The sequence below is a fragment of the Onychostruthus taczanowskii genome, unplaced genomic scaffold (genome assembly GCF_017590055.1).
Source record: "Onychostruthus taczanowskii isolate IOZ18803 unplaced genomic scaffold, ASM1759005v1 scaffold64, whole genome shotgun sequence".
NCBI lineage: Eukaryota > Metazoa > Chordata > Aves > Passeriformes > Passeridae > Onychostruthus > Onychostruthus taczanowskii.
The window spans coordinates 4827265-4965943 of record NW_024504122.1 but is presented as its reverse complement, the minus strand read 5'-3'; the positions used below and the strand labels follow the sequence as shown (position 1 = coordinate 4965943).

The window sequence follows — 138679 nt, the reverse complement described above, 5'->3', positions numbered from 1 at the left end:
CACTGGACAGACCAAGGGTCCATCAATTCTCTCCACCTCCATGAAAGAATGCAAAACATAGGTTATTTACAGAACTGTGTGTGAGAAAGTTTGTTGAAAGAATGTAAACATCAGAAGACTTAACAAAGTCTTCTGATGTTTACAAAATCAGGGTGACAAGAAAATGTCTTGTGAAGGTTGGAAGGTTGGAAGTTGGAATGAGCAAAGGAATGGTGCAGTTATCTCACGTCTGAGTTGAGATTATCAATTCAAGTACTTTGCAGATCCAGGGAGACCCTTGAGGGCTCCTGTGGACTCTGGCATGCACCCTCAAGTCCCTCTACCCCATGCTGGTTGGTGGGCACTCCCCCGGCTGGCAGCCAACACAGTCACCACCTGTCTGCCTAGGAAAGCCTGGGTCAAGCCGTGGCCTTATGTGACATCTCTGTCCCATCTGGATCCCATCCTTTGGCAACAAGACTCCACACTAGTGCTACCCTATCACACTTGTGTGACTTGGGACCCTCATCACACAGCAGGCAGAAGTGCCCCAGCCTGCTGAATCAGGCTACTCAGGCTTTCCATCAGCCTGACGGAGATGGGGGCACTGGAATGTGGTGGGAATCAGGCTCTTTTGCTGCTTTCATGGCATTTGCCTGCTCCCTGTGGGGCCAGAGACCAGTGTGGTGGGCTTTACTTGCCTGCACCCAGCAGTCCTGGCTCTAGGGAGAGCATTGGTTCAGGTTGGGGTGGCACTGGTGCCCATGGGTGCACAGTCCACCCTGGGCAAAGACAGCCCATGTGCCTGGCCCCAGACTCTGGGAAGGCTCTGCTGGCTGTCATCACGTAGCATCTGCCCAGACTTCTTCAAGGAAAGAGCCATCCCTCTAGGATATATTGTCTAATTTTATACGGGGAAGGGACTACAGGGGCTGACTTTTCTTCTCTCTTGCCAGATTCTCATTGCAGAAGCAGAGCTGGCTCCATCAGCTATTTTCAGTGTGATGCTGGGCTGTAGGGACGATGGAGGTGGTCAGGCTCTGCACATCTGCGGGTCCTGCAGCTCACAGGAGACATTTCCTGCTCTGGGTCCTCAGCCACAGCTGCAGCCTCCTCAAGGTTTTTTCCAAGAGTCATAGGGCACCCCGAAGGCCCTGGGCAACCTTGTCTAGGTGACCCTGCTTGAGCCAGGGACTAGACAACCTCCACCTTCATCAAGGAGTTGTGCCTTGCTTCCAGCAGTAAATAACCAGCTTTGTCTATAGGAAAATGCAGAAAGCCCCAAGACTTAAGGAACACAAAGAAAACCACCCCAAAACCACCACAAGGCACAGAGGTTCCTTGTAAGAGGATGGTACTTTCCTCCTACTGATGGTAGGAGGAAATTCCTACCATTTTCTGTTTTCCCTTAGCCCCTAGGTATTTCCCCATGCCATTGGTGATCAGTGCACCTGGTTTTACTGCCCTGGTGAGCGTGTCCCTTTAAATGATAGGAACTACCCAGGAGGAAGCAGCTCTGCAAGGAGCAGTACCTGGCTGGTGCATATCACTGCACTCCAGGTGAAGGTCAGGTAAGTGATGAATCAGCAGGAGCTGGGCTTACCAAGAGGAGGAGCAGCAACACAGAGCAGGGACCCCCTTTCCAGCATGCATGGGGCTTGGCAGGAGCTGTGGGCTGGTACACTGGGGAGAGGAAAGTTCATGGGGTTGAGGCATTTCTGGAAAGCCCAGTTGCTTTGCTTTCAATGTGCAAGGAAAACTGTGGGCTGGTATTATCATCTCTTTGGAAATGAGATGAAGGGACCAAAGCAGCTTGACGAGAAAAAAATTCCCACATGCTTCAGATTTCCTTCCCATTGTGTGCAACAGATGTGACTGAGCTCTGCCTGTGACAAATGCTGGGAAGGTTTGGGTGCCTGCAGCAGGAAGCGTGTATGGCACTGGGTGAATCATTTACTGCAAAGTCAGGTGAACAAGCCACAGCACGTGTGTGCTTGTAACTCCCAGGTGGCAGAGCAGGGCCCTGCACACAGCCAGCTCCACCCCGAGCAGCCCACGGGGACTGGCAGGGCCACAGCCTGTGCACCCTGGCCTGCAGCCTCCACACCACATCCGCATCATCGCATGGCTCAGCAAGGGGGTATGAGTGCAGGACAAGTTTAAAAACTTGAGTGTTCCTCCTTGAACTCCCCACATCTCCCAGTAAAGCCAGTTTCCCTGGTTTTGGTAAAGGAAGCAGCTAATTTCAGGTGGCCTTGGGCCCCAGTGAATTTCTCCTTCCCACTGGAGCTGAGTCTGGTGCAGTTGAGTCTGGGCTTGTCCTGGCTCAGTCCAATGAAATTGCTGTCCTAGCTCTCATTTGTGTCCAGCACAGACACGAGGCAAGAATTCCAGCAATTTCTACGGAGGGCAGCCTCAGGAACGTCACACCACAGAGCCCCTGCAGATGCTGGCCAGCAGCATGAGGCCAGCTGTGTCCCAGGCTGTTAAAGGTAGTCAGCAGTAACAAAGAAGGGCAGTTACATAGAGCAGCAATTCATGGAGTGAGTCCTGGAGACATGGCATGCTGCTGACACAAGGGATTCTGCAAAGGAAATTGGGACTTGGGAGCTTCCTTGTCCCTGGCCAAAGATGGTAGCCTGGGCCTGTGCTGCTGCTGTCACGACCCACTGGTCAGGGGAATGATGTTCAGCATAAATTCTCACCAGGCTGAACAAAGCTGCTGGATACATGTCAGGAACTCCTATGTTTCACTGTACAGTCACCCTAACTCTGGCAACCAGCCCACTGCTTAGACTCAAAAGGTGTTGGCCAACAAGCCTGTAAATTCTTATAACACACTTCCACAGGGTGCTGCCCAACAAGCCACAACACATTTCCATAAACTTCCCACTTGCACAACGAAGTTCACTACAGAGTATGGGGTGGAATATGGTAAGTGTGCTTTGCTCAGGAGAGGAATAAACACAGAAGAGGGAGAAAGAGAACAAGATTATAATCAGTATGTAGATCCCATCTTGGTCTTGCTGCATGGGTGGTCCAGGGCTGGGGTTGTGAGACAAAGAAAGTGAAAAAGAAAGGGAGGGAAAAGAGAATGAGTAGGCCCAATCCACTTTATTTTCCAGTTGACCAGGTACAAGCTTTTTTGTAAACTTGACTCTTTGTGCTGTTTTGTTCATGCATGCACAGCCAGCCATTTCAGCTCTCCTTCAGGAAGTGCGCTGGAGGAGGGAACTGAGCATAAAACTCAGGGAGGAGCAGGAAACTGGCTAAGAATGCACTGCCCAACCTCCATGGGACTCTCTCCTACAGTCATATCTTGCCTGTTGTAAATCAGAATGACTGAGACAAAACATGCCTATGTCTAGTCCAGTACAGCCATCAGGAATGGTGACTCTGCAGAAGCACCAAAGTTCTGTGAGCAGCACGAGCCCATGGAGCCCAACAGGCTGGGGAATGGATCTGGTCTAGTAAACCACTAAGTTAATTAGCAAATCCAGATGCTCTTCCAGAAATCTGCCCCTGGAGCATCCCTGAAGAAAGGGCAGCACTGGTCAGGAGGCTGCATGCTTTTGTTTTGGATACTCATAGCACCTACAACTTTGCTTTAATTTATCTTTGTGTCCTTGTCAGTCATTTTGGAGTGCCAGAACAGTATCACAGGCTCTCAAGCTTCAGGACTGCCTCTACCATGTGGCCACGCCACATGCACAGTTACCTCATGATGCATTCTTGAGGCTGATAGTCACCTTGCCTGTGCCCTGTGGCCAGAGATTCTCCAGGAAAGGAAAAGGGCAGATCTTCATAAATTTCTTTTGGATTCACCTCATGGTCAAAGCAGAACTGGACGTTTTTATTGGAAAGCACAAATAAAAACACAGGAGGAACCCCTCAAGCCTTGCCATGCACATCCACCTGCAAAGATGTACTTCGGGGTTATGCAGGGACATGGACTTCCTGAGTTCTGTTGCAGGAACACTGGAGAAGCTGCGAGCAGATTTGATTCCACTCACATTCCGGTTAGGGATGATGTCACCTCTCAGGTCCTGAGGCACAAATCACAGTTCTGGCAGAGAGCACTCCACCTTCATTGCAGGCATGTCCTGGCAGCAAGTGGTGACTCCTTTTGGGCAGAGCATCCCTCCAGAGGCCTTACCAAGTTGGCCAAATTCTGCACAGGGCAGAAACCCCCAGGTGATCTCATGTATACAGATTCTCGGAGCTGGAGTTCACTTGCCAACCTGGCACAGGGAGGAGAGGCAGAGGGATGGAAGCCACAGCTGGACTCCCGGCCCTGCCACAGCAGGGATTCCCTCGCCAGAAGCGGCTCCAAGGCCCGCAGTGCTCAGCGCTGCGGGAGAAGCGAAAAGCCCCCGGGCAGCTGTGCCAGACTGTCCGGGGGACAGCACTCTGTCCCCGCCGGGACAAGGCCGCTCCTGACCACGAACGGGCCCAGCGGCTCCCGCCGCCTCCGGCCGAGCCTCGAGCCGCGCTGCAGCGCTCCCTGCGGGCCCGGAGGCCCCTGCAGCCGAGGAGCGGGCGGGGAGCGCGGCCTGCGGGCAGAGCCGCTCCCTGGGCCCGCGGGCTGCGGACAGAGCCGGCCCCCTGGGCCCGCGGACAGAGCCGGCTCCCTGGGCCCGCAGGCTGCGGGCAGAGCGGGCTCCCTGGGCCCGCGGGCAGAGCCGGCTCCCTGGGCCCGCGGGCTGCGGGGGCTCCTGGCGGCAGGGACCGTCCGCTGGGTCCGGGTCGCTGTGGTCGCTGTGTGCGACCAGCAGCTCTGCATTCTGCCAGGGAATGGCACCCAGCCATGCTGTCGCATCAGAGCTGAAGGCCCTGCTTTGAGCAAAGGCCTCCAGAGCTCCCTTCCGAGCTAATCCGCTTACTTTGTAAAGAAGCGCAAACACAGACCCTACCTGGTGGATTGTCAGAGTTGCAGAGAGTTGAGCAAATCTGTGCCTGTGTGCACCCTAATCTCTGCCAGCTGGACAGTTTTTCTTTCCACACGGGTTTCTCACTGCTTTGAACCTTCCGGCAATACACTTCCTGCTTGTCCTTTGTTCTCCAATTGCCACACAAAGTGCCTTGTCCTGCTGCATGTCTTCCACCGGCCCAGCAGTTGGAAAAGCTGGATGGTCTGTGGAAGGAGGCCGTGAGGGGACTCCACAGCCTGCCCCCAGCAGGCTGGGGACAATGGACAGACTGTCTGCACTTTGCCAGAACTGCTCAGGATGAGGTGGAGTGAAGACATCTGCTCTGTGCACCTAGGAGACTCCTACAAGGTATCCTCCAAACAGACCAAAACAAACCTCTTCTCCCACACAAAGGTATGGAGTACAATGAGAAATCTGGAGGGTGGGCTGGGTTTGTCATTGGTTACCTTCCAGCACGCCAACCTCTGTCCTCCTCTCACTTTCTTATGGGGCGTTTCTTTCACCTGGTATCAGCTGTGGGCAGGGCTGTGGTCACCCATTTGGTTTTATTGAAGTCTATTGCAAGTTTTCTTATTAAACCTGTGCTATCTCTGCTGCTCTGTGCTATCACAGAACAAGGTAGGTGGCAAGGGAGCTTCAGAGGTCTCCAGAGCAGCCTCCCCCTCCAGATTCCATTAGGAGTGGTTGCTCAGGTTCTCCTCTAGCTGAGCTTCTAGTGTCTCCAGGGATGGAGATCCCACAGACTCTCTGGGCCCTGTTCCAGCACGTGAGCCATCTCATGGTAGTTTTTTTCTCTTGTGTAGCCAGCTGGAATTCCCTGTGTTCTACTGTGAGCCCATCAACACTTGTCCTATCATCATGCACCTCTAAGGACCCAGCACTGTCCCTTTAGCATCTTCTCATGAGGTGCGTGCTTCTGAAGGCAGCAACTGGCATCCTCAAAGCCTTTGATACTCCAGAATGAACAAACCTCATCCCCCCTCTCCTCATGCATCCCTTACTTCCAGCCCCAGCAATCCTGCCGGCCTGCACTTGATTTACTGTTGTGTGTCAGTGACGTTCTTGATGTATTTACCTGGAGTCCAGCCTGGACACAGCACCACAGATGCTTCCTCAGGATGGAGCAGGGTTTGTGGGGCTCCACATTCACTTTGCCTCCTGTCTCTGCTTGTACTCTACAAGCAAGTAGTAGAGTGGTTTTGGATAATAAAATGCAAGTTGTTGTTCCAGATGCTTAAGACCTTCCCATTGCCTGTATCCCATCATCCCATTGCCTGTAGCTATTTTTTTTTCCAAATGAGGATGCTATTTGGGATCTATAGACATTTCCTGAGAGTCAAGTGGGGTCCAGATGCTTCTTGTGAGCACTGAAGTAGTGCAAGCACTCATCTCAGCTGAGCTGCCCAGGCTGAACTGCTGTCAGAGCCTGGTGAGCACTGACTGCTTTGTGGTGCATTCCAGAGCTCTTAATTTTGGTGAGAAGGATGTCCTTTACAGAGCAGAGGGACATTCTGGCTTCCTGCCCCAAGAAGGCAGAGCAGTGTCTGCTCTCATTGCTTGTTTACATTTTTATTTCGTTAATCAGAAGCTTCTTCTTTTGTACCAAAACTTTTGTGTTTGTCACAAGAGAACTTATTGGGGTGCTATTTTTCCAACAAACATCACTATTAGGCTTCAGTGGGATAAAGAGTGTTGCTTTTTCTGATCACTGCTCAGCTAGGTCACTGATCATTGGAGCTTTTCAGTTGTGTCATTTTTAGGAGTAAAATCTGGCTGCAGGAAGGCTCAGAACAGCTGTATGAGGGGGTGTTCCCTCTAAAAACCCCAGAGGAGACTACTGCTGTTGGTGTTGCATTTCTGCAGCCCTCCAGGAATCACTGTGTGCATAGTGGACGAATGAAAAAAATCTCTGGGAATCTTTGAATGAAGGGTAACTAAACCAAGAACCGGCAAAGCTGACATTGTTGCAAATTGGGAGAGGAAGGGATGAGATACCAGGACCGCCATCAAGGGACTGTCATTAGGCACCAAAGTTAGTGTTGACTTGAGACACTTTGTTTGCTGTGGCAAGACTTGTCACAAGTTAAAAGCCAGCTTCTCTGAAGCTCTGGGCTCCCACTGGAACCCAGAGCGGTCTAGAACCCAAAAGGGAGGAGTAGCAGCAGCAGCCAGTGCACGTGTCTGCGGGGAGCTGGCGCAGAGGGAGGCACCCCCAGCTGGCCCAGAACAGAGGTGGAGCAGGGAGCTCTGTGGGGCAGAAAGGGAAAAGAAGGAAATGCTCTGGAAGCTGAGGATTGTGCAGAAAAGCCACTCTATGAAAAGCCATTGTCGCTAAAGGAGACAGAGGAGTCCTGCAACTTTATTTGAGTAAAGGGAGAGAGTCCACTGGGACATACCCCTGTGCAGTTTCTTGGTTTTGGAGGATGCTGCCTCCTTTTATCCTAAACTCTTGGCCGCATGTTACCCTCTTCCCTTCCCCACTGGCTGAGGAACTAGGAAGGTACAGCCTTCCTGAACCACCTACCACACATTCCCCCTTGAATATGTATTGACATTTTCCCCCAAAGTTTGGAAGTTCATACTGTCTGGGTTCTGCAGTAGACTTGTGTGGATGCATTTCTCCTATGATCCTGAAGTTCAAACTGTCTGGGTCAAATTGTCTGGGTTCTGCAACAGACTTGTAGCTTGATGTAGAGACATTAACACCTATTTCTCCTAAAGATCCTCACCCATCAAGTCATTTGTAAAGACATTAGTGCCCATATTTCCTGTCAGGATCGATCCCCAGCCTCCCTTTGGCAGGTTAGAGGTCTCCTAGAGCCTCCTTCACACCTGTGATGCCATCTCTGCAGCACAATCCTGGCCTCCAGCATCCACCAGCAGATGCTGCCCCTCAGGGAAAAAGGACTGCAGACCTGGGACACCCAGGGCGCTCTGTGCCATGTCTCATCCCACTACAACTCATCCCCCTTCCCCACCTGCAGCTGGACCAGTCCCCAGTATCCCCAGGAGCATGTCCTGGGTTCAGCAGTGTGGCCCTGTGCTGCTGAGCAGGAGCAGAGCCGGGGGTTCTGACACAGTGTCTCTGATTAGGAAGGTCCTGACACAGTCACATCCCTGCCTGAAGAGTGCTGGGTGTCCCCTGCACTGGCATTCTCCCAGATGCAGCTCCAGCTGGGCCAGGAGAGCCCTGGCAGCACCATGGGACAGCTCTCCTCATGGACACTGCAGAGACTATTCCCTGACCATGTACCAGGGCACACAGCAGGGACTGGGTCACGTGCTGGCCCTGCTCTTGATCAGCCTGAGGCACAAATATGCCTGCCTGGGGGTCGCCCCTGAACCAGTGGCAGCTGTCTGCCTGCTGGAAGGCCATGGATACACAGGGCTGCCACCGAACCCTCAGCACCACTGTCCTGCCCACCAAGCCCCCAGGAGAGCCCAAGCTCGCTTATAGCCACCTCCAGTTCTGTCCCTGCCAAGGAAATTGTGCCAGAGAACCCACCAGCACTGGATGTGACTGTTTGCTTGGAAGCCAGAGTGTCCCTTTGCCCCAGATCCAGTGTACCATGTGCTGAGCCTGCCTTGGAGATGGGCCACCTGCCCTTTGGTCAGAGAGCTGGTGCCACCTCTTCCATCTTGCTCTTCCGTCTTGCCCTGCCTTTTCGACACAAGCAGGACTCCAAAGGTGGCTAGTTCAGGTATAAAGAACAAGGGATATTCAAGAAACTAATTAGCATTGCTGTCAGGGGTGGAAAATCTACCTTAAAAACAGCCCCGGCTTCCTATTGTGTCCCAGAGGGGCACTGGGATGGCCAGAGGCTCAGGGCTCCTTCTGTACTGCTGGCAGGTGTTTCTCCTCTGCAGATAATGCCCAGAGCCCCAGGGTAAGGATTGGTGGGGACAGAAGCAACATCAGGGGGTTTGGGGACTAATCAAAAGGCCTGTGGTCTGAAAGGGCTTTGGGAGTACAGACAAGTCCAGGATTGAGCAGAATATTCCTTTGCCATCCTGCATCCGAGATGCCAGGAGGCCCCTTGTGAGGGACTGAACTGTGAAGGGATGATGACTCAAAACATGCTCCCATTTGTGGAGGTGCCAGGGTGCTTTGTTAAAATGGAGGAGGAGAGCTTTTGGATGTGTAATGGCCAGTGTGACCTGTCTTGAGGCCTTTGTGTGATGAGATCTTCCTACTCTTGTCAGGAGATTACTGTAGATAACCACCAAAACCACTACATACCTACTTGCCTGTACTGTGAGAAACAACAGCTCACTTTTTAAAATTTTAAAGATTTATTAAACCTTAGCAAAAAAATACAACAAAAAGACTAAATACGGAAAAATTACAGTACTGGGAGCTCCGCCATGACTACCAGCCACGTGGCTCATCTTCAGAATGGATGTTCTGCCTTTTATATCTCTAGCTTCTCCTAGAGCCTCGTCAGTCGACTCCTTCCTTGAGGTCCACTGGTGGAGATCACTTTCTTGCATTTTGATTGGAGGTCAGGTGTTACCATAGTAACAAGCCAACCTTCCCAAATGTCTGGCCATCCCGTGATAACAATACTGGGGGAACACACTGCAGTAACATAACTGTGCATCTATAAAATTTCTCTTAACATACCTGTAATGTTCACCCCTTAATTGTGAGAACCAACTATCTTATTATTCATCCATAACACTGTGTAATCATATTTTTTTTACAATAAACCCTGCTTGTGTATATTTACACAAACACCAGTCATTCAGTGTCATTTCACTCTAACTTGCTCCAAAGAATTTAGCAACGAGAACGTGGGTTACCATTGGCTTTGGTTGTAACAGCCCTGGTCCAAAGACAGCTCTTGCTGAATAAATAAATCTATAATGGAGAAGAGACCTCTCAGGCATTTCCTCCCAGCACCTTACTAGTGGGGCCAAGGGGTAAAATTACAAGTCAGCAGGAGATAAAAAGATGGAGAAAAGAAAGAAGAGGGAAATGAGATTAGAGTTAAAAAAATTGGAAGCTTCTGGGGGTGAGAATGATCAAAGGACAGACCTTTACAATTGCTACTTGAAAAATTATTGTTATTGTTATTATTATATTTTATTTCTCCACTTTTCCTTTCACTAACTGCAGTCTGTGCTTTCCAAGAGGACACACAATGGTGTGGTACCTGCTCCCATCATTTTGGTTCACAGCCTGAAGAGACAACTGTATTTGCAGCCTGAGGCAGAAGCAAAAGAAACAGCACAGTTGGTCCATTTGGAAAGGGAGAAAGAGATTTCCTGAACTTCCAGTGGTAATGGGCTCACAGTGGGAAGAGATGGGATGGAGTTAAGCTGTGGGCTGTGGGACATGCCTGCAGAAGCACATGGCAGCACAAAGAAGCACGTGGCAGCACATAGAGGCTTTTCTCTGCCTCACCTTAGGAGGAGGAGGTGCCACATGGCAGAGTCCTGCAGAGAGGAGCCTGCCAGAAGCCGACAGGTGAACAGCACATGATCACCCCATGGAAGGACATTTAGAAAGTGTATTGCTAACGTGGCAACATGGGATAGGTCACATAGTGAGAATTACCATGTAAGGAAACACTGTGCCTTGAAATCGTGTCTAAAACCAGCTCATTTCTTTGAATAAATTAATCAGATTCCCTGCTGGGCTGGGTGTGTGTCATGGTCATTACAGCTCACTGCCAATCTGGTAGCACAAATGGCTTCTGGAAAGACAGCTTTGTTTATTTTCAAATATACCCTTGAGGGTGTGCTGCTGGCACACATTTATTATGTTCTGGAAGTGTAACAAAGGCATGTCCTGAACACCAGAGTGCTGGACATGGCCAGTTGCTGTGTTATGACTGTGGCAGAGGTTCCCAGGGGTGGGAACTGTGTAAATTTTCTGCCTCTAGACAGTTGTAGTGGTTATTTTCACTTTGATGTGTGAAATTCTTTCTGTTGATGCAAGTGAAGTTTGTGAAGATTGTGTCATGAATATTTATATTAATGCTAATTACCTTAGCTAAGAGCTGAGAACAGTTCCATCTCTTTCTAACAGAAGTCTTTCTTTGGAATCTGAGATGTCTCTGAAGCTTTTCTTTTCTGCTAGACTGGGGAAGACAGTCCTGGACAAGATCTTTGGACACAGTTGTTTGTCTACCTGGGTGAAGCTTTAGTCAAGATGTTCTTCACCTTTGCATTTCTGAACATGTAGATGAAAGGGTTTAGCAGTGGTGTTACAGTTGTGTTTAAGATGGTGACTGTTTTGGTCAGTTCCAATGAAGCTTTGATGGATGGCTTGACATGGAGGAAGATGGTGGAGCAGTACCAAATAATTACTATAATGAGATGGGAAGAACAAGTGGAGGAGGATCTTCACTGGCCTTGAGCACAGGGGATGATGTACAGTGGAGATGATAGAAATAAAGGAGTTCAGGGTAAGGACACAGGAGCCGAGGATGACAATGTCTTAGGTTGCCAATGCAAGATGTGTCTGGGGTGTGTATTCTATTGCCGTCTGTTACAGGTGAGGCAGTTATCTTCTGTTAATTGGGCCACCTGTTAAAGCCAGGTGGGGGTGTTTCCTTTATCTCTTCCATGACCAAGCCTCCCTCCAGGAGATCTCTGCTGTTCATGGCCACTGAGTGTCCCTGCATGGCTGATCAAATTCCATCATCCCACTGGGAGATGCTCCACCCAGGGCAGGAGCCAAGCATTCCTACCTGGATACAATCTGAGCCTGGAACAGCACAGCAGCCTTTGCCCACTGCATTCCCAGAGGAGCAGCTTTCTCCTGCCCTGCATTCCCAGAGGAAGAGCAGGCCCATCTCCAGCAGCCCTGGAGCTCCAGGGGGAAACTCCAGCCTTGTGCAGGATCCCTGCTCCAGCAGAACCACAGCTGGCACTGCAGGAGGGCTGAGCCCCCATGGGATGGGACTGTGCCACCACCCTGACACACAGGGGGTCACGGCCTCTACTGACTCTGGCAGTGGTTTGGGTTGTTTGTTCATTTTTACTATTGCATTTGTATTTTTAATTTTCCTAGTAAAAAATTGTTATTCCTATTCCCATATCTTTGCCTGGGAGCCCCTTAATTTCAAAACTATAACAATTCAGAGGGCAGGGATTTACGTTTTCCATTTCAGGGGAGGCTCCTGCCTTCCTTAAGCGGACACCTGTCTTTTCAAACCAAGACAATATTACATAGGGTGGTGGAGTTGATGGTAAATAATCATGAGCATAACAGTGCAGAGGTTGCCCGTGACTCAGGACATACATAGAGAGGAAGAAGACAAACAGAAATACTTGCAGGTGTTGAGAATCAGAGAATCCAACCAGGATAAACTCCTGTACTTGGGTTGACTTCTGTTGCACATCCAGCTTGAAACAGCGAACCTCAGACTTCAAGGGCTGGGCATGCAGAAAGCAGAGGCAACTGTGCAGAAACCTGACTCACTCTCCCTTGGTCTCGAGGGGAACAGGGCCAGCTTATATTCAGAGCATAAATGTCACAGAGGCTGATGCCTGCTCCAGCCCATCATGGCTTTGGCACTTTCATGAGATAGGACAGTGATGTCTTCTTCATTGGAGCTGGTCATAGGCAAGGGAGAAAAACGGGCACTTGCAGGCTGCAGCTGGTTCCCCAACAAACCCTTTCCTGCTGCTGGCTTATGAATCATGTCTCAGCCTGGATCTCTGCTCACCAATTATGAAGAGACATCACAAACTGTGTCAGATGGAGAAACTTGTGATGGAGATAAATCATCTCTTGATGCCTGTAATGAGCTGGGCAGAACCTGAGCAAGTTCAACATCTGCTCTCTAACATACCAGGATAAAGAAATTAAGAGAGAAAAAATTCTCTGTACTTAACAATGACTGTTCTCCCCCAGCCTTTCCTTAAGATAGCCTAAAGTTGAAAGGGATTTAATTTAAGGTTTTGAAGATACACTCCAATGCAGAAGACAGGAAAAAACCCCAGAAATTAGAAAAAAACCAAAATTTAATCAGTTCAATTTTCAGTGCAGGTTGTAAAAGCTTTGCCAAAAAACCATTTTTTTTTCATGGCTGCAAAATTTCTCCCATCATCCATCAGTTTGTGTGCCCATTCTTTACATCTGCACACACCAACCCCTCCATTCCTCTCCTCTCCCTGCTTTTTAAACTGTAATCTATTGGCCTGTTTTTAATCTATTGACTGTAAGGTCTGGGACTGTGCTGTAAACTTCATCCTTATTACTGGTCTCCTTTGGTGCTGGGTCAGTGCCCTCCGTGTGCCCGCCACCTTCTGCTAACCAGAGGGACCCTCCAGCTCAAGGGTGGCAGAAAGGGTCACCCTCTGGGGTGGTACTGGCACCTGTCCCTGTCTGCCTCCATTCCATCATCCAGAAGTCTGTGCCTCTGATTTTCTGTTCTAACCTGCCTGCAGAGACACCTTGGTATCCCGGAACAGCTTTATCACCATCAGCTCTCAGCAGATGTTAAAGCATTCTTACACCACCTCATCCTCTACATGGTGTGTGATTCACCCACAAGAGTTCCAGAAGCTGTGGTGTGCTCGTTCTTGCCTGAAACTCTCCACAGAGCCAGAGCCCAGATAGTAGGTGAGGCTGTCCTCTGGGAAGGGCTCCAGGAATCATGGCTTTAATGAGCACAAGAGGAAACTGTTTAATTTCTTTGTCAGTTTAAGCCTGAGAAGTTAAATTGTTCTGCATCAAATGAGCGTGATCCATCTCTGCCTCCACTGGGGAAGCCGGCACTGTCCCACGTGGGGTAGCACAAGAGTCTCTGAGGCAGAGTGGTTTCTGGGCAGCCTGGAGCCGGTTGTTTTCCTGTCCAGGCAACAAGGACTGAGCTGTATCTGGTGAGATCTGCTCTGTCAGCGACCCCTGCCAGAGCATAACAGAATGCAGCCTGGGAAGGTCCCGTGAGGGCTTTAGGTCTGTCCAGTGCCTTTCCTGTAAGCTCACCTGCAGGCAAGGTGTCCTGGCTCTGGCCAGGACAGGGGCCATTTTTGCAGTAGCCAGAGCAGACGTACCCAGGACTGATGTTATTTTACACCACCTCGTGTCATTGCTGGGTGCAGGGGAAAGGCACTGTCTTCTGAGAAGGGCTTGCTTCCAGTTGAGAAAACATCTGTTGTATCTATTAGTGGGGGGTTTTCCCATGTGAATAATTTAATTTCTTATACCTTTTGTTATTAGCAATGTTGCTGCTACTGTTCATTTTCTTATCTCCTTGCTGTTTTCAGTGTATTGTTCTTATCTCAACCTGGTATCTTTACCTTTTGTACCTCCAGTTGGAGAGGGGAGGGGCACATGGTTTTAGTGGGAGTACTGGCTTGGAGAATATAATTTCTAAACCACGACACAGCATCAGAGGAAATCAAAATGTACCAAAAGCCATGCCATGTTTAAAAAAAACACCAAAATGTAATGTTTTCATCCAACCCTAAAGTACGTGTAAATGGCCTGACACAGGTGGATGTGCAATCAAGTGTAGCTATATTTTATTAAAAATCCTTTCCTAGGATTTTTCCCCTCCTGAGGAGCTGGGAGCCTCAGGAAAGAAATGTAAACAATAACTATCTGCTGCTGTGGAATGCAACAGGTGCATTTTCAATTGGTCCATGTGGATTGTTTTTAATTAATAACCAATCACAGCCACTTGTGCCGAGGTTGTGAGCAGTCACAGGATTTTTGTTATGCATTCTATTCCATTCTTATTCTTTGTAACCTTCTGATCTTTCTTTTCTCTCTGTTCTTTTAGTATAGTTTTAATGTAGTATTTTAGTATAATATATAACATAATAAATCAGCCTTCTGAGAAAAATAGAATCAACCTTGTGTCTCCAAACACAGAGAGTTCACCACAACAATCAAGAGTCAAACAAAACAGGGATACATGAACATAGGAGAATGGACAGGCAGATGAGTTCAATTACAGATAAGAATCAGTAGAGGAAATCTGGCCAGGAATTAAGACAGGTAGGAAAAGAGGAAAAGTGACTGATGAATCATTAAGAGAGACCCCCAGGTCTTTGTGATGGTGTCATTGAGGGCAGCAGAGGAGGACTGTGCTGGCTGAAGCCACAGCATGCACAACAGATATTTGGATTTCTCAGTGTGGAAATGGCTTTTCAGAATCATGGGCAACACTTGCAAGTTGTGCATCCATTGTGGAAAATAACTTTAGGGGATAAAGTAAAATTATTTAATTAAATCTAAATAATTTTTTTTTTATTTTAACTGGCACAGGCATTCTTTTAACTTTAAGCAAGCATCTTGTCCTTTAAGTAAGTGGTCTTTTTTATCATCTATCAGCAGTCCTGGCTCACCAGAGGGTTGGCAAATACGATGTCTGAATCACCTTTTCATCCTTCTACAAAAAGGATGAAAAGGAGGACCTAGTGAACTCCTTCCTTTGGTGGCTGGGAAAGCTGTGGAGCAGATGGATCCTCCTGAGTGCTTTGCTGACGAGGGAACAGCCCAGGGGGAGAGGAGTGCAAGATGGGATTTGAGCCAGGGAAGGGAGGTGGGATACTGCTTTTTGTCATACCAATGTGCTCCTGAGCCATTACTGGCTCAGGCCAGTAAAACTCCCCCAGCCCTGGAAAAATATCAGGACATTTGCACCATGGCCTGAGGGTTTTCATCCCTTTGGATGGGGCATAACAGGCTCAACCACGCTGATGGGAGAGGAGGCTTTAAGTCTTAGAAGGTGTCATAAACTATCCAAGATCCTTGAAGTGCTCCCAGACTCATCTCTGGGGCCTTTGACCAGAGGACTGTGCATGATCCACAGTGTTGTGTGTTGCATCTGTCTGATGCAGAGTCCTCCAGAAGAGAAAAATCATCTTGGAGGTCTCCCTGGGAGGAGTCTGGGGCTGCTATCCATGACCACAGAGCAGTGTAAGAAGGAATCTCAGGTGGGTCCCAGAAGAGAGTTAATTCCAAATGAGAAACAGCCACCCCAGGTTGCTTTTCTTGGAGCAGCCTTGAGCTGCTAACTGGGTTCTCAGGAGACTAAAGCAGCTATGTAAAGCCTTCAGGAGATGCCTGGGAGGAGTCTGGGGTGGGTCCTTAAGGATGTAGGTCTCTTGAACAGAAAAGAATAATCTTGGAAACCTTCCCTGGAGAAATCTGGGCTGCTATTTGGGATTTCAGGTGCTGAAATAAAAGACAGAAAGACTCCAGAAGATGCATAGCAAGTGCCTAATGTGGAACCTAGAAGATGCAATCTCCACAAAGAGAAAAATCATCTGGGGCAGTTTCCCTGGAGGAGTCTGGGGCTGCTGGGATATCAAATGCCTACACTGGAGATGAAAAGATTGGGAGAAGTTGCACAGAGATTCCAGCAGATACACTTTTCTTCAAAAGAGAAAAATCATCTCAGGCAGCTTACTTGTAGGAGTCTTGGACTACTACTCAGGATGTCAGGATTTATCAGTATTAGTGAAAGGACTCTATGAGATGCCTGGGAGGAGTCTCAGCTGGATCCTCAAACACAGAGCTTCTACCAAAGAGCAAAACATCACAGGGAGCTTCCCTGAAGTAGTCTGGGTCTGCTACCCAGGATATAAGGTCGCGAAATCACAGATCCAAAAGCCCCAGGAGGTGACTGGGAGGAGTCTTGGGGTCATCCAGGATAGTTCCCTCCAGAAGAGATAAAACATCTCCAGCTGCTTCTTTGGAGTACCCAGGACGTCAGGGCTTTAATAACTAGAAGTAAAATCTATTCAAATGCTGGCCAGCCCCGCCCAGCTGAATGCAGCCGAAATCAGCCCAGCCGAACCCAGCCAAACTCAGCTGAAGGCAGCCAAACCCAGCCGAGCCCGGCTGGTGAGCCGCTCCGCTCCAGCCGCTGGTGCGGCTCCTGCAGCCACCGGCCCCGCGCTCAGGCCCGGCCCCGCCAAGGTCCCCGGGAACCAGAGAGGAATGATGAGGGGGAGGCAGGCATCAGGCGCAGGAACACGGTGCTGTCACCCCGGGACGGCCTCCGGTGTGAGCCAGATGATGGGAGGGGACAGAGGAGCAGAGCGTCTCACAGAGCATCCCCCTGCCTGCCTCGCACCGGCGAGACAACCGATCCCAGTACAACTGCAGTGCTGCTCCATGTCTGCCCAGCCCAGAGCTCTTCCCCGTTTTTGGGATCCTCCAAGGACTCCAGAGCTACTCCTTGGCACCCAGACAGCTCTTTTCATAGAATCATGGAATATCCTGAGTTGGAAGGAGCTCACAAGATTCATCAGTCCTACTTCTGGCCCTGCCCAGACAGCCCAACAATCCCATCCTGTGCATCCCCGAGAGTGTTTGTTGTCCAAACACTTCTGGAGCTCTATCCCTGCTCAGGGAGCACAGATCAGTGCCTGCCCCTCAGGAGGAGCTGTGGCCTCCTTGGTGAGGTCTGAATAAACCAAGTGCCCTCAGCTGCCCCATGTATGAATTCACATCTAGACCCTCCACCATTCTCACAGGCTCATTGGATGCTCTCTAAGAGATTTATCATCTTGTATGGAGATACCCAAAAGCTCCTGCTGTCATGCCTACAAGGATCCCATGGCTGCAGTGGTCCTGTGCCCATTGAGATGCCATGGCTGTGGTGAGTTCATGACCTTTGGGATGCTGTGCCCATGGCATGTGAGGGCTAATGGTCCCTGCTGCTGTGTGGGGCCAGTGTGATCATCAGCCATAAGTGCAAACTGGACCTGTCTGACCACGCAGTGCAGCCCATGCTTTTCCTCTCACTGTCTCCACCCTGAAAGGACTTTGGCTTCTCTAACTACAACTACAGATGATGGCCCTGTCCCACCATCACATTGCCCACTGGTCTCCTCCTTAGATGGTTCCTCAGTGGGGGCACATGACTCTGGGGCTGCTCCAGCCTCACGCCATGCCATGGCACTGCAGGTACCACCAGAGCAGGAAAGCTCACGGTGGCAGGGTGGATAATGCATGCTCTGCCTGAAACCATCAGTAGTCCCCAGTTCTGAGGGATCTACTGGCTCCATGAGGAGCAGCACACGTGGAAGTGTGGGACATGTCCTACAGCCCACCTGCCAACCACTGCCAGCCCCAGGCTTGTCAATAAACCTTGCCTAGGGCTACTCACTGCACTGAAATGCAGGGACATGGGCATCAGAACTGGCAGCTGTGTCCCCATCCTCCAGCCCTGCACTGCCATGGTGGGGAGGTACAGCCACCAGCCATGGGCTGCTGGTCCTGCAGGGATGTGTATAGGGTCTCAGGCCCCCACCTCACCAGACAGACCCACTAATACCTTAATGAGAGCTGACAAGTGCTCGGGCCAAGCATGCCCAAGCGCATTAGCACAGGGAAGTCACCCCATCGCACAGGCAGGACATGCTGGCAGGTGTGGGCAGCACCTGTGGGCACTGCCTGCCTCATGGTGGCAAGGGCTGGGCTGAGGATGGGCTGAAGCCAATGGTACCACAGCCAGGTATGCCCCAGGTCAGCACCAGTATGCCCCAGGTCATGGGTGGTACCACAGACACTGGCACCCACAGCCTCTGATTCCTCCCTCCATAGAAATGATACCTGCCTTCTACCACCCATTTATTTACAGAAACTGAAAATTAAAACTACACCTGGAGGCAGCACAGAGCTGTGGAACCCAGTTCCAGCCACTGGAAACTCGCAAGTCCCCCACCAGGCAGCTGGGGGCAAAGACAACCCAGTCCCAAGCATGGCTCTCCCCTCTTTCCTCACTGCAGGAGGGGTGTGCAGTGTCTCTGTGGTCTGGCCCATGGCCAAGGGGGTCCAGTACCACTCTCCATGGATGTGAGAGCATGAAGTAGGCAGGAAGAGCAGCCCAGCCCTCACTGCTGGAGCTGGAGGTTGGTGTGCAGCAGCCACTCAATGGTTTCCAGCAGGTAGGCCATGCCATAGTGCTGGGCAATGTTCTGGAAGACACGGACGTGGTCCATGAAGACCTGGGGAGAGAAGAACAGGAGGGAAGGAGGCTACCCAGCATCCTGGGCAGCTGGGGGCTCTGATGGAGTGGCTGGGCAGGGCTGGCCAGACAGCAGCTCAGCAAGTGCCAGGGGATGTGCAGTTAGGGCAGAGGCAGAGGAGTCACAGGGCACCTTAGGGCCCCTCACTGAGCTTCTGGGCTGGGGCTAGGCTGGGCAGGTGTTGAAGTACCTGGGAGGAGATGGTGAGGGTGAAGTCTCCAGCACAGCTGCAGTACACAGGCATGTGTGTCTCCTTCACACCATGACACTTTTTGCACACCTGGAGGCCAAGGAGGTTGAGGTGCGTCAAGAGATGAGGCCAAACCCCTCTGCCAGTAGCAAAGCGAATGTGTCCAGGCACAGACAACCAGGGAAATGGGCAGAGCGGGGATCCCTGTGCTTACCAGGTCCTGCAGGACAAAGGCCATCAGCTTCTTCTGCAGAGCTTCCACCAGTGCCATCTCAATGACATCAATATCATACTGCACATGGCAGCTGGGGCAGAGCCAGCCGGGCAGTACTGACCTGTCCTAGGGGCAAAGAGAGGGACATAAGCACTGCAAGTCCCACGCACTGGGATGGTGGAACTTGTTTCTGGAGAGGACAGAACATAAACCAAAGCCCAAGCATGCTCAGATCCATCACATGCAGCTAGAAAAGATAAACAGAAAATTGACTTAAGGTGAGGATGATCATGGACAGCAGGCTGAGCTGCGAAACAAAGGAGAGATAAAGTGGGTAAGATGATTGGCTGGCCTCCAGCATTGCTGTACTGGGGCCTCTATTGTCCCTAGGAGAGAAGCTGCACCTGGGAAAGGGTAGTGTCCTTGCACAGGTCCAAGTCCCTGCAGAAGTTGCAGTTCCTGCAGATGACTTCAGGAAGCACATAGGAGCGGCAAGGGTCCCGAAACTGGGCTGCTTCTGAGAACTCGCCCACCTCGATGAGGCGCAGCAGGTCCCGGCGTAGTTTGTTCACCTGGTTGGTTATGTTGGCATCCAGGGAGAGGACCTGCAAGGATAAAAGCCAGCTGAGCCTAGCAGAAGAAACTGTTCTCAGGACAGCTCAGATCTTTGTGACCCTCATAAAAATTCAGGGCCCAGTAAACTGAAGATCCATCCTGGGAAAAGCTGCAGCAATGGACAAGGACCAGAATTTCAGTTCAGACCCCAATCCTTCAGCCGGGGGGCCTGGCTGACCTCCACTGACCTTGCAGACGTATTTGATGAACTCCAGGGCTGGGTTGTTGAGTGGCAGGTAGGAGCCAGGCAGGACTGGGAACATGTCTGAGGGCTCTGTGGCATTCTGGGAACCAGCCATCTTCTTCTGGATCTTCTGGGTGATGGTGAAGAAGCTTTGGGTGAGCTCATTGGCCACGTAATCTTGTGAGAAGGTGATCATGCCTAGAGGAGTAAAGCAGAGAGTGTTTGAACCGATTGGTGGCATATAGGGCAAGCAAGGTGGGTGGCTCTCTGCCTGCATCAGGGCTGCCCTGGGGCTTGGCACTCACCAGGCATGGCCCTCAGCTCCCCCAGAGCCTCCTGGGACACCTGGCTGGTGCTCCTCCTCTTGATGGGGGTGCTCCCAGGGGTGTTACGCCGCAGTTCCTCCTTCATGCTGTGGTACACAGCCACGATGTAGGCTGGGAAGACATAGGCAAGGCTCCAGATCCTACCCTGAATTGGCACTGGAGGGGCACAATGACCTCAGCATCTCCCCATACTGCTCACCTGATATGATCATCAAGAAGTAGCTCTGGCAGGAGCCGGCCTGGGGCAGGAACTGCGCAATGTTCCAGTTGTTCTCCAGCAGCTCCTCCACATCTGGCTCCCCTTTCTCCTCCTCTTCTTCCCTCACCACCTCCTCCTCCTCCTCACTCTCCTCCTCCAACGTCTTGCTGGTGTCCTTCTGGGGGTCCCACACATAGCAGTCCCTCATGCCCAGCCAACACCTCCCTACTCTGCTTCCAAGGAACAGGGTCCTTCCCATCTCTTACCTCCCCATAGTGGATGCGAGAATCCACTTTTCCCTTGATACCTCCATAATTTGCTGGGTCCATCCAGAGCAGGAACTCCCAGCACCGGGAGAACGAGATGGTCAGAGAGTGGAAGATCTCCTTGGAGTGGATGCTGAAAGGAGGAAACTGCATTAAGTTCCTCTGTCAGCATCATCTCTTCTCCATGGGACACTGTGGGGAGGTGGTGCTGGCCAGGAGAGAGGGGTGTCTGCTTTCCCATTGGACCCCTGCTACTGATCCCAGGGCAAGTCATGCCCAAGGACACTTGGCTCTCTGTTCTTGTGTCAAGGTGCCTATACCACAGCTAGGATGCAGCCAGCCAGCCAGGGGACAACTTGCTGGGCATCTCAGGCTCTCCTGGAGGTCTCTTCAGAATTGAATCCTATGAGTACACCTGGAATACTGCCCATAGAGGGCAGCTAGGGACAGATCACTACTCCAGGCATGACAGCAAGAGAACTGGGAAGCCTTGTCCCTTCAGTAGCTTTGCCGAAAAAAGTAATAAATTCAGTTTTGAGATGCATCAGAAGGCAAAAAAATCAGCATCCTCCTCCCTGGTCTTGAGCCCCACCTCCAGGTGCACCTCACCTGTTGATAATGTACTCCATGTAGCTGATGGCATCCTCAATGTGCCGCTTCTTGGTGCACAGGATGATGCGGTTGAAGTTGGCGTAGACCACAGAGGAGCCCAGGCGCTTGAACTCAGCCACCAGCCTGCAGCAGGGCACGGGTGGGGTCAGTGGGCAGGAAAGCAATGCACGAGGGGCAGATGTGACCCAAAGAGCATGTGTTGATTCCTCAGCCTAGAGCTAACATGTAGCAACACTGGGCAAGGGAAGTCAACCAAACAGGATGAGAGGTCCATCCTACTGCCCACCTTTCTGGAGGATCACTGTGGGGTCACTAACATCTCTCCTCTCCATTCCCCACCCACCAGACTGGCACACTTAAGACCTCACTTACTGCAGGAAAAGCTTCTTCATCATGTTGTGGAGCGTGCGGTGCAGTGCTGGGTCATAAAGCAGGGAGGAAGGAGAGCGGAGCCAGCGGTAAAAGTGAATGACCTGGTTGTCTGCATAGACGTTGTGGTACTGTGTAATCTCCTTCACCCAGCTCACCACCATGCTCTTCAAAATCCTGCGAATGAGCAGAGACTGGCATCACCCCACCAGCGACCAGCAACACCTTCCCCCTTCCTGACAGGGACATGTTTACAGACACACTAGAGGATTTAGAACAGGAACTCCCTTCTTCAGCCCTCAGCACATAGTATGTGCCTCTATATAACCTGGTGGAGCACGAACAAAGGAAAAGCAACATCCCCACACATCTGCTAGCTGAGGCACCAGGCAGCTCTGAGGATCTTCCAATGTGTTGGAGAAGATGCCTGCCATGCACTTGAGGTCTGCCATGCACTTGAGGCCTGGATTTATACTGGGGAAAGGCTAAAGCCAGGAGGGAGTTAAGTAGGACCCTGAGAGTACCTGCCAGGATGGAGACCACCTGCTCTACCTCCTGCTGTTTCTCAAGCCACACCTGAAAGTGTTGGAGCAGAGAGCAGTCTCATCATAGCTGGCTGGGATGTTGGCAGCTTGGTTCCCTGTGACCATGTCCTCCAGGGATGCCTGCTGAATCACATCGAAGCTAATGCTCATGCTGGAGCCTCCTTCCATGTCATTCACGTGGTGGGACTGCAACACGGTGTTCACAGCCAGGCTCTGGATGTCCAGCTCCAGACACACTAAGAGCAGACACAACTGTCAGCAGGGAGGCAGGGAAAGGACCAGGAACACCCTCCCTGCTGCTGCCAGAAGTGCTTTTCACAGGTACAGGGTAATCTATAGGTGCTACTGCACTCAGAGGGCAGATGCTTTCATAGGCATGACTGGACCTTCATAGGTGCTATTGAGCCTTGTCTTTCAACAAGACTCGGACCTACTGACCTACTGGAGACCACCAGTTTTCCTGGAGCCTGCAACAGTGGATCTCAGAAGAACTCATTACACTCAAGCTGCCTAAGAGAGACCTGTCCCAGCATCACCCGTGATGACCAAGTGAGCTGTCCCTGGGCTGACAACATTGCAGATGGTCTGCCAAGTGCTGCTGTCATTGGTCATTGGTCAAGAATCCCCATTTTGATGCCTGCACATGTTTCAGGTGAGCCTTCCCTGCTCCAGGACATGGTCCTAGCATCCTCCTTACCCATACAGATGCTGAAACCCAAAAACTACTGGTTACAACTGTGACCATAGATACTCTTTGGGGACTGTGTCCACACCCTCTGCAGGACTCACAGAGCAGGATCCAGCTCTGCCCCATTCAGTGCTACCACCTTCCTCCCTCTTCACCTGTGGAGTAGCAGCCAGGGTTGTTGATCTCCACTGAGGCTCTCTCATCAAACTCCATGACCAGGCGGTTGTCATCAGCCTCCTTCCCCCCCAGGTCGGGGCGGGCTGTGGGGGACAGCCACAACAGGTGGTTGTGACGATGAAGGTGGCGTGAGAAGAACAGGTCAGAGCCGAAGGTGGAGATGTCATCAGGGAGGTTTCCAATGGGGATGTGGTAGTACCTGAGGCACAGAGACATCAGTGGTCATTGGCATGAGCATGGCTGCAGGGAAAACAGGGACCCTGACTATCCCCTCAAGGGGTGAGGCAGCTCCTGTGGTCCTACTGAGGGCATGGCAGCCTCAGGGGAACATGGCCACCCTGGGTACCTGCTCATCTCAAAAGCCTGGGAAAGGCAGGTGTCCAGGTTGAGGTAGTGGCGAATCATGCGGCGGGCAGCATGGCGCTGCCAGTCCAGGACCGAGTAGCTGATGTCATCTACCAGCCGGATGGGGACCAAGGGGAACTCCTCAATGATGGGGATCCCACTCGCCAGCTGTTTCAGGCCCCAGTTGGACTGCACAGCCACCAACGTGGGGCCCCGGCGCTCATCCTATGCAAAGAAGAAAGAGACATGTCCTGGTGCACCTCTCACCTGCTCAACAGGAAGCTGGTGGTATCAGGTGCCCCATCCCCACAGCAGGTCCCCATGGTCCTGGGACAGCACACCCCAGCATTCCTGAAGCATGCACCCACCTTCAACACCACCAGCTCTCCAGCTGAGTGCAGGGATGGAGCAAGATCCTGAGGTGGCCTTGCTGCTGGCACTGCCCCAGATAAGCCCCCCACAAGCAAAACAAGCACCCACTTCATGACCTTGGGTGCAGCAGTTACATGCAGGTGTTCTTGGAACTGGAGTACCAGTGCCTTCCACAGCATCCTTCCCTTAGTCCAAACGGTCCCACTGAAACCTTCCCCACACCTTCATCTCACCTTGTAGCCCAAGAGCAGCCGCTGGACACCTCTGTAGATGGCCTTGGGGTCGGTCTCAGCACGCACCTCGAAGGTGTGTTTGTCTGGGGGCAACAGCTCCTTGCCCACCTTTTCCAGCAGAGCCGTGCGCTCCACCGAGAACAAGGTGGTGAGGTTTGGCATCTGGTTGCTGCGTACCTGGGTGGAAGAGGGACCAGGTCAGAGCAGGGGGAGAGCGACCCTGGGATGTGCAGTGCCAGGGGTCCTGCCAAAACATGGCAGGAATGTGTGATGTACGGAGAAGCCTTCTGCTGCCTGACCCTACAGGGTCTGGGGGTAGAAGGGACTTTTAAAGGTTGTCTAGTCCAGCCCCCTGCCATGGACAGGGACAATACATAATCTCAGAATCATTTAGGTTGGAAAATACCTTTATGATCAAGTCCAGCTGTTCACCCAACACTGCCAAGGCCACCACTAAACCGTATCTCCAAGTGCCACATCCTCACATATTTTAAATCCCTCCAGGGATGGTGGCTCCACCACTGTCCTGGGCAGCTGTGCCATGGATTGACAACTCTTTTGGTGAAGTTTTTCCTAATATTAATCCTAAACCTCCCTTGGTGCAACCTGAGATCAACTGGACCAGGTTGCTCCAGGCCCCATCCAACTTGGCCTAGAACACTTTTGGGGATAGGGCAGCCAGAGCTTTGCTGGCAAATCTGTGCCAGGGCCTCATCACCTTCACAGGGAACAATTTCTTCCCAATACTCCACCTAACCTTGCTCTCTGGTAGTGGGAAGACATTCCCCCTTGTTGTCACTCCATACCTTGTCCAAAGTTCCTTTCCAGCTCTCTTTGGGCACTGGAAGGGGCTCTAACGTCTCCCTGGAGCCTTTTCTTCTCCTGGTTGAACACCTCCAGCTCTCCCAACCTGTCTACTAAGCAGAAGCACTCCAGCCTTCATCAGAGCATCTCTGTGGCCTCCTCTGAACTTGCTTCAGCAGCTCTGCATCCTTCCTATGTTGCAAACCCCAGGCTGGAGGCAGCTCTGCATGTGGGGTCTCACCTGAGCAAGGCAGAGTGGCAGAATCTCTCCCTTCCCTGCTGCCCATGCTGTGGGGATCAGTCCTGGACACAGGGGCTTTCTGGGCTCTCAGGGCACATGGCCAGGGCATGTCCAGCCATCAGCACCCCCAGTTTTCCACTCTCCACAGCCCTCCTTACCTTGTCCAGCACAAAGACGGCAGCCTTGCGCTGTGAGGGGATGAAGAGGCCCAGGAGTGCCTTGCTGCCCTGGGAGCTGTGGTACAGGTAGATGTGGCGAATGCTTCCTGGGGACACAGAGCACACAGCATCAGTGGTGCCCACGGGTGCCAGGTGCCCCAGGAGCCCCTTTCCCAGGATGCCTCACCAGGCTCCAGGTAAGTGAACTGAGCCAGTGAGCGCATCTCCAGGTGCTCGATGTTGAAGGTTTCAGCCTCTCGCCCTGCCAGGTGCCGGACAAGCTGCCTGCTGACCATGCACACACAGCCCAGGTGGATCAGGGCACGGAAGAGCAGTGGCACCTGGAGTGATGGGGAGAGATGTGATGGAACAACTGTTACTAAGCTCTTCCTGGGGGTTGCAGACCTAGAATAACCCAGATTAAAACCCACAGGTAGCACACACCTGAGGTGCCTTGGCATGAGTTTGGTATTATCAGCTTTGCTAAAGGTATAGAACAGGTATCTCAAAATCCACATCTTCCTATCTACGCTCAGATCCTACCATCAAGGTACTTAGGAAGACATGCAGAGCAATATTTGGGCAATCTTACTGCTCTGCAACTTGTGGTTTGTCTCCCTGACAAACCACTCTGAGGCAGGGGCTCACATCTCTTCAGCAAGATGAAGCATTCCCATGTAAGTTCCATCCCCAAGGGCAAACTGTTCCCTCCCTTGCATCCCTCTGTTACTCCTAATGAATATTTTGGGATAATGATCAGAACTGCACTGCAGTTGCTTAAAGATCAAGACAGATCTTTCCTTGCCCTGGTCAGTGTCCAGCTGGGTTAACTATGTCTCTGAGGATGGAAACTCCACAACCCCATGGGCAACCCACTTGACGATATTTGCAGAAGTTTTTTTCTGACATTTACACAGAATTTACATGTTTTAGGTTGTGTCCACTGGTGTCCATTCTTTCCTGGGCACCAGAGCAGAGCCTTTTCTCCACTCTTCCCATCGAGCAGGTCCCTGAGCCTCTTCTGGGCTGCACAGTCCAACTCACTCAACCTCCCCTCAGATGACAGATGCTGCTACCCCATGACTATCTAAATCCCTTAATATCTTTAAAACTTCTCCATGCCCTTTGTTTTACTTCTGCTGCTCATTTTAATTTCCTCTTAACGTCTTGGTTTTTCCTCTTCCCACTTATTAAACACTACTAGAGTGGAGAAGAGTCAGGTTTTTCTAGAGGAAGGTCTATAGATACAAAGCATTTGGGTACATGCCAGTCACTTCAGACAAGTAATCTGAAGTATGTTTTGGGTGCTGCTTAGTTAACCTCAATAGGGTTTGGTGGGGACCATTTTCAATTGCTGATGGCATATATGGTTCAACCTTTTACAGGATTTCACACCCTCCATGTAATCATTAAGAGTTGTGCCTTGCCTTGAGGTACCTTTCTTCAAATTTTTCAAAAGCAGAAACTTAAGGTGAATAGAAAAGTTTTCTTTAACTATGTCCCACTGGAATGCTTCACAGCTTATACGAGTAACTTGAGTAGCAAGTCTCCCAACTCTGTGATGATCTTTTTGCCCTTGCAGCCTCCTGCACCTCAGAAAGCATTTCATAGCCAGTGGCACCTCTGCTCACAGCAAAGCCTGTCCTACTCAGGAGTTTCCATCCATAATAATACTACAGTGCATTTCAGTATCAAATTCACCTGCCTTTATGCTTTCTTTAACTCCACTCTTACAATGGCGTGGTCTACTCTGCCATTTCCATACAGGCCAGGTCTTTTCACAACAATATCTTCTTCGTTAAATTCCTGTCATCAGGTTTTGATCTGCTGGACAAACCAGTATCCTCACTGGAAGCAAGCATGCCAGGTCCCCACCTTCATTTTCAGCATTGGCAAATTGAATTTTAGCCTCATTGCTTTCTACAGAATTTCATTTAGTTTCATTGGTTGTTCTCCTCCCGAACTTTCAAGTTATATGCTGTTCTTTTATCTAAAGCTTTTACAACCTTGTTTTAGAGGACATGGCACTCAGACCTATGTATTACTCCACATATGTTGGATTTTTCCCCAGCTTTACTCCAAATGCCCCCTTTCTTTCCTGGTTACAATATCAGCAGGCTGGCTCAGGATTTGTTTAGAGGAAACTCTCTATTTCTTTCCCCAAAGTTTCCTAACTCCAAATGAACTGAAGTCCCTTTCTCAACATACTGTAACCCATGTGCTAATACTCAGCACTTCTGTTCATATAAGCATAATTCCCAGTTTCCTGGACAATGTCCAGGGTTTTGAATTTTTGGTGTCTCACCACTGGAACTCAGACTAATCAGCTACTGCTCAGCAACCCTTAAAGACGAGAACCTGAAGGAGTTACCTGTGTCTCATACACTCCCTCGATGTCCGGAGCAGAGAGGTCTGCATTAATTTCATTGATGTGCTCTTGGTACATGTCTTCAGGAACAGAGTATTCGTACAAGTTGTAAACTAAGTTTGAGCGGGGCAGGATCCTGTTTACCTGCCAAGGTAAGGGACAGAATAATTGGGACACATCCCACCTCATGGCACCACTGCCAGGAGCAAGGCTCTGAGCCAGGCCAGCTCCTGGTGCCCTCTCCTAAGGAAACCAGTGGGTTATGCTCCTGCACGTTACAAATTCCTGTTACAGAAAACTTGATTTTCAGGCAGGCTGGGATTAGCAGAGGGACTAGGGCCTGGATGAGGGATATCCATGGGATAGGAGAATGAAGTGTTGTGTGGCATATGCTTGTAACTCCTGCTTACAGGGGAGGTGAAGTGCCTTACCTCAGCGCAAGAAACTGTTTCCCCTTCCAGAAGGGGCAGGTCCTCACCTTCCTGTAGGCTGTTCCCTCCTCAGGCTTTGGGACACGCTGGTTGACATAGAAGACACGGGGGATGCTCAGCTTGATGCAGTGCAGGTCGCTCCCTATCACTGCCCACAGCCGGAACAGTCCAGGCTGGCTGGTCTCAGCGATCTGCAGGACATGGGGCACAAGGTCAGTGCCAGCAGGAGATCCAACATGCCATCAGTGCTTACATCTGCACTGCAGAGCGCTCAGGGGTCTATATGGTCAGTTGGTGGCTAAAACCAAAGTGGGGGGCTTAGAGAGTCATCACTTTCATCTCTGGAGTCCCTGTGTCCTGCTACTGTCCCAGAGCACCATGAAGAAAACTCTGTCTCAGGCTGGCCAACCAGCTCCAGGGAATGTCATCCAAGTCACTCTGGAGTCCTGGACCTGCAGCTCTGATACCTTTCTGGAGGATGAAGTGGGTGACAGGTGCTGGGCTTAGTGGCCACATACAACAAAGGTTTGTAAAAACACCTGGATGACACCACCCCACCTCTTCATTTGTACATTGTCTGCTTCTAGGCACTACTGGAATCCAGTGTCCAATGCTGGGCTCCTTAACACAGGACATGGACATAAGGAATAGAGTGAAGGGCCACAGGGAGGAAGAAGGGATTGGAGCATCTTTCATATCAGGGAAGACTGGCAAAACTGGGACTGTTCATCTTAGATCAGAAAAACTCAGAGGGATCTCATCCACATATATATATACCCAATGGGAAATGCAGAGAGGAGAGGACAGAACCTGACTCTTCCCAGTGGTCCCCAGTTGCAGGACCAGACATCGTGGGCACAAAACAGAATGCAGGAGAGTTCCTCTGCTGTGTCATTAAACTTCTTCCCTACAAAGGTGAAGCTGGTCCAGGTTGCCTACGGATGGAAGTGGCGCTCTCCAGCCTTGGAGATATTCCAGAACGTGGTCATGGGTCCCCAGCTTTGGGTGGCCCTGACTGAGCAGGATGTGGGATCAGAGGGACATGAAAGCTGCCCTGGCCTCAGCTGATGTTTTTGCTATTCTGTGACTGCACAGTGCTGCCCACGGGCTGAACTAGAGCTGCCCCACCAGCAGATGTACCCACGCATCTGAGAGTCACCAAGAATGACTCTGTAGGCACCTGTTTCCATCCAAATGTGTGCGAGTCTGAGGCTCTGCAGCCCCTTCTGGGCTCCCCAGGGCTAACATTTACATGGGGTAGGTCAGGATTCCTGAACTTCACCGTATGACCACAGAGTGTAAATGTGAGGCTTGTGCCCCAGGCTGCTCTGTGGCAGGTCCCCTGCCCAGTACCTGCACGACCTGCCAGGGCAAGTCCAGGATGCTGCGCGCTGTTCGGCGCAGGTAACTGCTCAGCCCTTTGGAGAGGGCATCACGGACCACTCCTCCACCTGCCACCACCCCACCATCCTCCAGCCGCCGCCTCTTCCTCCGCTCCTGCCGCTGCCGAGCCTGCAGCTCCCACTTCTTCTGATGGAAGCGCAGCCAGACCAGACGCTCCTCCTGAGTGGGGTGACCGTAAGGAAGAAATCAGCAAAAGCGTCCCAGCCCCACAACATCACACCATACAGCCTAGCCCTCTAGCCTCCAGCCTCACATCGTGTTCCTGCCCCAGCTGTGAAGCCACCAACCCCTTTTCTCCATCAGTGATTGTTTTTCTGTCTCCTGGTTGTATTTCTCTTTATATCCCAGAGCCATGTGTGTGCAGAGTGTGGGTTCACAGAGTGCAGCTATGAAACCCACAACTGCTCCTGGAAGCAACCAAGCAGCTTGGATGGATGAGTACAGTCCTGGGGCATCCCCTGCACTATCTGCTTCACCTACCTTGGTGGTGCCAAGGGATGGAGGTGGGCCCAGAATCTCCCGCCAGGACTGGGACAGCTCCAGGTCCTGGGACAGCTCTTGGCTTTCCTCTGCTGCAGGGATGCGCTTCCGCTTATTTGCAATTGGAACCAGTGGCAGAGGGATCTTGACAGCCCCAAAGTCTTCTATGTCACGGACCTGTGAGCTGGGTGTCCCCTCCACAGGTGGGTTGGCAAGAATCTGAGAGAGCAAGGAGAGCAGGAGGATGGAGGCTGCAAGAGAAAAGCCCCACTGGCACTGCCAGCACCTTCCCCTCCCCCTCTTTACCTGTTTCTTGCCTTCTGAAACAAAAAGCTCATTGATTTTTTTCTGTTTGTACACATCATTCTTCTCCAGGAGTTTCTTGTGAAGCCAGTCTGGGTGTCGGACCCGTGGCACTGGGTTCTTTACCTGCAGAGTAGCTCCAAATCACACTGAGTCCCCTGCACAAATCCTTCCTCCTGTCCACCCCCCTACTGCCCCGTACCTGCTGCAGGGCTGCAGGAATGGTGATGATTTTCTGGATGGTGCTGCCCAGTCTCTCGATGTAGTAGTCCCAGTCCAGGATCTGGGAAGAGGGCAGAGCTTGAGCAGTAAAGAAAGCCAAGCAGAAGGGCCCCCAGACACAGGATCAAACATCCCAGTAGCACCCTCACCCCAGCCCCCTGCTTTGTGAGCACAGGAAGGCACTGCCCAGGTTGTGTCTCCAAAAGGACGAGCCCCTGTCCCAGATGCAGTGTCATCTGCAGGGATGCCTCACTCACCGCACGGATGTTGAAGTCCTGCAGCGAGGGGCTCTTCAGCCATTTCCGGAGGTAGTGTTTGCGCACACTGGGCTCGGCTTGGAAGATGGCAAGGGGGATGGCCCTGGGGAATGCAGGAATCAATGTCTCAGCACCCCACAATCTACTCTTCCAGCTTGTGGAGATCCTCCAGGCTTCTCCTAAACTCCTGCGAGGCCACTGGGTTGTACAGTGTTACCCATTGCCCTGCTCACGGCCTGTGCCAGATTCAGGCCATCACCTTGCCATGTATTCCAGCTCTCTCCCTTCCTGCTGCCTGCCCATCCCCTCCTGGTTTCTCCCACACTGCCAGAAGCCCTGGCCCCTCCAGGTGGGGTTACCTCTCAGTGACGGGAGATCCTTCTGGTTTCTTGGAAATGATGAAGCGACAGCTCAGCCCTGCATCCTTCACCATCTGGTCCCCCAAAAACTCTGCCAGGCGCTTGGCAGTGCTGATGGAGGTGGACTTCTGCTCCCCGTAGTCCTCCAGCTTACGTGACATGGACCGGTTCTCTGAGATGAGCTCAAACAGCTCTGAATCAGGCATGTTGGCAGCCTGAAGGCCAGGGAAAAGCCCAAAGTTAGCAAGAACTAATTATCAAACTTTGCTGCTGTTAGGAAGAGGGAACACCACACACAGCTGATGTGTCTCTTTTCAGGGAGCCTGGGAATTGCTTCCTGGTGCAGCTGCCAGTGGGATCTATAAAGAGGGTGTGTGGGTTTCAGGATGGCATCAGTTTGTGCCACAGCTGGAAGTTTGTGTGGTAGCACAGCTTTGTGTTGTGCATGCAAAGTTACATGAATTTGTTGTAAAACAGCACCACAAAAGACTGTAAAGGACCAGAACTAAACACGTTTTGTCTCAGACACTCAGTATTGTTACAGGAAAGGTGTGATTGGAGGAGAGGGTCCCAGAGAGGTGTGCCTGTGCTGTTCTGAGCCAATTCCCTGCTACGTGTTAAGACTCAGGCTTAGCACCCTCTCCAACACACATCCAAAAGAAGGGCTTGCCATGCTGAAAGGGAGCAAATAGGTCCCCTCTCTTCTTTTTCTCCTTTCTCTTACACTTTCTTTGTCTCATTGTTTGCCCCAACTCTGGACAATCCATGTGGCATGACCAAAGAAAGACCAAGACAGATCTAAGGACTGGTGATAATTCTTTGTTTTCTTCCCTTGCTTTGCCTGAGCAAAGCAGGGCCATCACATTCTATTTCATACTTGGTATTGAACCCTGTTGTGGGAGTAGGGAGCTTGTGTAAAGGTGTGTTGTGGCTTGTTAGCCAGGACCCTTGAGTAGTGGTGCTGTGGCTCATGTGCCAGCACCTTTGTGTGATGGTGTGCTGCAGCTTGTTAGCCAGTACCCTTGAATACTGATGGTCTACTGTGGCTTGTGAGCCAGTACATTTTGAGGAGCTTGTGGTGGGAGATGAGAGCTTATTGAAGTGTTCCATACAAAATTAAGGGCTTGTTTGCTTCCACTCTTGTGGAAGTCTATTCTAAGAATGGCTTGTTGACTAACACCTTTTGAGTTTATGCAGGGGGCTGGTTTCTGGAGTTACAGCGACTGTACAATAAAACAGAAAGAGTTCCTGACACGTGACCGGCGTCTTTGTTCAACCTGATGAGAATTTATGATGAACATGATGCCCCTGGACCAGCAGGTCATGACAAGGACCTAGTTAGACTCTTGTTCCCTCCCACCCCATTGTCTCATAGAATCACAGAATCATTTGGGTTGAAAAGCCCTCTAATATCACCAAGTCAAACCATTCTCCCAGCAGTGCCAAAGCCACCACTAACCCAAGTACCCAAGTGTCACATCCACACAGCTTATACATTCCTCCAGGAATAGGGACTCCACCGCTGCCATGGGCAGCCTGTGCCAGAGCTGGACAATCCTTTTGGAGATGAAATTTTCTCAATTACTCTAAACCTCCCCTGCTACAATTTGAGGCTGTTTCCTCTAATCCTGTCACTTGTTCCCTGGGAGAAGTGCCCAACTCCCATGTGGTTCTGCCCTATTTGTCAGGGAGTTGTAAGTAACAATGTCCCCCCTGAACCTCCTCTTCTCCAGGCTGAGCCCCCACAACTGCTCCTCATCAGACTTGCACTCCAGCCACTTCCCCAGCTCTTTTCCATTCTCTGGACATGCTCCAGCCCCTCAATGTCTTTCTTGTCATGAGGGGTTCAAGGTGCCTCACCAGTGTCCAGCACAGGGAGATGGTCACTGCCCTCATCCTGTTTGTTTCACACTATGGCTGGTACAGGCCAGGTGCCACTGCCCTTCTTGTCTATCTACCAGGGCATGTGTTTAGTCACTGTTGATCAGCACCCCTACATCCTTTCCTGTCAGGTGCCTTTCCAGACCCTCTGACCCCAGCATGGAGCATTCCATGGGGTTGTTGTGACCCCTGTGCAGGACCTGGCACTTGACCTTGTTGAACCTCACAGCACTGGGCTTGGCACATGGATCTAGCCTGTCCTGATCCCTCTGCAAGGCTTCCTGCCTTCCAGTAGATCCACACTCCCAGCCAGCTCAGTGTTGTCTGTGAAGCGACTGAGTGTTAAAGTGGTACAGGAGACCACTGACTCTGTGCAAGCAAAGTCCACCCTCCCACAGCGCCCAACCAGCTCAGATGCTCCTTCCCAGGCTCCGCCTTGGAGTGCAGATTTGCTGAGCTGTGCCTACCTTGCTGTAGAGCACATCCAGCCAGTAATCGGCCACCTTGGCCACAGAAGCGTAGACCTCCTCCAGGGTGCTGCCTTTCAGAAAGGCTTCAAACACAGACGACTGGAATATCTTCACCAGCTGCAGTTCTCCCCGGCGTTTCACCTCAAACCCCTTCAGCTCAGCCAGGGACCCATCCTCATTGAACACAGCATACCTAGGAGAGACTGTGAATAAACCTGGCCTACACCAAGGGACACATCCCCCAGGGTGCCACCGGTGTCCCTCCTGCCAGAGTGCTTCTCCCCACGCCTTTGTGCCACCAGCCAGCACGTTCGAAGGAACCACAGCAGCACCTGGATAATCTCAAGTATCTACAGCTTCTCTAGCAACCATTTTACCTTGGTCTGGAAAAGGACCTCAGCTCTTGCCCCAGGTCATCCACACTGACTCGTTGAACCACAGGGGAAGTGATCTTTAAGATTATCCAATCTCATGCCCCTGCCATGGGCAGGGACACCTTCCACTAGGCCAGGTGCTTCCAAGCCCTGCCCAGCCTGGCCTGGAACACTGTAGAGCTGTGAAAGCTTCTCTGGGCACCCTGTGCCAGTGTCACACCACCCTCACAGACAAGAATTCCTTCCCAATATCTCACCTAACCCTGCCCTCTGGCAGTGGGAAGCCATTCCCTGTGTCCTGTCCCTCTCAGCCCTTGTCCAGAGTGTCCCTGCAGCTCTTTCGAAGCCCCTTTAGGCCCTGGGAGGGGCTCTAAGGTCTCCCTGCAGCTTTCTCTTCCCCATTAAACCCCCAGCTCTCCCAGCCTGGCTCCAGAGCAGAGGGGCTCCAGCCCTTGGAGCATCTCCATGGCCTCCTCTGGACTCAATCCAGCAGCTCCATGTTTTCTTGTGCTGAGCATGCCAAATTTTGATGCAGCACTGAGGGTGGGGAGTGACCTTAATTGTTGTGTAAGTAAGGGTGGGAGATGAGAGCCCAAGTGTGGAAATGAAGATATTAGGAAGAAATTTAGAAAGAAGAAAACTGACAACTCCAATGCTGACAGAGGGGTTGAGAGGAAACTGGATGCAGCCATGACACACCTAAGGGAACATTCCTCCCTCTTGCCTTTTTTCTTGCATTGTTTTGCCTTTTATAACCCTGAAAATTATCTGTATGTCTCAAAAAAACCCCAAACCACCATTGTGGGAATGACCAGTGAGAAGAGGGGATACTCAAACCTGCTTGGCCAGCCCTTCTCCCATCTACCCACATTCCCAACAGCACAGCCTTTCCTTCCTCCACTGACCATGGTGCCTGCAGCCACTCCAGAGGCTGTTGTGCTTGGAGAGTGACCAGGAAATAAATGCCCTTTTTTAGATCCTTAAATTATAGGAATCCAGAGGCCCTGAGGGGAGTTGTACAAGCACAGCCCACTCAGAGCTGAGCAACACTTTGATTCCTGCAGAAGGGCCTGAATGCCTGGAGAGAGGCACTGGCAGGGAATGGTGTGTGCTGAACCTTTTCCTGTCAGGGATTAAGCACAAAATGTTCAGAATTGTGAGGACAGAAGGTGCTGGGGACAGCAACAGCATGTTTTGGGGTCAGACCCAGGTCCGTGGGCTGCCGCTCAAAATAATGGATGCTGCTGCTCTAGCTCACATTCTTGGTTAGGAGGTTGTCATTGAGAAATGAGTCAAGTTTAAGTACAGCTGTCCTATAATGTGACAGTAACAGCAGAATCAGTCCTACTTACAGATGGAAAGGGAAGGGGAAATACGTAGGAGAAGTGTTACTGGAAGTCTGTGAACTCTTGAAAGATAGGAAGGCAGGAACTGCTGAGTTTAAGCAGATTAGATTGAATACAAGCAGTATTATAAATCCTCAGAAGGAAAGTCAATGTTCTCCTGCATACCTCAGAGCCAAACAGGCAGATGTCTGGTCACTAGGCTGGAGAAACATCATTTTGCTGTTATCTGCTAAAATTTCCTACCATAGTAGCTGGGTTCAATGATCTGCTGTAAAAAACTTGTCATTTAACACCAGTCAGTCAAATGCTGCTGGCTCTGGAGGCAAGGACCAACATACCCCACATGTACAAAGGCAACGAGATCCTTAGTCTTTCAGCTCAGGGGAAGAGACAATATTTCAAGCTTTGAAATCTCACCTTTTCTTCAGCTTCTTGCCCTCCTCTTTGGAGGCTGGAAGTATCATGGCTAGGTATGGACCATCCACTTCAAAAAAGATGCTGTTCTCTGAGCGCGTGACGTAGGTGAGCGAGGCTGGATCCTGCAGTTCCTGGTACTGGTCGTTTGTGAAGCCTTCCTGTGGCACAGCCCCAGGAGAACAGTTTCAATCTACAGCTGTCGGGTCATACCAGGGCATGACCCGGGACACACCCTGCCCAAAGGGACACCTGAGCACCCCTCTGGGAGCTACAGCACAAGTTAGGACTCAAAAGTCCAAGCACCTTTCCTGCCTGTTGAGAAGAAAAAGGCTTTGGACCCTAAAATGATATTTTCTTCTCTTATAGAGCCTGGAGTAAGCAGAAGATAGGTTTAGACCTTGTGCTGGACTCCCTAACAGCACAAGTAAGCATGCACCTAACCTGGCCTCTTACAGATCCCCCTCTCTCATGGAGGATATTGAGCCTCTTTCTACAGTCACACGTTCTCCAGAGCCATCACCCCCAACATGTCACATTACATAGGAACTAGAGATGGAAGAGGGGCTCTCCCAACTCATTAGCTCTCCATCTCCTTTTCCCAGGCTGCAGAGCTGGCCTGGACAGGTGCCAGACTCACCTTCACCAGGATGTTCAGCATGGCACCTGGGTAAGAGATGGTTACTTTTGGCTTCTTGATATTGGTTGACTTGATGACAAAGTTCTCTGGGAAGCTGTTGGGAAGGACACACCAAATCCCATCGGTATCCAGTTCTAGAGGTCTCCTAGGGAAGAAAGGAAGGAAGAAAAGAAGAAAGGCCACTGTCAGGAGCAGAGTGGATGAGAGGCGAGGATCAGTTCTGTGTCTCCCATTAAGACTCTGTTCCCTCCTGCAAAGCAAACCCTCAAATACAACAACAGTGTCAGGAATCTGAATGTGCATAGAATCAGAGAATCACAGATCACTTGAGGTTGGAAGGGACCTTAAAGCTCATCACATTCTAACAACTCTGTGTCATGGGCAGGGACAACTTCCCCTAGACCAGGTTACTCCAAGCCCTGTCCAGCCTGGCCTTGAAACACTTCCAGGGATCCAGGGGCAGCCACAGCTTCCCCAGGCAACTTGTGCAGAGAATTTCTTCCCAATATTCCATCTAACCCTGCCCTCTGGCAGTGGGAAGCCACTGCCTCTTGTCCCACTACTCCTGGCCATTGCCCAGAATCTGTCTGCATCCTTCTCGGAGTCTCTTTAAGCACAGAAAGGGACCCTAAGGTCTCCCTGGAGCCTTCTCTTCTCCAGGATGAAAACCCCCAGCTTTCTCAGCCCTTCTTCCTCACAGGAAATGTGTTCCATCTCTCTGAAAACTCGAGTGTTTAACATGCTCCCACATCTGTCCTAGATGCAGACAGACCTTCTTCAGTTCAGCACACACTCACCCAATCTGCTCGATCAGCTCTCTGGCCTGGGTGATGATATTTGCCCCTGTGAAACAGACAATGCCAGCCATTTCCATGGAGTACCAGCGAGCTCTGTGAGCAGAGGAGTCACAGTTAAAACCTTGACATGCCCCCTCCAAAACCCAGCTATGGAAGGGCAGGAGGATCTCTAGGGGAAAAAGGGCAAGAAACACAACACTGGGCATTGTTCTCCTATGAAATTCTCTACTTATGATGCTCCAGAAAAGCTGAAAACCTACTAATTGACAAGATTCCCATCATATAATGTCTGGTAAGAGTCTCCAGGATGAGGAGTAGTGGGTAGAGGCAAGAGAAGACTGTTACAGGCAGGACCCACTCTCATCTTGGTGCTTTAGGAAGTGACTACCTCAGCAGGACAATCTTGGTTTCCAAGGGTCCTCTCTAGAGGATCCTGGATGGCTCAGGGAAGACTTACCCTTTCCGCATGACATATCCATAGAAGGAGTTGAGGATGCACTTGTGGGCCAGCTGAAGGGAGTCATAGAGGATCTCCATGTTCTTGCAGCGTTTCACTTCAGAGGCATCTCCTGTCTCCACTGCTGCAGACAGCTTCTTCTTCCACACCTGTCAGGACAATTCTACATATCACTGCTGGTGGCACCCAACTGGTTTCCACTCAGTCCCAGTATAGCATTGCAGCTCAACAGGAATATCTTTGCCAAAGATCAGCATCATGAGTCAAACATCCCATTTTCTTTTGCAGCACAGGACGGGTTGGCCAGAGGCACTTTGTCAGTTGTCAGCTGAGACTTGCATCTCCCATCATTGATCAGGATTCAAGCAGCACCAGCTGTGCTGCACCATATGTGTGCAGGGAAGAACTCAACACACTGCCTGATGCAATCCATTATGCCTGGCTAACAGCAGAACCACAAGTGTAGGAAAAGTCTCTGTCAGCCCTGGGAATCATACGGCAAAAGAGGCAGCTGGGAGGAACTGCAAATCAACAGGCTTTTTAATTAACTCTGCCAGATGTAGAGCCCCTGGGCCTCCTAGAATAGTTTGGGTTGGAAGGGACCTTAAAGCTCATGTCATCCCACTCTCTGCCTTGGGCAGGAACACCTTTTTACTAGACCAGGTTGCTTCAAGTCCCACCTAGCCCAACTGGCTTTGGACACTTGGCGGGATGGGCCAACCACAGCTTCTCTGGTCAACCTGTGGCAGCACCTTACATCCCTCACAGGGAAGATTTTCTTCCCAATAACTAACACAATGCTGCCCTCTGTGTTGGGAAGCCAACAGGGTAATCCTTTGAGGTTTTCAGCAAGGCATAAGCGGTCCCCAGGCTTGGCAAGACAATTTGAGCAGCACCCAAGCTTGGTACCTTGTGCAGCCCCTTGAACTCATATCGGCGGTCCCGGAATGCTCGCACCGTGTCCACATAGAAAGAGTTTTCTCGTTGGCAGATGGTGGTGACTCGCTCCTCCACCCTGGTGACATGGATCTTCTTGTATGCCTTGCGGCAATAATCTGGTCAAGGGAGGAGGCAGAGGGAAGTTGTCAGGGATGGCTGCCCTGCTACACAGGGATGAGCAGAGGAGGGATAGGGAGGCAGCTAAGCATAAGGCATGGCTGAGTGGGGGACAGTCCTACTGCAAAGGGAGAGGAAGATCCCAGTATGGAAAGATGCAGCACCTCTTTATGGAGGTGAAGGGCCATGGGGAAAACAAACTAATCATATGGCCCACCTACAAACCCAGGCTCTGCCTCCAGCCAGCTGGGTGGTTCTACTGGACAGCTTCCCTCCAGGTGATAGGATAATGTGACATTTCTCTTCCATTAACGGGATTTATTTAGCAGCCTGACAAAAAATGGAGCCATTCATATTTCAGCTCAAATCCATGGCCCTCCAAGAGAAAGGGAAACACTGACAGAAGTACGAGTGCCTGGCTCCTTGTAGGAAGCACACGAGTCTGTTGAGATCCTGGAGAAGTTCTGAGACCAGCCTTACCCCACAGCCCTAGGAGGGGTTACTACTGCTGAATACTGCTCAGGGTCCAGGTTGCAAAACACTGCCAGGATCATGACCTTGATTCATTTTTTTACCTGCTAGGCGCTTTTTCTCATACTTGGCTTGTTCTTCCTGGGAGAGCTCATGGAAGGCACGGGGTGGTCCATCAGGGAACAAGGGAGGGAACTTCTCTGACTCCAGCTGCTGCTGGATGCGGTGGTACTCACTGCGGCTGGCAGGCACTGCAGAGAACGGCAGTGATCAGTCTCTCAGAGGAGAAACAGGAATTTGGCTCCATCTCTGCGGACTGTACTTACTGAACTCTCCTCTCCACTGCCACGTCATCCGGCGCTGACAGTTGGCGCCTGGCTTGTTGAAGTCACAGGCAGCACATGTGGCCTCATCCACCATGGCGGAGGGCTGGATGCAGTAACAGACACACAGGTGTTAGAGGGGACAGGTCCCCAAGTGACAATTCATGCTAGAACACGTGCTGAGTGGCAAGAGAGCACAGGTGTGAACATCAGAGATCGTAGTCAGTGAGTTTCCCTTTCCAGAGCCTTTCAGGAGCACGCGCTCCTCAAAACAGCAGCTGGGTTTCTGGGAAGAGTTCTAGCTAAAGCTGCAGCTGAGTCTCTGAAGACCTAGCCATCCAGAGAAGGACAACAGAGCTAGAGAAGGGGCTGGAGCACAAATCTGGTGAGGAGGAGCCAAGGAAGCTGGGGGCTCAGACTGGAAAAAAGTAGGCGCAGGGAGGACATTCTTGCTCCTACAACTCCCTGACAGGAGAATGGAGCCAGGTGGGGGTCAGGTCCTGCTCCCAGGGAACAAGTGAGGAAACAGCCTCAAGTTGTACCAGAAAATGTTTAGGTTGGATATCAGGGAAAAATCCTTCACTGAAAGGGTGATCAGTCAGTGGCACAGGCTACTCAGAGTGGCATTCTCCTGAAAGTATTTAAAAGCCATGTGAATGTGCCACTTGCGGACATGGGTTAGTGGTGGCTTTGGCAATGCTGGCAGAGTGGTTGGACTCAATGGTCTTAGCGGGTTTTCCAACCAAAATAATTTGGTGATTCTACAATTCCATGGCAGCTTGAACAAATTTCACACCCAGCCTCATCTGCTTCCCCTACCCTGTGCAGAAAGTTCAGCCCTTGCTTTCAAGGGGATCCAGAGGGACCATCGAGGTCATCTGGAAATCAGATTAGGAGAGACAAGACTGATGTTACCCACCTGCAACCTGTTGGTCAGAATGATGTTGGGGTACATGGCCCCCACATCCAGATGATAGATAAGAGGACACTCAATTCTGTTGGGAACATCCTTCAGGGAATTCAGTTTGGCCTTGATTTCATCACAAACCTGTGGTGAGATAAAGAGAAGTGAAACCAGGGCAGGAAGGAGTTAGTGAATCAACTACTTTTTGAATTTGGTTCTTCTTCACAGGCACACTAGCCACAGGCTCTGGGGATGGATCTGAAGGAGCAGATCAGGGTCTCCTCAACCACTGGTGCTCTAGGTTTTGATTTTGATGTCCAGGATAAGCTATTCTGTAGGGATACCTAGGAAGTGGAAGCAGCTGCTTCCTAAATATGACTTGATCGAAGACCTTTTCAGCGCAAATGGGTTAATGGAGACAACAGCAAAGACCAGAGGTCCCCAGTCTACTGCTCCCCTCCAAGAAACTCCAGACTTGGATTTGGAGAGGGGCAACCTGCACTTTTGTAGCTGGTAAGAAGTGAGGAACAAGAGGAACAAGAGCATTTGGGATATCTGAGGGGGTTTGCCGTCTCCCCTAAATTCCTTCCCAGCTCTCTCAGAGCTTTGCTTTGAACCCATGAAGGGAAAAGCAGGAGCTGCATTCCTCACATGGGGCAGAGACCCTGATCCCCAGGCTGGGCTGCAGGACTCAGCCTGTAAATGGGCTTCTTAGTCTCTCTTTGTAGAGCATAAACCAAACACAAACAAGCATTTTAGAGCTGCAGTCCCAGTTTCCTGCCCAGCTCAGCTGTGCTGCGGGTACTGTACCTCCTGGAAGTTGGTGACCTGATCCAAGGGAAGACCCTCCTCTTCCTCGATGGCATGCTGCAGGGTCTTCTCCACATGCTGCACGAGGAAGTCAAAGGCAGCAGGATTCTATAGGGACATGGAGATGGCAGTGAGGCCGTAGGCAGCTGTCCCTGGCTGCAGGCCAGCAGCTTCTGCTCCATATCCCTGTCCCTGCTTCACTTGGGGACTTCTAAGCTGTAAGGGACATGCTGAGGCACTGGGGAAGGTGATGGAGGTAGCAGAAACAGTTAAAAAGCCCTCAGGAAGGGCTCAAAAGCAGCTCAGTTTGAGAGAGGACAGGGGCCCAAGTAACAGAGGCATAACTTCCAAGAAACACTGGCTGAAAAACAAATCCAAAACCCTACTTCACCACTACCCCCTGCTGTCAACAAGCTCTGGATTGCTTGCTCTCCTACTGAAGCACAGATGGCCACTTAGAGATCTCCTCCCACTCCATCCCAGCCCAGCTTCAGGAAGGAAGGGTCTGGTGGAGGTTTGCCAAGCATTGGAACGGGCTGTTGAGATCAGTGGTGAAATCACTAGCCCTGAAAGTGTTCAGAAGACATGCAGATGTGGCACTTGGGGACAGTGGTGGCCTTGGCAATATTGGGTTAACAGCTGGACTTGTCAGCATTAAAGGGCTTTTCCAACCTTACTGATTTCTGTGATTCTAGATACTGCCCTAGAATCCCAGCAGGGATACCCTGGAGATGCCAACAACAGTGGAAATGCTATCCCTCCCCACCACACTACTCCATGAGGACAGGGGCTGGCTGCTGGCCAATTACCATTTTGAAGCGGCAGGGAATGTCACTGCGGAAGACTCCAGATTCCAGTGCTTCCACGTGGCCTCCCACATAGGTCTCCGAGTCCAGCACATGTCCATCTTCTGTAAGTTTGTTGAATTCCTGCTCCTGCTTGTTGGGGAAGATGATGTTGGCATGGTAGGCCTGAACCATCAGCAGTGCCTCGCACAGTGTCCCAGATCCTTTTCTTAACACCTGCGCATGAGAAACCAAATCTGGATTCAAATTCAAAAACAGTAGATTTAAATACCAGGAGGAACTTCTTCCCTGTGAGTGTGGTGAGGCACTGGACTGGCACAGATTTTCCCAGAGAAGCTCTGGCTGCCCCATCCCTGGAAGTGTCCAAGGCTAGGCTGGACAGGGCTTGGAGCAATCTGGTCTAGTGGAAGGTGTCCCTGCCCTTGACAGGAGGGTGAATGAGATATCTTTAAGATCCCTTCCAACCAAAACCAGTCTGTGATTCTGTAGAAGTACTGTCCTAGCACTGGCAAGACTGGATTGTCACACAACAAGTTGGATAGCTTCAGCTGGTGACACATCTGCAGCACTACTCCAAGAGCCTTTTTTTCCCAGCTCAACCAAGTGGGAACAGACTGACATCTTCTACATGCTTGACAGCTTCCTCATCATCCTCCCTAGAGCTGACAACAGCCAAGTTGAACTGACAAGTTCACTGACAAGAGAACTTGGCTGAGCATGGAGCATCAGCCATATTTTCTAGCTCCAGCCCTGCACTGACAAATGTCAGGTGTCTTCTTCTTATAGAAACCTGTCGCCAAACACCCCACAGTTGTTGGAGAAAGGAGCAGCCTCTAAATCCACCCTACCTACCACACATGCAGATTATCTAGGCAGTGGGAATCAGATCTGTAGCCAGAGCATCCCTGCAGCGTGGGAATCATGGTACTTCACCCAGAAAAGAGATCATAATTTTGGGAAAGCACTCACCTCATCAGGCTCCATGGGAATGATAGTACACAAGGCGAAAATGAAGGGATGCACGTACTTCATATACATGTAGTAAGTAGCAACGGCATCAGACACTGAGTAGGTGGCCAAGGTCTGTCAAGGAAGCAAATTAATCCCAATCCCAAGTGAGAGTGGTTCAATGACAATGATCTTTCATTGCTTCCTGCTGGACATTCTCCTACCAGCAAGAAGAAGGAAAAGGCATATTTCTCCATAGCCTAGGTTGTAAATAATGTGTTTGCTTCTGAAGCCATCCTGCTTTAGCACTAATCAAACAGCAACATGTCAGCTCTAACTGAGAAGGAATGGGGAAGATGAACTGAAGGCACAGGATCCACCCAGTTTGGGTCTCAGGAAGCTGCTACAGGGCTCAGCAGAACCTCCTGCCTATGACACCTGGAGCACTAACCCTCTCCTATTCCCCCAGCAGGTCTCAGTTCTTCATGGTGTTTCTGATTTCAGTGGTGATTTTCACCCCACACTAATGTAAATAAATACAGAGAATGCACAGTGCAATGCCAGGGCCAGAACCACTTCAGGGGAGTCCTGTTCCTTCTCGCTGTGAGCTCTAAGGCATGGGAAGTCTGGGGCAACAGATTGTTAATTTCTCAAAATCCACTCTAACTTACAGACTCAGTCATAGTGCAGCTGCTCAAGGCCTGTTTTCCCATAGAGCACAGGGAGAGAATACCTGAGGCTCCTCTGTGGCCATCCGGCACATCTCCTCAGGGTCCAGCTCCACCGGATCGTAACCCAGTTTTGCTTTAGCTGCTGCCTTCAGGTTGTGACTTCCCACTGGGAGGTAACTGTCTCTCTTCACCCACCTGGGCAGAATCAGGAAAACATCAGTTTGTGCAGAGAAATCAGGCCTGACCTTCAAAACAGGGTCAAGATTGTGAAGGGGACATCAACTACCATGGGGATCTCTCACCAAGGACAGCCCAGCATCCAAGAAGAGTGGATGCAGTTGGACAAGGCTGTCCAACTTTAGCTAGCCTAATCAGAACAACCCCCACTGTCCATCTCCCCACCACTGCTCATAATTTCCATCTTCCAGCTCCCTCAGAGGCTTTAAGATAAATATTTCACTGCTGAAGAAGACCCCACCTTCAAGAACATCCAGCTGTGCTCCAGAGCTCAGACTGCTCTGGGTGGGAAAACTGACATAAAACCCTAAAGTTCTGTCTCTCTCATATATCCTTTCCTCTTCTCTGTATGTCAGGAGACTGGTAGGTGAGCCTATAGTCCCTTTCCCTGCTCCAATGGCCAAATCTTAACCCACTCCCTCTCCCTTTCTCTGTCCTCCCAAATCAGCAATCAAACACCCAAGGCTGCAGGGTAAGAGCAGTCTGGGAGCCCTTAAGGGGAAGACTTGGCAGCTCCTTTGGAATGCAGCACACCAAGGGGAAGAAGACAACACAGGAATGGATTATTACACAGGTGAAAAGGTGACACACAAAACTTCCAACAGACAGAACACGAGAACAGTACTCAAATACAAATGTAGGTACTTTATCTGAACTGAAGAGATAAAGACACAGCTATGTGGTAGAGGGGCAGCATTCAGTACCTCAGACAGTCCATGTGGATGCACTGGGATGCTTTGTACTCTCCCTGGCTGTCCTTCTGAAACCCAATTTCTTGATACATATTAATTCCATGAGCTGCTGCTCTTGCTTCCACAAAGGGCCTGAAGAAAGAGGCAGCATGAAGAGAGGGAGCAGAACAGCCATTTTCCTGCATCTCTAACAATGGTTCCATAATGGCTTTGTTACAAACTACCTAATGATTTTTTTCTGGTGATTTATCTGTGTACAGACTTCCAGGTAGGACTTGAAACAACCTGGCCTAGTGGAAGGTGTGTCTGGTCATGGCAGTGGGGTTGGAACACGATGATTTTTAAAGTCTCTTCCAACCCAAAGCATTTTGTGGTTCACGAGGCAAACCTGCTTGCCTGTATCCTGCAGAGGTGTGTAGTCCTTCTCCCCATGCTTCCCCAAGCTCATCTGCGCACTTCTTCCAATGTCTTCCAGGTCTCTTTTGACCCTCTCGTTGCCCTCCCATGACTGAGTTCATCCATACACTGACATTCCCACACTGCCAAGGGTTTAAAAGCAGCTCTGGAAAGTGGATGGGACTCTTCAGAAAGGCCTACTGCCAAGCCAATGACCACAGGATTTGGTGAGGTGCAGGACATGGCTGCTCTGCATGTGGCCACATGACTTCCTCACACTGTCTGAGCTATGGAAGGGTGTTGAGGATGGAACCTGACCTTGCCCTCTAGCTCAGGTGACACCTTGCCAGTTTAGTGTCATCCCTGATCTTACCAGTCAAAGAAGTCTCCGTTGTATGTGACAATGACGGTGGGTTTGGTCTCCTGGACATGTTCAAACCATCTCCGGATTAAATGAGCCTGGGATGAAACAGAAAAGATGTGTAGTTTAAGGAACTTCATCTCTTCCACAGGCAGGAGGTGGATACCACAGTTTGTTCCACCCTTCCACTTTCCTCTGCACCTAGCCCAAACCTGATCTCTCTCACCCTTATTCCCAAGAAACAAAAGCACAAACAGCCCTGCTGGACTTACTGGGCTCCCCGGGGAGGCAGTCTGCCAGGGAATGAGCTCTCTGGCCAAGAAAAGCTCCAGGCAGGTAAAACTCTGCAGAACAGAACTGACTTACCTCATCTGGTTCGTTAAAGACACAAAATGGACCCTCATACTCCGGCTTGGGAGTAAACTCAAAGTCTTCAATGTTCTCTGAGACAATCTCCCTGTTTGTGATCAGGTAGCCCTGAGGAGGTAACAAGGAGGCAGTGAGGAGGACTGAAGTCACAGACAACTCAAAAATACTGCCACAACAATGGGATGCTTTTCTCTTGAAAGCTAGAGCTTCTCTTAAGGGGGAACTACATTTTGGGAGTCATCCATTGAAGCATCATTGACCATCAGAAAAGGAGGCCATGGAGAGACAACATAGGACACCAGAGTTGCCTCTGTCCTGCAGAGAAGCTTCAGCAACCTGGGCTGAGTTCCATGTAACATTACCCAGACATCAATGCCATTCCCACAGCCACACATCATGCAGCTGGCAGCATGGCAAGCCTGGAGACAGCAAGATTAGAGGGGAATGCTGGGCTGCTTCCCAGCTTTGCTGCCCAAGCCTGAAGGAAACTATCCTGGTATCCTTACCTGTCCATCAATCATGTAGGAGATCATCATGATCTGGTCTGTGTCTGCATCAGGAAACTTCAAAGGGAGTTTGGTTGTTTCAATATCAAAGGCAAGAACAACAGGATCCTGGGCAGGACCAAATCCATTAGAAAAGATTCCAGAGCTGACTGAAAGGGTGTTTGGATTTATAAAACCCAGTGTTGGTCCAGTAAGTGAACCAGAACATCCCCGTTAATTGTTTTAGTGCTGTATCAACCCAAAAATCACTACCCAAGCCCAGTGATTCCCCTGCCACCATGGTTTTACACTGGCAGTGCATCAGACACCATCTGTTGGGGCGGAACGTGCACACAAAGAACAGCTGCCCAGTGCTCACCGGCCTCTCCACAAGGTCATCTCGACGGGTGATTTCAGGTGCGTAGGTGTTGCCCCGGTATCGCACGTTGTACCAGTGAGCCTGGGGAGAGATGAGGGTGGGTAGTGCCTTATGGCAGGGGCCACATCCCCACGTCACTCTGTCCAGCTGCTGGGGATGGAACTGTGGCAATCACAAGCAGCCCAGAAGAAAAGTTCGAACTATTGCCAAGCATTAATCAGGTAGCTTTTCTGTGTGCCATTAAATATGGCAGAACAGAACTGAGCTCCAGACATGAACTCATTGTCCAATGCTTCTGTAAATGTGTTGGAGAGAAAAAACTTTTGTGCGCTTCAGGAGTGTGACTGGGAAAGCAAAGCTCACCACATGGATCTTCAGGTCGATGGAAAGGCGAACATGGTAAGGGACATCATACTCCCGCATATCCACAATGTTGTCCATCTGGTTGGCAATTTTTTTTGACACTCCTTCCTCATCTGTGCTTAGACTGGCCCCACTCAGAGCACTGCAAGAGCAGAGGGAAGCAGCTGCCTTACTTATGTGTCACACAGAATCACAAGGTTGGAAGAGACCTTTAAAATCATCGAGTCCATCCCAGCCCTAACACCTCAACTAAACCCTGGCACTGAGTGTCACATCCAATCTTTTTTTAAACACATCCAGGGATGGTGACTCCACCACCTCCCTGGGCAGATGATTATAGTACTTTATCACTCTTCAGCAGTTCTCTGACTGCTTCCTCGTGGATCACAGGGGGCCCATTCTGCTCCCTGACACCACCTACCAGCCCAGCAGGACATTTGTCCTGAGGACAAGCCATCTTCTCACTAAAGACTGAGCCAAAGAAGGCTTTAAAGACCTCCACCTTCTCCCCATCTGCAGTCACTAGATTCCCTCCCGCATCTAGTAGAGAACCAAGGTTGGTCTTACCCTTCCTTTTGCCACTAATATAATTGTAAAGACATTTTTTTATTATCCTTTACAAAAGTTGCCCAATTAAGTTATAACTGACCTTTGGCCTCTCTAATTTTTTTCCTACATGCCCTAGCAACCCCTTAAATATTTCCTGAAATACCAGACCCTTCTTCCAAAGAGGATACACGCTCTTTTTATTCCTAAGTTCCTTCAAAACCTCCTTGCCCGTCCAGGCTGAACACTTGCCTTGTCAACTCATCTTTCAGTGCACAGGGACAGTCTGTTCTGTGCCCTCAAGATCTCTGTTGTAAGGCACACCCACCCCTCCTGGACTCCTGCTTCCCAAGGAACTCTCTGAGTAAGTCTCCTAAAAAGGCCAAAGTCTGCACTCCAGAAGTCCAGTGTGAAAATTTTATTGATGCTCCTCCTTATTTCACCAAATATTGAGAACTCTATAATTTCATGATCACTGTGCCCCAAACAGCCTTCAACCACCAAATCTTCCACCAGCCCATTTCTTCTTGTAAACAACAGATCTAGCATAGTCCCTCCCCTGATGTCAGTCTACCAGGGACACCCACTGGCACAGGTGACACTGGCAGCAGGAGTCAGGGACAGGAGAGAAATAAAAAATGTTGGATTATTTCTGTCTTGATTACAACTACAAGTAAGGCTGCCCGTTGCCCTTCTGGACCCTTTCACAGGGAATGGGCAAACTTTGTCAGGCAACCAGAGATACCACCGCAGCCCATCCCATCAGCTCTGAGGCCTCTTAATGTGCAGCACATAGCTGGAAGAACTGCCCTGAAGACAGGTGGCAGAAAGGCATAGCATGAGTCATACCCAGACAAGATAACAACTCTGAGGAGAGCTGGGAAATAATCAAGAGGGTCTAATTATTAAGTGGGTGGTGAGGCACTGGCACAGATTTCCCAGAGAAGCTGTGGCTGCCCCATCCCTAGAAGTGCTCAAGGCCAGGTTGGACAGGGCTTGGAGCAATCTGGTCTAGTGGAAGGTGTCCCTTGACAGGAGGGTGGATGAGATTATCTTTAAGATCCCTTCCAACCAAAACCAGTCTGTGATTCTGTAGAAGTGCTGTCCCAGCACTGCCAACCTGGTCTAGAGGTAGGTGTCCCTGCTCATTGCAGGTGGGTTGGACTAGATGGCCTTTAGAGGTCCCTTCCAACCCAAACTACTCCATGGTTCTATGAATTATTAACGAGAGACTGACTGAATCCCCTGGGGGGAGCTCCCACCTCGACAGCATGGTCGTGTAGACATCACTCGCCTGGTCTTGCTCCCTGTTTTTCCTCACAGCAGGAGAGATCTCCTTCCGCACCTTCAACAAGTCCTCCACCGTGTTGAAGGACAGCTTGATGTAGTTCCTCTTCAGGCCTACCAAGTGGTTTGGCTGCAAAGCAGCAGGAGAATGGCATCTCAGGGATGGGTACCATGAGAGAGGGGTGGAAGGCCAACAAGACCCATGCAGGTGGAAGGATTGGCCAAAAAAGAGATTATGTTGGGTGAGACAGTAAAGCACTGAGAAGAGATTCTGGAGGGTGTGCCAAGAGCACAAGAGCAGCACAGAAAGAGCCCAGCCAGCCCTGCTGCTTGTGCAGGCATCCACAAGTGGGATTTACCCAGGGAAAAAGAGGAAGAATGGGTTGAGCATGAGCAGCACCCCCCCCCCACCCCGCAGTATCCTTCTTCCTCCAACCACTTTAATGCTAGAAATTAATGTCCTGAACCCATTGTCTGAAACAACCAATATGTTCAAGGAGAAGAATGTAATTACTGCTGATAAGCAGTTAACCATAGTAAACACATTTCTGAGATGCCACAGCACCAGGAGACTTAAGCATGCTGTGTTCTCTCCCTGCTCATCCCTTCCTACATCACTAGACCTGTGCAAGGTCCAAAAAAAAAAAAAAACCACAGAGGGATACAGACCAGGTCCAAGTCCTCTTTGGGGACAGTTTCCAGCTTTGCAACCTTCCCTTGGAACTTCTTGGAGAGGAAGGAGGACACTTCCCGCTCACAGCCCTGTCAAGAGATCCTGGGGTTGAGCAGTGCATCTCTGTCCTTGGGAGGAGACCATCCCAAAGCAGGCTGCACAGGAGGTCTTGAGCTCCCCAAGATGCTGTCTCCTTTCCTGGGGAGCTCAGCCCTGCCCCTCCTCACCTTCTGGGTGGCAATGTAGAAGTAGGGCTTGTAGGGTAGGGCCACCTAGGAAGGAGCAGACAGGCAATGGTGACAGGTTCTCTCCTGGGACACTGTATCCACTCAGTCCCCCCGGCACCCACCTTGAAGCGGCTCCCATCCTCCTGGATGAAGTAGTAGTCCACTGCGCTCACTGACTGCCGGTCCTCATCCAGCACCTCCGTCTGCCCATGCACACCAAGACTCAACAAGGTCCCTCCATGAGGCTTCCCCGGGACCCCAGCACGGGACTCTTTCCCCCCGGGGCTTACCGGAAGACTTCCCTCCCGGCAGTGCCAGGGAAACATGGGAGGCCCAGCAGGGACATTGAGTCTCCTCTCCCGAGTATGGCCGGGGTCTGTCTGTCGGAACCGCCTCGCTCGGCCCCTACCATGGGTCTCCCCAGGGGACTTGCCCCCCGCTCCCTATATGGGCTATCTCCGTGGGACACTGCCCACACCCCGGGCTGTATCGGGGGCTCTCCACAGGACCCCTGCCCCGTCCTACCGGGCAAACCTCCGTGGGACGCCCATCCCTGCTACACCTGGGGCGTCTCTGTGGGAAACCCCTCCCCAGGCCCTACCGCGCGTCTCCCCACGGGAATCCCCGTGCCCCGTCTGTTGCCTGCTCGCCTCCCGCCGCGCCGGCCCGTACCGGGTGCATGTTGATGAGCCAGCCCGTCCGCTCACCGGGCTCTGCGGGTCGCTCGAAGCCGAACAGCGCGTCCAACCGGTCCGTGCGCTGTGCCCGCTCCAGGCGCTTGAGTGCAGACAGCGCGGGGGCATCGTCACGCCCGGACCCGGCGCCGTCCGCCGGCTCCCGGGGCCCGCCCGGCCGCCGCCCCCGCCGCGCTGGCTCGGGCTCGGCGCCGTCCCGCTGCCCCATCCCGGCCGGCCGGGCCGCACCTCAGCGGCGCCGCGGGAAAAATTTCCCGCGCTGAGTCCGATTCTCGCGAGAGCGAACCCCCTTACCGCGCCCCGCGGCGAGAGCACCAATCGGAAGGCGGCCCCGCCTCCCCCGCGGGCGCATCCCACCAATGACAGGCCGAGCTCTCTCCCCTCGCCCGGCGAGCCCGGCGGAGCGGCCGCTGTGGGCCCGCGGCGGGGTGCCCCGGCCGGCTGCTGGAGGCCCGGGGCCGGGGCCTGCCCACAGCCGGGATGCGGCTGATGCTTTCCCCGTGGTGGAGTCAGGTAGCAGCGAAGCTAAGCACAGGTCCCAGAGTGAGTCCTAAGTGGTATTTAACAAAAGGTTAACCACCAGTAATATTGTAACAAGATGTGCAGGTAAAACAAGCGGGATAGCAAAGAAAAGCAAGGCAACGGGGCAAGTAAGACAACAAACGCCATCAAGAGCAAGATAGCAAGTTCTAAGGGAACTTGTAAGCTGCAAAATTAGCTAAAAACAAGTTAGACTGTAAAACAAGAAGCACCAAGGCATGCGCTGAAGATAGAGGTAGAAAGTTCAAATGTGAAGAAGACTACAGAAGCCTTCATCAAAAGACCACCAGAAGACTGATGACCACCACAGAAGAACTGACAAAGTTATTTGTTGGGGAAAGCAACAAACTCTTGTAAAACCATGACACAGCTTTATGCAAATGTGAGTATGCTGATGATATGTTGTACTTGTGACATGGCAGGGAAGGACTTTTAAAATGTAACTGAAGGCTACAGAAGATTGAATTTTTGGCAGAGAGATCCCCCTCACTCCCAGAGCTGAATAAACAAATACCTGCTCTGTAGCCATCTGACTATAGAGTTTTATTTTCTTGTCCAGTTTTGAGCTTCAAGGCACACAGGTCCCAGAAACACACACAGGGATGCCAACACAGGACACCCAGGACTCGCAGATCAAGGTGCACACACCTACAAGGTGCTGCTGTCATCAGCACCTTGCACAGGACCCACGTCACACCCCAACCCCCATTCCCACATCCCTCCCCGTGCCCAGTGTCCTCCCACTTCACACGTTCAGCAGGGCAAAGCCCAGGCTGATCCTTCGGGAAGGGCCAACCCCAATTGGTTTCCGGATAGGCCATGGATTAGTGTGTCCCCCTTATATAGAAAATCATGCTATGAAAAGCCAGTGTACGTAAAGGAGACAGAGTGTTGCAAATTATACAAAGTTTAAAATTTTTTTAATGTAACTTTAGTCGGGCTAGTTTGTCTTTGTCCAGGGGAAAAGGGAATTGAAGTTTCTTTTAAAATGACTCTGTTTCACCGGGCAAAAACTGATGAGTTTAACACCTACATAGATTGGGAATAGCCAGCAGACACAGATACCGGCAGATAGGCACCCTTCAACCCCAGACACCCCCTGGCATGGCTGGAGACACCTGGTCTGGAAAAGACTGATAAGAGAACCAAGAAATGAGGACCAAATTAGCCTCGGAGGCAAAGAAATCCATAAACATAGGATTATAGGAAACCAAATACTAAGAACTGCCTAACTTGGGACCAATGCACATTGAACCAATGGATTTCTATGAGGTTTGACTGTATAAAATATGGGGAAAATCTACTGAAATTTATGTGTCATAGAATGATTTTCTCTGCCTATCTGGGCAATGTGTGGGTGAAATTTCTTTTACGCATTCTGGCCAGAATAAAGCAATGCCTTGATTCTCTAACACTAAAAATGGTTGTTTGAGAGTTTTTTGTTCTCGCCGCAGTTTTGGTGACACGTTCATCCTTTCTATTTGACCTGAATTCTGAGGGTGCCAGGGGGTACGGAGGTCCCACTGAATTCTCAAAGCAGCCATAATCCTTTGAAGGTTCCCTCTGTAAAATGAATTGCCACTGCCTTCACAATCCAAATCATAACTAGGAACAAACAGAAATTCACACTTTTCAAACCCATCTGACATATTCACCAACAGCGGTTGAATAAAGTGCACTGGCTCATACTTCCCACTTACTCCGTTAAGTGAAATCCCTCTTAAAAGAACCCCCTTTGACATAAAATTCAAAGTAAACAGAGAGACTCCCAAGTCTACCAGAAAACACACTTTTCGATTCAGACCCACCTTGCAGGTTATCAAGGGCTCCAGTGTGGTGAGACCCCCGTACAATAGGAATCCTGACACCCTTAACAATCCATTTCTAAAGTTCTATTTTTTTTTTACAAATGGCACATTGATTAAAAACTGTGCCATTATTCTTGCCTATAATTTACCTTTTCCTTATCCCTTCTTACATATATACCAGGCATATGTGCCTTCTTAACCAATTCTTCTATGTCATCTCTCCAGTCAGTGCTCTCACTGTTTATGGGCTCTCATGTTCTCAAAGCCACCAAACTCTCTGCAAAATCACTCACCTCCCCGGTGACCTGTGGGAACTCAACACATCACTCTGGATGTCCAGAGTCGCCAAGAGAACCCTTGGGGGGCTCGGAGGCATTGGAATGTTGCCAAAAGTTTCTGGTGGCTTGACTTTGATCCATCTAGAGATGAGTCATCTATGTGTGAGGAAATGAGAAACCTTAGTGTTTGAATGGTGTATTTACAGGGTGAAATATATATATTTTAGAAATTAGGTACAGGGGGGTCATGAAGACAAGATGGAGGATTCAAGGTGTGGTCCTGAGTTTTTCTTTCTTCTTCATGTCTTCCATTTTGTATGATGATGTTGGCACATTTGGATTGGTTCATGGTGAAGGTACACTTGTCAATAAGGGTGAAAAGTATTGGGAATTAAATGTAAATATGATAGATGTAATTTTTACTATAAAAGACACAGCCGCCCCGTGGGCGGGGGAGAGTGCACTTGGCTGTCTTGCTGAACAGACCTCGGCTAGGCAGAGAGACAATATTGTAGATAAGAATTAATAGATAAGACAGAAGACCAAAAACTCAGGAGTCCAGACTCGTCCTTCGAGCGCGGCCTGCCCAGAACCACTTTTCCTGTATCGGGGCAGAGACAAGTAACAAGGAACCCCGATAGTGACCCAAACAAAATCCCTTCTTATATCAGGCCAGGCTTTGGTGGTAGATTATATCTTACACTGTATACCACAACCAGTCCCTGTCGTGCTGCAGTGTCCAGACGCATCCCCCAGCACACTCATCCAGGTCCCTGGGCTGCTCTCCCAGCACCACAAGCTCTGTAAAGCACAAGGTCCCAGAGGATGGGCACAGCCAATGGTACCACAGGGACAGGCAGGCAGACCAAACATCCTGCAGCCTCCCGGGGGCGGGGGGCCACTGCAGCCCCTGCCTGTGGGGATGGTGGCGTCAGACACTGCCCAGCGCTGAGCCCTGCAACCTCGGCTCTGTCCCACACCTCCCGCACAGGTCCTGCAGTCTGACACCTGGTCTCGGCACTCCCCACCATAGAGAAACCCCCTTAAGTCCTGCATAGTAAGTGGAAAAACACAAATCCTCCACTCTGGCTCCATAATGACCTGGGAGGGGTGGAGGCATAGGAACAGTATCTCCCCGTTTTCCCTATCCTTGAATACAAAAGACTTGGGTCCTGTGTTAGACTGCATGTTTTGAAGATAAGGTGGAGAACATCCCAATCCTCACAGTTTCTCTTTCCTTATCACATAGTCTCCCTCTGCTGTTTGCCTTAACCATATTCCTCCATACTCCCCTTGAAACAATCCTTTTCCAAACCAACACCATCAGTCTCCTGTTGCAGAGTCCTTCTCAACTTCCCTTACTGCCCCTTCTGGGTGTGGCGATTGCCGAGACCTTTTCTCAGTTTTCCTTACTGTTCTCTCCGGGCATCCATCCCCTGTTGCTGAGACCCCTTTTCAACTCCCCTCACCCTCTGGTCATCCATGTCCTTAACTACCTCTGGGAGAATGTGCAAACCATCTCAACATTCTCCCAAAGGACCCTTCGGTGGTATTTTGAGATCATCATCCTTTTTCTTGATTTTCCTTTACTGCCCTCTCTGGGCATCCTGCCATGTTTTACACCCTGAGGTTCCCACTGTACTCACTGGTGAGATCTCCAGTGGTCTTTTCCTGTGGATTCTTCTTGGACCCCCCTGGTCCGCCTCTTGTCTGTCACCTGAACAGTCTCAGGTACCCCATCAATTGCCTGCTGCCGTGCTGGAGGGATTTGGTCACCTAAAAACTGGGCGAGGTACGCCTCCAGCTCCTCTTCCCGTGTGCCAGGCCCAGACAGTGAAAGGACCCTGGATGAGTCCCCCGTATTGTATGGAAAATCATGCTATGAGAAGCCAGTGTTCATAAAGGAGACAGAGAAGTCCTTCAACTTTATTTGAATAAAGGGAGAGAGGCAACTGGGGTACATGCCCACGGGGTTTTCTCTCTCCACGTTTTGCAGGATGCAGCCTCCTTTTATCCTAAACTCTTGGCCGCATGTTGCCCTCTTTCCTTCCCCATTGGCTGAGGTAGTAGGAAGGTACAGCCTTCCTGAATCACTTACCACACATCCCCCCTTGAACCTGTTACTTTCCCCCAAAGTTCAGCAACTCTGGCTTATGCAGACCCATTTGTCTATTTCAGGAGTCAAACCTAACCCTAACGCAACTCGGTTCTGTAACAAACCTGCAACTTGAAGTTGATGGAGACATTAAGACTCATTTCAAAGACATTAACACCAATACTTTCACCCACTGAATTGTTTGTAAAGACATTAGTACACGTCTTTCTTGTCACCTTCACTGGCTCCCTTGTCACCTCACAGTCAGCTCTGTGTCCTCTCTGTTCCCATCTTCCTCCTTTTAAAAACACATCCTGGTTGCACTGAGGATCTTTAACCCTTCCAGGAGCAGAGACACACTCATAGTCTGTTTCCATAGTGTTGCAGTTTAAGAAAGGTATTCCCCAATTTAGTGTTCACACTGAAACATTACAAATTATGCACCACCCTGTGGGTGGCTGGAGAGGAGAATTGGAGGCACAAAAGGTAAAAATCACAGGCTGAGATAAGAATAATTTACTGGAAACAGCAATGAAATAAGAAACAGAACAGTAACAGAAACAGAATGTACAAGATGGGAACAATTCCCACGTGAGTGCTCACCATGTGGAATCTGATGTTATCCTGATCACAGGCTTCACCTACTCCACCAGAAGAGACCCCTTCTGCTGCCCTGTGCATAGTATGAGGTGGTACAGAATAACCCCCATCCTGGCCATGCCCCTTGTGGCTGTTGCAAACATTGCCCCTGTCATGGCTGGAATCAGGACATGCAGCAATGTACTCTCCATGTATGTTTCAGAGAAGGAAAAAATAAAACAAAATAATTCATGAGGCAGAGGCCTCATTTCAACCCACAAATCCACAGAGATGTGAGGAGCATGTCACCACTTCCCTGAAGCACCTTTGAGCTTCCCAAACTTGCCATCTCCACTTAGGAAAGTCAAAATTATACCTGAGCTTGACCCAAAAAATCACTTTGTAGATCCTTGCTGCCAGAACAGACTGTCCTGCCCTGACTGGCACGTCCAGCAGCAGGAGATTTGGATCAATGATGGCATTCAAATGGTCCAAAAAGGAACTGACTTTATGGATGTGAAAAATGTGACTTAAAAATATTCTGCTGGTTTTCTTCTGAATGTGCAGCAGCTGCTATTGAGTCAGACTTTCCCTGAAGGTGCAGGAACCTGTGTGCCTTTGCTATTTTTTGTGGGTCTGTCACCTGGGTCCTGTGGGGTCAGGTTGCTTGTTTGAACTTTCAGTGGATTTTGTTCAGTTTGGGTAAATAGGCTGGAGAGAAATGAGGGAAAGGTTTGATGATGGGTTCATGTCAACATCTGCAGTTTTTTGTGGCTTGTGCATGAGGACAGGCCTTTGCAGGCAGCCTCTGGAGTAGCAGAGGTTCTGTCAGGGGGACAGACAGGTCTGAGGCATCAGCACTGGATTGTGAACCAAGGTCTCTTCTAGTAACTTCTCACCAGGTGTGACACTGGTGTCCTCTGCTGGCATCTGAGTCAGCCATGCAGGGCAGGGCTGAGCCTGGATGGTTCAGAGGACTTATTGCTGCTCTGCACTGTGGATTCTGCATTAAAAGGTCAGGATTTGGGTGCTGGTAAACCTGATGGCCCTTCAGCAGCAAAAGAAATCACAGAATCACATAATGGTTTTTGTGTTGAAAAGGACTTTTAAAGGTCATCTAGTCCACATCCCTGCCATCAGCAGTGACATCTTCCACTAGACCAGGTTGCTCCAACCCCCGTCTGAGCTGGCCTTGGACACTTCCAGGGATGGGGCAGACACAGCTTCTCTGCGCACCCTGTGCCAGAAGCCCTGTGCCAGAGCCCTGTGCTGGGGCTTCTGTCTTACTCATTTCCACTGAGTTGTCACCTGGGATGAGGTAGAGGTTAAAAGCTGGAATTGCACCACCAAGGAGCTCATGGGAAGTGAATTTAAGGTTGAACATAACCTTCTTCAAAGCACTCTGGGCCCACAAAGCAAGCTGTCAGTCGGGACCGTCTCTCCAGGGTCATCTTCCCAGATTTAAAGTGGTCCATGGAATATGGGCTGGTGTTTATCATCTGCAAGATAAACAGGCAACAAGGTTTTTATAAGTTTCTCTCAGGCTGCCCCTTCTCTTTGAGGCTTTAGCAGGAAGGGAACATGTCCACACACAATGAAATGTTCTGCTTTAGGTGCCACGTGTGTCCTAGGCTTTGGGGTTCAGAGGGCATTGCAGGTCCTCGGCAGCCTTCCTGAGGGCTCAGAAACTGGCAGATCTGAAGGTGGCAACATGGGACCATGAAAATTACCAGACTTCACCATGCAGCGTCCTGCTTGCAAAGCTCACACACCACATACTGAGATGCAGGTGGGTAATGTGTGAGTCCGCCTGGTGTTAGATCACATGCAGAGATGACATCCCTAGGGATGACTGGCTCAGAGGCTCTGCTGATGACCAGTCTCCTGGGTTATCTCTGGAGCACACTTTGCTATTAACCTGGCAGGCTAATATAATCAGATATAATAGAATAGGCTGGCTCTGACCTCTTGCATCTCACCCCGGTGTGGTTCAGGTGGTGGGCAGGCACAGGGGGCCAGCTCCTGTCCTGGTGGAGCAGGGCAGGGACAGCCATTGCCATCCACAGCTGTCAGAGGTGAAAAGGGCTGGAAACTCTCCCAGCAAGGCAGGTCTGACCTGCTGGGCTGTGATAGTGTCCAGAGGTCTCCATAGGAGCTGGGAGGAGTGTGGGGGCAAGGAGAGGCTGGAGGTGTGGAGCTGGAACTTGGGAAGTGAGAGAAGGATGAAGGATGCTGAAGAAAAGCAGAGGAACACAGGGAAGAGCAGGGGACTTCAGAGGAAAGGGAGAATTTGGACCTGTCTGGAGAGAGGTCTCCAAGGACCTGGAGAGGTCCTGGGAGGTTGACACGCTGAAGGATGGTGGATTGGGACTCCCAGGTCCCCTTGGCTGCTGTACCTGCGAAGTGGATGAAGTGGGGGAGATGCACCATCTGCATGACCCCGGGCTGTACTTCCAAGTGAAGGAGGGATCTGGTGGGCACCTGGTCAGCCTTGCTCAGGTGCCTGTTTCAGGTGTATCTGTAGATAATGGTCCCTGCTGACCTCTGCCAAAACTGAGGCCTGTGATGGAGCACTGGAGGTCACCTGCACAAGGGAGATAGCTCTGCAGGTGGGAGGGGTGACTAGCTTCTGGAAGAGGCTCCTGCTTGGACTGATAGCTCTTATCAGGTGAGGTATCTCAGAAAGTGTTAGGTTATCTCTGGAAGATATGCTTCTGGAAGACCCTGCAATACACATGTAGCCAGTTTGGGTCCGAGTGGGGTGTTTTGCACTGGGTGCTGCTTGCAGGGGTGTGCTGGGATTTACAGGGAAGCACTACACAGCTTGGCATACAAGATCAGATGATCTTCTATGAAGAGCATAGAAGATGGCATAGAAGATCAGATGATCAGTGTGAACATCACTGACATCAGTGAAAAAATAATTGACTGGCACTTCCTGTACCCTGAGACCTGAAACAAGCACTGGCCATGCCTGAGGCTCACCTTTAATACAGATCTCTGTGTGCAGGCATATGACCCACTTGGGCCAGTGCCACTAGAGGGAAGGCATTGGTTCATCCCTGCATCCCCTGGGCAGGAGGGCTACTGGGATGGCCATGCAGAACAGTTCCTGGAGCTCCAAGCTGTGTTTCACCCACTGATTTTTGGGTTATATTTTTCTGTTGGAAGTTCCAGATGGGGAAGTTTCTGTTTCCCAAGACAGCTGTTTCCCAAAATGTTGTTGGTTGCTCACTGATTTTTTTAGTAAAGCCTGTGTTGATTCCACTCTGCCTGGTTGTAGCAGCAGGGAGGAAAGTGGCCACAGGCAGTTGAAATATTTAGCAAGAACAGATTAGGGATACGAGCAAGTGGATTTTGCCTTTCCAGAAACTTAAAAAATGGTGCAATGTGTGCTGAGTTAGTGCAGTGAAAGTGACATCTCTATCTTTCTCCGTCTGGAGAAAGAAGAATTGCTGTGAGTAACAGGTTCTTAAGGCACATCTGACCCTGCAGGTGACAGCCAGAATCAGGTTGCCTGCTCTGTTTGTGGGTGTGACAGTGCCTTACCAGGACCAGCAAAGGCCTGATCTGCTGCAGGCAGGAGGAGAAGCCTGAGAACATGAGCAGCATCCCCAGCATCAAGTGTGGTTCTGGCCCTGCTCCTTGCTCCTGCAGGATGGAACCAGGCTGGCATGGGCACTGAGCCTGCTTGGCCCACCTTCAGGGTCTGTTCCTCTCCTGGGATTGAGGGCAGCTCCTGCCAGCTGACGTGGAGCTGCTGTGGCAGTGTGTAGCCCTGGACCCCCATCCACAGTGACCCACGTGCTGCAGTCCTGCCTTCCCCCAGCCCTGCAGTGCTCCTTCCTCAGGCACCTTAGCTTCAGGGGAGACCTTCCCTCTGTGCTCGTTGAGAAGCATCTGTCAGAGGTGTGTGAGGGCTGATCACCATCTCCCCAGTCTGTGTCCCGAGCAACAGGAAGACATTGTCCTTTATACCTCATATTTGTGAGAAGCCATCCTCCAGTAATCTTCACGCAGCTTTCTGGTCCCATTAGCTGCACAAGTTCCCTTGTCTACTCACGTGTACTCTGTGACTGCCACATCCTCCCCATGACCCTGCAGCTCCAGCAACCCCGCTCACCAGGCTGCCAGGGAGGACCAGGGCATGCCCTGACCTGATGATTCCTTATCTTCTCACACCTCCCTGCTGCACACACAGCCACAGCCACCTGGCTCCTTCCCTCCAACCTGTTCTCCTGGCCAGGGTCCCTCTCCAGGAACCACCCCGATCTGCACCCATTCCCCCTCACCCCTTTGGACAAATCTTCACTCACCTCCCCCAGCCCACCCTGCACTTACATGTTGGTACACTGCACAAAAAGCAGCTGGAGGTGATTTCACAGTGCTGCAGGGTCAGGTCATTCTCCATCTGCCTGCTGTTGTAGTGCAGTGTTCCTGTTTGGGGGGCCTGGGAGGAGCCCAGTAACTGGAGCTCTTGCACGGAGACACCAGCACTGTGGACATTCTGTTCTGCAAAGTCCTAATGAAAACGCAGAACTGGCTGGGGCTGTCAGCCGTGGTCTGCTGCTGTGCCATGGCATCTGTCCCAGCCATCCCAGAAGATCCAAGGCTCTGGCTCTGTTGCTTCCTAAGAGACTGAAAGCCTCAGGTGATCTCAGGGCTGATCCTCTGTCAAAGTGCCTTCATGTCCCAGCTGAGCACTCCTTCTCCTGCCCATGGCCCTGCTGGCACCTGCTCCCTCCCCTGGGCTGCTCCGTTTGCACAGCCTCTCTCCCTTGTTCCCTTTCTGCTTCTGTCCCACCCGACTCCTCTTCCAGGACTTCCCTCCCAGGGGAAGAAAGGGCAGAACTGTGCAGGCAAGGGCAGAAGTTTTCTTGTAAGGAAACATTGAAGCAGAGACCTCAATCCAGCCTGGAAAGCAGGTCTGGGATGCTGGAAGCTCCACCACTGGGTTACGGGGTCACCTCAGCATCTGCCCATCACCCTGTTCCCTGCATTTCCCTGGCGTCCCAGCGTGTGCCTGGGCTAGGCAGTCTCCGCCTGCCCCAGGCTGCATGGGACACCCCCTGCCCTTGTCCCTGCTGCAGTGCCATGATGGGCTGTTAATTCTAGGGTGGTGGGAGGGGAAGGGCTGCAGGTTGTCATCTCCTTGAGACCTGCAGAGAAGGCAGAGAGCTGAGGGTTTGCAGCTCAGTGGGCAGCTGCCTGGCGCTGCTGGCACGTCCCTGTCAGGCCTGCAGCGAGGCACCACTGTCCCACTTGGGGCAGAGCTGCAAACTGGGCCCCAGAGCACCCACTGCCACCACCAGCAGCATGGCTGAGCACCCCACCAAGCACCACTGCGTGACTGGGTCAGCTCAGGAGCTGGGCAGGACCTACTGGTGACATTTCAGTTACCAACACTGCAGTGCAGGCAGTGCTCAGTGAGGGAGTGGTGTCAGGGTGATGGAGCCAGTGCCAGGAGCCCAAGAAACAACACCTGTGGAAGCTTGCGCTACCCAGTAGCTCTGTGAGGTTTCTGGGGAAGGAAGGACCTCTAGCTGTCCATCCCTCTGGGTTCCTGTCCAGTCACCCCACTGCAGGCAGAGCTGCATCTCTTGCTCTTCCTGGGGTAGCACAGCCCCACAGTACTGCTCATGTCTCACAGTCCCATCCCGGGCCTGATGTCCTGGGATGCGTAAGGTGAAGCAAAATAACCCCAAATGTTGCTCACCTGTGGCACCAGCTAAGCATAGAATCACAGACTGGTTTGGGTGGGAGGGTTTTTTAAAGGTCACCTAGTCCACACCCCTGCCATTGGCAGGGACACCTTCCACTATCCCAGGTTGCTCCAAGCCCTCTCCTACCTGGCCTTGGACACTTCCAGAGATGGGGCAGCCACGGCTTCTCTGAGCAACCTGTGCCAGTGCCCCACCACCCTCACAGGGAAGAGTTTCTTTCCAATATCCAATTTAAATCAACCCTCCTTCATCTTAAAGCATGGCCACTCACAGCTTGTGATAGAGCTTGCTGTCAGGATAATTCCCTGCAAACCCATTTACTGTCTCCTTCCAAGGCTCAGTCCTTGCTGTTTGCTTGCACAGGAACAGTTTTTCACACCACAGGTCAAAAGTCCTGCATGCCAGGTAGGGTAATGGAGATCTGCTAGGGGTTCCTGCTGCCAGCAATACCACATCCCATGGAGCTCTGTACCATGCCCCAGGGAGGCACAGCATCACCTGCAGGGATGCTCCTCAGCTGCCTGCAGACACTGGACATGGGATCATTTCTCCTGCCTTAGAATTGAGGCAGCTCCATGAGGACCCACTGTCGATCTCCCAAGGCTCTGGAAACACAGGGGTCTCTGGAGCTTCTACTCTGGAATGCTTCTTCCTTTAGTAGTTTGTTTTTTACCAGCAGTGAGAACTGCAGATGAACAGTCCAGTTAAGCCACTCATCCCACTTGGAGCAGGGAACTGGAGATGGATATTGAAGTGCAGTGGTCTGGCTGGAAAGCCTTGGGATTTGTGTATTTGGGGTGTAAGAGAGCAGCGACCTGAGACGAACTGTCTGGGGGTGGGAGAGAAAACCTTCCTTTGTACCCAGGGTGATCTCAAAAGTCATTCACTGAAAATAAAGAACAGATTTGGGGCATGTGACAGAAAAAGGCACAGAGAGACGCTGACACTACTAGATGACATGATGGGGAGGGAAAGAGTTTTCTGGGGAGAAGAAAGGTTCCAGGCAGGAGGAAGCGGGGGGTGATGCAGATTTTTGTCTTCCGGGGGGGTAGGGGGGTGGGGGCAAAGGCGTGAATCCAGAACGAGAATGTAAAAGCAAGTGACCCGGGAAGGGCCGGGCCGCGGTATTTCAGGTGGGCAGGAGCGGCCCGGTGGGACCGAGCAGAACCAACTGCCCCGGTGTGCCGGGGGCCGGCGGGACCCCGCGGGGCGCGCACCGGGAGCGGGCAGGGCGGGCGGGCGCCTCCCGCTCCGCAGCCGCGGCGGGGGCGTGTCCGCGCCCTGCCCCGCCCCGGGACCGGCCGCGCTCCTCCCGCCGCGCTGGCACCGCCGCCGCTGCCCAGGTAAGCGCGGGGGCGGCGGGGACCCGTCCCGAGAAGACGTGAAGCGAGGGGAGCTCCCAGTGCAGGGCCGCCGTCCAGGAGCGCGCCGCACCTTCGGCCGGGGGGAGCGGTCGGTGGGGGCCGCTGCTGCCCCCAGGAGCAGGGGCACCGGGGGTATCGGGATTACCGGGGCGCGCGGCGGGCCCGGGGGCTCCTCCACAGCCGGAGCTGCCGGCGGGGCCGGGGTCGGAGCCGGGGTCGGAGCCGGGGCAGGCGGTGCGAGAGCGCCGCATGTCTCAGCATCTCTTCTGAGATGCAGCAAATGCCCAGGAAATCAAAGCGGCATAAAAATGGGTCGCGGAGAAAAGCCGCGTTTGTCCTGAGCGGGGTTTAGGTCCCTGTGTCATGTCCTCCCGCCAGCGTGTTCTCCAAGTTTGTTTCCCCCTGACCAGGGATCTTTCCTGGACGGGGGTGAATGTCTTTAAGCTGAAGAAAGGTAGATAAAATTAAATATTAGGAAGAAATTCTCCACTGTGAGGATGGTGAGGCAATGGCAGAGGTTACTCAGAGAAGCTGTGGCTGCCCCTGGATTCCTGGCAGTGCCCAAGGCCAGGCTGGACAGGGCTTGGAGCAACCTGGGATAGTGGAAGGTGTCCCTGCCCGTGGCAAGGGGTGTGGAAAGGTATGAGCTTTAAGGTCCCTTTTAACCCGAGCCATTCCATGATCCTTCTGTGTTTCTTCCAGCTCATGACATTCTATGGTTCCATGAACTGCATGGTCTCCTTTGAGAGGGAACATCTGAGTGTGATGAATGGGGCTGGACTGTGGTGTTATACTGTAGCTGTTAGTCGTGGAAAACATTGCCGGGATAAACTCCTGCCCTGCTCCAGCTCCTGTGGGGAATGCAGATTGCTTTTGTGCAATGGGGACCTGGCAGTGACAGCACAGCAGGGGCTTAGCTGCCTGTGGTGGAGCAAATGAGAATTAAAGGTCTCTCGTGTTGTGAAATGATTTAATTTTTGCATAGATCACTCTTCATCCGCGGAGAATTTCCAACATTTATGATTTTTATTGGCAGATCTTTACGATCTGAACCAAATGCCATGATTAATGATTTCCAGTCTAGCTCACAGAGCTGTGTGGAGGGGTGGCAGTGATAGTGCTGCCGAATGAGCCTTTAACCTGGAGCCGCTAAATTGCTGAAGCAGCAGCCAGGAAAGCAATCCTGCCTTGATTGTGCTCCGACACGGCGTTCCCGCTGCGCTTCTTCGGGAGCCACGGGGTCCATTAAACGGCAGCTTTGTAGCTCTCGGTGCTGCCGCTGACACAAACTCCTGTGACAAGGTGAAGTGCACCGGGGCACGCCGGTCCCTGCCCGCATCCCCCTGCCCGCGCAGCCCCTCGCTGCCGCCTTGCAGCGGGACTTCTGCTTCTCGGGACTGTTTGAAAGGAAATCACCCGGCAAAGACAAACCCGCTGCTTTCTCCAGGTGGGTGTAAGGCAAATCTTGGACCCCACCAGGAAGTGGCTGGAGAGATAAAGCTTTGGCAGGGAAGGTTATACTGAGGGGGCCGGGCAAACAAGGTGGAGGACAGAACAGGAGGCAAAGGAGGGGTCCAGTGCTGCTCTGGGGGTGCCAGAGTTACTGTGTGTCAGCAGCTGCGGGACCCTGAAACAGAAGCCAGGCAGTAGGATTGGAACTGGTATGGAAATAGCAGGAAAGTGGAAATGGGAGAGTTGGGCAGAGGGAAGAGGAAGCTAGCTGGAGAGCTATCAAGGGGGATGCAATACAACAGGGGGAAAAATGGGGTGAAAAGCTAGAGAGTAAAGAGGAGGTTGGGGTATCAGGGAGACAAGAATATGGGGTTCCTGTGTGCCAGCCCCCTTGATTTTGGCTCATCTGTTCCATGGGCAGAGGGTGGGCAGCAGTGCACTGCATGTCTGCACAGTGTTACCATGTCCTGTGTGCAGTATCTTTGAGGTGGAGGGACAAGAAGCAATGAGATGAACACAGGGGTGGTCCCCCAATTGGACACCCCATTCTGAAAGGCAGATCTGCTGGTCTGGGAACCACAGCTAGGGGTTGTGGGACTCTCTTTTCATCCTTTGTAGTGTGATTCCTGACAAAAATGGTAACTTCAGGATGGAGACCATCTGTTTTCATCCTCATATTGTTTTAAAAATACAAGCTCTCTCTGCCCTAAAACATCATCCCCTGTCATGCTGTCTTCTGTGTGACTTGATTCTCTTCCCACTGTCTCCTTTTCTCTTGGCAGGCAAGCCCTGTGCCCCTCCCTGGGGTCAGAGCAGGGCTGCTGCGGGTGGCGTTGATAACACAGAGTGCACAGCATGGTCCACGGGGTGGGGATAGAGCCTTCGGCTCCCCAGTGCTCCAGCCATGCCTGGGCTGTGCTCAGAGTCCTGTGTCCCGTGGAGAGAGCTGCTTTTTTTGGCAGCAGAGTCTGGCTTGCCCTGGAGATAGGGCAGTTTGATTTTGCTGAGACAGACCTTGCTGGGAAACATGGGGGTTCCTCATTGAGATCATGGGCTGTGGCACCCAGGGTGTTGCAGTAGGTGGAGGATGAACCCCAAGGTGTGCAGAGAGGGGAGCTGCAGGCAACTCAGGGTGTCAGTAGGACTTTGTGCCAGTGGCTGCTGTGGTTTTTGGGGGAGTTGATCTCTGCAGGATGGTGAGGACGGTAGGAAGATGCCTGTGGTCTGTGGGACTCTGGTAGTGTGGCTCTGCTTGGACAAGAGCTGGAGCCCAAATGTTGTTTCACCACCACTCTGCGCCATAAGGAGGGTGGTGTGTTCACTGTGGGGTCTGTGCTGGTTTCTGCTCTGACAGGCTTTGTGGAGACAGACTGGGACTCTGCCACACCAGTGGAGACTGGCTGATTTTGGGGAGGGAAGCAGGTAAGCTGTGGGAGAGTGCTGGTGCACGTCTGGGCTGAAGCCTGGTACCTGGCAGGATCACTAGGGTCAGGAGGGTACTGAAGCAGAGGCAGGTGTACTGCTTGGTGAGCTGCAGGACTCTTGGGATCCACCTTATATATTTTTATTAATGTCCTCTGCCCACAAAGCAGCTGAAACTGGCTGAGGAGTTGGAGGTGGAAAGCACCACTGAACACAGATGGAGGAGCAGTGAGCATGAGACTGTGCATGGTGGCACTAATGTGAAACAAGAGTGGGCCTTCAGGATACGATGGAGAAGGACAGTCTGGGTGTACTGATCAAGGACAGAGGGATATGGAGTCACCACTGTAAAGTCTTTCTAATACTAGCACAGGTATGGAAGAACCTGGTGAGGGTGATGGCTTAGTTCTGACTAAACACTGTGGGAATCAAACTAGAGAAAATCCCCAGAAAAGTGAGAGAAATGGGCAGCCCTTGAAAGAGCACACCATGACCTGAGTGTGGTGCATGAGGGCTGGTGATGTGCCAGGGGTGTGTGGTGGGTCAGGGTGGGTATGTGTCTGGCTGGGATGGAGCCACAGAGGGTGATGGTGGGGCTGAGGGATGGGGTCCTTGTTAGATGCCATTGTGTGTGGTGAGAAGGTAGATGGGAAATAATGCTCTGGGTCCTGCTGATATTCAGGACCAGGTGGACCAGAGTCCTTGTGTCCAGGGACCAGAGAACATGGGACAGACTATGCTTTGTGGGATGGGATGGAGAGGCTGTGGTGGGATCTGTGCTGCACTTTGCTTGTAGGGTGTGACCAAAACAGGTCTGCTGCTGGGACTGCTCCATGGCTCCTGCTGGCCTTGTGTTAAAGACAATATTTTGCATGTATGGAGAATTGGCAGCACTGTAGTGGATAGGGTATGATTTGGGATCAGGGCTTGTTTTTTCCCACAGCAGGGACCAGAGTCAGAGCCAGCTCTTCTCTGCAAGCATGGATGGTAACACCAGATGCTCTGAGTCTCCAGCTGCCCCCTCCTCTTGTGTTCCTGCTTGGGGGATGTGGAACCAGCTTGCAGAGCTGGATGTGAATGGCTGGAACAGGCACATGGTACCCTTCATTCTACAGAGCAGACAAGCAAGTTTTCCAGATGTTGAGTTCAGTCAAACAGAGTAGAAAAGAAATTACTTGACCTGGACCCTTTAGAGAGATCCATGAAGGATGTCTCAATAAGAAAGTGCTGAGCTCTTCAATTAGCTGTAATATCATTCTGAGTCCAAAAATTATCTCAGGAACTGAAAAAGCTCCTAAAGGACAAAGTTCTCGGGGCAGAAATAAGCAAATGTTTGCAGAAACAGAACCCAGATTCAATAAAAAGAGAATTTTATTGCATGCAGGAGCAGTTAAAAACCAGCAGCTCCTGTTCAGTGCAGAGCTGTTGGACATTGCCTTAGAAGACCTATGCTACAAGTGACTGAAAGCTAGGAAAACAAAGCTGCCATGGGGAAGAGAGGTGGAGAGATCACACACACAGCTGGACTCCTGGCCCTGCCACAGCAGGGAATCCCTGGCCAGAAACAGCCCTGAGGAGCTTGGCAAGGGGCGATGTTTAGAGCTGTAGAGGAAGGCAAAAGCTCCCTGGTACTTGTGCCAATCTCTAAGGGAGACCCTTCCTGACCCCAAACTGGCAATGAGCTGTTACCTGAGCATGTGAACAACGCCTGTGCCTGACCCCTGCGGCTGTCATTGCTCCAGGGCACAGCACAGCTGCCTAATCCCTTTCCTTCCTCTACTGGAGGCACCTCAGGGGGGCTCAGCACCACAAAATACTCCAGAAATGGGGTATCTTGGGAGTAAAAATTAACTTCCAGTCCCACCAGGAGACCATTAGTGCTCCAAAGTGTTGAGGAAGTGAAATCTTTCAACATCTCCTTTTGTTCCCATTTTTAATGAGTGCTGCATCTGGCAAATGTGTGGATGGGTAGGTCTGTGGTGGTCTCCAGATGCCAGGAATGGATTTGCTTGTTCTTTGTATACCATTGAATCTTTCCCACTGATACCCATCTAAAAAAGTCTTGTACCCTTGAGGACCCCCAGATGTTAGTGGGTCCTGTCATGACTAGTGTTGGGTCCATTCTCTAAAGCTTAAGGCAGAATTAGGGTTTGATCCAGGCTGGTGTGTCACCCTGCTCACAGCTGGAATTGGGTCAGATGACCACTAGAGACCTCTTTCAGCCTGAATTCTTACATGATCGTGGACAGAAGGTGCAGAGCAAGAGGTGCCACACTGATGGGAGATGAATACCAGCCAGCATAGTCATGACCACAACTTCCTTGGGGCTGCCATGTTAGTGCTCCCTGCATTAAAAGCTGCTGAGAGGTGCAGTGTCTCTTTCATTGGCCCTTTGATCCCACTCTCTTTGAGAAACAGCCATCCCAGGGCTCACACTGCCTACATCTCCTTTGTGGTTTTCATTAGTTCTCCAGTACTGAGGAGTTCTCCCTTGACCTTGGGGAAGCTCTCCTCCTCATCCTGACAGAATGTCTTTGGGACATATCTCTTGTTGACCTCTGCTTTGAGATCCTGGTGTGTATCTGAAAAGAGACCTTCCTCATCCTCACTTGTGTGGACCTTGGCTCTCCATGGACTTTCAGCCCTTCTCCTGCAGACTGGTGATGTCAATGAAGAGGCAGAAGTCATCTCCTTGGGAACAGAGCAGATCCCAGATGTCCCACTTGTTCACTGAATTCCAGTGGTTCTTCAGAAACCTCCTCAAAGGTTTTGTAGGTGCTCTGCCAGGTTGCCCCCAGCTTTCCTCCAGATCCTGCTGCAGAGCACTGCAGAGGAAGCAGAGAGCTCACCTGTGTGAGGAAGACAAAAGTCCTTGTAGTCTGGTTTGCTGGACTCATGCCAGAGATCATTCAGGCATTTCCAGCTGTGGGAGGAAGTCAGTCCAAGCAGTAGTGCCTGGACATGAAGAGAGGTGAAAGGCTGGCTGAGCACCTGATCCTGAGCTCCCTGGGAGAATGGATGTTGGATGCTGGATGGGAGGACCCATTGCTGTCTCGTTTCCTTGGAATGATAGGCATGTTCCTGAGCTTTGGGATCCTGAACTGTGTCCCAGGAGACCTAGGGCTAGCTTGGGTTGGTCCCAAGAGGAGGACAGGGCAGCAGAGGAGATGCAGCTGTGGGAGGACCAGGGCTGTGCAAAGCCTGGAGGATCTGGGATTGTAAGACCCAGGGACAGAGGTGTTTCTTATTCTGGTAGCCATATCCAGGATCCTCAGGAGCTGGCAGCTGCTCTAGCGTCTTTGTCTCCTCCATGCTTCAGCCCCAGAGCAGGGTCCCTTCTCTGAGAGCATATGGTGAGTTGTCACCAAGCCCCTGCCTTCTCTGGCAGCCCCTGCTAGCCCCTGGTGCCAGGAGATCACATCAGTCATCTTGGTGACACTGGCAAGTCCCACATTACTGAGGAGAGGAAACTTGGGTCCAGGGCTTAAGAGGAGGGGACAGAAGGATGGGGAGGGGACAGAGCTGCCTTGAGAGGTGCAGAAACCCCCTCTGTGTGTCCAGGGGAGCCGGTGAGGAGACTTGTGCTGGGCAAGTGGGAAGGGAATGAGAAGCAGCCCTCTTGCCTCTTCTTCCTCTGGTGGCACCTAGGGCTGGTGTGGCCAAGGCAGTGGGGGTCAGGATGATGTCCACAAAAAGGTGAGTGTGCAGACAGAAGCTCAGTGAGGGGGTCTGGAGGAGCCTGGAGAGGGCACAGGGGCAGCTGGTGCCCACGTGCACCAGGCCCCTCACACAGCAGATGAATCACAGCTGAGGCACTCAACAGTGGCACAAGTGTGTCTCTGCTCAGTGCTCCACAGAGGTCTCCAGCTGGAGCAAGCTGGGATGGCAAACTGACATCTCTGGGAAATGTCACAGGGCATGGCCTGGTGCTCATATCTCTGCCAGATTTCTAGGCAGGCGATGCAGGATTACTTACAGCAGCAGGACAGATGCTGAGAGATGCTGCAGCTGGATGGGAGGGACCTGGGTGCCAGGTAAGGAAATGATACTGGGGCAATAAACACAAACTGATGCTCAGGGAAAAAATACCTATGGTGTATTAATACACCTCTGTAGTTATATAGTTGCCACATTAGCTCTTGGAAAGGATTTTGGAGTCACAGCAGAGCACTTGATTAAAACAGCAGCCTGGGGCACCGCAGAGAGCAGAAGCACAGTGCTAATAATAGCTCTGCCAGCACTGCACTGCTCAGAAGTGGTGCAGGCTCTGGATCCTGCTCTGAGCCTAGCGGGAAGTGTGGGCTGGAGTGTCCCTGCCTTCCTGCCCTGCTCCTGCCTTGCTCCTGCCTGCTTGTGGCAGATGGGTGCTGTTGGCCATGTTTGGGCAGTGGACACTGGGCCGAGCCAGGTGGGCTGTCTGATCTGATATCCCCGACTTGCACTGAAGCTTGATGTTGCCATATTTTACATATTTTGCTGCCGTGCAGGGGCAGTGCTCATGGTCAGTAGCACTAGACTGTTTCCCATGTTTCTCCTGTTAGATAATTTTCCCAGTTTTTCCTGTTGGGGAGCAGGCAGTGCTCTCTGTGGATGATGGAGTTCTGCAGAGAGCCTGGTGTAGGGGCCAGCGGCAGCTGACCTTTAGGTGTGTCCCGGCTAGCTGCGGCCAGCACCGCCGGCAGCACCGGGGCACTCCCCCGATCCGGGGCTCGGTCAGGGGAGCGCCTAAGGCTTTCGCCTTGAGGGACGAGGATCCGTGTGACAGACAGGGAACCAGGGAGGGACTGAGGGAATGGATACAAAGGTTGCGAGGGGTAACAGGGAGGAGAGATTTGACTGACGGGGCGATCAAGGAGAGAGAGAACCAGGGCAGAACCATTATGACTTAAAGGGGTACAAGGAACAAACCAAATCGGCATATAACAAAACACAATACAACACCCATGTTTCTCCTGTTAGATAATTTTCCCAGTTTTTCCTGTTGGGGAGCAGGCAGTGCTCTCTGTGGATGATGGAGTTCTGCAGAGAGCCTGGTGTAGGGGCCAGTTCCTCATTCACACTAGAGTTTTTAGGGATGGGACTAGTATGTTCCTCAGCACCACATCAGTTACCTCGTATTTTGGTAGCCCACTCCTTCTTGCCCTCTCTGAGCAGATGCTGAAGGTGTTTCTGTTCAGCTGTGTGCCACACAGTGTTGTTTTGTTCAGAGAACAGATGATGAACTGGTTTACTGAGCATGGACACCTTGTTCAGGTCCGGCTGTCACCCTTCAGGACCTAGCAAGGTTTTACAGGTGATCCTGTGTTCAGCTACATTGTGCTGTATATGGGCTTATTTCCTTCTCGTAACAGAGCTTATGGCTTTGGCCATGAGTCCTGCTGGATCCAGCTCTGGATCGATACCTCTGGATGCCACTAACAGTAACACGGCCCTGTTGTGTCCCCTGAGGGCGGGTGGTGCCTTTCTGCAACCATCTGAGTCTCAGGTGATTCTAAAGCATCTCCATGTGCTTGCTGGGACTGAGGCTAGGAGCATCCAGGTGGCTTCTCCTCTGTGTCATCAGCTGAAATCCTACCAAGAACCATTTTGGTTTTGCCAGGGGAACTCTAGGAGTGGAGAAGGGACACCTCTGATAGGAAACACTTCCCTCTGACCTGCTTTGGGAGGTTCAGATGTCTCAGTGCTTTGGAAAGACTGGAGGGACCATCAGTGAAGAAATTAGGAGATGTGCAGTGGGCTTGAGGGGATGGCTGCAGATTGCCATCTTTAAGGTCCAAACAAAGCCAAGACATCTCGGATGAATGGGTGACATTCCAACATTCAGGAACTCTTGACATCCTCCCAAGTCCTTGCTAAAACCAGCCAGACCAGCTGGAAACCAGTCCCAGATCAGCATCTCTGGGAGGGTTGGAGAAGTTGGAATGCTTCTCTGGTGAGGCATATTTGGGGGCTACTGTTCTGCCGTCCAACCCACCACCTGTCCAGGGGTCCCTGCTGTGGTCCTCCATATGTGGAGGGAATGCAGCGATGGTGCCAGGGCCCTACTTGCCTGGGGCATGATCCTGTCTTGTCGCCACAGTGTCCACCTGTGTTGCAGGACGTCCAGTGCAAAGAGCTGATCTGGGTTAGTGGGGACTTGGCTTGCTCCTGAGGCACCAGTGGCAGTATTTTATTATGCACACTAAACTGTTGTCCTGTGTCACTGATACATCAGTGACCCAAGACTTGGTTTGCCTGGTACGAAGCCATTTTCCCTTTCTTTCTGCTGGTTCTGGCAAAGGGCCCTACAGCAGCTACTGCATGTGACATCACCACTCCGTTTTCCCCCACTGCTCCCAAATCTTCCTCTGCATTTATGCACCTTCTTAAATGCTAGCTTTTTTTTGCATTTGCTCTTGTATAAACATTGTCATGCTACTTTCCTGGGATGCTCTTGGGAGAAGAGCTCTTCCCTCTGCATTTAATAATCCTTCTTTGCAGAGTATCAAATAGCACATGCCTGCTTTGCACCATGGGCAAGGCACCAGGCTTGTGTTCCTCTACAGCCTGGATTGCTTATTCAACATCATCCAGGCTCTGAAGCTGGTTCTGCAACACAGCTGGGGATGAGCAGAGGTGATGCTATGCATGGAAGGGGAGTTGGAAGTTGTGTTTTGGAGGGATGTAGCTGAAAATAGAGGGATACATCCTGATACTTTGAGTTGATGTTTAAGCTAAGGAGAAAAGGTGCTTGGTATCTCTCTCCTGGCACTTCTCTAATTTCTTCTCATTGTAAAGGTCTTGAGGCATTTTATAAGCTACAGAAAAGCCTACTTTGCCTGTCTCAAAATATAATTCAGAAATTGTATTTATCTTCCTGCCCAGGTCAGAGTGCTTTTTGAAAAACATATGGCAAAACCGTAGTAAATCAGTTGAATTCACGACTGAGTAAAACAAATGAAATATACTATTTTATTGCCAGTGTGTTGGATGACGCGTTGCTGTTTTCAGCCATGGAATGGAATTGGAAAGGTTTATCTAAATTCTTAGTCTGTACCAAATCTGAGAGCTCCTCAAGTCAAAGCTAGTAAGAGAAACACAACTTGACTTTAAAAATGAAAAAAAACCAAAACTCAATAAAAGTGTAAAAAAAGGACATTGATGCAAATGGTCTGATATCAAAACCCCTTTCTCTAAATAATTAATTGCTCCTAAGCCAATGGCATTTCTTCAGGAATGAGCATAACTGGCATAGGGGAACTTCCAGGACTGCAATAGAATAGACTTCTTTTTTTCGATCTCCTAATAATAACACAAAAACCCCAACTGAAATGTATTTATGGTTCAGTCATTGTATTTGTGCTGTGACCTGTGTGCTTAGAGCTTTAATTCCCAAAGGCAGGGCTTTGGGAAGTTATTAAAGTCTGGCCATAAATGATATGAGGGTTTTTGTAATTAACTTTGATGACTGAATTTATAAACTTCATAACTGAATTTAGCGGCGTCTCCCAGCACGGAGATGTCCCAGGTGGCTGTCCCCACGTCCCTCGGATCACCGGGGTGCCCACGGTGTGCGTCACGGGTTTGCTTCCCCTGCCTGCCGCCCCTGCCTTCCGTACCAGCTCTCACGGAGCTTTTCTGCCCATCGCAGGTGGGGATCGCCGCGGGAGCCGGGACCCCTCTGTACCATGCGAGGATGTGCCCGCGCCCTGGCTGACTGGCCCGGCCCCCGCCCCGCTGCCTGTCCCGCCCGGCACCATGGGAGGATGCTTCTCCAAGCCCAAACCAGGTGACTGCCTGCCCTCTGACTGCCCCCATCCCGCTGTCCCCGTGGGAGAAGTAGGTCAGCGGTGGACGCTGGCCGGGGGAATGTTAATGCTTGGCTCCTGCAGGGAGGATTACTGGACTCTTAATCCCCCCAAATTCCTCAGTGCTCTCACTCCCAGGCAGGGAGCTGTGGGGGGTTGCAGCAGTGCCAGGGGCGTGATAGGTGGGTGGGAGGGGACCTCACCCTGTACTGTGAAGGAGGCATTTCTGCCTGGTCACACTGCCTTGTTCTTCACCACCCACCTGCTTCTACCTTTCTGCCAGATCTGGAGCAGAGTTGCTGCCCTCGTGCCCCAGTGTAGGTTTGGGTGACAGCTATCCCAGCATAGACACATGGGGCTCCTGCACCTTCCTTCTGCCACAGTTTTGTCACTCTGGCACACTGGCCAGCCCTTACTTCTTTCCCTGTGGGAAGGGAATGACTTGGGAAGGAGCAGACCAGGTCCTGGATTTTATTTTAGGATTTTATTTTCTTGGTGAAGCTTGTCCATCTGTACTGCTTTTGGTGGGGAAAGCAGCTGTAGACACCTGGACATCAAGGATTCTCCCTTTGGCTGGCACATTCCTTCCATGGCTGGGCTGGCTGGGCTCCCTGCTCTCTACCATTTGGGGAAGGTTGGGTGTATGTGCGAGGGGCAGGGGTGGTGCCACCTGCCCAGGCGAACTGGCTGGTTGAGGGGGGCCTGGTGTGCAAGTGTCAATGGTCAGCCTTGTCCTGAGCAGGCTGGGCATGAGCAGGCACTGCGTGATCACCCATACTCACACCCCTGGCACGGCCCTGGCACAGGACCCCAGGCAGCAATGGTTGCTCCTGTCAGTGTTCCTGAAGCTGCCATGGAGGAGTGCTCCCAGCTGCCATCCTGCAGCTTGTTTTGGCCACCTTGGAGGCAGCTTAGGGTGGCCTTGTCCTTGTTCCTTGCTTGTGTCCTAGGGCAAGGGGAATCAGAGAACGGTGATGATCTATCAGACCAGTCAGCATCCCTGTGTAGCCTTTGTGGGTGGAAAGATGTCTTTTGGGGACCCTTTCTTGGCAGTTTGCCTTCACTGTCTGAGACAGGAGGGATTTCAGGTTGGAGGACTAAATGCATCAGAAGGGCAATAGAAGTTGTGCCTCACTGAGCATTCATGGAGTGAGGTTCCCTGCCTTTATGCAAGGCACAATGGGAATATAAAGGTGCTTGACTGTACTGTGATGGTGTTATGGGTCAGTACCAAGGTAATATGGCACTGGACACTCTGACCTGTAAGTTTTCTCTGTGAAAGCCCTGTTTATATAGTTTATATGTTTCCTTAAAATGTTTGAGGAGCAAAAACACAACCAGGAATAAATGCATGTGTTGACTAAACTTGTGACAAACTCTGCTATGAGCTCCACTTAATTTTGTATCCTATCAGCAAAACTGTGTAATCTTGGACCAGTGTTGGAGCACCAATGCTCAGTTTTCCTTAGCTGCAGATTTTTGCAGCTGAGAGAGAGAGAGCTATATTTGCATAGCAGGGCCAAATGCCTGAAAATGCCATCCTGCAATGCACTTCCATCCCTCAGCTCTGGTTTGGATTAGCATCTTCAAAGGCTTTGCACAAGCCTTCTGCAGCCCTTGGGTAGCTCACCACTGGCTGCAGGGCTTCATCCCAGGCTTATAAAACCTGCAAATGCAAGGAGGCAAACAGAGGCATTTGAGGATACTGATTGTTCTAGCAAAGGGTTTCACTGATGTTTCATATGGGAATTGTACAGTATTAGAGCTGAGTACTGGACTTTACTATTCCTTGTCTGAATAAGAAGCAGGGACAGAATAGAGCTATTTGCTCCATCAGTGCTGTTTCCACATGAAGGGAATATTTTGGATGCAGCCTGAAATGAACGGAATTGATTCAGGCACTTTTTCAAGGTGTACACGAGATCTTTATCTGCTCCACTTCCTTCATTACAAGAGAGACCCTGAGAACCCTCGAGATAACCTTGGCACTGTGCACATATCACCTTTTGAAGGGCAGATGAGTGATACAAGAGCTCTGGGGAGCGGAGTCCCTAAGTAGCTGTGCTGACTGTACTGCCGGCCAGCTGTGAGGTCTGGCTGCCGCTGCAGCGCCCATCCCTGTCCAGATATTTCAGTGTTTAATTAAGAGCTTATGTTCAAACAGTGAAGTAATCTGCTGTTATCTCCAGTGCTGCAGTCCCGTGATGCCAGATCCTCTTCTGAAGGCGCAGCTCTCAATCTCTGCATAACTCTCTCCTCGGGTTTGTCTTGGGAGTGTGATGCATTGGGGTGAGCTGCCCAGCTGGCAGCCTGCATGGTATCCCAGCACCTGCTCCCACAGTGCAGCCAGATCAGGATAATGGGTGTCAGGAACCATCATGTGGCAGCTCTGTGTGAGCTGCAGCAGCTCTGTCTTTGCCCTGGATATTGGGAGAGTGGCTTCAAAACCTATAAATATTGATTCTTCTTCTTCTGCTGGGCTCAGTGTTTGATGGCAGGGCAGTCGCTTCCCAGCACATGGGGTGTCTTGGGGTGGGCTTCACCCTTGCATGGAGGATGCATTTAGCAGGGGATGTGCTCCCTGCACACTGCTTCACACTGCTGGAGGGTGCTGGAGGGGGTGCCATTGGCTGTGTTACCTGAGCTCGGTTCTGAGCTTGTCCCCATCCTTGCTTGGTAAGTGCTACCTCGTGGTTTTGGAGCGTAGCATTTGCTGACAGAGCATCTGCAGAGGGAGAGCAGAGACAGGCACATTTGACATGGTGGTTTTGTCATTGGCTCTGTCATTTTTAACAGAATGATAGAATCATGGAAGGGTTTGGGCTGGATAGGTCAGTAGAGACCAAGTAGTTTCAACCCCCTGCTGTGGGCAGGGACACCTCCACAAGACCATGTTGCTCCAAGCCCTGTCCAGCCTTGGAAGGATGGGATAAGTGGTCCATAGAAATGGTTTGGAATCTCTTTGAGACCACCTGAAGTCACTGTCATTGGGGCTTGCAGTTGAGGTGGGGTGGGCAAGCCTGGAGAGTGCAGCTCTGGCAGGGCACAGTGAGCCCTAAACATGTCTCATGGTGGTGGATTTACTCTGTGTTGGCTTTGGGAAAACAAACCCTGCTGGGGTAAACTGAGATTTCTGGCTGTGCCTGCTGGTCCCTCCAGCATCATCCCTTGATGCATTTCTGGTTTCTACTGCTCCCAAAGCTGTTGGCACCATACAGCCAGCAGCAGACTGTTCCCTGCCCTCAGTGCTCCTCTGCCTGTGCCTGCAGCCCTGAAGTGCATCGCAGGGTTTTAGGCCTGGGGAAGGCAGACACACTGCTTTCCCCTTGCCAGCTCAGCTCCTCCATCCTCTATAGCTAGGGATCTTCATCTTATTCAGACTTGGCTCAATTCAGCTCTTGGCTCATGTAAATTCTCTCTTCCCATATTAGCTCAGTATTTTCCTGGTTTTTAGTATCTTAAATATCGGGTACCTGGAGGTACAACCTCTCAATGGCCCCATATCCATAATTTAAATATAGCCTCCATAGAGGCTCTGAACCATACTGGGAACCCAGTCCTGTGATAAAGAAGTATTGGGGCACCCAATTGCCCTAATTTTTTAAAAATAATGCCTGTGACCCTGCACAGCAGCCCAGCCACCTGTCAACACCCTGCTTTGGGATCAATGTCAACAGTTCCAGTCTCACATCTAAAGTACCTCTCCAAGAGCAAGCAGAGACTTTGACTAGTCCCTCCAGGCTGTGAATAGTGATGGAGAAGGAATAAATTTACGGGAGATGCAATGGAATATTAAGGATTGACTGCTTGGGTGAATGACATCAAGGCAAAGCACAAGAACATCGTGACTACAAGAGAAAAACAACACCTGAGCCAACAGTGATAAATGGTGTTGGGACATGGTTCCTGATTGTATGTGAAGGATGCTCGACCTAAATGCTGAAAACCTGGGAGAAAAAAAAAAAGGGTCAAAATTTATAGTCTTGTCAAGAGCCTGCATTTTAAATGATTCTGTGACTTTGAGGAGCTGACTCAGGATTTTCGAGTAGTGAGAGCTTGCAGTGCTGAGGGATATGTGGATATGTGATATGAGCTAATGCTCAGCTATTTTCTCTGCTTTTTTCTATATTCTTAAAAAATATTTCCAGCCCTGGCCTTCTGGTTCTTCATCTATGTAAGTGTGTATCTATAGAGATATCTTAAAAATGTGCATGAACGTATAAACACACCTACACACACGTATGTATGTGTATAAGTGATGTTGGTGGCACAGGGCAAGCAGGCACACCTCTGTCTCTTTTTGTCATCTATATCTATGCCTATGCATATATACATCACTATTTACATTTTTGTCTATATAATCTATATCTATACTTTATTCCCATACTTATGTATCAATATCTATATTTATATCCATATTTCTACCTATATTCCTGAGGAGTTGCCTACTGTCTACTACTCTTTGTAGTAACATGCCTAAAACTTTCAAAACAGTTTGCTTTAAGGTCCAGACCCTCTTCTAGCAGTTATAGGATGTGACTGTCAAAGAGCTGGAACACACCGGCCCCAGCCCCATTGTGCCAGTTGGATTTGGTATTAAGTTAAACTTGGGTTTATAAATATTTCATTTAAATGTCATTTTCCCTGATGGTAACTGAGCCAGTTTGCTGGATCAGCTCAGGTGCTGCTTAGCCCTGGATTCCTGGAGGGATCATCCCTTGGGAATGCAGGTTTCAGGCCAGAGGGACACCCCATGAGGGGCTGAGAGGCATGAGAAGGAGGAGGAGATGGGAGTAAAAAGGGTTGCTGAGAGGCAAGTGGGATATGCCTCCCACAGAGGCAAGCAGTGAAATGCGGGGCTCGAAATAGGAAAGGGAAGATTTTACAACTCTTTTTCTTTTCCTCTGGACATTTATACAGCAGTGTTGGTGGGTGCCAACTGGGGATGGCTGAGTTCCAGAGACTTGCTGCTTCCTGCATATGTTTTTCTAACTGAGGACGAAGGGAAAAGCTCAGAGCTACATTTCCATCTTCATCCCCGCAGGTTCATTTGGCTGTGAATCAGTGGGCACTCCATGTGCTCACCTGACCCAAATGCGCTCTGTAAAACAAAGTCCTGGGGCACCAGCCAAGTGAGAGATGGGAGTTGTTCCCTGCAGGGTGAATTCACTGATATCCATGTCTCCCTCACCATTAGGGCTCAGAGCCACCAGCTTTACCCAACCTTTGTCTCATCCTGCGACATGGTTTGGCTCCGCAGTCTGGCTGCAAGGATGCACCAACACATTTTCTGCAGATTGACTGTGAAATCATATGACATCAGCCTACTGTTTCTTGGGCCAGAAGTATTTCACTGGGACTGGCATAAATGGGTATTCATTATATTTTCAAATTCTGTCCTGGAAAATCCATGTCTGCTTCTCCCAGTGCCCTAGGAAAGAGGTGCTTATGGGGTGCAGCCTCTTCACTGGGTGCCTGCAGCAGCCAGGCTGCTTCTCTAGAGCTCTAGGAACAGATTTGCTCATGGCAATGTGGGGTTTTTAATTTACGGTGCAGGGCCTATTAATTTGCATTAACTCCTGCAGCTGCAAGAGCACAGCAGAAGGTGATGCTTTCTGCTGGGTCAGCATTCATACACAGAAAATCACTTTCCTGGATGTGTCTGTCACTACCCTTGGTGAATCATAGACAGGTGAGCACAGGGATTTGGCTCTTTGGCAAAAAGCCACGTATCCCTTGCCTTGCTGAGCAGGCACAAACAGCAGAAAATTGAGGGACTCCTGAGACAGCTGCCTGCCTCCAAGGCCTGAATGGCCATGTCCACTCCCTTTTCTCCCTTCCAAAATGAACGGCCTTCTCCCTGACTTGTTCTTCCATTGTTCTCTCAATATTCTTGCAATAAAACGTTTGGGACAGCAGATGAGGCTGGGAAGACCCAGCATCCCTATCATCCACAAGCCTTGCTGAAAGGCTTCCCTTCCTCTGCCTTTCCTTACGTGTTTAGTTTGGGAACTTCAACTTTTATCTTCTACACAGATTTTTCCTGTTCATGACATTTATAAGATGGGGGAAGCTCAATGATTTCCCATGTAGTTGAATCACTTCACCAGTCTCTGGCACTTTCCCCTGGCTTGCTATAGAACTCCCGGGCATTTATTATTATATTAATGGCTTTAGCTTGATGAAGTCCCTGGGAGATAAAGTGATGTTTTCCACTTTGTAATGTGAGAGCTCATCAGTGGCTTCTGATGCTGCTGTGACCAGCTTGCCCAGCCCAGGCATGGAGTGGAACATGGGGGTGTAGCTGGGTGGGCCTGTGGTGGGGGACGGGTGAGCACTGCCTTCAGGGAGCTCATATTAACACAGAATGACAGAATGATTTGGGCTGGAGAAGGTCTCAAAGCTCATCCAGTTCCACCCCCTGCCACGGGCAGGGACACCTTCCACTGTCCCAGGTTGTTCCAAGCCCCACCTAACCTGGCCTTGGGCACTGCCAGGGATCCAGGGGCAGCCACAGCTGCTCTGAGCAAACCTGTGCCAGGGCCTGCCCACCCTCATAGTAACTTCTGCATGTCCTCACCTGGGTGGCTGAGAAGAGCACCTTTGCTCCCCACAGTCCCTGCTCCCACGTGTCTCTGGGTCTTCTGGTCACCAGAACAGGGATGATTTAATGTCAGACCTGTTCACTGGTGCACACATGAGAAAAATGGACCATCCTTGCTTCTCTCACTTACTGTTGAAGAGTCACTCCACACTCAAAATCTCATGTGGAAATAATTTTGGATGTTTCTAGTTCCTTATTAATTGGTCTCCATCTAATGAAGCAGCTTTATGCACCATGCAGTGTTGGCTTTCTCTTTCAGTTAACATTACCTACAAACAACTAAAGGGGTTTTTGAAGTCTGTCTGAGCCCCAGAGACCTTGGCGTGCCTCATATGGAGCTGCCTGAAGCTGTTTCCCACTAAACAGGACAAGAACTGTAACTGAGAGGTTGTTTTGCTTTCAATAATAAGCATGTCTGCTTTCAAGAATATGTACTTTATGAATGCAGAGTGCCTGATGCAGAAAGAATAGAGGAATAATGGGCTCAGGTCATCAAGCCAAGCTTGATGTTAAATGTTTTATCTTCCAAGTCAAGCCAACAAAAAATATCTGTTTTGATGTCTGTTTCCAAGTTCAGGGAAGGATGGAGTGATAGAACAGTGAACAGCAGCAAAAGCTTTTGCTTCATTTTAACAAAGGATTTGGGTTATTCCTGCAGTTGAAGTGAAAATTGAAGTTGTGATACCTGAGAAGGAGAGAAGCAAGGAGGAGATGTCACCCAATGGGAAAGCCAGCCCTCTGATCTACAAAGTCAATGGGACTGCCCGGCACTACCACCTTGAGGAGCATCCAATTGCCAGCAACCCCTACCACAACCCAAAGGATGTGGTGGAAGCATCTGTGTGCCATGTAAAGGATCTGGAGAATGGACAGTAAGTGCCAAAAGGTTTTGCAGATAAAACTCTAGAAACCTTCTAACCTAATCTGAATGCCCTGTCTTGTTCTTTAGGGTTGTTGGAGATGATAATTTAACTTAGTAAGATTTCTTTAATCTTAAAAAATTACACCATGGACAAGTGACAACTATTTTTACCAGAAGGCCTTCTGTTCCCTGCATGATCTGCACTGGGTCTTGTCTCAGAAAGAGGTGATGTTGTGTAGCAGAATTTCTCAGAAGGTTCTGCTCAACTTGTGTTAACCAACCTAGACATTTTTTAATAAATTTATAGCCTCTGTGATTTTACAAAACAGCAGGAGAAGCACATGGGTGGAGCTGATGGGGCAGGTCATGTGCTCCATCCTGTCTGCAGTGCCTGGCTCTTTCAGCTGAGCTAACAAATTTGCTCTTTCACTAAGGATGCAGATCTTTTGCAAATGGCAACACACTTCAGCTGGGCACATTCAGTGCCCTGATTTAATATTCTGAAGTCTAAAGAGTGCCTGTCCCAGTCACTGTGCTTTACAGGGGCCTCTTTTCTGGGGTAGAAGTATAGGTTCCATTGACATCTCAGAAGACTCCATCTGTATGTAAAAGAAAATAGTTTGGAATAGCTTTTGTTCCAGTGAGGGAGCAATGTAAGGTGTGTGGGACACAGCAGGAGTCTGGCAGCTGTTTGCTTTAAATTGAAGTATCGCTTGTGATAGTATCCAAGAACAATCCATATACTATGGGCTACTTTGTGCTAAACTTAAGGGATTTCAAGGGCCATAAATTCATTTTCTTAGGTAAGTTCATCCAGGAATAAATGTGGGTTTTTTTCATTGCAATGAGAATTTATGTATTATGCCATTCTACAAAGGGATGCACTGGACTCTCTTGGATTAAATCTTCACATGATGTGGAGCAGTTGAGTTGCTTGGCTTGTATCCTGGTTCCAACCAGGACAAGGCTAATTGTTGCAGTAGCCAGGAGCTGCATGGCCAGGACCCAGAGGTTATTCTATACAACCTCATCTCATTGCTGGGACAGGGGAAGAGAGTCTCTTGTGGGAAGAAGCATTTCCTTCTGGTTGAGTAACTGTGGGGGGCAGAGTGCGGTGCACAGGACACTGGGGTAATGCTGTTTCCAAGGCCCAGGAAGTGGGGTGGTGAGCTCTGAGCTCTGGGTGAGCATTTCGTCATGTGACTCGCTCTCTCTTTTGTACACTTGTGTTGCTAATATTCTTTCTGTTACTGTTGGTTTTCTTCTCTCATTGCTGTTTCCAGTAAATTGTTATCTCAGTGTTGTTATCTTTGCCTTTTGTGACTCCAATTCTCCTCCAGCCACCCACAGGTGGGGCAGGGGGGAGGGAGGGTGAGAAGCAGCATGGTTTTGGTGGGAGCACTAAATTGGGAAATTCCATTCCTAAACCACAGCAGCCTTATTTAACACCCAGCATGGGATGGGAAGGCTTGAGGTATCAACAGATCTGCCCAGAGAGGGCTGGAAACAAAATTTGATTTAAGCATTTGTTGTGTTAGGTGCAGAGCACCTGGCCACAACATTGCTTGGTCTGTTCACATGGGCGTGGTACCTCACCCTGTCTATATTTTCATACAAACTCTTTGTGCCCAGCACAGTGCTCCTTTTGAGAGCAGGGCGAGGGGTCAGGATCATTCTGTTGATGCACTGTGGGATATTGGTTTATGACATGATAACACGAAGGACAATGAGGGCCATTTGGGATGTGTATTCAGTGTTGATCTCCTGCCTTGTCCTTGGGTGCTGCCTCAGACACTCCATTAATAATTGTACCCAGTCTGTGGGGAGCACAAGGGAGGAAGATTTTTTCCCCAGGTTTCACCACCTTTTCTTCCTTCAAGCCTGTGACAACAGCTTTGAAGGTTTTGAATTTCCCTTGTATGTTAAGGAAAGCCTGTTCTTGTTGCTAAGTCTTCCACATCTTCTCAGCGCAGTCCACACCATGTTTAGAGTTACGAAAGAGATTTTTAGGAAGGTCATTTAGAGATCTGCCCCAGGGGTGAATAGTCACGAGTGGCATGTAGTGTGGCAGAAACAGGACTGTTCTGCTCCAGTGTTTTGGAAGTTCAGCCCTGAACAGCTACAATAAAGTGTAATCCAAATAAAGTGGGAGAATATTTGAAAGAAAAATGCTGTGGCAGTTCCAGAGAGGTGCAAAGTTATGCAGTGTGTTGGGCCCCGACTACTATTTATCAGACAGTGCTCCATACTAGATGGCACTCTCAGGGAGAGAAGGAGCGAGGAAGAGCAAGAGGCACCTGGATACTCCAGCTGCAGCTGAACCACAGGAACAGCCCACGCTGGGAGCACTTGCCCCTGTATGGATGGAGGCAAAATCCATCCATTTAGTGAGGGATGAAGAGGAAGCAGGGTCCTCACAACAGGGGAAGAGGCAAGGCTGGAGACAATCACCCAATCCCTGTCTCCGTGTGAGTTGTGGGATATCCAAAAAGACTTCAGCTGCCAGTCAGGAGAGCCCCTGGTGACCTGACTGCTCCAGTGCTGGGAATATCGCAGCCCATGATCTGGAACTAAGTGGTAGTGAAACCAAGGAACTGGGATCCCTGTTCAGGATGTAGGCAGTGACAAGGTGTTGGGGGTTAGGATATTTTGGGGTTTTTTTCCCCCCACAGAATTTAGTCCCATAAGTTGATAGGAAACGACCGGGTAAAAGAAATGACCGGGTGAAAGTGACCAAGCTCGGGGAGGAGGGCAGCTGGCTGCATGCCTCCTAACTGAGGTATCTTCAGAGGGGCAGAGATACCAAGAAAATTGGGTGGTAAAAGACAGAGCTTTGAGAGCTGGAAGGGAAGGGGCAGCTGCTAGTTCTCTCCCCCTCTCTCTCTCTCTTTGCTTGGAGAGGTTGGAGCTGCTGCTTGTGAGAGGGAATTCACTGCCACTGCTGGAGCCCAACCCACTCCTGCTTTTTCTGCTGTGGGATTAGCCTTTTGCTTGGGATAGCAGGCACTGAACTGTGACCTTATTAACACCAACCTCACTGAAAAAAGGGCTTTCACCATCTGCTCCAGAGCCAGGCTGCCACGGCCCCACCCTCACCATTCTTTTACCACAGCTCCGAGTTTTCACGGCACTGTAACCCTGCACCCCCTGCCCTGCCGGGATGCCCTGTGGTTCCAGCTACAGCTGCAGAGTTCAATGCATCTCGTCTACTCCCTGGGGATGTTTTTGCTCATTCGTACGGTTCAGCTTGCTCCTCTCAGAGTCATGCTGGGGCCCGGGGAGCGGCCGCCCCTTTCTCCACCCCTTCCTGTCGCAGCCCAGCCGCCAGTGCCCCCCGCTCCGCGAGCCTGCGCACAGCGCTCCCTGCCGGCGCGGGGGAATCACCGCAGCCGCCCTGCCCGGCCCGGAGCCACCAGCGCCCCTGGCGGCTGTGCCCGGAACTGCACCAAAGGGGAAATGGCCTGCGGCCCAGAGAAAGCTGGGGCTGGGCCTCTGGGCCTGCTTGTTGCTAATGCCACAGCTGTTGTTTGTTTGCCCTGGTGTACGTACTCATAAAGAGCTGCTGTTCCTTTCCCCATATCTTTGCCTGAAAGCCCCGTAATAATTTGGAGGAAAGGGAATCATATATTCCATTTCAGCTGCTGTTCCTTTCCCCATATCTTTGCCTGAAAGCCCCTTAATAATTTGGAGGGGAGGGAATCATATATTCCATTTCAATGGAGACTCCTGCCTTCCTTAGAAGACCTGTTTTCCAAACCAAGACACAAGGGAATTGGGAAGAAGACAGAAACTCTCATCTCTGGAGGTGGTTCCTGTCAAGTGTAAGGGAAAGGTATTCTCTCAAAGATGTCAGATTCCAATGGATGTACCAAAAAACCACCTGTTTTGTCCCCACGAGCCAACAAGGAGACACAGGCTTTCCCAGGAGCTATGGGTTTTTGGAGGATGCATATTCCAGAGTACAGTCAGATTGTCAGCCCTCTCCATCATGTAACATGGGAGAAGAATTATTTAAAGTGGAGGGGGGGTCTTGAAGAACAAGAAGCCTTGAAACAAATTAAACAGGAGATTGTTTATTCAGTAGTCCTTGGGCCAGTCAGGACAGGACAGGGTGACAAAAATGTTCTCTACACCAGGAAGAATTGTCCTTCTGGAGCCCCTGGCAGAAGGTACCTGGGGAGACTTGAGGACAATCCCTGTGGTTCTGGAGCCAAGTATGCAGAGGATCTGAGGCCTGTTACACCCCAAATGAAAAAGAGATACTTGCAGTTTGTTAAGAGGTTTGATCTGCTTCAGTAGTAATTAGCACTGAAGCACAGCTTCTTCTGGCACCCCAACTCTCAGTGCTGGGCTGGGTGTTCAAAGAGAAAGTCTCTGCCATACATCATGCCACTGATGTTACCTGGAGTAAGTGGATTGGTCTGATCACACAGCGGGCTCAGATGGGAAACCCCAGTACCCCTGGGATCTTGAAAATCATCACAAACTGGCCCTAAGGTGAAAATTTCAGACTGCCATCAGAAGAGGAGGAGGAGAAGGTGACGTGCTGAGGAGGCTCCACCCATATAATCAGCTACCTGAAAATGAACAGCAGTGTGCTCCCTTCACTGACAGCTCCTGCCTTATTGCAGGGATGCACTGAACACGGGAAGTTGCTGTAAGGGGCCCTACACGGTGAGTGGCAGAAGGTATTGAGGGACAAGGTGGATCAAATCAGGTTGCAGAGTTGAAAGCTTCTCAGCTCGCTTTAGATTTTGCTGAGTGAGAGAAATGGCCAACACTATCTCTACAATGACTTGGGGATAGTAGCAAATGCTCTGTGGGGCTGGCTGGAACGATGGAAAAAGACCAGCTAGCAGCACAGAGAGAAACCCGCCTGGGCTGCTGAATTGTGGGGAGACATCGGTGCCTGGGCAGAGGAGTTGGCTGTCAGAGTCCATCATGTGGATGCTCATGTCCTTAAGAGTCAGGCACTGAGGAGTGTTGCAACCATGGGCAGGTGGATTGAGCTGCCAGGATTAAAGTGTCTCAGGTGGGTCTGGGATAGCATCGTAAGGGTGCATTATTTCTGGCTCAGTGGGCCCATGATACCTCAGGCCATCAAGGAAGAGATGCATCATGGCCTCATGATTAAGGGGTGGACTTAACTATGGACGCTATAACCTGGGTAATCCATGATTGTGAAAAATGTGCTGTGATCAAGAAGGCCAAGTGGTTAAAAAGCTCCTGAGGTTGGGGGGTGGTGGTCAATGTAAGTATGGGGAGGCCTGGCAGATCGATTGCATCACACTGCTGCAAACTCACTGCCAAGGCAAACATTGTGTGCTGACAATGGTAGGAGGCATGACTGGGTAGCTGGAGACGTACCCCATGCTTTACACCACTGCCTGGAACACCATTTTGACCCTTGAAAAACTAATCCTGTCAGTATTGAGTCAGATAGTGGGACTAATTTCAAAAATCCTTATAAACACCTGGGCTCTGTTAAAGGTTCAGAGGAACTGGGCTTATTAACACTGACCAAGGTGTTATACCTTACAAATGCAAGGTATTGAGCAGATATACCATTGGATGTACCATATTCCCTGTCATGCACCAGCCCCTGGAAAAATGGAATGGTGCAATGCACTGTTAAAAACTACACTGAGATCAATGGGTAGTGGGACCTTCAAACACTGGGATCTATGTTTAGTGAAGGCCACATTGTCAATTAATGCCAGAAGGTCCATCCACCAATTGAGCTGGCCCTGCCCAATCAAAACCTCTCTGTACTGCAGAAGGGCATAAAGTCCCCATGGTGCATGTGAAGAAAGAATGTGTTAAGGAAGTAAGTTTGGATCCATTCTACCTCAAGTAAAGGCAAACCTATCTGTGGGATTGTTTTTGCTCAAGGATGTGGGTGCCTTTGGTGGATGATGCAGAGGGACAGAGAAATACAATGAATCCCTCAAGAAGATTTGACATGTGGAGGCATGGGTGACCTACTGCCACCTGTGCAGGTGAGCAGTGGCAGCAGGGCTGGAGGACAGTAGGGCAGAGCACAGGCAGCAACTGGAATTGCCTTGATGGTGGAGTGAAGAAAAAGGGGGAGACTGTCTTGGGAAATATTGGTTGCACAGGGAGGGTTCTGTTCTAGGGTCATACCTGGTCTATGGAAGGTGTCCTTGCCCATGGCAGGGGGTAGAATGAGAGGGTCTTTAAGGTCCTTTCCCACAGAAACCACCCTGTGGTTCTGTGAATATCTACATTGACTGGGGAGCAGGGAGTATGATGGACAAAAAGATTTGGAGAGCTCTTCTGGCTGCAGGGAAGGTGAGGAAGAGCTAGCTGCAGCCTATGAGAACATACTTGGCTGCAGATGGCCATAGCAGGGAGCTTTAGCTCCTCAGCTGAAGCCAGGGCTAGGAACTGTCACTGGTCTGAGAGCCGGTGTCATGTGCATCAGCTGCTGCAACATGCCATGAGCGTGACAGCAGACCTGCCAACGCTAGACATTTTAGGTTGAGAATAAGGTGTTTTCTCGCAGGCTGAGTCCAGGTCAAGATAGGAGCGCTGTGAGATGGTCCCACAGCTCATGTAAGCAATAGACCAAGCTGAAGGAGTCCCCTTGTGCTGGTACCCAGAGTGATTTTCTGGGATGATTCTCCCAAGGAGTATGCTGGGCAAGGGTGTGCGTGGGCATGGCATCAGCACAGGGTGCTGGCATGAGGCTTGGGGCACCACTGCCTTGCATTAGTGGAGGCTGCAAGCACAGAGTATGCTTTCTGCCCAACCTTTATGTCTTTCTGCTACCAGCACAGTCTCAGCAGAACTGAGATGCAGAAAGATACTGGAGGATAAACTGGTGTTACTGTACCCATCCAGCCTCCCAGTAGGCTAACTGGAGGGACAGAAAACAGCCCCCAATGCTCTTACAGCTCTCAAGCAAAGGTCCTTGGCAGGCCAGAGCTGAGATTTACCTGTGCTTCCCGAGTGGGGAGTGGGGTGGGACAACAGGACAAATTCCCAACTGAGTAAACAGCTCAGTGTACAGGGCAGAGTAAATCATTCTCCGGATTACTCTGGAGTGAGTGCAGGATGGGAGCCTTGCAGGTGGCTGTGTGCTGGCTTGAAGACACCAGGTCTTGTTTTTGACTCTCTCAGTTCACACAGCTCCTTGGGTAAGCTGTAAATTCTTTAACTTATCATATCTTCCCAGGGAGTTATGGTTGCCATTGAACAGGTTTTATCAGCTGAGGAATGCAGCAGGACTTGTAGGTGCTCCCTTCCCCTTGTGCAGAGGGAAGAGCTGAGCTCTGGCAGCCTTGGGGCCGTGCCCATTCCCTGAGGAGCCTGGGCAGTGCCCAGCACCCTCTGGGGGAAGAGCCTTTCCCTGATATCCAGCCTGACACACTCCTGGCACAGGTTGATGATGTTCCCTCATAATTGCTCTGTACTTCCATTTGCCATCAAAGTGTTTGGCTGAGGCATTGGTGAACCAGACATCTTTAACTTTAGAGTATAAGGTAACTGCAGGAACACCAAGTATAGCACTAGGCTTTTATGGCTGTTGCAAAGCCAGCATATCTGGGATCATGGCTGTCTGTAATTTTGCAGGCTTTGTTGGCCCTTCAGTTATATCCATTAGACCTGTGACTCCTGAGACACGTGCACAGCGTTTGTGCACTGTTGGTCTTTGTGCAATCCCACCTCGTGGAGCACAGCCCTTCTTAATACTGGCTAACAGATTAAAAGGTCTTTGGATTTGCACAGATTGGTGCTGTTGAATTTTTTCTACTTCTTTAAGAGCTCAGAGATAGTAATCCCTTTTCCCAGTCAGAGTATATCTCTTCTCAGGATCTTTCAGTGCTGCAGAACTGAGCCCTAATGGTTGTTTATGTCTGTGTGGGCCTTTCTGGGACATGTTACAGTAAGTCCCATGTTCAGCAAAACCCCATTCAGTGCTTGTAGGATCATTGGAATGAACTGCCCCAAGTGATGAATATATTTTTAACTCTTCTATTAGCGTTTGTAAAGCCTTTTCTGACTATCAAGCCACCCCTAAGTCTGGCTTTTGCTCATTAATGCGTACAATGGTCTTGTTCTACAGAAAATCCAGGAATATGATTTCTCCAGTATCCTGAAATGGAACCATGAAGAACATATCTTTTATATCTGGAACTGCTGTCCATTTGCGTGCAGCTGCTTGCAGGGTGGCACTGAGACTGGCAGTGTTTGGGATAAATCTTCCTATGTTGGCATTCAGCCACCGATAATCAATCATTAAGTGCCAGCTCATGTCTGGTTTTCTCACTGGCCAAACAGGAGAATTGTAGGGGTATGTGTCCTAAATATAACAATACCCCTTTGTTCTAAATTTTTAATAGATTAATTTTCTGTTTTTTTCAGAAAATTTATTATGTGCAGTTTTTGTTGGTTGGGATGACCAAACATTCCTGTTTTGCCATTGCCAAACTTCTTTTGAGGGCACCATATCCTAAAATGTTTTCTTAATGATTTGTGATTGCAAATGTGTGTGAGGTCATTCCTTTTTCCCCAGCTAGCCATAAACAGACTTTGACAGTGGAATATATAAAATACTATGTCCTTTGAATCCTGTTAGATGGACTGTCTTTATTTCAAACTTAAATTTATTTTTCAGCGTCTGTAGGGGTGATCGGAGATATTTGGGCTCCTGTAGTAATTAAAATTCAAATGTTGTTTTCTCAGTCCTACTGGTAAGTAGATATGGGGCCCATCCTTGTCAGATCATTGATAAGTCATAATGAGCTGGGTGAGAAGGCCCAAAGTTCACCTAGAGCTTACTATTTTTTTCCTTTTGTGTTTCTGTTAACTCAGAAGGACTGGGGGGGTTTTCCTGTGGAGGCTTTCCAATACTTGTGTTCTCCCATCCTTCACCACTTTGACTAAGTCTGCTGTCCTGCACTGGAATGTCCCCAGAGGGCATCACAAGGGACTCCTAAGGTCACTGCTGTCATCCACATCTCCTTTTGCTCTTCCCAGAAGTAAGCAGAGTTTTGATCTTTTGCTTCACTCAAGTAGGGTATGTTTAAAAGTCCTCACCCAGCATTCTGGAGGTATCTGTATTTAAGTTTTTAGGCTGCTCTCAATAGCCTGAGTTTGCTCTCCAGAATGGCTTTCCTAGCCCGTTTTCCGTGTCTGGTTCCCAAGCCATGCAAGAGTTTTGCCCATGTGGGCATAATTGCCTTCATTAGGCATTACATCTCTTCTAATTTCATCTCATCACCCTACTAAATAAATTTTTATCATTGCAGGGGCACCTCTCAATAGAAGTCTTAATTAGGAGATTAATCTCTGTGGAGATTGGGGTGTTTCTGTTTTCACATCAAAGCTGCCTTTGTAACAGCAGCAGAGATTTCATTAGGTGACCATATGGGTATGGAAGCTGGGTCTCCTCTTCCCATAACATTTATTCCTCCTGCCCAATATGCAGCCTTGCTGGTTATTGAATAGGGTTGATGGGCAAGCCCAGGTCCAAGATTTGATAAGACTTCTGGCTCCCAGTATCCCTTAGCTTGAGTTCCATTCAGCAATATTCTAGCTTCCCCAGAGATTCACTCTCCACAAATACTTGGTTTCTGACTCCCCTGATTTTCTTCCATATTTTTCCTGTAGATTTGCTAGTTGCAGGGAGTCCCAGGCCTAAGTTCTCTCCGTGTTCCTCCTGTGACCTCCTTGGGGTTCTTTGGACACTTTGGTCCTAATTATGTGTTCCATTTTAAAATCTGGAACCTCTTCCTCTCTAGGAGGTGAACATTCAGTTGTTTCATCTGCATTCCATTCTCCCTCATCAGAATTTTCATCAGGGCTTTCCCAAAAATCTCCATCCCAATCCTCAGGTGATACTATTAATTTTCACACTTTTACAGCACTGGGGGCTTTTTATAATATCAGTTCTAATTTTTCTTCCAAGACTTTTGCCTTTTCTTTGAATTCTTTTAGCTGTTTCTTTAATTGGTCATTTTGATAACTGTAAAGACAGTTGTACATATTTTCTGTCTTTTATTTCCTCTCTCAGATTATTAGTTTCTTTTATGATTTGTTCTCTCCATTGCCATGCAGCCTTTAAGCATAATCTCACTAATGGCACATGATACGTCCTCCTTTTTTATCTTCCAGTGATCCCTCTTTTTATTTAATTCTCTTGTATCCTTTCCCACTCACACCAATTGTTCACTGACCAAAGATTATCAGTGTCAATGTGTGTCCTGTGCTGCTGTAAATATTCTGTTAAGCCTTTTGTCTCTTTCTCAGAATTATTTGCCATCCTGCTGACTATGTCAGTTTGTCACGGGTGGAGTGGGAGTTTCAGACAAAGTTTGTGAGAGAAGCTGTTGTTGAGTCAGGAGGTGCAGAAAGGACCCCCTGCCTTTCTAAACTCCTTCTCCAAGAGAAGCCTTGGTGTAGCTGGATCCAATCCTAAGCCTCATTGCCAACGGTTTAAGTCTAAGGAATTACAAAGGTGTGATTTAACCTTTGTACAACTTTGTCCTGCAGGGATAAGGATGGCAAACCAGATATATTTGTATAAAAATAAATTATTTATTATGATAAATGATTAGACAAAAATATCTTAATCAGAGTCATGTACTATACAGGATAAAAGCTAAAACTAATAATAGAGTAGAGTAGAACAGAGTATATTAAAGTAATTTTATTAAAGCTGGAACACCCCATGATTATGAAATAGAGATTGATGTCACTCACCCAGAACAACAAGCGTGGGCAAATCTCCTTTGCTCACTCTTGAGCAGTGACCTTGAAGGGTGTTCCCACCCCAGGGAGGAATCTCCACAGGCACTCCAAGAAGGAATATGTTAGAAGAACCTGCTATTTGTAAGGGGTAGGACTTTTAGAGTAAAAAGTGATTGTCAGTCAGATATCTGCAGGCCAGCTGTTCCAGCTTAGCATTTTTAGGTAAGGATAATTTACCATATCTGCCCCATCTTCCTCTTGCTATCAGAATGTTTAACTTTGGGGTCGATGAGTCAGACTGGATTTAGCATAATTCAAGACCAAAAGCAGTGTGACACCCCCTCTCAGTTCACCACTGACAGCTTTGCAAAACTGGGTGTTGTATGAGTTGTCTTACCCTATTCCAGGCAGAGCATCCTGCTACTCAGATTATAAAAACTTATTTTTTATGTGTAATCTAAACTGATCCTCTTTTAATTTAAGACCATTCCTCCTTGTTCTGTGAGCAACTGGGAGATTTCAATGAGAACCTGAACCCCTCCATAGGAATGGCTTGAAGGTTTGCTGGCTCCTCTGCAGAGCAGAGCTGAACCCAGCAGAGCTGGGACCAGGAATCTGGTGCTGGTGGGAGGTCACTATGTGAGCTCCACTCTGCAAAAGCAGCTGAGGAAAACATCAAGAAGGTCACACACAGATGTCTGCTGTCCTGAGGGATTTATCAGGAAAAGTGACCCTAGGACATGGCCAGGACCAGAGCAAAAACCCCTGAGGTGTGGGAGGTAGACCCCAAGGTTCAGAGTCACCTCTCCTGGTTTTCAGCTCTGGGAGATGTTGTGTTTGGTTTGAAAAACTAACACAAATCTGGCAGGGGCCTGCTGAGCTGCTGGGGCCAGGAGGGGAGCTGATGTCACAGTAAAAGCAATTTGGTTTCTTGCTCCCACTACCAGCTCCCCCAGCAGCTGGGGAGATGCTTTGAGCTGCCTCTTGGCACAATGATGGATAAATTAGATGCTGCCACTGAATGGCCCAGTTTGGATGTGCCCCAGTCTGGGACAGCAGAGCCACCTCCAAAGCTGGCTTGGTGACAAGGAATGACCCACATCTGTAGTCACCTGAAGCCAGTAATGAGCAGGTTGAAGGAGGAGGGGAGCCTGGTGGGACTAGGGCTGGATTGTAGGGTGGAGTGGTGGCATCTGCTGTGAGGTGGATGCTCTGCCATCTGTTTCCATATTCCTCCTCTCCAGGATGCGGGAAGTGGACCTGGGCTGCGGGAAGGCTCTGCTCATCAAGGAGAGTGGGGAGTTCCACGCCGTGGGACACAAGTGTCCCCACTATGGGGCTCCACTGGTCAAAGGTCAGTCTGCATCATGTCCTGGAGAGCAACCGAGGGCATCATAGGACAAAGGACAGCCCCCTGACTGTGCTGCCCAGCATGCAGCAGTGCTGCACTGCACACTCAGCATCACTGGGGCATCTTCTGGCTGGGAAAGGCATGAGAGCAAGCTGGAGTTGCACAAAACTCACCAGATACTTTTCCAGCTCTGGTTTACAGCTGCCACTGCTGATCACAGGGATGGCGCTTCTTCTCATTGAGGGGAAAGAGGACACTCTTTAAGCTGATGGGGTCCTTCCAGTAGCAAAAGGAACATTGCTCATGTTATTGACTGAAGTGAGATGAGGCAGAGTGGTTTCTCATCTTGGCACCTAAAAATATGCATCATGGTACTTTCTCAGCACAGGCTTCAGGCAGATCTCTGCCCTGAGCCTAATCACTGGCAGCAATCTGTGTGCATCACCAAAACTGGGGTTGGGATGGCACTTTGCTGGAGGTGGGATCCTGGGGAAGACAGGGGAGCATCCTTCTGGGTGTCTTCTGGCCCATAAGCTGTGCTGGGTGTAGCAGCCATGCTCTCAGCCCCCCCACCCTGGGGTGAGCCGCTTGCTGAGCAGGGCAGAGGAGCCCCACACTGCCCTGGAGGTGAGAGCTCACCGCCCTTTCAGAGAGCTGTGGTGCATTCCTCAGACTGGCTGTCACACGGGTCTCTCTGGGGATTTTGCTGCAGCTGTAGGTGCAGGGGGGCTGCCCCTGTGCCCCACCCATGGTGGTGATGAGATGTGTCACTGCTGTGCCTCAGCAAGCAGAGACACAAGTTCAAGACCACTCCATGGCTGCACGGTGGCCTTTGCTGTACCCTGGCATTGTGGCAGGGAAAGCTGAAGTCCAGCGTGGCAGCCTCTGAGCCAACACCTAGAGAAATGAACTGATGGCTTTGGGCATGCCTGTGCCTGCCAGGTGTGTGCAGGTGCCTTGCTGTGCCAGGGTCTGCTCTGCAACCCATGTACTCTAAATCAATGATGCTCTGCTTGAGGCACCACTTGTTCTGGGTAATAGTGGGGCTTTTAAGAATGACCATGACACTCTGGGGATGGCAGCCCCATCCTGACTGGTGAGTGAAGTTATATCCCAGAGCAAACAGCTCTGGAACTGTGCCCAAAGGTACTAGAGCACCCTGCCATCCAGGGCATTTTAGAAGGAATTGCTCATATAGGATCCCAGCTGGTCCCAAACGTGCCCAGTGTGCATGTTGAGAAAACTCCACTATTGCCCATCCAGGCCCACATCAGCTGTCACGTGTCCTGTAGAAGAGGTGCCATCTCACAGGATGGGAGGCAGCTGCAGGGCAGCACCAACCCTGCTCTGCCATGTTCCCTGCAGGGGTTTTGTCCAAAGGAAGAGTCCGCTGTCCCTGGCACGGAGCTTGCTTCAATATTGGCACAGGTGACATTGAGGACTTTCCCGGCTTGGATAGTTTACCCAGGTTCCAGGTGAGATCTTTGTCCTTGCAGCAGAGGAAACCACACAATCATGGGATGGTTTGGGTTGGAAGGGACCTTAAGGCCCACCTCATTCCACCCCCTTGGACACCTTCCACTATCACAGGTTGCTCCAAGCAACCACTACAACCTGGTCTGGAACACCTCCAGGGATGGAGTAGCCACAGCTGCTCTGGGCACCCTGTGCCAGGGCTTCCCCCCCTCCCAGGAAGCAATTCCTTCCCAATATCCCATCCATCCCTGCCCTCTGGCAGTGGGAGCCATTCCCCCTTGTGCTGTCACTGCAGGCTCTTGTCCAAAGTCCTTCGCCTGCTCTCTTGGAGCCCCTTAAGGCCCTGGAAAGGGCTCTGAGATCTCCCTGGAGCCTTCTCTTCTCCATGTGAACAATCCCACTCTGCCTCAGGGCTGCTCTCGATTCCTGCGTCCCCCCAGCCTGGACAGATAAGGCAAATTGCTCACATCTAGGTGCAGCAGCTTGCATTTGCCCTTATTGAAACCTTGTAAAATTCCCATGTGGTCACTTCTCCAGCCTGGCCACATTCCTCTGCATGGATCCCTTTCCCTCTAGAGCATCAACCATACCACTCAGTTCCGTGTCACCCACAAAATGACTCTTTTAGCTGGCATAAGTAACGGTCTGTATGGCATGGAGCAAATATTTTCCAAGGATGTGCTGATGTCACCAGTGGAGGGCAGCTCCTCATCCAGCTCCTTCCCCCCTGCAGCTCCCTTGCACCCACCCACAGGCATCAGACACCTCCTGGGAACATGGGAGTGCCCAGTCTGGGAGGTCTCTGGAGTAGGAGTGGGGTGGGAATGAGAAACCATGTGCATAAGATGTGCGTAGAAGTCAGGTTGCACACTGAGCGTCAGTGTGGGGTTGATCCGAGGCAGGAGATCCCACAGCCTCAAGCTGGGATGAGCTCTGCCATGGCCTGAGGTGCTCCTGCAGGTGACCTGGTGCCATCACCCCCTGCTCCTTAGCTGTTGCCCAGAGGGAACCCTTGCTGCTCTGCAAACCAGCACTGTTCTGTCACCCTCAGGTGAAGATTGAGAAGGAGAAGGTATACATCCGAGCAAGCAAGCAGGTGAGGGGCCACTGACATCCAAAAATCAAGGCCAAAGCTTTCATTTTTTGCTATATGTGCATGGGGGTGGGGGGAAATGCTTCTCTTTGATCCTCTGGCCTGGGCAGAGTGATGTGTGAGTATCCAGTTTGTATGGAGGCACAAGTGGAGCAGGGCAGAGGTGTTGGGTCCCCCTTCCACCCAGCCTCCCTGCAGCTGCTGGACACCTGGCCTGGGCTGTCCATGCTTTCAGGTCTAACAGGTGTTTGTCCTGCACTTGTCCTATGTTTCCTTAAGCTTTTAATTTAGCTGGCCCATGGGAAGAGGCCTTTTGGCATGGTGATGACAGAGGCCACATGTGCTCCCTCCTGAGCCCACACCTCAGCTCCTGCTGGAATGGTAGAAAGGCTCTCCTGCCCTGATGGAATGGAGAATGAAGCCCATTCAGGCCACTGCCATCTTTCTTTCCATGAAAACCCTTCTTTTGATGCATGGTTGTGTGTACGCATGTGCAAATCCAGTGGCTCAGAGCCCCAGTGGGCCCTTGGAGCACTCGGGTTATATCCAGAGATGTCGCCTGAACGGCAGCACTTCAACTCCAGCTGATTTGGGGATGTGATGAGGGGAAACTGAATCTATTTGCTCTACCAGGAACAGATTTTGTCCTCTAATGCCTGGGAACCGGGGTCTGTGCAGCAGGGCTGCACTGGCACAGGTCCATACCTGTGGTCTGGTGGATTGGACAAGTCCATCAGCTTTGTATCAGGTGTACAAGCTCTGCTCGGGTTCAGGATAAAATTCCTGGCAGAGTTTCTTCATTTTTGTCTCACCTTTGGTGCAGAATTGCACAAGGACACACCTGCTTTTTCTATTGCCCCACCACTACTCCAGCTCTGAGTAGTTGCATGGCTTTGCAGTAGATGATGGATTTGTTTTTCTTTTGTACCTTGTAACGGGCAGTGCACTGGACATTGAAATGGTATTTGGATGAGCAGGGGTTTGGAGTCCTTGTTCAGTACAAGAGTGTGGTTGTTCCCTTCCTATCCAAGCTGGTTTATGACACTGCTACAGTTGTCCCCATGCCTGCCTGGCTGCCCAGGGTAATGCTGAGTAAAGATAATTGCTTTTCTTCTTTTTTTTTTTTTTTTTTTTTTTTTTGGTGGTGACACAGGCTCTTCAGACACAGAGGAGGACAAAGATGATGGCAAAGTGCATCTCCTTGAGCAACTACAACCTGAGCAGCACCAATGTGCTGATCATTGGTGCAGGTAAGGATGGCACATGCTGGGGTCACTGTGTGTCCTCTCCAGGCAGTAATGCAGGGAGGGGGTGTCTGTGTATCCTGCACCCTCTGTCACCTCTCCTGCATTCCTCCCTGTCCAAAGGGTCACACCAGAAAGTCATCCTGACCTTTTTTTACTACATGCTAATGATCCAGAGGTGACCTGTGGTCCAGTTTGTGGAGCTTTACAGTTCCCTGTTGCCATGCTTTGAAGTGAACCCCAAATATTCTTCCTGCTACTCCCTTCCCAGTTACATTAGCAACCCCTGATTTCCACAGATGATGAGTGGATGATGATGATGATGAGTGTAAAGCCTTTTCAGGACCCTGTGGTGTTGATACCCTTTTTTGTTTTGGACCTTGCACATCACCAGCTCATCCCATTGCACCTCCAAAGTCCTCACCTCAAGATGCTTCTGTGAAGATAAAAGTTCTTCCACCTTGCCAGCAAATGTCAGATCCCTGCCAAAAACACCAAAGCTGCCAACTTTTCCCTTCCCTTCCCTTCCCTTCCCTTCCCTTCCCTTCCCTTCCCTTCTCTTGTCCCAGCTCTATTTGTGTGTTGCCATTTTTGTAGAAAGCCTGATGGGGTGAAGTGTATCTGCCAAGTTTCTGGAATGGGTTAGATGCCAGGGCTCGGCCATGTTGGGGTGAAATGGAGGGTGCTCTTCCGATCTTACACTCTTCCCTTCCCTTCCCTTCCCTTCCCTTCCCTTCCCTTCCCTCTTTTTCTCTTGTCCCAGCTCTATTTGTGTGTTGCCATTTTTGTAGAAAGCCTGATGGGGTGAAGTGTATCTGCCAAGTTTCTGGAATGGGTTAGATGCCAGGGCTCGGCCATGTTGGGGTGAAATGGAGGGTGGGAGGAGGACAGGAGCTTCTTTACCTGGGACTGGGAGGAAACATCTGCTCCTGGCACATGGGTTGTTCTTACTTGAGTCTCAAGGTCACCAGATCCAAGCTGGATATTGGATCATCAAATTGGGGTCATCTTGGGTGCATCTCACAGTCTGAGCAGAGGGGAAAACCAGCTTGACTGGCTTTTCCCATGCTGCTGGGCGGCATTTTTCCCTTCCTTGTGCCCCTGCTGATTGTGGACTGAATGCCAGGGTGGGACATACTGCTCCCTGAGGTTAGCTGGAATGTCCTGGTGTGTGGCAGGTCTGGACAGTTATCACAATCCTCAGCAAGGTCACTCCACAGACAACATTAGCCACTGCCAGATAAATTTACAGGTCTGTTAAAGACTAGAGTCTATTCTGGTGGACACCAAAGGAGGTTTCAAAGCTGGATTTGTGGGGAAGAAGTGTTGGGGAAAGACTGCCTATCCAGCCCTGTGTCAGGGACTGAGATCCAGCCATGCCCAGCAGAGCTGAGAGCAATTGGCTGCAGTCCCTTGCTCATGTGAGGCTCATCCTGACATCAGCACAGCATCAGCTCTGGCTCAGGATGCTCCTGGCAACATGCACAGGATGTCCACCTGCCTGTCTCTTCTTCCACTGTCCCCCAGCTCCATCAGTGGGAGTGTCTTTTTGATGGACCAAACTACATGGTCCAGGTCCATCTTCTCTCAGTGGTGTTACAGAATTTGTGGCCCTAAAAACACTTATCATGGAGTGAGGCTTCCTTGGCTGAGAAGAGACTCCAGACTTCTCACCTGAGCTCTCCAGTCTCACCAGTTCAGTCAGGGAAAAAGGGATGTGCCAGCCATGCTGCCTGGCTGGAGTGGGACAGCATGTCCCAAGGCAGCTTTTTGTTTGATTTAACAAGTTCTTTCCTGTGATTTGAACAAGTGAACAAAAAACCCCTTAAAGAAATAGCATGGAAAATGCTCTGCAGTGAATCACACAACCAACACCTTGGCCATGGAGAAGGGAGGACTTCCTGCTCTCTGTGCTTGGCCATAAATTCACCAGGAGCAGGGTGTGCAGACCCTTCTCTGACTAGAGAGGTCCAAGGTTCTAAGTGGCTGCTTATGCACTGGAGTTTATCAGAGTTTGTAGGCTTCAGCAACACTCCTCAGGTGTGCTCTTTGTGTGCTAGCGACAGTTTAGGGACAGTCAAGAGGATTAATGTCATGGTCCACAGACAGAGCGTCCCTTCTGCTGCCTCATGCATCTGCTCCAGCTGGCTTCCCGTGTGAGCTGTTTGAGTTGGGAGAGGCTGTGAGGTGAAGCCAGGGCTGGTGGAGGTGGTGGTCTTGGAGTCAGCCCCAGTGGGTTTAGCAGTAACGAGCACAGACCTCCCAGGGCCACACACACATGGCTGTCACTGTCTCCTTCTCCCCTAGGGGCAGCTGGGCTGGTCTGTGCAGAGACCTTGCGCCAGGAGGGTTTCTCTGACCGCATTGTGATGTGCACCATGGACAGACACTTGCCCTATGACAGACCAAAGCTCAGTAAGGTTTGTATCACTCTGGGTATGCCACAGTTCCCTAGTTTTAAAATTTGCTCCCCAGTTTTAAAATTTGCTCCCCAGTTTTAAAATTTGCTCTAGGGCCTTTCCGCACTATTATTCATTGCAGCAGCAAGGTTGTGTTTCATTAGTCTTCCTGTCTCTGTTTCCCTTGAATTTTCTTCCCTCTTTGTGACTGAAATATGAAACACAAAAAAGGAGTTGTTCAAATTAAATTAAAATTACTCCAGCAGAAAAACAAAGGTATTCTTCCTTGTGTGGGTGGTGAGGCCCTGGCACAGGTTGCTCAGAGCAGCCGTGGCTGCCCCTGGATCCCTGGAAGTGTCCAAGGCCATGTTGGACATTAGGGCTTGAAGCAACCTGGTCTAGTGGAAGGTATCCCTGCAAATTGAAATAAGATGAGCCTTTAGTCCCTTGCACCCCAAACCATTCCATGACTCATATGATGATTCTTCCACAGATGTAATGGTAGCTGTCTTAGCCAGCTTGTACTTGGATTGGTCTTCTTAAAGTGTTTCTGGATCAAAAATATTTAAGGCAGTGAAATGGAGCATGTGGAAAAATGGTGTTGTCTACCAGAGTTTTTATTAGTGTCTGTTTATTGCTGCCCAGGGATGCTCTGTGCCGTAATAATGGTGATTCTCAGCTGTAATCACAGCTTGATAACTTGATGGAAGTGCAAAGGTTGCTTTTTCTGGCAGACATCCCATTTTGCGTTCCAGTTTATAGGATGATCTTTAATCAGATTTTTTTGCTGCTGATTCCTGAGCCTTCTTTGATGTCAGACAGCAGCTCAAGTTGGACAGCAGCATTTGACCTTGGAGCCTGAAGATAACATAAGGTGAACCGTGTGTTCATCCTCATGTCAGGAATGCTTACCCATGGGGAGTACTACAATCATAGCACCTAACTCTTCTTCAGGCATCCAAAAAATGGATTTTCAAAGACAGGCAAGCATACACATGGCTTTTTGGGAGCATTCAGGCCATTCCTGTGCTTCTGCGAGTCCTGCCTGGGGTGAAGAGCAGCTGCTTGGTACCTGCATCCAAGCATCACAGGGGTTGTGCTGAGGAGCTCAGGGAATCTGAGTGTCCCTCTCCCAGCCAGACAACTCTTCCAAACACTTATCCTCACGTATGAGTCTTTGACTGGCTCTTCTTCTCGCTGTTAAATAGTAAGAACATTTCACATGCCAGAGATGTTGTACATGGTTTGTTAAATCCTCCACTGAACACCTCTGGCTGTAGTTGCTTTTGGAAGTTGCACAAAGCCCATGGAAAAGAAGGCAGAATTTTTGGAAAGAGGGTAGGAAAAATGGAATTTTTCTTAGTCCTATTGTGTGTGGGACTACACCTGTACAAGGCACTGGAGAAGGAGTGCCACTGCTAACTCTGTAAGTAGCAGAGCTCTTGCTCCCTGAAACTGCAGCAGTGCCCTTCCTCTGCCCTGCTGAATGCCTGTTATCAGCCTGTCCTCAGGTCCTGCCAAGCTGTTTTCCTTTGTCTCCTTTGGACCATGACCTGTGTGTGGCCACATCTCTGTTACTGTGCCCAGGGCACCAAGCAGCAGCAAAAGCCATGGTGGTTGTGCACTGTTGTGCTTTGCCCTTCCTGCACACCATCACGGGAGGGTCAGGTGTTTCTCTCTACATGTGCAGTATTCAAAGAATTTGCAGTAAAACCTGTATGACCCTGCCCCTGCCTGGAGTCCTGTGACACCAGTCTCTCCTGAGCAGAGCATTGTCTGAAGTCAGAGTAATGGCTTGTTCTTGTTGAGCTTGTTCCAGCCCCTGACCAGGCCCCCTCCAGGGAGAAGGATCTTGCACATCCATCTCCATGGGCAAATAGGAAAGCCCTTGATTCCTGCATCCCCTGTCACTCCTGGGTCAAGCCCATACACCATCCCTGTGTGGCATGAGTAGATGCTGCTGCTGTGCACTGTGTGATCTGTAGCAGAGCTTGACCGTGGTGTCTGTGCCTGCTCCTGCTACGCTGCAGGCAGGGATGGTACATCAGCAGGGAGCACACCCAGCAGGTCACTTGATGCTCAGCTTGTTCTCAGCCTGAGTCTGAGCTTGTGTCCACAGAGTCAGGAGGACAGATGAGCTGGGGCTCAACCCTGTGTGTAAAGAAAATGTACATCTCACCCAGTGACCGGGGAAGGCTGGGAAAAGCATGAACCTTTATCTTGCAGCTGAAGATGTGCAGCTATGGGCCCCACTCCCTTGCTTCAGCGTTGGATGGAACTTGTGCAGCATAACTTGGGTGCTTTTGAAAGTGTATCCTTGTGTGTTAATGCTGCTTGTTCTTACTGCTCTTCTAGCTTCCATTTGCCCTGGTAAATGGCTGTTTTCCAAATAATCATAGAATGGTTTGAGTTGGAAGGGACTTCTAAAGGTCATCCTTTGCCACCCACCCGCTGTGGTTTTTTGTCCTTTTACTAGACCAGGTTTTGCTCTAGTCCAGCACTTTCAGGGATGTGGCAGCCACAGCTTCCCTGGGCAACCTCTTCCAGGGCCTTGCCACCTGTGTTGTAAAATGAGGCTTTTCTCTTGCTCCTGTGAACCTGTGTGTGCTGGGAGGGGCTGCAGTTATGTCTGCTTTGCTGACACTCTGAAGCACTTGCTGTGATCTTTCCTGAGCTGCTCAGCACCAGCCCCATGCCAAACTGGCAGAGAAGGCGCCAGAGCCCAGACCAGCCTCTTGTGACAACTCCTACTTGAACAGGTTTTCATTCCAGCCCTGTAGAACCATTCCCTTAACCCATGCAGCAAGTGGTGACTTGTGCTGGTAGCAGCCGTTTCTCTACTCACCTGTTCAATCCACAGCAGCTGACAGAAAAATGGCTTTTTTTGCAGTCAATGGATTCCCACCCTGAGCAGATCACCCTGCGCCCCAAGGAGTTCTTCTGCACCTATGACATCGAAGTCCTGACTGAAATGCAGGTAAGGAGAGTCCTGTATGTGCCTGAAGGAAAGTGCTGGTATGCAAAAGCTCTGTTTAGGGAATGTGGCCGCTCTCTCTGTTCTTGGCTTACTGGATGCCCCTGTATGAATGCTGGGTCTCCTCCAGTCCCACTCTTTTTGCCCCAGAGTGCAGGTTGCCTGTGCTGGTTCAAAACACAATGCTCCTGTGGTAGGAAGGGCATGCTGGGTGTGACCATGGTGTGTCTGTCTGTGGTGACTGTCATGTGTTACCTGCCATTCCTCATGTGGATCTGGGGAGCCAGGCGCCATCTGATAAAGATAATCAGCCTTCAAACAGTGCAGACAATGATGGCTTAAATATTTTTCCCCATTATTTTATTTATATTGGGAGATCTTCAAGGATTTGTGAAAAGGCAACTAGGAATATTTAAGGTGTGTGTTGGCCAAGCTGTGGACATGGGGGACTAAAACTAACAGACTAACTAAAAGCAACCAACTAACTAACTAAAACTGACGTGGAGGACTAAAACCAGACAAGTTGATTGGGCTGGGACCTCGGTAAAAATCTGGGATTTCTTCCCTTAACGTTATTTAGGAATGATTTTAGGTGGCGGCTGTGGATGTCAAGAGCAAGATAGCTGTGTTCAAGGATGGGTTTAAGATGGAATACAACAAGCTGCTGATAGCAACGGGAAACACGTAAGCTTCGGACAAACATCTTAAAGATCAAGAGAAACTGTTTTATCTGAGAATGTGAGGAGCTAATGCCTGGGGATAAGGGATGAAATGTGGCAGGTGAATTTAAACACTGAATTTGTTTGAGTATGGAAAAGTCAAGGAACACAAAATATATTGGAAATGTCTATGTATCTACATCTATACATGATCATCAATCTATTTAATATATATCTACATCATGTATTATAGAATCACAGGATGGTTTGTGTTGGAAGGGATTTTAAAATTCATCCAGACCCACCCCTGCTGTCGACAGGGAACACTTTCCACTAGACCAAGCCCCATATAACCTGGCCTTGGACACTTCCAGGGGTGGTACCAGCACCTTGAACATATTTTCTTTAACAAAACCTCCAAAGTGGAAGTATCCTAATTCTTTTAGAGGGCATTTTTGCCACATTTCTCTTCTTTTCACTCCTTGATAACAATCAACCCTGACAACCAGACAGTTCATCCCTCTAAATGTCCATATTTCATTTTCTGCCAACCTTTAAGATCTTTTTCAGCAATTAAGCCTTAACACTTTGCTGTTGCAGCCTTAATTAGGTGTTGCTGTTGCCCCATTCTAACAGACCCTTTAGGAGCTTTGGCCCCAGAATAGGAATTTTCAGGACTGAATGTGGTCCAGCCATAGGGAAAGCACATTGATGTGCTGGGATGCCGAGCATCACTCTGGATTGCTGTTGTCACTTGTGCCCTGGAAGTAGTGGATCAGTTTGTTTTCAATTGGAGGTTTGTCAAAATCAGCAGTTTAAGCTGAAAATGAGGCATCCTGGCTCTCCTTCCTTGTGTTCCTCACATCAAGCCATAAAATGAAGCAGGAGAAATGCAGCCCCTGCATAATTTATCATCTGGGGAAGGAATGCTGTAGATCAGCCAAAACAGGGACTCACGCTGGAAGCCAAAGTGCCACCAGTCACAGCCAGTGCCACAAGGTGTGAATGGCTGGTGCTAGGGTGTACAGCATCACAGCCAAAATGCCATATGCACCAGCCACCCAATTACATTCAAAAGAGGATTAAACCTTTGGCAATAATTTCAAAATCCTCATGCACAAGCTCCAGGTACACTGGGTTTTTTAGGGTACCTAAATTATTTAGGTGCTTCTGTTCTGTTTCCAGATGTGAGTCAGGTTTGCAGGGGCCAGATATTTAAACATATATGGGCTACAGTAAGTGCCTGGGGAGGGCACAGTTAAGCTGCTACAGCATCAGCAGTGTGCCCTTGGGAATGGAGAGTGTAGCCTACATCAGCAGAGCCTTATCAAACTTTCAGTCTGGCTCCAAAGTACTGATGGAGGTCAGAATCAGTTTCCTGTGTCCCATTAAGGTTCTAAAAAATTTGTGACATGCCAATAATTGAGCATAGGCTTGTAAAGCAATGCCTGTCCTGTGCTGCACTGCCCCAGCAAGGAGCTCCCCTGGGTACACCAGTCCACTGGGGTGGCTGGGGTCTGGGGTGGCTGCTCAGCGTCCCCTGCTCCACTACTGGCCAGCAGCATCTGGGTTTTTCCATGTTATGTCTCCAGCCCAGAGAAAGGTAAAAAAAGGAAAGTTGGGCAAGTTCTTGGAGCCCTGGAAGGAGTGTCTGCAGTCCTGACTGGGCACTGAACCAGAGTTGAGAAAAGCAGCTGTATCACCCTCAGTGTTTTTCAGGCCCAAAACTCTCAGCTGCAAAGGCAAGGAGATGGAAAACGTTTTCAACATCCGGACACCTGAAGATGCCAATCGTGTGGTGAAGCTGGCCACAAGCAAGAACGTGGTGATCGTGGGAGCATCCTTCCTGGGTGAGTGCTTGCCTGGCCCATGTCCCTGTCCCAGCTCTTCACCTCTGCCTGCAGATGGGTAAAGTCCTTTGCCCAGTTAGAGGTAACACCCCCAGGAAATCAGACCTGGGGTAGTCCAGCCTCCAGCCCCAGGTGTGTGTAAGGACATTTCCATGCCAGAGGAATTGATTTTTCAAAAGGCTGGGCTGGCATGAGCATAGATATTGCTGTCCTAGTCTGAAAAGCACATGGCAAGAAAAGTACTGGTGCTCATGTGGGTCCAAATCTGGCGTGTCTAGAGTTGGCTTCAGTCAGGAGAGCCTTGTTGGTGGGTGGGAGCCTGTGGGCTTTTTCTCTTTTACATTTTAGTAGTGTGGTGAATTTTTAAAATGCACAGGAAAAATCTTCTTTCTTTGATGACTCTTCTTTTTGCTTGATATGATTCCAACAAAATTATTGTGGGTCCTAACAAAATAAGAGTGGGTCCTGCAAGCCTTAAATATAAATGGTTATTAGTCAGGGAATTTATTGTAAGATATTAATGATTTGTTTTTCTTCTTTTACAAAAGATAAATCTGTTTTAATGAATTGAATCAATATGATCTACAGAAAAGCATGTGGTGTGGGGGGAGGGAAATTGCAAACTGCAGGTCATCAAAAAGATTCATTTCCAAAAAAACCCAACAGACAGAAGATGTCTTGGTGGAGGTTCCCATACAATTCCCAGCACCAAAATTCTACCATTCTGATGGGAGAAAACAGCTACACCCAAGAGCAGTTTTCAGACCACAGCTGAGGTTGTTCCAGCTGCAGGAGGAAGGTTACCCTTGGCTGAGGTCCCTTGTTCCATGTTTGTCCCAGGGCACTTTGGGATTTCCTGGCTAGTTCCTCCCTTTGGTCTTTAAAACCTACATTTAAGAACACCTGAATCAGTGTGATCCCTGGTGTGATCAGGTCTGGTGGCTCCCCAGTTCTCCCAAGAGTGCAGCTCCAGCCTCCCCGGCTGGAGTGGGTGGGGCTGCATCTCATCTGCAGCCAGGGACACAGGGCAGTGCTGGGTGGGTTAACGTGGCTGTTTGGACCTGCTTCTCTTCCCCAGGGATGGAGGTGGCTGCCTACCTCGCGGAGAGGGCCCACTCGGTGTCCCTGGTGGAGCTGGAGCATGTCCCCTTCAAGAAGTTCTTTGGGGAGAGGGTTGGCCGTGCTGTCATGAAGGTGACCTTACTTTCCCATCTAGTGGGGGTTGGTAACAGAGCGGGTTTTGCTTGTTTCACTTATTGCACTAATTAATTTACTTCACATTTATTGACAAAGCTGTGATGGCAACAGTCAGTGAGAATGGGCTGTATTTTCCCTGTCATGGTCCATGTGCTGTGGAGCACCTTCAAGAGCTGTGTAGGGGATGTGGGGATGCTGACCCCCTTGGCAGTGCAGGTGGAGACAAGCCTGCAGGGTGGGCAAGGCAGTGTAGGGGGCAGCAGGACATCAGGACCAGGGTGGTTCAGGGTCCTGATGTCCCCTGCTCTGTCCCTTGTCCCCCGTCCAGATGTTTGAGAACAACAGGGTGAAGTTCTACATGCAGACAGAGGTGTCAGAGCTGCGGGAGCAGGAGGGAAAGGTGAGTGGTGGGCAGGGGCTCGCTGGGGGAGCTGCTGCGGCATCCCCCAGAGCTGCTATTCCCTTCCCCAGTGGGGTTTTGCTCTCCCCTCTTTCCTATCCCCTGAAATTCATGTTCCTGGATTTGGCCCCCAGGAGCAAATGTATGCCAGTGTGGTGTGTGGGGTGACTTCATTGCTCCCACTCACCTCCCGCTGCTTTTCTAAGGAATTATGGTCAATTTGCATTTCACAAACAAGCTCAGCTGCCAGCTTGGCTTCCTGCTGCTACAGAGGGGTTTTGTCCCTAAAATAACTCTGATGTGCCCCCCCCTTGTGTCTCCTGCAGCTGAAGGAGGTTGTGCTGAAGAGTGGGAAGGTCCTGCGTGCTGACGTCTGTGTCGTGGGTGTGGGTAAGGGTTGGGGTGTGGGGGCAGAGCCAGGGAGGGCACAGAAGAAGTTGGAGGGGATGTCACAGCAGGAGGTCACTGGGGATGGGTGGCCAGGGGTACTGCCAGCCCTGCTGGACTACCACACATGAGTCTGCATATCTAAAAAAGGCATTTCTAGAGCTCCCACCACAAAATGCAACTGAAAATATATTTCAGAAGTAATAATTTTTTTTTTCCAGAAAAAAAGCCATTTAAAGCAGTTTCATCCTCTCTAGCTGTTTTTTATTAAATCTTCCCCAAACTGAACTTTTTAATGTGTTTTTTTTTCTTTTTAATTGCTGCTGACAGCAATCAAATATATATATATATAATATATATATTTTATATACTATAAAATAAAAGAAAATATCCCATAGAATATGATATATTTCTCCTTTACACTTGTGGGGGTGGGGGGAATTCCCTTTCCTTTCCTCTTCAAAATGCTGTGGACTGAAGGAATCACAGAATTAATTTAATTCTGGTTTTGTTGTTTTTATTGACTACTCTAACTTGTGAAAAGGCTAAAAAAAAATATTAAAAAAGGAGAAGGAAGGTGAAGGAATTGCACAGACTGGGGGGAGGCTGAAGAGCCCTGGCTGGAAGCTCAAAGGTTCCCTTTGAAATATAATTTTTTCAAAATATATATAAAAAAGAATTAAATTAAAAATTTTCTCTAAGCACTAGAAAAAGGCGGTGGGCAGGTTGCAGTGGTGGCTTGGGCAGGACAGAGATCCTGAGGGGCCAGAGGCTGATGCAGTGGGGGCTCTGTAGGGCACCTGGCCCTGCTCCACACTCCCAGAGCAGCTGCTGCCTGTCCCTGGGGGCAGCCCCCGTGTCCCGGCAGGAGGAGAGGCCTCAGGATGAGCCCCCAGGGCTGTGGAACACTGGATACTGCAGCAGCAGCCTCTGGCTTCCCCCCAGGTGCAGTCCCAGCGACAGGCTTCCTCAAGCAGAGTGGCATCAACATTGACTCCAAGGGTTTCATCGTGGTCAACAAGGTGAGCCTAGGGGCAGCCCCTGTGGGAGGGAGAGCAAGAGGAGCTGGGACAGCTCTTCTGATCTGTGAGCTTCCCTGGGGCTCCAAACTGCTGCCACAGGGGCTTTTCATGGCATTTTATCTGCCAAGATTGGCAGAATTTGAATTTTTTAATTCTTTGGGTTGGCCTGTGCAGGGCCAGGAATTGAACTCGATGACCCTTGTGGTTGCCTTTCATCTCTGGATATTCTGTGAGATGGTGAAATTCTGGAAGCATCACCAGGAGTGCCTGGGAACCCCCTCTGCAAGTCGGGGTGTGCAAACCCCAGACCTGGATGCTCTGGCTTGGGTCTGGCTCTGAGCTGCTCTGGAGTGGTATGGATATTTAGAGGGGAAAAAATTGAGATAGATCCATCTTTTCAAGGATCCTAAAGGATCTTATCCTTTCTCTCCACCACCGTGACTGTGATGAGGGGAGTGGTGTTGGAGCTGGTGGTGTTGGTGCCTTGGGCAAAGGAGCATGTCAGGAGGCTGGGGCTCAGTGCCATGCAGTGCTCATCCCTGCAATAAGCTGTGCTCTATCAGCCAACACCAACAAACCCCAGACTTCTGAGAGAGGCTCCAGGACAACCAGTTCATGTGTCTTTTTACTGGATAACCCGTTGGCTGAGGGATGCTCTAGGTCCCTGCATGTGTGTTCTCATTTGAAAGTGAAGAAGGCTGAGTGAAATCTCCCCTGGGGGTCCCACAGCCAAGCAGAGGTTTTCCCTGTGTTTTGAGGGACTGTGGCAGCTCTGGACCATTCCAGCTGTGGAGTTTCTGTTCATGTAGGGTGCAAACCCCACTAATGCCCACCTCTGTTCCCCCCTGCAGATGATGCAGACCAACATTCCAGGGGTCTTTGCTGCTGGAGATGCTGTCACGTTTCCATTGGCCTTGAGGAATAACAAGAAGGTGAATGTCCCCCACTGGCAGATGGCCCACATGCATGGTAGGTACTTTGCAGAAAAGAGCCTTTTCCAGATTCTCAGGAAATTTCCAAACCCTCCAGGGCAAGAATGAGACAATGGCCAACAGAGAGACTGGGTGGTTGTATTGAATGTTTTGAAGCATGTGTATCTCATGCTGCCTGTTGCACATTTATCTGTCAGCATTCTTGCCAAGCTTTGCCTAACAGTGCCTCATCACCAGCACAGAGGGGCCCAGGGACAGGCTTTCCCATGTTCCCTTTGCTCCCTGGCACTGCTGCAGGAGCCTGCTCTACTCCTTGCCCCAGGACACTTAGGAGCTCACATCCTAATGCCAGCCCGGGCTCAGGTCCCACATGGGCTTCCCACAGTGCCAGGCTGGCCTGGGAGTGCTCAGCAGAGCTCCAACCCTTCTCACCTCTCATCAGCCTGGAACCCCTGGTGTGGTGGGCTGCCCTCATGGCCACAGTCACACAGGGAGGTTTCCTGTGTGCTGGGTGAGAGGTTTTGGAACCACAGCTCCAAATTCAGCCTTTGGACACCTCTCCCATGCCCAGATATGCTTCTGCAGCAGGGACCGTACCCCAACAGTCTCCATGCCCTCCAAGGGTTTGTCCATCCCATCCCCATCTGGGTAGGAGCTCAGCACACTCTCAACCCTGTCACTATTGCACAGCTTGGGGGGAAAGAGTCTCATGGGTACAGGGCTCATGGCAGTGGAGGTGACAAGTAGGAGATGCACCATAGGAAGGAGTCTGAACCCATCCTTTTGTGCTTCCTGCTTTGTCTTGGTTGCTGTGTGGTATCCCCATACTCTGTGACTGCTGGTGTTGATGCTGTGACCTGAGTGCAGAGCATGGAGCTTGCCCTGGAGTGGCAGTTCCCCCATCCCTGTGCTCTCTTGCAGGCCGCATCGCCGCTCTGAACATGCTGGCCCACGGCACGGAGATCAGCACTGTCCCATACCTGTGGACAGCTATGTTTGGGAAGAGCATCCGATATGCGGGTAAGGGGCTCCCTGGGCTGCTGAGAGTTTGTGCTGGTGGAGGTGTCTTGGGATAGAGAAGTCAGAGTCACCTCCTTCACTGTGAACCCTCCCCACTGACCTCTGCTACAGGGCTGCTTCCCTACCTGCTTTCCGAGGGGGTTCAGTGTCTTCACTGAAACCCATCTGCCATGAAGTGCATGTCCCTAAACAGGATGGAGGATTCACTTAAATTAGATATTGGGAAGTAATTTCTTCCCTGTGAGGATCATGAGTCCCTGGCACAGGTTGCCCAGAGAAGCTGTGGCTGCCCCATCTGTGCAAGTGTTTAAGGTCAGCTTGTACAGAGCTTGGAGCAACCTGGGATAGTGGAAGGTGTTCCTGCCCATGGTAGAGTGTGGGAACAAGGTGTTTTTCAAGGCCTCTTGCAACCCAAAACTCTCCTGTGATTCTGTGGTTTTTGCACCTGCATCTCCTGGTGCTGGTCTCTTGGTTACTGCAGGACATTCTCCTTGTAGTGCTGGAATGAAACACCCTATCTTAGAGCTGGGTCTGGAGGAACTGCTGCTGATTTCACTTCTTCTTTGCCTTCCAGGCCATGGGGAAGGATTTGATGACGTTGTCATTCAGGGAGATTTAGATGAACTGAAGTTTGTGGCATTCTATACCAAGTAAGTGTTTCTCTTGTCCATATTCCTACACAGGCATTCATCTGAGATTACTCTGCTAGGCTGGAAAATAATTCTGCCAGAGCTTCTGTCAGTCAGTTTTGTTCATCTCTGCACAATGAGTTTGTCCAACACTTATACAAGGCCCTGGAGAAATGATGTTCTGATTGTACAAGTTAAACTGGTCTTTGGACCTGGTGTCTCTGCCCTTTGTCCTCATAACTGCTGTGAGCAGATGATGGCTTCTACTGGCAATTCCTATCAAATATTTCCTTCCCATCTAATCACCATGTTAATGAGTTGTGACCAGTGCTGGACAGAGTGCTCAAGCATCACTGCTTCTGCTTCTGGTTTGACAAATTGAGTTCAAAAAACTCTTCTGTCTATCACAAGCTGAGAAGGTTTGAAGGAACACAGGAGCTTTTTTACATCTATAGTGAAACCCTGCTCTCCCCCCGGTTGGGACCCTACCTGGGAATGCATTCTTGAGGTGTGTTGGCAGCTGGGATGTGTTGCCTCAGCTGTTCTGGAGCCATGCTGGCGGTTTAGACTTGAAAGTCAGTGCACCATGAATTTATCCCAAAAATATTTGCTGCTGTTTATTCTTCTGTTTCCTTTGTCCATCCCAGTCTGAAACCAGTGGCCAGATAACATCCTCATGCTGGAACCAGAGGGATTTCTCCAAGTGCTTTCTGATATTAAGGATAGGGAGAGGGAAACCAGGGAAGCAAAGGGCTGCCCAGCTCAGCTGTCAAACCACTTGGCCGCAGCATCCAGGCAGGGATCAGAAGGGAGCTCAGGACAGGAGCCAGCTCTGGCTCTGTAGACATCATCTCACTTGTCCCTCTGTCCCATCTCCAATGTACCCAAGCCTTCTCCCTCCCTGAGGGTGGCCCCCTTGCCCATGTTGCTCAGAATGGAGCCTGGTGGTTGGATGTGTGCATTGGGCTTGCGGAGGTATGGGGCTCACTGCATCACCCTGGGGATCCCCAGTGCTCACCCTCCTTTCCCTGGTACCTGCACACCTTGGGTAAACCCCTGCTGCAGGGATGCGGCTCCAACTGGCACCCAGGGACCTGTGCACACTGGATACAGCTCAGAGTGTGCTGGAACCTTGGCCAAATTGCCTAAAGGGGTGGGTTTGTGCCAAGGCACCACCTGTGCTGGGGAGAGCTGCTGTTGGGACGTTCCCCTCCTGCAGTCTTTCGACATGAGAGCCTTTTATCTCTTTATCCCAACCCTAATTTGAAAGGAAACATCTGAGGAGGCTGTTCAAAGGAACACCCTGAGCAAGGTGCATAATTCCTGCTCCACGCCAGGGCCCTATGCTCCGTGTGCCATGGTGCCTGCAAGGGACAGGGGCTGCCAGGGGACCTGGGCTTGGTGGGCAGGCCTGGAGGTCCCTGCTGAGCGCTGTGTTGTTCTGCCACCCAGGAGGGTCTCCCGGAGCTGGCGTGTGGGTACCAGGACGGCATTCCATGCTGAGAGCCGGAGGTACTGGGAAGCACTGGCTGGTGGGGGTCAGCCAGTGTGTCCCCCACTGCTTGACTCCCTCATCTGTGAGAGGCCGCTGGAGCATTTCTTTCTTTTTTGGTGGTGGTTCTTCTATTTGGTGCTAATGCTTTTGGACTGAGGACAGTCCCAAGCTGACCATTTCCTCCTGCTTTCTTCTGCTGTGCCCACCCTGTGTTTGGACTCTTCCTCCTGGTCCTCCTTAGTTGTTGCAGGAACCACTGGTGGTTCCCGCTCCTACAGCCTGTCCTCAGCTGGCTTTCACAATAAGGCTTCTTCTGCCCCAGAGTTTGAAGAGGGAAGGAGTCTTGTCAGAGCTATGTAGAGGCCAATAAAAGGCCCTGTGCTGGGAGGTGTAGGGGACAGCACTCTGCAGATGTCCCTGCCTTGACAACAGACTGATGTCATCCTGCCCCTAAGATCTTGGAGACCAGGGAATTGCTGTGGTTGTCTTCTTCACAGTTCTCCACCTCTGTTACGTTGCGTGCTGCAGAGGAAGGGAAGACCATGTAGACACATCCACTGTGCTTCCCTGTTCACTTGGTCTTCACAAAGACTTTTGATTGCTCCAAATCCCAGGTTCAGGATGGGAATTCTTGTTACCATTGAAGACCTTTTGAAAAAGAGGGATTCCTCCTGGCTTCCCCCATCTGTCTGACAAAGTGTTCAAAAGCCACTGCTGATGCAGGGTGCTCCAGCTCACCAGCACCCCATGAACTCTTTTGCAAAAGGAGCAGCTACCCTGTGTCCTGCTGGCAGAAATGTTTGGGCTGCATCTGCCTTCCTGGCTGGCCCCTTTGTGCACTGTCTGGGTTTGAGGCTGAGCCAGAGGGCAGCTGGGGTAGTACATCTGGTTCCCTTGCACACCTTGGTTATTCATTGCTTGGAACAGCACTTCTCCCCCTGGTTTTGATGGGTAGGTCTCTCCAACCACTTTGTGTTTCCCAGTTTGGAGCTGGCTCTGCTCAGGAAACTACTCTCCTTTATTTGCCATGGGCTTATTTAGGAATGGGAGTTTTTTTAAACAATCTGTGATGGAGCTGCCCCATGGCTTTGTAGACACATGTGAGAGATACCTTTAACTCCCATGGCTGCACAGGGCTGAAGTATCCTCTGAAACATGGCTTTTGCTCTCCCTGTCCTGGGAATTAGGCATATATCCCTCCCCACCCCACCTCAGCTGCTCTTTGCTCTGTTGATCCCAGAGCTCTTTGGCAGTCGATTTAAGAGCAGATCTTGGTTTAGTGGGTGCTTCTACTTTTCAGTTTATTCAACAATATCACCAGAATTTAAAATCTTACCCACCCATCTTCCCTGATCTCACATTGTGCATTCAGTTATCTCTTCATGGGTCAGGCTTTGAAGGTTTACACTGGGATTGACCTCGGCAAACCCCAAACGAGAACCCACCTTCTCGTTTGCTTGTGACCTTTAGCCAAAGCTCCTCCAGCAGTTTTATGTCCTCCTCCTTCTCCTTCATTTGTTTTCCTCTCAACCTTTGAGGCTGCATGGCGATCCTGCTAGGGGAACAGTCAGCCAATCTGGACATCCTATATTCATGAGGACTTGCTTGCTGGGGCTGGGGACCCAGGGTTGGACACCCCAGCTGTCCCAGTGCCCGTGGAGCAGCTCAGAGCGGGGCACTCTGCTTGTTCGGAGGTGGGGATCAGGAAGGGGATGTGGAGCATCCCAACTGACTGTTCCACAGGGAAATCCTGACCACCTGCCTCTCCACTGCCTCAGCACAAGGCAGCAGCGCAGGGATTACAGCTGGGCATCCTTCGTGTTGTCCAGGTTTTTATCCGCCATCAGATTACCACTGGTGGTGTTTTCCCACAGGTGCCAGGGTGCCAGAGCTGTCTCCATCACCCAGGCACCCTAGTGATGCTCATGACATCACTGCCAACACTGGTTACCAGTGCGGCCTGCTGTGCCACTCTGTACCCTCTCCTGATCCTTTTTCCAGCCATCTTGTTCCAGTTCCTGTGGTGCTCATACCTTGGGATCAGGCCTGGCTCTGGAGTGGGTGTTCCTCTTTGCCTCCCTCTTCTCTCCATCATGGTGGGTTTTGGGTGGTGGAGCTGTGGCCATCCAGGCTGCCCTAACTGCTCTGCTCTGCCCGGCCCTAGGAGTGACGAGGTGGTGGCTGTGGCCAGCATGAACTACGACCCAATTGTTTCCAAGGTGGCCGAGGTCCTGGCTGCTGGCAGGACCATCCGGAAGCGTGATGTAGAGTAAGTAGACAGGCAGTGGGAAGTGGCAGTGCCAGGGCAGGGGCTAAGCACAGCCATGGGGTGCTGGGCAGAGCTGAGCCTTTCACACTGATCCATCTCCATACCACTCTTGCATCTCCCTTCCTGTTCCTGCTTCCTCCATGCCCCCTGTGCTACTTCCCAGCTGCCTCCAGGTCTGGCATCCCCCACACACAGGGTTTGTCTTAAACACCAGGACCTAAATCCTTGCACAGACAGGGTGGGATGGGGATACTCTCTGCCTTCGGGCACTGACACATCACCAAGGAAGCAATGCCTGATGCTGGGGCACCCTGGGCACCCAGTCAGTCAAGGAGACCTGCAGAGAGGGACTGGGTGTGTAGCCTGTGCATAACCCCCTATGCACAACCCAGCCCAAAGAGCTGGCGGTGCCAGGATGCTGGCCTGTGGTGTCTCAGCCTCTGATTCCTTGGAGTGGAGCTCATAGGCAAAGGGCATTTTTCTCCCTTCACTTTGTTTTTAAGACCATGCAGAGGAAAGAGCATAACTTTGTGCTGAGGGTGGGTGCTGGAAGGCAAATGCCAGGGAGGTGATAACAGCTGGGAAGAGGCCTTTAGAGTGGGAATCGGAGCTGCTGAGGAAATGTGGGTCCCTGTTCCAGGGGTATTTCTCTGGAATAAAAGCAGATCTTTTCAAAAGCTCAGGGAGAGGAGCTCCCAACCCCCAGGAAGTTTTGTCTCTCGGACTCCCTGGGAATCCCTGGGATGGGGAGCATGTCACCTGATGGGGGCCCCCTCACCTGAAACAGGGTTCATAAAATGACAGAATAGTTTGGGTTGGAAGGGACCTTAAAGTCCATCCAATTCCACCCCCTGCTCCCTTCCCTCCCACTATCTCAGATTGCTCCAAGCCCCATCCAACCTGGCCTTGGACACTTCCAGGGATGGGGCAACCAGAGATCCTCTGGGCAGCCTGTGCCAGGGTCTCACCACCCTCAAAGGGAAGAATGTTTTTGTGCCATCACCCCAGTACATCGGGAAATGGTTGCTGGTGTCCCACTTTGTGGCTGGGAGGGAGGGATATCTTGTGGGCATCCCAGGGGCAGGGAGGAGCTGCTGGCCCTGTGGTGGGACTCAGGGGCTGGAGGAAGCCAGATTAAACCTGAATGTCTTTTCTCTCTTTGTCTCCTGCTGCTTTCACCACTAAAGGCTGTTTGTCCGTCATGGCAAGTACGTTCGGTTTGGGGTCCTGAGTGTGCTGGATGTGAGGGGCTGGCAGTAGGGACAGCTGCCCCCCTGACTGAGCTATATCCCTAATTCCCATGTGGGGACACTGGTTACAGCCGGGGGTGGGGGGTGTCCTTATTTTACATCCCCCTCACATGGCGGGGGAAATGCTGGTTGACAGGGCTGGGGCTGCCAGGAGCCACATCAGGCACAGATCCTGTTGGTCGGGACCTTGCTTGGCTGGGGTTTAGTGGCTTTCCATGGATTTTCAGCTGAAGGGCAGCTTTTAAGTATAAATAAATAAAATGTTTGACCTCAGTTTTACACAGAATTGAGGACCTGCAGGTGACTTTTTGGACAGTTTAGTGACAGGTGAGTGAGGGCAAAGGAGGCAGCTGATTGCTGGGGTGGACACCAACTACTGCACTAGCACCAAGCACACCAAGAGCATTTGCCTGTGCACATTGAGAAACCCCTCACAGTACTGTGGTTTTTCTCTCTTTTAGAACTGGAGACATGTCCTGGATAACAGGAAAAGGCACCTAAAGCCACGGATGGCTGAGCTCTCCTGATCCTGCACTCGCCGTGGGGAGATGGGACAGCAGCTCCATGGCCTGGTGGCAACCCCATGGCTCAGCCATTTCCCTTTGAGATCTCGATGAACCTGGCATTGTGACCTTCCAGGAGGATCTCACACAGCTCCTCTGCCCCTGTGCCTGCTGGGCTGGGACTGGGGCTATGTTGTTGCAATTGCTCTGGCATGCTGGAAAAGCAGTCCACAGAGAGTGTGAGGTTTGGCACTGGCAGTGGGCATGGGTGCCACGTGGCTCGGGATGCTGCCAAAGGGCTGAGGGTCCCCAGGCGGGTCTGCCCATGCATGTCCCTCACTCCCATAAGCAGCACGAGTGCCTTTGGTTGTCCTGTGCTTTCATGCATGATGCTCCTTTTCAAATTCTCTTCACTCCCAGCAGAGCTCCAACATCCATCCCTGCAGACCCTGACATCTGCTCCTTTCCTGCATGGCTGCAGCATTTGCCACAGCTCTCCCTGTGCCCACCCACCCCAGGGTACACCTGGGCAGGCCAGGAGATTGCACTGGGTGATCTCTGTGCAGCTGGTGCAGTGTTGTCCAGGCTGGTCCTGTGCAGCCCCACCAGCAGAGGTGGGTCCCTGTCCATGCTGAGGACTCTGGAACTCATCAGTCCCCATCCCAACATCTCCTGTCCTGGAGCAGCCAAGGGGCTGGGATTTATTCCCTGTCTCCTGGGGCTTGGTTTGGGCCGGGGCACTGGCAGCTCTTGGGCCCATTCCTGGGGTGCATTGCAGGGATACCTGAGAGCTGTGATGGCTCAGCTGCAGCCCTGGGCTGGGTGGCCACCCTTCCAGCCAGCCTTGGGATATCTCTCCTTAATGGGGTCAGTGCTGTTGCTGAGGTGTTATTCGAGGAAAAGTAGCTGGGGGAGCATTTCTGGCTGTCCATTCTCTGGCACTTGTCTGGTGTAGTGACAAAGCTGCATTTCCCAGCCCACCATGCTAGTGCTCTGCTGTCCTGTTTCCGGCCCCGTGCTGAAGAAGAGCCATGTCTCCAGCTCAGGAGTGGACCTGGCCAGCCACAGCCCAGTGTCCATCAGCCCAGCAGAGCGGGGGTTGAGGGTCCCCATTGGAGAGACTCCAGTGCTTTGTTCTGGGGGCGACTCCTTCCCCAGCAGTCAATGTTTTACCCTGAGTCCCAAACAAGAGGATTTATATTTTTAATTTGATTCAGCCCCTGTGAATTAAAGCAATACTATTCTTGGGGTCTGGGTCATTTCTGATTTCTTCCAAGACCTTGGGTCACCTCTGCATGGCCGGGTTGTTCAAGAACCTCTTTTCTGGAGACTTCCCACCTGTGTCCAGCTCACTTGTATTTCCAGTATTTCATATCTTGGCTGGGTAGAAATGCACCAGTGTCTATCACATCTCTGGCTGGTCTCTCCTGGTTTCACTGCAGCGTTTTTCCCACATGGAATGACCAGGAGGGATGGTAGCAGGATGTGGGTCCCCAGCACGCAGGGAACTTGCAAGTCTCATCTCAGGTTCCAAAAGACAAATGTCAATGTTCCTGTCCACAGGTCCTCCTCTGAGGGCCGGGGTGGCTGGGGCTGCTCAGCTCCTGGTTCCCCCGGGCAGGGCTCTTCCAGAGTGGCCCAGGGCTGTGGGCACAGCCCAGGTGCTGCCTCAGCTCTGCCCACTACCCACAAAGATCTGGGTTTGTGTCCCGTGTCCTGCTGGTAGGATAGTTGGACGCAGCTCTGGCAGCTCCCCAGGGGACCCAGCGGGAGTGCCAGGCGACTCTGGGGCACCACAGGGTGGCATTCCCTGCAGTTGTGTGTTTTCCCCAAGCTCTCTGTCATATTCTCCATGCTGGGTGAGAGTGGCAGCTCCCCCAGCACAACTTTGCTACGCTGGGGACACAGTGGCAGAGTACTTTGTTTTTCAGGAAGATGCTTTTTGACCTCCTTTGCCTCTGATGGGGCCTCATCCACTATTGTGCATGAGCTGCATAAAATGGGCATCACCCCCATGTTCAGAGGGCCGAAGATCCAGGGGCTGAGGAAGGACCTTCTGTCTCAGTCTACGGCTGCAGTGGGGGTAACAAGTCCCATTCCCTGCTTTTTACAGAGGAGTTGTTTCAACCAGGGCTGGTAATATCACCCATGACATGAGAAATCCCAGTCACCACTGTAACTTTCCCTGGGACATGTGTCAGGTCATGGGCAGGGCTGGCTCAGATGGGTATTGCTCCTCTGCACAGGTGTGGGGTGGTGTTGAACCTGAGAGCCCTTATCCAGTGCCTTGGCAAATGCTTCCCAGTGGTGAGTCTGTCCTGGAACTGGGCAAGGCTGGGTTGTGTTCTCTGCCACTTTTCCAGGCCCATCTTGCAACCTCTCGTGCCAGGACAGAAAGTTTCCATCTCTTCTTAAGAAACTGCCTGTTCCCATGAGGAATGAAATCCCAGCTGGGGCACATGCAGTTACCCCCAGCTGCACTGTCCCATGTCAGTTACCTCCACCAGACTGCCCATGCAGACTTGATGCCCCCAGATCCTGAGCTCTCCACCAGCTCCTGCTCCTCAGATTCTTGGCTGTGCCTGTCACCCTGCCCATGTCTCACCTGTGTGCTGGCAGGATGTGGGGGACAGCTGGGGCTTTGCCTCTGCTCCATGCAGGTGAGACCCTATCCGGAGAACTGCATTCAGCTCTAGGGTCCCAGCACAGGAAGGACCTGGAGCTGCTGGAATGAGTCCAGAGGAGGCCAAAGGGATCCTCTGAAGGCTGAAGCCCCTCTGTTCTGGAGCCAGGCCAGGAGAGCTGAGGGTGTTCACTTGGAGAAGAGAAGGCTCCAGGGAGAGCTCAAAGTCCTTTCCAGGGCCTAAAGGGGCTCCAGGAGAGCTGGAGAGGGGCTGGGGACAAGGGATGGAGGGACAGGACAAAGGCAGGTTGGGATATTGGGAAGAAGATGGTATATAGTGAAGAAATTCTTCCCTGGGAGGGTGGTGAAGCCCAGGCACAGGGTGTCCAGAGAAGCTGTGGCTGCCCCTGGATCTCTGGACATGTCCAAGGCCAGGCTGGACAGGGCTTGGAGCAGCCTGGGACAGTGGAAGGTGTCCCTGCCCATGGCAGGGGGTGGGATGAGATGAGCTTTGAGGTCTCTTCCAACCCAAACCATTCTGCAATCCTACAACTTCAGCCAGTCAGGTGCTGGTTTAACCATGCCTTCAGCCCCAGATGGTTTGGTTTTGGCAACATATGGCAGTGAGCTCTGCAATTTCATTTTAGCTTTATCCAGGAAAAGAATCATCTCTTTCTTTGATTTCTTGTGTTCCTTGACCCTAAGTTCCTGGCCCTTAAGGACCTCATTTATAGCACTTGCTCCCACTATTTGAGGCAGCGTCTCTGATGCACCTTATGGGGTGAGTTGGAGGCTGAAGATCATGAGGTGAGACCAGATCTGTTGGGTAGAACTGACTGACACTTATAGAGTGTGCCCAGAGAAGGCAACAGTGCTGGGGAAAGGGCTGGAGCCCCAGGAGAGGCTGGGGGAGCTGGTAGAGGGGCTCAGCCTGGAGAAAAGGAGGCTCAGGGGGGACATTGTGGCTCTGCACACTGACAGGAGGGGACAGCCGGGGGGGTCGGGCTGTGCTCCAGGGAACAGGGACAGGAGGAGAGGGAACGGCCTCAGGCTGGGCCAGGGGAGGGGCGGGGTGGATATTAGGAAATATTTCTTCATGGAAAGGTTTGTCCAGCTCTTATACAGCCTTCCCAGGGCAGTGGTGGAGTCCCCATCCCTGGAAGCGTTCAAAAAATGTGTAGATGTAGCACTTGGGGACATGGTTTAGTGGTGATCCTGGCAGTACTGGGCTAATGATTTGACCTGATGATCTTAGAGGGGTTTTCCCACCTTAATAATTCTGTGATTTTAAACTTGAAGTTCCTGAAGAACCTTTCCCTCCCATTCATCTCTGGCTCAGCCACCCCCTAATACATCATCCCCCACTGCCCTCCCCAGCACCCCTGAGCCTGGATGGGGCTTGAGGAACTCACAGTGATGGCTAAATACTCCATCAGCCTGGAGGCCTTGAAGAAGCATTTCAGGTGAAGAGTACCATCCTCTCATGAGGCATCCTCGTTTGCCAGGGGTCTTTGAGCAATATTTGTGTTGCTAGAACCCGGCTGGGAGAGGGTGCAGTTGCTGCAAGTCACAGTGACAGGTGCGAGCTGCTGTCACCCCCTAAAGATGCCGTTGAGGGGAGATGCTCTGTGACTTGTGGTTTCCTTGCAACTCCACCTTGTGATTCCTGCATGGGCTTGGTGTTCCAAGGTGGGAATTCTCCTTCCCCAGATCCCCCTTCCAGGTCAGCAGCCCTGTCCCCAGGGAGCCAATGGCCGTGTGGCCCTGCGCATTAGCCTGGCCTGTCATCTCACTGATTCCCTCCTGGCTAATCCGGGCTGAGCTGGGCTGGCTGAACAGGGCTCAGCTGCTGTCCATGGCTGTGCCCACCCCGCTGCCCCCCAGCCTGCGCCGGGGCTTGGTGGCCTTCAGTGGGTCCCTCTTCATCAACAACAAGACGTGGGATAGCGGCACTGCCCACACCTACCAGCCAGGTATGGGCTCTGCAGAGGGGGCTTGGGAACAGGGGCTGTCCGTCCCCATGACCCTGCTCAGCACATCACCAAAGCAGCTGGGTGCCTCTGAGGCAGCAGCACCCAAAGGGTGCTGAACCCACCCACCAGGGAGGGAGCAAAAATAAGAACGTTTGCTGCAATCAGCTGCTTGTGGGACCCAGGGTCTGTTGCTCCCCTCCACAAGGCGTGAGGGGGGTCCCTCTGGGCAGGGGGACCCCGGGACTGGTGAGCAGCCTGCCCATCCCTGCCTAGCTCACAAGGTGCTGTCCAGCCTGCCCCTCCAGGTGATGCTCTACTTCAACGTCTACTACTTCCCAGTCTGGTGCCTGGCTGAGGGGATTATGCTGCACCTGAAGGTACCATTCCATGGGGCACGTAGGGATGGGGGGAGCTGCTCCTGCCAAGCCTCCCTGGGCCTGGGTGGGGGACAAAGTGGGCAGGGGACAGAGGAGCCCCTTCAGAATTAATGGATCCCCAAAATGCCCTGACCCCACGAGAAAAGATTGCTCATCTCTCTCTGCTAGAGATGGAAATCATGAACTTTCCAGGCAGGAATGGTTAAAATGGGGGGGGGGGGGGGGGGGGGGGGGGAGAGTAGGCAGAGCTGGGCACCAGCATGGTGAGAGCTGGCAGAGCATGGAGAGCTGGGTATGGGGAGGAGGGCACAGGGAGCTGGGCATGGAGAGCAGGGAATGGTGCACAGGGAAAGTGGAACTGGGCATGGACAGCTGGACTTGGACAAGGCTGTGCCCCCATAACAGTACCACCTGCTGCCTTGGCACTATCAGTTCCTGCTGGTCACAGCCTTCCTCATCCTCTCGCTGGCTGAGGGCTCCCGCCTCTACCTGGGCTACCTGGGGAACCTGCAGGAGAAGGTAAGCACTGCCTGCCCTGGTCTCTGTGCTCAGAGAGGATCAGCCCAGCTGGGGGAGCTGGATGTCCCCTCCCTTAGGACCCATGTGCCCATCACTGTCCTTTCTCTGGAGGTCTACCTGGAGCTGTCCTGGAAGAGAATTGTGGGTGAAGGCATGACCTGGAGAGAGGGAATGAAGGGGACCCATGTGCCCTCCTGCTGTCTCTCCACTGGGGGGGTTTGACAGCATCTGACCACAGCTCAATGGAGCAGGGACACCCCTGGTCCCCGGGTTCCAAGGCCAGCAGAGGCTCATGCAGAAAGCTCCAGGGGCACAGAGGGTCCCTCCAGCCCACCACTGCCTCCTTGCCCTGTCTCAGTAGGTTCTGATCCTGCAGGTGCCTGAGCTGGCTGGGTTCCTGCTCCTCTCCTTCCTGATCCAGCTGCCCCTCCTGCTCTTCCTGCTGACGGACAGGCAGGTCATCCACCTACCGCTGGAGGTGCCCATGCACAGCTTGTTCCTGGCCTTCCTCCTCCTCGAGATCGTGGCTGCCTTCCTGGTGCTGAGGACCATGACCAAGCAGCTGGCGGCACAGTTTTACCTGCGGCAGTTCCAGGAGGGTGGGAGGGGCCGGCTGGAGCCCGGGGGCACAGGGGAACAGGCAGCCAAGATGGGGTGATGCTGCAGGACCCCTCCACCCCACACAGCTGGTCCTGGCAAGGAGCATTAAAATAGTGCTTGAACCCACAGACAATGTTTCTGAGCTTTGTGGAGACCCCAGAACAGCACCCAGGCACATCCCAGCTGATGCCTCCTTGCACAAGCTAACACAGCCTAGGAAAGGTGGGAGTGAGGGGTCAGCACCTCTGAAACGTTCTGGCTCACCCCAGGGCTGTGCCTGTCCTTGCTGAGCATCAGCCCTGGCAGGAGGCAGGAATTAGGGTGCAGGAGCCACTGCACACCCCTAGGAAGTACCAGCCCAGGGCTGGCACTTTAAACTTGGCTCCTAAACCCTCCCTGAGCTCCCCAGGGAGCTTCTGAGAATCCAGATGGCCCACATGAAGCCATCCCAGCTGGAAGCATGCATGGGTGCCATGAGGTGCAAGCAGAACCTTACAGTTCCTCCAGGACCAGAGACAGAGTAAAACCTCCTCCCACTTCCAGAAGAGCTTTATTCCATTGCATCCCTGTTTTTCAAGGGAAATCAATGTCCATGATCATTGGAATGTGGAGAAATGCAAAATGCTTTAAGCCTCTTGTGCCAAGCAGGACCAGCTGTTCCCCAGCACACTCCGGGGTAGCTCCATGGGCAGCTCTGCTCCAGCACCGGTTGTCAGCGCTGGGAGCTGCCCCCGGGATGGCTTTGTGCTCCGGGAGCCAAGAACTGCTCTGCTGCCAGTGCTTCTCCAGGAAAGGCAGACCCTCACCCCGGCAGTGCCCACCTGGGCCAGGACTGGCCCACCTCTACCAGGGCTGGAGCCATGTCCCCATCGTATCTACCTGCACATGGCTCTGGGGGGAAGGGTGTTTGTGGTGGAGCATTCCCGGTGCCCCTAAGCTGTGGCCTCAGGCTTACCTTTAGGGGGTCTTGCCTGCAAAATGAACAGGGACATCAGTATACAACAGGCATGGAGGCAGCCCAGGTGGCCCTTAGCTACTCTGCTTGGTTCCATGCAACCAGATTCCCAGGACCCCCACCCCACTCTGGATTCGAGATCAGGCATTAGGAAAGTTTACCCCCCAAAAGGATGGTGCAGCTTTGGGACAGTTCACCAGGAGATGGAGGATCTCAGTCCTCAGAGGCTCCAAAGACTTGGCCAGACAAAGCTGGAAATGACCTGAGGCAGGACTGCCAGCTCTCCTGGTCTGTAGGGGACACCCTGTGACTCCCTGATTCACCAGGGCAGTGAATTCCCACAATGGAATAATGTTTGGCACATAAACCTGTCAATGACCCACAGAACAGGATGTGCCCTGAAGAGCTGGCCCCTCTCTGCATGGAGTCCCAACAGATTCCCTTTGGAAGAGGGTGAAAAACATAGAGCTGGGTCAGTTTTCCAGATTAAGGTCTCCATGGCGACCCACTGATGGATGTTTTGACAGTAGTTGAGGTCATGATGCAACTTTCCCTGATTCCTGGCACCAGCTGGATCCCTCTCCCAGATCAGACTGGCAATCAAGCCCAAAAGTTGAAAACTAAGAGTTGCTCCATTAGGTTTTTCCCTGATCTTGGGAACTGAGTTTTAACCAAAGGGCAGAAAATCATTAAATCCAAAATGATTCACTTCAAAACCTCCTCTCTCCCATGTAGCCCTATCCTTACCTCCTCAAATTTCTCCTTCCAATAAAGGTCAGCCTTTGCATCCAGGTAGAGCAGAACCAGGTCACAGACCATTGTAGCCTGGAGGCAGACAAACATTGAAGACGAGAAACTTCCCACAGGAATACCTGGCCTTCCATCCTGGCTCCCACTGAGCCCTGCAGCCAGCTGTGGGCATTTGCTGTGGCTCCAAGCCAGTCCTGCCTCCAGCCAGCTCCACTGGCTCCTCTCTGACCCAAACTGGTCCAGGAGCTGCACAGGAGGTCAGACAGGATCCCCAGACTGCAATGGATGGACAGGGAGGGCTGTTCCAGCACCTCCACAGTCACATATGGACTGGGATGAGCACGTCAGGGAGGAAAGGGGGGCAGGTGGGGAACCTCCCTGTTACTCTGCTGGAAGGGAAGAGCCACAGAAGGGCTCTACAAAGGGCTGCGCCCCATAGTGACAGGACACTGCAACTCTTCAGTCAGAGAAGTAGAGAAGCTGCTCTCCTGTCAGCAGCATCCCAGTGATGCTCTGTCCCAGGTTCCACACAAAAACCTGACCACCATGAGACATGACTCTGACAGCACTCAGGATCCCAATCCAGTAGTGTCATTACTAATGGTCACAGGGAGACCTGAGCTGACACCCTGCCAGACCATCTCCCCTCTGTGCTGGCTGCCACTAAGGAAGCCTTGTGCCTAGGCAGGCAGGGAAACAACTGAGAAGTGGCAAATCCCAAGCCATGGATTGAAGGAGAAGAGTGTATCCGGAGTACTCACAGCACCAAAGAAGGCGATGCTGGTGCCAAAGCTCACAGCAGTAGGAACAATGCTGAACTTCCCAGCCTGGTGAGAAACAGTGGAGGGGCAAGAGAGAGGGTGAAGAGTGGTCAGAGGGGTGAGAAGGTTGTGGGCTGAGCCCTGCGGGGCAGCATGCTCAAAGTCAGGAGGTGCTGGAAGAATCCAGGGATATTTCCCCATGCAGATTTGTAGGAACTGCTGTTGTGCTGACTCCAACCCCCTTTGGTTGTCAAAGAAGGGACTGAGGTGCCTGATGAACTGGAAGCAGCAGAGGTTACCGTGACCCACCTGCTCCTGCAGGCACAGCAGGAATCTCCCTCTTGCTGCAGCTGCCACCCATGGAACCACATCCCAGCAAACACAACCCTGATGTGATGTGTCCCTCCCTTCACAAATGAGTCTGGTGGTTTCTCTTCTGGTTGTTCTCTCCTGTTCCACAGCTCCTGGACCTGCTCTCTCAGCCTAGAAGTGGTACACCCTCTCCTGCCCTGTGTGCTTCACCTTCTTCAGGTACAAAGGGCACTGCTGAGCATCAAAGACCAGCTATGGACACCTCTCAGTGTGGGAAGTGCTCTCAGCACAGGCTCCCTCTTTGGAAAGCTAAGCACTGAGACTGTGAGTGGTGCTGCATAGAGCAGCATCAACAATCATGGAAACATGGAATAGTTTGGGTTGGAAGAGACCTTAAAGCTCATCTCATTCCATCCTCTGCCATGGGCAGGGACACCTTCCACTGTCCCAGTGTGCTCCAAGCCCCATCCTGCTTGGCCTTGGACATGTCCAGGGATCCAGGGGCAGCCACAGCTGCTCTGGGCACCCTGTGCCTGGGATCATCACCCTCACAGGGAAGGATTTCTTCACTATATCCCATCTAACCCTGAGGAAAGCTAAGCACTGAGACTGTGAGTGGTGCTGCATAGAGCAGCATCAACAATCATGGAAACATGGAATAGTTTGGGTTGGAAGAGACCTTAAAGCTCATCTCATTCCATCCTCTGCCATGGGCAGGGACACCTTCCACTGTCCCAGTGTGCTCCAAGCCCCATCCTGCTTGGCCTTGGACATGTCCAGGGATCCAGGGGCAGCCACAGCTGCTCTGGGCACCCTGTGCCTGGGATCATCACCCTCACAGGGAAGGATTTCTTCACTATATCCCATCTAACCCATAGAAGGGGTTATAGAGGGACAGGACAAAGGGGAAGCCATTCCCCTTTGTCCTGTCCCTCCATCCCTTGTCCCCAGTCCCTCTCCAGCTCTCCTGGAGCCCCTTCAGGCCCTGCAAGGGGCTCTGAGCTCCCCCTGGAGCCTTCTCCTCTCCAGGTGAGCGCCCCCAGCTCTCCCAGCCTGGCTCCAGAGCAGAGGAGCTCCAGCCCTTGCAGCATCTCTGGTGCCTCCTCTGGGCTCTCTTCAGCAGCTCCAAATCCTTCTGCTGTTGGGGACACCAGAGCATGTGCAGCACCGCACCTGAGCAGGGCAGAGAAGCAGAGTCCCCCTTTACCTCCTGCCCACAGTGGTGAGGGTGAGTCTAGGACACAGGGCGTTTCCGGGCTCTCAGGCACATGGCTGGGGCATGTCCAGCCTTAATCATGCCACACCTTTTCCCCCTGAGGGTACTTTTAATCAAGAAGGGATTAATTGTCCAGGTTCAGTAGAGTTCAGGTTGATCTTTGTCAGGGTGCTCTCACCATAACACCCTCAGAGAGAGACACCCACAAGCCCAGACCAGCTGACCTTGCCTACTGAACACTTCATGGCCCCCATGTAAGACCCTCAGAGAGGGAAATCTCCCTCCTCAGGGCATTACCAAAAGCTTTTTCTTCAAATAGGAGAGACTGTTTTCTCCTGCTCTGCTTAGAAAACTCTGGGAAGAGGCAAAGAGCTCACCCAGGCGGGGAGAAGTGATGGGAGCAGAAAGCACAGGGGCAGGGTGGGAGCAGTGGTGTGAGGAGTCAGCCCTGGGGCTGAGGAGCTCACGGTACCTGGCCATGCACAGAGAGGTCAAAGCGGATCCCATAGAGCTTCAGCAGGTTCCGGTAGAGCTGCTGCTGTGAGCCCCAGTAGTAGGAGGCAGTTCTGTGGGAGACATTGGGCATGGCTCAGAAAGGCAGCTCCATGCAGGCAGGGAGGAAAGGGGAGCCAGTGCCAAGGATTGCTGGGCCTCTGGGTTCCTGGGTGTCCTCCAGGCTGGGAACTGGCCATACACGTGCAGTGATGACTCACTGGCACCAACAGTGGGGCATCAGCATCCCCTCAGCACCCAGTCTGGGTCACTGGGAGCACGCAGCTCTCCGTGAGCCCAGCTCAGGTGGGGACAGTCACAGGTCCATGCCCTCAGGTAATGCCCTGCTCAGCTCCAAACACAAAAGAGCTACCAAGTCTGAGAACTGCCACAGCATCCCTGTACTGACAGGCCCTGCCTTGAGTTACCATTTCCCAATGCCTTAAAGGTCTCTAAGACTTTTAAGTTCAAATAATTAACCAAGCACTAACCCATGTCCCCAGGTGCCACATCTACATAGCTTTTAAATCCCTCCAGGCACAGGGACTCCACCATTGCCCTGGGCAGTTTCACCAGCGCTGGATAAACCTTGCAGTGAAAAGATTTTTTCTAACATGCAATCTAAACACTCCGTTAGTGCAACTTCAGGCTGTTCCCTCCAATAAGGCTCCTTGTTCCCTGGAGCACAGCCCGACCCCCTCGGCTGTCCCCTCCTGTCAGGAGTTGTGCAGAGCCACAAGGTCCCCCCTGAGCCTCCTTTTCTCCAGGCTGAGCCCCTTTCCAGCTCCCTCAGCCTCTCCTGGGGCTCCAGCCCCTTCCCAGCTCCGTTCCCTGCCCTGGACACGCTCCAGCCCCTCCAGGTCTCTCCTGTCAGGAGAGCCCCAGATCTGCCAGCACTGGAGGGGCCCCAGCAGTGCCAGCACAGATCAGGTGCCCTTGGACTTCCTGCCCACCTGGGTGCACCTGGGCTCATGTTCACCTTCAGGTCCTTTTCTGCCCGCAGCTTCCCAGCCACTCTGCCCCAGCCCGGAACATCCCATGGCATTGTTCTGGCCCCAAGAGAGAACCTGGCACTTGACCTTGTTGAACCTCACACCACTGGCTCAGTCCATAGATCCAGCCTGTCTAGTTCCCTCTGCAGGGCTTCCTGCCTTACAGCTGATCCACACTCCCACCCAGCTCAGTGTCATTTGTGAACTGACTGAGGCACACTTGCTGTCCCTGCTGCTCCTTTCAGAGCATCCATCAGAACTGAAATCTCAAACAACTGTCATGTGCTGATCCCACAGGCCTGTGTAGCCACTGTCCCAGCATCCTCACCTGAAATTGTACCTCATGTCCTGCAGGCTGAAGGAATACTGTGGTTGGCACTGGGTAGCAGCGTGGTCCAGGTCGCAGTTCCACTCGATAAGGACTCTGATACTTCCCCCCTGAAAAACACATTTTATTCCAGGAGAAGCATGGAATCAGATTAGCCGAGTCATTAACTGTTCAGACATTCCCAGATCACATATTCCCTAAGCATTTCAGGTCAGTCCTCTGCTTCTTGCTCACATCCTTGGGGAATTTTGAGTTGCCTTCCATAGTTATATAAAAAACAAGTACCAGTAGTGCGAGGTCTCCAAAGTTCTCTCCAGCTGCCTCCACCATGTCACGGACACGGAACACAGGGCAGGAGGGGTTGAAGATTGGATCATATGTGCAGCTCTTGAAATAGCTGGGGTCACTGGTTTGTAAGGTGTTGCACCTGAGACAGGAGAGAGGGGGGGCAGGGGTGTGGGAGGTCATGGAGCCCAGCTGTGGGACTGCAAAGGGGACCCTCTCACTGGGTTGGGCCCACCAGTGCTCCTGCATCAGCAGGGGGACAGTCAATGCCTCGCCTAAAGCCTCAGATGGAAGAGAGTGGAGAAAAACCAGCCCAGAGGAATCTCACATGGAGTTATCCTCTATAGCACATGCCACGCCTTCCCTTCCACCTCTTTGTGCTCCTTTGTTTCTTCCCAGCACCCAGCTCTGGTCACTGCTACGGGTAACAGCAGGGACAGTTCGTGCCATGTCTCCTGCCATGGTAAGGCAGCACAGTCAGTGTGCCTGGGACTGTGGGGTCAGTGCAGCCCTTTACTTGCCCTCTATGAAACCACTTTGCAAGGACTAAAAGACAAAAATATTAGTTTCCCTTCCAAATGAGAGCTTGGGAATGGCTGGCTTTGTCTGGCTCTCCGCAGTGCTCTGCATGGGCAGGTGGACATCAGTCCCTCTCTCTGAGGTGTCCCCATCCCACTGCTCTTAGAACTGCACACCCAGCACAGCTGAAGTGACCTGTATTCACCTCAACACCTGTCCTGCCCTAAACTGCCTCAGCACCACCTGCCCTGAGTGTCACTGGTTCCACGAGTGCTTCAGCTCCTCAGCCCCATGACAGGCTCAGTGCCAAGGCTGGACAAGGCTGCATGCTCAGCCCAGCTGGGAGTACTGTACTTACTTGGAGAAGTTAAATTTGGTGAAGTGGACAGTATTTTTTATAAAAAGAGTGAAATTCTCTGCCTCAGCCAGAAGAGGTTTCCTAGAAAACAACCACCAACGAAGTCAAGTCATGCACAGTGGCCAAGGCCCCATTTCCCAAGCTCTGCAGTCCCTCCTGCAATCCCAAGATTTTGGCTACAATGGACAGGTACAAGAAATGCTCTTGGGTGACACCCTCTGAGTTTAACTGACCAGAAAGTCAATGTCAGAGGTCTCCCAGAGCCTGGTTGTCCCTTGGGCATGTGTGGTCAGACTCCTGGTAACACAGAGGGAGAGAGCCAAAGCTCCCAATATCTGTTGTCTCCTCATGTGTCATTACCTGGGCAGGGTGCTATTCTCCACAGGACACCAGCCATAGATCTCACAGGTGGAATGGGTGGCATTGAACATCAAACATTTCCCAGTTTTTATCCCTAGAAACAAGACAATATAAGACAGGCTGAGAGAGTTGGGTTTGGTCATCTGGAGAAGATTTTGGAGAGACATTAGAGCCCCTTCTGGTGCCTAAAGGGGCTCCAAGAGAGCTGGAGAGGGACTTGGGACAAGGGCCTGGAGAGACAGGACAAGAGGGGATGGCATCCCAGTGGCAGAGGCAGGGTTAGATGGGGTATTGGGAAGGAATTGTTCCCTGGGAGGGTGAGCAGGCCCTGGCACAGGGTGCCCAGAGCAGTTGTGGCTGCCCCTGGATCCCTGGTAGTGCCCAAGGCCAGGCTGGACACCGGGGCTTGGAGCAGCCTGGGACAGTGGGAGGGGTCCCTGCCCATGGCAGGGGGGGGAACAGGATAAGCTTTAAGTTCCTTTTTAACCCAAACCATTCTAGGATTTTGTTTCTTTAGCAAAACACCCAGTACCATTGCCATGAACCACAGGGTTTCCCATGGGACAATCTGCATCTTCCGTGCACATCCCGTCGAGGACAGAGGGGCTCTGGGAGGGACAGAGAGAAGTGCTGTCACTGTGCTGTGAGGCTGAGGCCATGCTGTCACTTCCCCCCACTGCTGCACTGCTGCTCCTGCTTCTCCAAGTGCCTCCCACACAGTTAGAGAAGAACATTCACCAGCCTCCAGCCCGTCACAAGAGAGGCATGTCCAAAGGGCAACCCTTCCTCTCCAGAACACTTGTGTCCTGCTGCTCAGTGGCAGAGGAAGCCTTAGGAGCTACCTCAGACCTTTCAGATGGAACTGGGAACCAGCACAGAGGGATTCAGGAGGGCCCTAATGACTGAGCCCATTAAGCACCTTGTAAAGTACCACGATGAATTCCCTGGGGGAGAGCTTAGTAGATCCTAAATCCATCATAACACAAGTTTTACAAAAGACAGGGAAAGCTTCACCCTTACTCTGGACCTACCTGATTGTCAGGAGCAGTAAAAATCTCTTATTCAAACACAGAGAGATGACCATAGTTGGGGAAACACCACTAACACCTCCCTAGCTACCCCAGGCCATGACAGGAGTCACCAGCTCATCAGAGACTCACTCCCCAAGCTCTGAGGGTACAAAGGCCCAAACGCAGGAGGGGAATTCTCAGTTATGGGGTCAGAAGTGGGGGTCTGTTTAGGCCTTCCCTGGGCTGCCCCAGGACAGCCTCGGCCATTCATTCAGGTGTAAAACCCACCAACATGATCTGAGAGGAGCAGTAGCTGGCTAGGGTCTGCCTAGGGGCTGCAGTCATTATGGGATGCAGGAGAACATCTGGGGATTGCACCAGGTGTTTAGGGAATGGGTTATTTAGGGGAGGAAGGGAAGGCATGGGAAGGAGGGAACTTGGTAGTCTGAAAAGGAACATAAAGGGATAAAAGGATGCAAAGACTTAAGTGCATGTACAGCTGCTGAAACAGCTCATGTTCTATGCTGCCTCTGGCCACAGACAAATTAATCTGCCTGAACCAAATACTCTGGTCATCAAGAATATTAAGGCAGCACAAACTCCCTGAAAAGCCAAAAGTTGCCACTGCTAAATATTCAAAGCTTTCCAAATATGAATGTCATCTACAGCCCCAATGCCAGGAACTGAGGAACTCTTGGAGACCAGCATGGGGTGTAGGCTGGAACAGACACCCACACACACTCCAGCTCTGGAACAGAATGAAATCCTCAGCTCTGTGTGTCCTTGGCTTGCACACTGCAAACCCAGCACCTAGAGGTGCCTGTGGCTGCCTGTGAGAACCCCAAAATGCCCTACAGCACTTGTCTTCCTCCCTGTTGGGACTTTAGGAGTTCTCAGCATTTAAAAGATGGATCACTGGTGCCATTTCCCCCAACCCAAACCCAGCGTTTCTCAGCCTCTGCAGCATTTGGCCACAACAGGAGCTGAAGGGACCATTAGGATGACTGGTGCTTGGCTTAGGTACAAAGTGCCAGCAGCAGTCCAGCTTAAAGGACATTTGCTCCTATCTGCTGAGCTGGGCTCAGCTTGGGAGAGCTCAGCAGAGGAGCTGGCCTGACTCCAGCCTTAAAGGGAAGAGTTTTCCCAGAGAACACATACCATTAAGTGTTGGATAGCTGGAAAACCATCTAGAGACCTTGTGCTCTGTTCCTCCTAAAAATAGGACACTAGTCCTGCAGCAGGGAGTTACCACGGAAACATGACACAGGTATCCATGGAGTGTATGTCAAAGCATCCTCGTATTCAAGGGCAGCAGAAAGCCTGGAATGGTCATGCAGTGCCACCACACAAAGAGTTCAGAGCTGCAAAGGCTTCATATCCTCTGTCCTCTGGCAGAGCACATGGATACACATCTTGGCTCATGAAGGTATGACAGAGCAAGTGCAGATGTGCTGGGGAGTGCTATGATCCAGTGAGAATGAGGGGAATTGGGTTTTGTGAGAATATAAATCCATTTTCCCCTTTTATCTGGTCTTCCACTGGGTTCCACTGAGCAGCAGAACCACTGGCTCCATCTCACTCCTGTGAGGCCGGGCTGGGGCAGGTCCATTCACTCACCTCGGGGCAGGTGCCTTGGGCTTGCTGGATTGTGGCGATGAAATGGGTCACCAGGAAAAGCACATTTTCTCCCTGGGAAGCAAGAAGGCGCTGTCAAAGGGAGGCTGACACCAGGGTGGTCCAAGGGGACGCCCTGTGACACCATGGGCGGAACAGGCACTAATGGGCTTGCCAGGGCTTGGGGAGGCCAGTGGTACCCGCGGCATCCCCTTGTCAAGATGACTGGCCGTAAGTGTGACCTCCCTGTCCCCGCCCGGGGCCCGGCCGTACCTGCGGGGGCCAGGTGAGATCCGCAGCGTCCCAGAGCCGCCGGCCCGCGGCCTCGGCGACCGCCGCCCCCTTCACCTTGGTGACCACGGCGACTCGCGGGGCTGTGTCGCGCTCCTGGTAGCCCTTCCGCAGCAGCAGCACCCACCTGCGGAGGTGCGGGGCACTCTGAGGGACCCCCGGCCGGGCCCGAGGGCTGGGGGCATGGCCCTACCGCAGCGGGGACCGGCCAGCCCGAGGGCAGGCTCCCTACCCCAGCAGGTAGCCAAGCGCGCTCAGCTGCAGCAGCCGGTGCAGCAGCCCCACCCGCCGGTTCCGCGTCAGCGAGAACTTGGCAGTCTTGTAGTCGAGCAGGGACCCGCAGGGTGGGCCCGGCATGGTGGCACCGGGGAGAAAGGCGGGCACGGGGTGGGTAGCGGCGCTAAGGGCAAAGGGGGGCACGGTGCGGATAGCGGCACCAGGAGGGAAAGGAGGCCAGGGAAGGGAAAGGCAGCCCGGGGGCCGGCAGCCACTGCACCGCCGGCGCTGCCCGCGCTCCCCGGCCCGGCCCGGCACAGCCCCGCCCCTCCCGCGGCCCCGCCGCCGGGACGGGGGCGGTCACCGCGGCTGCCGGGCCTGCCGCACCGCCGGGCGAGCCTCCGCTGCCTCCAGCCGCCGGCTCTCCCCACAACGAGAATCCCAGAATGGTTTGGGTTGGAAGGGATTTAAAGCCCTTCCACTGCCGTGGCAGGGACACCTTCCACCATCCCGGGCTGCTGCCAGCCCTGTCCAGCCTGGTCCTGGGCACTGCCAGGGATCCAGGGGCAGCCACAGCTGCTCTGGGCACCCTGTGCCAGGGCCTGGAACAATTCCTAATTCCCAATATCCCATCCATCCCTGCCCTCTGGCAGTGGGAGCCATTCCCTGTGTCCTGTCCCTCCATCCCTTGTCCCCAGTCCCTCTCCAGCTCTCCTGGAGCCCCTTCAGGCCCTGCAAGGGCTCGGCGCTCTCCCTGGAGCCTTCTCCTCTCCAGGTGAGCACCCCCAGCTCTCCCAGCCTGTGCTAAACCAGTACAGACCAGTTCCCGATCAAGAGATGGGCAATTTTTCTTTCTGCCTAATGAAAATTATGTCGTTCCTCTGGATGATGGAGCAACCCAAGTTTTACATCAAGGATTCATCAAGGATCCATTCCAGCCTGCCCTGCTGGAGGTTCGGGGACCTACCAGAGCCCAGGGTTCACCACATGAGATGTGATGTTGGCCAGCAGAGCGGATTTGCCAGCAGAATGCTTTGAAGTGCTCAGGTACCAGAATCATCTCCTTCCCTGGATGCAGGTGGGAGGATGGGATGTGTAAATGGGTCAGTACACCACAGAAAGAACTTTTCTTTATGTCATCTCCCCTGGAGTACTCCACATTTTTAAATTAATATTTTTAGGAAGAAACTATAAACCTTCTGTTTTAAATTAATATTTTAAAATTAATATTTTTAGGAAGAAATTATAAACCTTCTGTACATTCATGTCAGGTAGTCTCACCTGAAGCTGCTTTCAGCGGGTACAGCATCTTAGAAATGTGTAGTTTGGACCATAAAAAAGTACAGTCTTTCCTACTCATTTTTGAAGATAAAACTTTTTCTTAAGTTTATTTTGTCTGGCATAGTTCTCTGAGGTCTCTTCCAGTTAATTTTCCTGTCTCCAATATCCGTGGATGGACAAAATAATTTGATTTTGTAGTATCTTTTGCATAATCACAAGGTCATGGCTATGCTTCTGTTTAGCTTCTGTAAATATTTCTGAAATGCTGTGTGCCAGATCCATGTTTTCCCTGGGTGGTGTCTTTCATGCCAAAGTCGAAGTCCAACTCCATCCACTGCTTTACAATCCTCAGTCCTCACACATCTCACTTGCTACAGCCTCCTTCTTGAACATCCTTCATGTCTTCAGTGGCCTTTGGCTGACAGGAGAGAAAACAACCTTAATCCTCACCACTTTTGGCCACCAGGAGCACCCCAGCCATCCACCTCCTTCGTTCCCAGTTCCTTGCTGCTTGCTTTCCTTGGGTTTACCTTTGAAGGCTGCAGTGGCTGCTTGTCACCACCCCTGTCCTCCTCACCTCCTGTTCCTTTTACAGTCCAACAGTTCTCCTCAGCTGTCTCAGCTTCAGGTATGGACATGTTTTCCTTTTCATTTATCCTAGTTGACACCCTCATGTTTTTCCTGCCCCCTTGGAAATTCACAGAACACTTGCTGAGCAAACCTATTTGGATTTCCGGCGTCTCTGGGAGGGGTTCCAGGAGGCTGTGGGAGCTCCCTGGCTGCTCAGTATCAGCTTTCAGGCTCCACCAGCTGGAGAACGAGCAGGGCAGTCACAGCTGCACTGTGAGCACCAGCCCCTGGCTTTGTCACGGTGACTGGACTTTCAGTCCCTCTTTTCTGTCTTGGCAACATGAGGTCAAAGAACGTAGACGCTTCACTGTCTGGCAGCTTCTGCTTTGGGCTTGTGGTAAATGAGGTAGAAAAAGATGTAGTTTTAATCACCTAGAGGTAATACAGACAGTTGCAGAGAAGTACATGAACCAACCCAAGCTTCCTTTTAACTCTTAAGCTCGTTTGATGTATTTTTTCTTAGGGGAGATTTTTGAAATGGCTATAGCAGAAAACATATGATTAAACTTAGAATCAGCTGGAGCCATTTCCATAGCTAAGGGCAGCTGTCTTGGCCAAAGGCTTGGAGCAGGGAATTGTTTTCACTCCTGTTCTTAAACTGTGAAAGCTCACGTGAAGCTGATGTGCTGTTGGCCTTGTGCCTGTCCCTGTCCAAGAGTCATCTATGACGTGGGATCACATGGACCTTGGAATTAAGAGGGAAAAATCATCCAGTATCTATGGACATATCACAGATGTTTTCATTTCTCTGTTTCAAGTTTTTTCCTTTCTAGAGTCAAAATTACTGTAATGAATGTTTTGAATGGTTTAATTTCTGATTCATAAATCAACACAGATATTGTTTTGTAGTCTATATATTGTTTTTATTCTACTAAAATTTTACTCACCAAAATAAAAACCAGTTCTTCCAGCCTCTGAGGCTGAAAGAGACCACATGTTGGTGGTTAGTGGTGAGTTGGCAGTGCTGGGTTAATGGTCTTGGAGGTTTTTTCCAACTTGAATGATTCTGTGATTCTATAAAGTTTATCTTCTTTATTTGAAGAGAATTCTATTATGTACCTAGTGGGGTCTGTCCTATAAATGTGCAAATCATTTTATAGTTACGTGTCTAATAAATCAAGACAGTGCTTTTGTCTCAGGACTGTCTGTCCAAACCATTTGCAAATACCATTTGTAAATACAGGCTGCAGTCTCTAAATTTGGGCTGTCTCTAAAAACCATCAGAACCATCCTGACACTCTGTCAGTCTCCAGATGAAAACTTTATGTATTGAACACAGAAGCTTTATAGGGCTTGGTTTAAATCAGTGGAAGTACTTATATTTTAAAATATTTTTACCATTTATTGCTTCTGTGATGTCCTTTGCCCCTAGCCCCTCCTGTGTTCTCTCAAAGGAGAGATGCAGATTAAAATCAGTACACTCCAAGTCTGTCCTTATTCACCAGCTGGAGAAGATCCACTTGCCTGTGTTTTGACACATTAATTTGTTTGTCACTAGAGTCAGAGCTGTGTAGTTTTAGGCTCAACAAACCTATCAACAAACCATTTGGGAACCTAAACACACCAGGTGGGCCAGTGGTGTTACACCGGGCAGTGTCACTGGGATAGGGACCTTGAGCATCCCGCTGTCCTGTGGTCTGATGAGGTGGCTGAGGGACACCGAGCACAGGCCTGCCTTGTGCCCAGGTGGGATTTGCATTCCCGGAGGGCTGCCGGGAGAAGAGGGAGCAGGCAGCTGGAGCTGGCCTGGGGGATTGTGTGGGAAGTTGGAGGGATTTGCTGTGCTTTGGCAGCTGCTGCCAAAGCTTGTGAGGAATTAACATGTAGGGATTTACTCTGAGAACTGTAGTTCTGTTAGACTGAAATACCAGTTACTCCAAATTTACCTGCTGATCTCCCCTGCTGGAATCACTGTTCCTCCTTCCTCAAAGTCAATTGTGTTCTCTCTGTGTTGGAAACCAATCTTGGAATAATTCACCAGAAGACTTGTTGAATCCCTGTTCACGAGGGATTCAATGATTCTAGTATTGAGCCTTTTTTTTTTTTTTTTTTTTGGGGGTGTGTGTGTGTCTAAGTGTCAATTCCATATTGTTCATTTTTGTTTTCTTTGCAAAAGTGCCAGATAGCAGTTGGATGCCTCATGAAGGTGTTACAGGACACCAGCACTGCTGCCTCTTTCCAGGTCCTCTCCCAGTCAGAGCACAGAGATTACACAAATCCACATTGATTGCCACTAATAGTATTTTTCCAGAATTCTTGAGTAGCTCTCACTTTGCTCAGTGGCGTTTTGTAGCCTTGACTGTCCTCATCCCCTGTCCCCTTTTGGAAGGATCTGCAGCTGGTTTTGCTGCAGTGCTCTGGGACTGCTCCAGCTGCCTGTTTCTGGAAAATGAGCATTACTGCTCCAGGGAAGCTCACTGCCTCATTCCATGTGGAACTTCTCTGGTGTAAGTTACAGAGGTGATCCCAAAGTTCTAACTGTAGCAGCTACTAACTTTGGAGGCAGGGCTGGGCAGTGGAACCTCCAGTGTGTCTCCAGCTGCTCCCCCCACACAGAAAAGGGGTTTTTGTGTTTTCCAAGTATTTTTCTTGAGCACTTTCATCTCCTTTAGGATATCAAGTGTGCTGCCATGCCCAAAGGTGCATTGGCTCTTGTCCCAGCAAGGACTGGCTGCCCTAGAGTGCTTCCAGCTAGCAAGAGAGGTGTGGGGTAATGAGAAATCAGCCATCCTGGCTCCAGAGGAGCCACTCGCCGCAGCTCCTTCCTGCCAGCATCTGACAGATGTTTCACAACCTCAGGCCAAGCTGTCGTTGCCTCAGGAAACGTTTCTGGTCTCCTGCCTAAATCTTCCTCATGGCAGTTTCAGTCCACTGCTTCATTCCATGCCTCCTGTGCATGTGGGGAAGATTTATTTTCCTTTTATAGAATCTGTAAGGTTGGAAAAAACTGCTAAGATCATCGAGGTCAGTATCTGCAGTTTTGTGTCTGTGTGGCATGTTACATGTGGGGAAATGGCCATTTCCTCCCTTGCCCCCAAAGCAGATGCAGCGGATGCATCTGGTGTTGGAATGAAACCTCTGCCACAGGGATGGGGCCACGCCATTTGTGCCCTGGCTCCTTGGAAAGTGCTGAGACAGGGAAGAGCTTTGGAGACTGCTGAGACACAGCACAAACACTCCTGGAATGCCCTGGGGACCTGTCTGCCTGACCACCAGCACATCGTGCAGGGACAAAGGGACAACAGGACCACCTTGCTCTGTGCCATCTTTTAATGCTCTGCCATTCCCTGGCTGGTGGTAGGAGCAGATACACCAGCGCTGGCATCCTGGAATGCTGCGTGATGCTTACCTCATCCTCGGGCCGTGTCTGCAGGAGGAGGAGGGGAGCAGGGCAGGATAATGAGCGGATTACTTACAGCCAGCCTCCCTGAGCCCCGCGGCTCATCTGTGCTGCTTTCAGAGCCGGGAGCGGGGGGGAGGATTGGGGAGGGATAATTTAGGAACATGAGGCTGGGAAGTGATTTAATTAGGACGTGGAGCTGCTCTCTCCTGGGTGCAACACACCATCCCCTTCCAGTGCTTGGAGCTCCCCTCTTCCTCCCTCCGGCATGGACAAGGCTCAACTTTGCAAGCAGCTGCTTATTCCAGTTATTAAACTGTGCACCTGCGACTCCTGCTCCCCTGTGCTTTCCCAAGTAAGAGCCCAGCAATCCCTGTGGGTTCCGCAACCAGTGATCTCTGTTAAGAGCTCCCACAGCCCAGAGATCTCTGCAGCTCCCACTGGTCCTGTCCCCAGGGCTGCATGGGCTGCAGCAGCGATCCTGTGCCCTGAAGCCTCCAAAATCATCACTGGCTCAGTCCTTGTGTCCGTCCCTGGAGCGTCCCTGAGTTGCACCTGGGGCTAAGGTCCACAGGCACGGTTACTCACTGCCATTTAAAAGGGGTAGGTGGCAGCCCAACACTGATTTTCTCTCTAGTACAAATCCCATGTTATTCCCCTCTAGATTTGCATTTCTCTTTGTCCTGCTGCACCTGCTTTTTGGGAACTGTCCTCCCAGGGCGCAACAAAGCAGCACTGCCCTGCCAGCTACTCTCCCAGTCCAGCAGCATCACTGGAGAGGCTCAGCCAGCCCTGGCTGCTGCCTGTCCACTCCCATGCTGTCTGTGGGGATTACCATCCAGGACTCACACTGACCCTCTTAATCCAGTCCAGAGCACGTATGCCAGAGCTGCTCCCGCCCCATGGCCCATAAAGCCCTTCCCAGTTCCCGGAGCTCCAGCACTGGCCGCTCCAGCACTGACCCACATACCTCCCTCCAGCTCTGGAAATAGACTGATTTCCTGCAGCCTGACTACATCATTGCCATGGCTCCCAGAAAATAGAGGACTTTATTTATAAGTTAATTTGGAGAAGGATACTGCCCGGCAAATCAGGTGTATGGTCAGTCACAGGGAAGCAGCAAGTAGCTGCTCCTGGAGCTCCATGAAACAGGGTTCTGGGAGCTGCACAAGAGAATGGTTTCATTTTACATCTATTTGG

At 51.1% G+C, this 138679-nt stretch overlaps 5 protein-coding genes across 8 annotated transcripts; 3 read left to right on the top strand and 2 right to left on the bottom strand.

The window, feature by feature from the left end:
- Window positions 1–3082: 3082 nt before the first annotated feature.
- LOC121344448 lies at window positions 3083–10539 on the top strand. 2 transcript variants are annotated; one of them, XM_041420407.1, is made up of 2 exons: window positions 3083–5303; window positions 10030–10539. In XM_041420407.1, exon 1 carries the CDS (start codon window positions 3903–3905, stop codon window positions 4851–4853), a length of 951 nt encoding a protein of 316 aa, XP_041276341.1. In that variant the 5' UTR covers window positions 3083–3902; the 3' UTR covers window positions 4854–5303; window positions 10030–10539. The 2 variants fall into 2 exon arrangements, with proteins under 2 accessions (XP_041276341.1, XP_041276343.1); XM_041420409.1 differs by lacking the exon at window positions 10030–10539 and adding an exon at window positions 5714–6555.
- Window positions 10540–18612: 8073 nt separating this feature from the next.
- POLE (DNA polymerase epsilon, catalytic subunit) lies at window positions 18613–50505 on the bottom strand. The gene is made up of 48 exons (XM_041420368.1): window positions 50275–50505; window positions 49725–49805; window positions 49603–49647; window positions 49372–49464; window positions 48678–48832; window positions 46870–47011; window positions 46507–46587; window positions 46149–46256; window positions 45640–45750; window positions 45286–45371; window positions 44529–44648; window positions 43650–43782; window positions 42938–43051; window positions 41972–42184; window positions 41163–41270; window positions 40368–40496; window positions 39452–39554; window positions 39230–39376; window positions 38508–38653; window positions 37599–37747; window positions 37142–37234; window positions 36345–36489; window positions 35708–35865; window positions 33568–33763; window positions 31220–31434; window positions 30861–30963; window positions 30584–30664; window positions 30385–30507; window positions 30079–30297; window positions 29548–29757; window positions 28242–28385; window positions 27767–27907; window positions 25583–25736; window positions 25396–25502; window positions 24193–24369; window positions 23589–23812; window positions 23221–23441; window positions 22409–22613; window positions 21836–22009; window positions 21461–21586; window positions 20852–20984; window positions 20586–20763; window positions 20366–20497; window positions 20065–20258; window positions 19666–19866; window positions 19262–19387; window positions 19048–19137; window positions 18613–18836 (listed from the first exon to the last, which is right to left on the bottom strand). The coding sequence occupies exons 1-48, from the start codon at window positions 50503–50505 to the stop codon at window positions 18723–18725; spliced, it is 6879 nt and encodes a 2292-aa protein (XP_041276302.1). The 3' UTR covers window positions 18613–18722.
- A 22790-nt stretch (window positions 50506–73295) lies between these two features.
- On the top strand, window positions 73296–115675 carry AIFM3 (apoptosis inducing factor mitochondria associated 3). 3 transcript variants are annotated; one of them, XM_041420388.1, is made up of 20 exons: window positions 73296–73326; window positions 80608–80821; window positions 92772–92881; window positions 94244–94353; window positions 95406–95450; window positions 96601–96697; window positions 98999–99111; window positions 101981–102067; window positions 102657–102748; window positions 104443–104573; window positions 105652–105767; window positions 106099–106170; window positions 106497–106560; window positions 107503–107579; window positions 108431–108548; window positions 109433–109531; window positions 110106–110181; window positions 113820–113924; window positions 115112–115132; window positions 115636–115675. In XM_041420388.1, the coding sequence occupies exons 1-20, from the start codon at window positions 73296–73298 to the stop codon at window positions 115673–115675; spliced, it is 1818 nt and encodes a 605-aa protein (XP_041276322.1). The 3 variants fall into 3 exon arrangements, with proteins under 3 accessions (XP_041276322.1, XP_041276324.1, XP_041276323.1); XM_041420390.1 differs by lacking the exon at window positions 115112–115132; XM_041420389.1 differs by lacking the exon at window positions 115112–115132 and having other exon boundaries at window positions 73296–73341; window positions 80605–80821.
- Window positions 115676–120155: 4480 nt separating this feature from the next.
- On the top strand, window positions 120156–121827 carry LOC121344380 (transmembrane protein 17B-like). The gene is made up of 4 exons (XM_041420269.1): window positions 120156–120273; window positions 120547–120650; window positions 121056–121169; window positions 121546–121827. The coding sequence occupies exons 1-4, from the start codon at window positions 120156–120158 to the stop codon at window positions 121825–121827; spliced, it is 618 nt and encodes a 205-aa protein (XP_041276203.1).
- A 562-nt stretch (window positions 121828–122389) lies between these two features.
- On the bottom strand, window positions 122390–132517 carry P2RX6 (purinergic receptor P2X 6). Its single transcript, XM_041420387.1, has 12 exons — window positions 132245–132517; window positions 131995–132139; window positions 131725–131796; window positions 129630–129705; window positions 129098–129191; window positions 128738–128818; window positions 127861–128002; window positions 127576–127685; window positions 126236–126329; window positions 124236–124301; window positions 123472–123549; window positions 122390–122740 (listed from the first exon to the last, which is right to left on the bottom strand). The coding sequence occupies exons 1-12, from the start codon at window positions 132367–132369 to the stop codon at window positions 122702–122704; spliced, it is 1122 nt and encodes a 373-aa protein (XP_041276321.1). The 5' UTR covers window positions 132370–132517; the 3' UTR covers window positions 122390–122701.
- Window positions 132518–138679: the final 6162 nt, after the last annotated feature.

Coding starts and splice junctions, on each gene's coding strand:
- LOC121344448 (XM_041420407.1), top strand. CDS start 3,903: ATGTACTTCGGGGTTATGCAGGGACATGGACTTCCTGAGTTCTGTTGC.
- POLE (XM_041420368.1), bottom strand. CDS start 50,505: ATGGGGCAGCGGGACGGCGCCGAGCCCGAGCCAGCGCGGCGGGGGCGG. Junction 45,372..45,639: donor TCTTTAACGAACCAGATGAG/GTAAGTCAGTTC, acceptor GTTTCATCCCAG/GCTCATTTAATCCGGAGATG. Junction 18,837..19,047: donor CCCTCACCATCTCCTCCCAG/GTACTTCAACAC, acceptor TTCTCTCCCCAG/GTCTTCATGGACCACGTCCG.
- AIFM3 (XM_041420388.1), top strand. CDS start 73,296: ATGGGAGGATGCTTCTCCAAGCCCAAACCAG. Junction 96,698..98,998: donor TGTGCTGATCATTGGTGCAG/GTAAGGATGGCA, acceptor CTTCTCCCCTAG/GGGCAGCTGGGCTGGTCTGT. Junction 105,768..106,098: donor TTGGCCGTGCTGTCATGAAG/GTGACCTTACTT, acceptor TCCCCCGTCCAG/ATGTTTGAGAACAACAGGGT.
- LOC121344380 (XM_041420269.1), top strand. CDS start 120,156: ATGGCTGTGCCCACCCCGCTGCCCCCCAGCCTGCGCCGGGGCTTGGTG. Junction 120,274..120,546: donor TGCCCACACCTACCAGCCAG/GTATGGGCTCTG, acceptor ATCCCTGCCTAG/CTCACAAGGTGCTGTCCAGC. Junction 120,651..121,055: donor GGATTATGCTGCACCTGAAG/GTACCATTCCAT, acceptor CCCCCATAACAG/TACCACCTGCTGCCTTGGCA.
- P2RX6 (XM_041420387.1), bottom strand. CDS start 132,369: ATGCCGGGCCCACCCTGCGGGTCCCTGCTCGACTACAAGACTGCCAAG. Junction 126,330..127,575: donor GACATGAGGTACAATTTCAG/GTGAGGATGCTG, acceptor TGTCTCCCACAG/AACTGCCTCCTACTACTGGG. Junction 122,741..123,471: donor GGAAGGAGAAATTTGAGGAG/GTAAGGATAGGG, acceptor TTCATTTTGCAG/GCAAGACCCCCTAAAGGTAA.